Source organism: Anolis sagrei, chromosome 1 (assembly GCF_037176765.1).
Source record: "Anolis sagrei isolate rAnoSag1 chromosome 1, rAnoSag1.mat, whole genome shotgun sequence".
NCBI lineage: Eukaryota > Metazoa > Chordata > Lepidosauria > Squamata > Dactyloidae > Anolis > Anolis sagrei.
Window position 1 is genome coordinate 154,071,205 of NC_090021.1, and position 144,179 is coordinate 154,215,383.

The 144,179-nt window shown below is 41.9% G+C and overlaps 1 protein-coding gene across 2 annotated transcripts; it reads right to left on the reverse strand.

Annotated features, from left to right (window-relative positions):
- Positions 1-9,389: 9,389 nt before the first annotated feature.
- SPRED2 (sprouty related EVH1 domain containing 2) lies at positions 9,390-93,599 on the reverse strand. 2 transcript variants are annotated; one of them, XM_060784337.2, is made up of 6 exons: positions 93,132-93,599; positions 37,793-37,970; positions 35,889-36,057; positions 33,709-33,773; positions 14,313-14,462; positions 9,390-13,438 (listed from the first exon to the last, which is right to left on the reverse strand). In XM_060784337.2, exons 1-6 carry the CDS (start codon positions 93,179-93,181, stop codon positions 12,785-12,787), a joined length of 1,266 nt encoding a protein of 421 aa, XP_060640320.2. In that variant the 5' UTR covers positions 93,182-93,599; the 3' UTR covers positions 9,390-12,784. The 2 variants fall into 2 exon arrangements, with proteins under 2 accessions (XP_060640320.2, XP_060640325.2); XM_060784342.2 differs by lacking the exon at positions 93,132-93,599 and adding an exon at positions 51,209-51,480.
- Between the last annotated feature and the right edge of the window lie 50,580 nt (positions 93,600-144,179).

The window sequence follows — 144,179 nt, forward strand, 5'->3', positions numbered from 1 at the left end:
GATCAGAGCAAAGCGGCCAGACCACGGGTCTGCCATATTGTTCAAAGTTTGTTACCAGTCAGAGATTGACAAAATCAGATGAATGGTGGAGCCTTGGTGTCCAGCAATGCAGGGTGCGGGAGGTCTAAAAATTCTGAGAGATGCAAAGCCAATGCACCAAAAATACACACATAGTTTCCACCCTCGAAACGATCTGGCTTTTGGTCTGAAGCCAAGCATTCTTATATTTATTTTCACTTGTGCCATCCAAACAATAAAAGCATTTAATGGCATTATATTTGAAAAGTGTCTTTTTCCTGCCCTTAGATGGCATTTCGGCTTCGAAAAGTGTTTTTTTACTTTTGTAGTTTCCCAATGTAAATGGAAGACAACAGGATAGTGGTTCTCAACCTTCCTAATGCGGCGACCCCTTAATACAGTTCTCATGTTGTAGTGACCCCCAACCATAAAATTATTTTTGTTGCTATTTCGTAACTGTGATTTTGCTACTGTTATGAATTGTAATGTAAATATCTGTTCAGAAATTACAACTAGTCCAACGGGCGGCAGCCAGATTGCTACCTGAAGCGACATACAGGGAGCATACCACCCCCTTGTTGTGTCAGCTCCACTGGCTGCCAGTCCACTTCCGAGCTCAATTCAAAGTGCTGGTTTTGACCTATAAAGCCCATACGGTTCTGGCCCAGCTTACTTGTCCGAATGCATCTCCCTCTACGTCCCGCCTCGCAGTTTAAGATCATCCGGGGAGGCCCTGCTCTCGCTCCCACCAGCATCACAAATACGTCTGACGGGGACAAGAGACAGGGCCTTCTCGGCTGTGGCCCCCTGCCTGTGGAACTCGCTTCCCATTGAGGTAAGATCGGTTCTGTCCCTCCTGTCATTTAGGAAGAAATTGAAATCGTGGTTCTGGGACGAGACTTTTGGACATAGTTAGCACTTTGGACATGGAATTGGATATGGAATTGACTGGAATGATGTTACGGCTATTAATACTGTTTTTACTGTTTTTATGAATGTTTTACTTATTGTTTTAATTGTTATTGCATTGCTGTGTTGTGTAGTGGCATCGAATTGCTGCCAAATGTAAGCTGTCCTGAGTTCCCCTTCAGGGGTTGAGAAGGAACGGGATAGAAATACCATATATATATATATATATATATATATATATATATATATGTATGTATGTATGTATAAAATATCTGATATGCAGAATGTATTTTCATTTACTGAACCAAATTTGGCACAAATTCCCTGGAAAACAAAGAACCTTTAATGAACTACTCCTTATCTAGAATGTTAACTTTGCTTCAAAGGGCAGTTATGTATGCTTAGGTTTCGGTCCAACTTACCTATCCGAACGTATCTCTCCTTATGAACCATCTAGGACATTAAGATCTTCTGGGGAGGCCCTGCTCTCACTCCCGCCTTCCTCGCAGATGCGTTTGGCAGCGATGAGAGACAGGGCCTTCTCAGTGGTGGCCCCTCGACTGTGGAATGCCCTGACTAGGGATATAAGATCAGCCCCCTCCCTCCTGACATTTCGAAGGAAGGTGAAAACCTGGCTTTTTGAACCAGCATAGTTATACAAATTCACGGAACGGCTTGATGATGAAACTGAATAATGACACGACATGGACACGCTCACGATAATGTTTTTAAGGCTTGTACGGTTTTTAATATTTTTATTTTATTTTAATTATTTTATACTGTATGTTAAATGTTTTAATGCTATTTCATGGTTATTTTAACTGTTATAATGGTTGTGGCATTGAATTGTTGCCAATTGTGAACCGCCCGAGGAAAGTTTTCCTCGGGCTGAGAAAGGCGGTATATAAATGTTGCAAATAAAGAAATAAATAGGACCACCTTATATTTTTATCATTTTTTCTCAGCTTTCTATCCTGGGGATTAGCCAGTCGTTGCATGTCTTCACTACCTCTTTTCCACATACCCCAACTTTGAAACTGAATAGACAACTTACATCAATATGAACAACGGTAAAAAGATATTCAGACAGAGATGTCCTATTCTCATTTCAATGTTGGTAGACGTCAACTCAAGGAAGGAACCGTAGCTCAGTGATAAAGCCCATGGTTTGCAAAGTACCACAATGATTTATAACAGGGGTCCTCAAACTTTTTAAACAGAGGGCCAGGTCACAGTACCTCAAACTCAATACCTGGGGCCCCTTTTGCTTTTAAAAAGCTTTGTGATGGAGAGCAACAGCTTTCTTATGAATTATGAATTCTTGTGGGTTTTTTCGGGCTATAGAGCCATGTTCTAGAGGCATTTCTCCTGACGTTTCGCCTGCATCTATGGCAAGCATCCTCAGAGGTGTGAGGTCTGTTGGAATTAGGACAATGGGTTATATATCTGTGGAATTGCTGGGGTGGGGCAAGGAGCTCTTCCCCTGCTGCAGTTAGGTGTGAATGTTTAGTTGATCACCTTCATTAGCATTTGAAGGCCTGCCTGAGCCTGGGAAAATCTGTTGCTGGGAGGTGTTAATCTGTGCCTGGTTTTTTCCTCTCTGTTGTTTTGCTGTTGTAATTTTAGAGTTTTTTAATACTGGTAGCCAGATTTTGTTCATTTTCATGGTTTCTTCCTTTCTGTTGAAATTGTCCACATGCTTGTGGATTTCAATGGCTTCTCTGTGTAGTCTGACATGGTGGTTGTTGGTGTGGTCCAGCATTTCTGTGTTCTCAAATAATATGCTGTGTCCAGGCTGGTTCATCAGGTGCTCTGCTATGGCTGACTTCTCTGGTTGAAGTAGTCTGCAGTGCCTTTCATGTTCCTTGATGCGTGTCTGGGCGCTGCGTTTGGTGGTCCCTATGTAGACTTGTCCACAGCTGCATGGTATACGGTAGACTCCTGCAGAGGTGAGAGGATCCCTCTTGTCCTTTGCTGAACGTAGCATTTGTTGGATTTTCTTGGTGGGTTTGTAGATTGTTTGTATGTTGTGTTTCCTCATCAGCTTCCCTATGCGATCAGTGGTTCCCTTGATGTATGGCAGGAACACATTTCTTATGAATTATTTTTTCTTCCTGACTTTCTATAGACGTTATCATGTTTTTATCCAATTTGTGTAAAAGAAACCTCAAGAAGCAGTTAACTCAGGTTTGCTGCAGAGTCCAGACATTGCGACATTATTTTTCAGAAAGAGTTTTGCTGCTTACAGATTTTAGTGCAGCGGGTTAAACTGCTGAGTTGCTCAAATTGTTGACTGGAAGGTTGGCGGTTTGAATCTGCAGGGTGCGGTGAGCTCCCGCTGTTAGCCCCAGCTTCTGCCAACCTACCAGTTCAAAAACATGCAAATGTGAGTAGATCAATAGGTACTGCCTTGGTGGGAAGGTAACGGTGCTCCATGCAGTCATGCCAGCCACATGACCTTGGAGGTGTCTATGGACAACGCCGGCTTTTTGGCTTAGAAATGGAGATGAGCACCACACCCCAGAGTCAGACATAACTATACTGAATGTCAAGGGGAAACTTTACCTTTACATTACTACATTACAAAACCCCAGATACAGTAAAAAAAAAAATCAAAATACCTTCACATTGCCATTATTGGTCTGTAGAAAGTAATGTTTTCAAAATAACAAATAAATATAACACCTTACACCAAAAAAGAGAGAAATTATGTTACAATATTTCATTAATTAAAAAAAATATGCTCATTTTATTCTCGAGAGTATTGTGTTATAATTAACACTATTATTTGTATCATTTCCAAGCTCTGCTAATGATGCTTACTATTAAAACAGGTGAGGAAGAAAGGGCACCGGAAAAGGCATTCTAGTTATTCAGTATCTTGGGCTTTACTGGGAGTCATTATGAACGTGTTAGAAGGATTATAGGTTAATAAGATCAAATGCAACAAGGATTATAGGTTAATAGGCTTATGTCTACTAATTGTTCAATAATAATTTACAAGTCCTTTGACAATGGTCGGCTTTGTGCTGCTCTTTTGATGGATCTGTATGAGCGTGCCAAAGAAGGAGCAAAATAGGAGTCACTAGAGATCAACAGGTGATTGCACATGTGAGCTGGCATGAAAACATAGCTGTGCATGCCTGGCGTAGTTGGGCCGCCAGATTGAAAACTGGGAAGAGCTCTTTAAATGGTTTGGTGGTGGCAGTGGAGGGCAGCAGAGCTGGATGTATCATGGCAATTGAACCTAGTGCCAAACGTTCCTTCTTAGGTTGAATCAAAATCTTCCCCCTTGTAACTTAAAAGCATTAGACTTGGACCTACCTCCTTGGGCAGAAGAACAAACCCACACTTTCTTATCTGTGAGACGTGTTTAGATATTTGGAGCATTGTTGTTATTTGTTCAGTCACTTCTGACTCCTCATGACCTCGTGGACCAGCCCACGCCAGAGCTCCCTGTCGGCCGTCACCACCCCCAGCTCCTTTAAGGTCAAGCCAATCACTTCAAGGATGCCATCCATCCATCTTGCCCTTGGTCGGCCCCAGTTCCTTTTTCCTTTTATTTTCCCCAGCATAATTATCTTCTCCAAGCTTTCCTGTCTTCTCATGATGTGGCCAAAGTACTTCATCTCTGGGTTGTTGTAGTTTTTTTCGGGCTATATGGCCATGGTCGAGAGGCATTTTCTCCTGATGTTTCGCCTGCATCTATGGCAAGCATCCTCAGAGGTAGTGAGGTCTGTTGGAAGTGGGAAAATGGGTTTATATATCTGTGGAATGACCAGGGTGGGACAAAGGACTCTTGTCTGCTGGAGCTAGGCGTGAATGTTTCAACTGACCACCTTGATTAGCATTTAATGGCTTGGAAGTGCCAGGGGGAATCTTTTGTTGAGAGGTGATTTGATGTGCCTGATTGTTTACTCTCTCCAACAAATGCTATGTTCAGCAAAGGACAAGAGGGATCCTCTCACTTTTGCAGGAGTCTACCGTATACCATGCAGCTGTGGACAAGTCTACATAGGGACCACCAAATGCAGCATTGCCCAAACACGAATCAAGGAACATGAAAGGCACTGCAGACTACTTCAACCAGAGAAGTCAGCCATAGCAGAGCACCTGATGAACCAACCTGGGCACAACATATTATTTGAGGACACAGAAATGCTGGACCACTCTCACAACCACCATGTCAGACTACACAGAGAAGCCATTGAAATCCACAAGCATGTGGATAATTTCAACAGAAAGGAAGAAACCATGAAAATGAACAAAATCTGGCTATCAGTATTACAAAACTCAAAAATTACAATCAGGCACATCAAATTCACCATGATTTATAGGAGTTGTAGGTACTAGGATGTACAGTTCACCTGCAATCTAAGAGCACTCTGAACTCCACCAATGATGGACCTGGAACTAACTTGGCACACAAAACCCCCATGGCCAACAAAAATGCTGAAGGTCTTTGGAGGGATTTATAGTTGTAGTTCACCTACATCCAGAGCACAATATGAACCCAAAAAACGATGGATCTGAACCAAACTTGGCATGCATACCCAATATGCCCAAATTTGAATACTGGTGGGTTTTGAGGGGAATTGGCCTAGACCTCTTGGAGTTGTGGGTACTGGGATTTATAGTTCATCAGCAATCAATGAGTACTCTGAACTCCACCAAAGATGGAATTGGACCAAACTTGGCACACAGAGCCCGCAAGACCAGCAAAACATACTGGAGGTCTTTGGGGGAAATTCACCTTGATTTGGGGGAGTTATAGTTCACCTACATCCAGAGAGCACTGTGAACCCAAACACTGATGGATCTGGACCAAACTTGGCATGCATACCTGATAAGCCAAAATTTGATTACTGGAGGGACGGGGTGGGGTGGGGAGAAGAGACCTTCCTTTCTGGGAATTGGGAGTTCACCCACAACTAGAGAAACTGTATTCTCCACCAAGGATGGATCTGGACCAACCTTGACAAAAGGAACCCCCATGGACAAACTGAACCTACTGTAAGAGTTTGAGGGGACCAACTCACTATAGTGAGAGTTATACCATACCCTACAGCCAGAGAGCATACTGAACTCCACCAATGATGAATCTACAGCAAGTAATAATGAAATTTCACAGGGTGAATCTGGCATGATGTCAGTTGTAGTTAATCTACAACCTTATATTTTGTATAATTAAAAATTGACTTTTTTCAAATAACCCAAGCAATGCCAGGTACCCAAGCTCATACATAGATATTAGGCTTGGGTAACAACGTAAAAATTTGTTTCTAAACTCGTTTCGTTTTTAGTGGTCCATCGCGTTTCGTTTTTTTAAAGAATTCCGAAATTTTCCTTCTAAAAATTTCAACATTTATGAAATTTCGTATAATTACGAATCGATTCGTTAATGGCGGACGCAATTGCACAATATGCTAAAAAAAACCTCCAAATGGGACAGGGGGGACTTCTGAAGCTTCCCTCTCCCTCTGTTGTTGACTGTTGGTGTGATAAAACAAACAACAACTATAAAACTTGCACCAGACATGTGAAAATAATTACGAAATAATTTGAAAAAATGGTTTCGAATCTAATTTACTCCTCATACTATTCCTGCATGGCTCAATATTAGATCGTAAGCTAATTTAAATACGAATTAATAACGAATTACGAAATTAGCAAATGAAACCGCCCAAGCCTAATAGATATATGTAGGGAAGTGGACTCTAGTGTCTCAGGGACAGTTTTTACATCAACCTCCTTCCACAAGGAAGTTCATGGCACTTCACACACAGAGGCATAACTTGTAATTTGTTGTTAACCAGGTCTTCCGGTTTTAGACTGTCAAAGCACCTTTTTGTTTTGATATGATGTATTTATATTTACATGGTACATTTTAAAGCAATAGCTACAATGATCATACATATTAGAAACAATAAAAAAGAAGTTAAGAACTAAAATGTACATCATACACTTGTATATATATTCTTTACACAGAGGTAAAAAGGCTTATAAAAATCAATACAACAGAGTTTTTAACTTTTAGTATACAGATACATAATGGAAGTCTGCTTCAGGCACTTAAATTTGTTAATGTGAGCAATAGCTTGAAAAGAAACAACACGTAATGACGGGGGGAAATAAACACCTTTAGGTTAATGGATTGTTACCACAGATACAAAAATAAAAATCTGAATAATTTCTCAGATGGTTAATGTCAGTACTGAAAAGCTGACAGGAGGAAAACTTCACACACTGTTCAGCTGCAGTGCGAAGAATGAGAAATATTTACAAAAAACATCCCCCTCCCAGCCCCGCTTTTGACTCTTGTGCCCACTTTGCTGCTCCCTTAATGAAGACACCAAAACCATAGCTGAAAAACACGCACAGAAGAACGAACATGGGGCAACTAAAATATCATTTAAAATAAAGACAGGGAGACGAAGAGAGATTTGATTGAAGACGAGATACAGCAAGGCTTCAGATTAGTAAAATAAATAGAATCACTTGAATATAGAGACTTGGCGATTCTTACCATCTCTTCTGTAGTGTTGTGCTTGTAGAGGGAAAAGATCTTGCAGAAATTTCAAAGAAGTGGGACAATACCCCCCTCCCTCCCCCCAAATATATGTTCCATCTTTTTTATTATTATTATCTTGAGGCTGGCTTGATGGTTACTAGTCACCCTTTAGAGATTTGTCATTTGCTATCAGGCACAAAAATGTCTAATCTTCCCATGAGTTTCCCATGAGTCGAAAATAATAGCGCAAACAAAATGAAAGATTTCCCTTACCATTTAGCACTGTTTTCACAAATGCAATATCGAACAATTACTATAACACTGAAGTCTACGTCACATATGTGTATATATGTTACAGACAAATCCCAAATCTTGAATACCAAATATGAACCAAATAACAAATCTAGACATTATGAACAATTCTGGATTATACCATTGCAACCTGTGGTTGGAGGAAAGGCATTTTAAAAAATGTAATGCTTAATAAGGTAGCATATCAAAGAGACGTTTATGTTTAGCCTCTCTGATCTGCCAGCTTGAAGATTTAAAAAAAATAACAACACCCAGAAAGGATACTATGACTCTACTTGCAGTCTAAAGTGGTATGGTTTAGACTTCTACTGCCTTATTCTGCACAATGTATACAAAAATGGGCAGAGTTTAGGCTTGGAGGATCTACCTGGTTTCTTCCTGTAACCCTGAGTTTCTACCAACTGAAAGCAGGAGCAGAATCATTATTTGAGCACATATTAAAGAGTTAAGATACAGGTTGATTCCCAACATATGCTCCGGAACTGGGCTCGCATGCCTTTTCATACAAAACGCAACTTGGGAGTTCATCTTATTGTGTGCCTTCAAGTCATTTCTGACTTACAGCGACACTAAAGTGACCATATCATAGGGCTTTTCTTGGTAAAATTTCAGAAGAGGTATGCCATAACCTTCCTCTGAGGGTGAAAGAATAGGAATTGCCCAAGGGAGTTTCATGGCTGAGCAGGGACCAAAACTCTGGCCTCTTAAGTCTCAAGCGCCCGGTGGTGCAATGGGTTAAACCAGTGGTTCTCAACCTGTGGGTCCCCAGGTGTTTTGGCCTACAACTCCCAGAAATCCCAGACAGTTTACCAGCTGTTAGGCTTTCTGGGAGTTGAAGGCCAAAACATCTGGGGACCCACAGGATGAGAACCACTGGGTTAAACCCTTGTGCCGGCAGGACTGCTGACCAAAAGGTCGGTGGTTCAAGTCCTGGGAGTGGGGTTAGATCCCATCTGTCAGCTACAGCTTCTCATGAAAGGACATGAGAGAAGCCTCCAACAGGATGGTAAAACGTATTGTCGAAGGCTTTCATGGCTGGAATCACTGGGTTGTTGTAGGTTTTTTCGGGCTATATGGCCATGGTCTAGAGGCATTCTCTCCTGACGTTTCGCCTGCATCTATGGCAAGCTTCCTCAGAGGTAGTGAGGTCTGTTGGAAGTAGGAAAATGGGTTTATATATCTGTGGAATGACCACGGTGGGACAAAGGACTCTTCTCTGCTGGACTCTTCTCTGCCTCTCAACAAAAGTGTGCCCCAGGCACAGTCAGGCCATTGTATGCTAATCAAGGTGGTCAGTTGAAACAGTCACACCTAGCTCCAGCAGAGAAGAATCCTTTGTCTCACCCTGGTCATTCCACAGATATATACACCCTTTTTCCTAGTTCCAACAGACCTCACTAAATCCGAGGAAGCTTGCCATAGATGCAGGTGAAACGTCAGGAGAGAATGCCTCTAAACCATGGCCATATAGCCCGAAAAAACCTACAACAACCCAGGATGGTAAAACATCTGGGTGTCCCCTGAACAACATCCTTGCAGACGGCCAATTTTCTCACACCAAACGCGACTTTCTCAAGTCGCTCCTGACACGAAAAAAAGTTTCAAGCTATCAATTTTAACAACATCCTTTTCTTTAGAAGGGAAGGGAACTCTTATATTGTCATAAAATTGGGAACCAGAAACCTTTACTTATGTACTATAAACCACTGAAGAGATCTAACTAGAGATCCTGATCTATTGTCTGCTCACCTGCACTATCCTTCCGGCTTTACTTGGGTGATCTGGGAGTTATAGCAATGTGCTCTTTTCTAGGCTTCATTTCACCTAAGAGGCATACTGCAGTTTTTCCTAGACCATAAGATTTCCCCACAGGGAAGGCGCTAGAGCACAGGCCCCTGAACTGGGTCCCAAAGTGGATAGCAGTCCCTGGAAAAGGCCCTCAGTTTGGCTGCTCCCAAGTGGCAAAGGCAGTGTGAGGAGAGGCCTGCTAAAGATCCCTTTGGAGTGATGCAACTGTTTCCCTAACAGACACCAAAACAATGCTATTTTTTTCTTCCCAGGCTACCCTTGAAGTTCCTCTGAGTTGATGAGAGAAACATGACAGGTAGCAAGTGGAGTGGGAGGGATAGAAGAGGGTCTGGTTTTGGAAAAGGCCTCCAGGGCTGCTCACTGCCAGGCCCACATACTTCTGGACTGGTCCAATGCATACTGCAATGGGCCCAAGTGGGTAGTTAGAAAGAGAAAAAATGTCCTCCATCCAGTCATGAAGTCAGCGCCTGAGTATAACCAGATGTGCTGGAGCTCCAGAATTTGACTATAACATCACATATACATACACGCACACACTTGTACACACATTTAGTGTTGCATATGTAGTTGGATCTGATAAAAGCTATGAGAACCCCAGAAGGAGCTGGATGGCCCAATCCGCGTGGAAAAGGGTGGCAAGCACGTTACTATTTGTTTCTCTATTTGGCAAAAAATAAAAATTCACTTCCTTCTCCTTTAAGACTCGTATCAATGTGCAATAAGGAGGGAGGGGGGCAAGGGCGTGCGCTCACTGGCAGTCGGCTGCAGAAAGAAACTATGGCAGGATCAGCGGTGCCAGTTCTCGCGAGCCAGTGCCTAGCTGCCTCGGAATAAAATTCAGATTGTACTATGCTATATTATAGCTTAACTGCTCTATGCTAGTCCTCTGAATAAAAAAATCCTTTCCCGATTCCATGTCATATATTAGAAAAATATTATTTCCCCAGCTAATTACAAGCCTCGTATGCAAGACATGGCTTAAAACAGAAACAATCAAATTCACACAAAAGGTATTTCTCATCTTGCGGTGCACGTTCCACAGCAAAATAAAGAAGCCTCTTAGACGCAGACATGCTTTATGCACGACCAAGTTCTGCTGAAATGAACAATCTTCACTATGTCAGGATGTCCACTGGTTTCAATAGGGTTCTCTCTATAGGGCTGGAAAATACACCTTAGTGTCTCCTTTCAAGGCAGCAGGGTGCCTGGGATTCATCCAACTTTGACCCGAGACATCTCTTCTCTAGGATTTCCCAAAATTTGCTGGTTCAGTGCATCTGAGAGTAGAAAACCACATGGCTGTATGTTGACCTCCTGCTTGAACTTGTTGTAGTCTGCACAGCAGACATTGCTCTGGTTGTCAGTTCAGGCCACACAATGGAAAACCCTGTAAAACCACAAACCCCATCTTTCAGCTTGATTACCTGTAGCTTTCTATCTGGGCATTAAGTCACTGAACTGGCAACACAAGAGATCGAACCTAGGTGTGACCTTACTAGAAGTTGCTCACAGTGCAAATGATCTACTTTGTAGGTCCAGAAGTTTGATGGATGTGAGGGACTTGCTGCCCACATGGGAAAATCCTTCTATATCACATTCCTTAACCTATACTCTCACCTCGGGGCTTTATTTGTGATTTTTTTTTAAAGCACTGTTAAAATTGTCATCTCCTCACTCAGTTACCTCAGCCCAGCAGGCTGCCTGGAGGACAGATTCATAGTCATAAAATTGGAAGAGACCTCATGGGCCCTCCAGTCCAACCACCTGCCAGGAAGCAGGAAATTCGCGTTCAAGGAGGAGGATCACTGCAACGAACCAGCTTAAGGAAAGTGGCACTACCCTCCTACTGGAAGAAGGAGCAATTTCATTTATGCATGAAGAAAGGTATTACCTTCCGTGGTGGGAAACTGAACCATAATTTTTAAAAGGCCATATTCCTCTTGCCTGTGGTTGACTGCCTGCTGAATGCTGTGGCAGATCCTCACTCAACCTGGACAATCCCAGAGGCAAGCAGGGGTTTATTTCATTCCATGAGGAGAAGTTTCAAAGCACCCACATATGCTCAAAGGCCTCCAAGGCAACAACGAAAGGCAAACCAAAACATGTCTCTTTGCAACAGAGGCTTCCCTATATTTCTGGGTTGGCCTGAGACATTCTGGAAAGCAGAAGAACCCTGGATCCATCCCAGAAATGCCCCCACCATGTGAAATGGGGGGATTGCAATAACACAGGGTTCTTCCCCATCCTTTGTACAAATGATCTAGACATGGTTTGAGATCTAAAAAGAGAACTGTCCTCTTATATATGTCAAGGTACCACTATAAATATATGGGCATACATGTTAATTTAGTAACATGTCAAATTCCCCTTTGCTTCAGATGGAAACACTGTAGGCACGGTCTATGATCATCGTGAAGAACATCAACACTAACACTATGTTTTCTAATGTCAAGTGATGAAAGAATAAGGGTGAGGAATAGAAAAGACACTTATTGAAAATTTCCCTTCTTGTGTAAAACTGGTCTGAGACTACTCAGATCCTCAAATATTATATATGATACTAAGGCTTGTTTCCTACATTCCACTCAAATATTTGACAAACAGAAAATCACTCAAAACAACTGTCAAGATAACTGGCAGACACTCAAGAAACTGCAGTCTGCTTGAATTCTTTCAATAGAGATTGTCAGCAATACTGTGTCATGGTACACTTTTCTTACTAGCGTATCTTCTGTACACACACTCACACAGGTTCTACCACACGCACAATCACTCTTCCTCTCTAACTGGCTGCAAATTGCACACACTTAAAATGGGATTTTGCTCCATTGTACCATACTTTCACATGCACCAATAGTTTGCTAAATACAGGGATCACCGTGAGATGTCCTGAAGTCCACTATACTCAACCATTCATGTCTCGGTGGGCAGGAGAGGGAAGGAAGGTATAAACATGTACAAGACATTCTGGTTGATTACAGATCAATAATACAAAAGTCTATGCTGCACATTAGTCTGTTAGAATTCAGTGAGTAATCAATGCATAGCAGCCAGGTGGGAGGGGAGGAGGGAAAGTATCAGCTGCCCAACTGGTTTCTGGATGTTGGCAGGCTCCCTCCCAGGCTGTATCAGGGATGTATGCAAAATCTGAGAGTGCTCCAGACCAAGGTGCTCCTTAGGGCAAAGGAGAAAAGGCCAAGTTCTTCGAAGGAGCTTGAAGGATTGTCATCCGGCTGCCTTGTGTTTCCCACCACAGCACCTGCACATGACCCCACAGTGATAACAAGCCCGGAGGGGCAAGTAACAGCACATACAAGGAGCGATAAAAGACAAGGCGATAAGGGCCAACCACCGGAGGCAAAACTTTTCATCACTGGTGTCACAAGAACAAGGGTCTGTATAGTCTCCTTCCGGATCAGACATACAGTGATAGAGCATACTGTCCGCGCACCACATACAGCTGACTCGGCGGATGCAGCTTCTCACCCGGTCCGGGGCGTCTTGGCACTGTCCCCTCCGGTTCTCCTCGTGATTGAAGATGTCCCTACAATAGACGCACCGCGACCTCTCTCCATCCTCCTTCCGCCGCCGCGATTTGCACCTGGCAGGCTGAGTCTTTATCACTGCACCCTTAATGTCTTCACTGGGATCAAAGTCAGAGTTGCCTACATAGGGGTAATTGTAATCGTGTTTGGAGGCTTCAGGTTTGGCAAACCGCACGTAGGAGTCCCCATCGTCCTGATCAATGTACTTTCCTCGCATAGGGGTGTGGCGGTAGTCCTCATAACCGGTCACCCAGATCTTTTCCCGTGGATTAATCCGAACAATTTCTTCATCATCATCTGGGAAGCTGACATGCCGATATGGCCGTGAGATTGACTATTGAAGGAGAATGACAAAAAGCACACATGATTTTAACATGCATATTACTATAATAAACATAGCATAACATAACATAATGTAACAATACATAACGTAACATAACATGTGTCTTAGAATGGTCTGTCCACTAGTTTTTAGACTTTTTGTTCTTTACTGTATTTTCCAGATTTCCTAATGAAGAATTCTGGACAATGCGAAACCTTATGCCCATCATGTCACTTTTGTCATTACTCTTAACATCCTTAATACAAGTCTCTGCCCATTTCTTTTTTTCACTCTAAATAACGAAAGGGCCAAGTTATGACACACGTAGCAGAATAGCAGATCCAAAGTATCTCATACATGTAACCCATATTCCTCAATGTCTCTCCAGAATATTTCAGCTGTATCCAGAGAAAACCCAATAGGAATTGCCCTGCACATGGATATTACTAGCAGCCATTCCCATGAATGGAGTAGTTGAAATTCTCAGTAAATTCTGGCACAGGCATTTCAATGTTTATGTTTTTTCATATAATGCAAACTCTAGAAACTTCAAGGAAACAGTGTATAGTGGTGGTATTGGGGAGCTACTTGCTTTCATGTATGAACTGTCTCCCTAACATGAAGTCACCAAGTTGGATAAGTGCTTGGCTACTTCTGTACAGCAACCTAACAGGAGTAGTCTTGTTTTGTTTCCTGAAGACCAGCCAAACCAATGCCATTCATGGTAGTTGAGGGTCCTTGTCATCATCACTCCTGACAGAAATGCATATAACTATACTGAGAATACTTGACTTCTGGAAAACCTAAGGACATCACAAAAATAAATACGATTCCCACTCTGAAAATGGGAGGTAGCACAAAAAGGGGAAGAAGGAGGAAGACTCACTTGTTCTAGATGGTAGTGGTCAGGACTAAACTGGTCATGAATATGACCACGCGTGCAAATTCTGTGATGCTCACAGGATGGAGGAGAGGCTAATGTTCGCAAAGGCTGTTCTCTCTTTTGAGAAGAATTCGAAGAGCTGTCTGTAGCATTCTGTTAGTAACAAATGAGAAAAGTGAAGGTAAATTATACAAGTGCTGTTTCTGAAGTTCTGAGACAAAATCCTGATCTCCTGCAGGTAAACCCTATGAATTCCTTTATCCCATCAATATAGTGTTGCATGGCCCACACTTTTGAAAACTACCGTTGGTTAGGAAGGACCCAGTTTCTACTGGACAATCTAGCATTTCCAATATAGGTTCTTATATGCTGTCTTCGGCAAAAGAAGAAACTGGCCATGTATAAATGTTATAATACTTTTATACAAAGCTGGACATATTTTGTAAGAATATTTCGAAAGTTTTAGTTGCATCAGCTGTTGAGTTCTATTTTGGTGAAAGATTCCATCTAAAATAAGGGTGGACAGTCATAACTACAAATAAGTGACCCCATCTGACTTCTTAAAATATCATTTGTCTGCTCTGAGAAGTCTCTGCGTGCGATATCCTTTCTTTTAACTCTTAAGCATAAGATCATGAATGCGCAGCTGAAGTCGGGAGGAATTTTAAAAGCTGTAAATAGCAAAGTCTGAATGTGGAGCATGTTGATCTGCACAATATATTTCAACACAAAATTTGAACTCAAATGCTTTTAATTTCAAACAAATGCAAGTGCTTCACCTGTCATCTTAGTCTTTCTGTATATAAATCCAGGGTTGGGCAGGGAAAGGGAGGCTGCAAAAAGAGACAAGGGAGTCTTGTTTCCAGGGAAGTCTTCTTCTTTTTCAAGGGTGCTATCCCTTCTTGCTTTAAGACTCCCATCTTCCCATTTTGGATCACAATCATAATTTAAGAACTGCTGCAGTTACTCAAAATGGGTGCAACTAATGTACCTGTCTAGAATGACTAACACAGGTGTGGGCCTGTAGTCTACAAATATCCTCACCACTTTGGCTGTTTCCAATTGTCCCCGCTGCTCCCACACTTAGATCTGCAGAGAAGGCAAAACAATGCTACTCTCCCTTTAGAACAAGATGATTGTTCCCTGCGACTGGAACTGTGTTTTGGGATGCAGAACTCTTTTTGTAAGCATGGCGAACAGGAAGTGGGCATCTTGTTTAAAGGAAAGCAGCACATTTTTGCTTACGCCTCCCCAAGAAATTCAACAGTGTTGGCAGCAACAGTAAGGGTGGATTTTATGGAGATAACACGGCTCATTCCTGTCTTTTTGCTTTTTTTGTTCCAGCCCATTCAACACCAGTCAATACACCAGGGGAGAACGAGACTGGGGGAAGTCTGGTCTACATGGGCAGAACATATTTTCCCAAAGACTTTTTCACTGTCCAGCAGCTTACCTATGGAAAGCAAGCCTACTACTAGAAGATCAAGAAGGTCAATCTCCTAAGGCTGGGAGGTAGCCTGGATTGTAAGAAGCCATTTCTCTGTTCTTAGCTAGCCCTCCATTTTGTGACTCCTCTAGTTTGTCTGTTGCATGGCTCCAGCAGACTAATTGACTTTTTGTTTCAAATGCAATAGAGAAAAAGAAGGAGGAGGAAGGGAAGGAAAAGGACTTAAAACATGTTAATAAAATTTTATATACTGTACTTATGGGATTTCAAGCATGTCTCCCCTGTGAATTAGGACAGCGGACAGCTCAAAACCAAATCTGAATATATCTAAACGGTTTAAGGAAATTACAAAGCCAGGAGCAACTTCAGAGAGTAGCTCCAGATCTCTCTTTCCTCTATGGAGTCAATCATAGCCCTGCGAATGTCTTGCATTACAGGTTGCAAGGCGATTCCCTTTTTACTTTGTGAACAGGAAGTTGTCAATCATCTCCTTGTCAGTCTGCCAAGGGCATTGGGTTTACATGCCAAGCATGGCCTGCCCAATGCGTCACTTTCAGGGACAGAACACGGTCATGGGTAGCAACATCAAATGCACATTACTGAATGAAATCCCTACTCTGTTTTATCCAAGTGCTCTACACCTTCCTTCCTTCCTGGACACAGATATGTGGACTCACATTCCAAAAATTCACTAAGAGCAATGCAAACTATTTCATTGTATGCATACATTTTTAATGCTGTGTCTAAATTTAGCCTAGCATCTAACTTTCCAGGAACAAGGAATTAACTCTTAGGATTTCCTCATAATTACTGTATGGCCGCTATCCATGGGACTGGTTCCCAGTGTTTCACCTACTTGCATCTGACAAAATATGTAATCTCTACAAGTATTCTAGGTTTTCGAGACAACTCTGGGTATGCTTCATTGGAAGTTTGGGTTGCCCTGCAGGACCTGGCAAATTTTCAGAGAGCACACTTATTTAGGAATTTGCTAGCTCCCTTAGGGCAATATTATAGGAACTACTGGTGGAAGCCCATTATTTTAGTAGTGTTCACTATCACCCACTGTTTTCAGTTTCAGGAGAGTATCACCCACAGATATGGGGGCCATACTGCATGTGTGTGCCATATTCTGATTAGTATTTGCATCCATTCACAGATTCTCACTCAATTATAAAACCTACCCTATGTTTGCTCCACTAAAAAACAGGAATCAGGTTGTCTTGTGGGGTTTAAGTAAGATTGTTTAAATAATATACAATGGTTTACCACAGCCATTATATAGACCAAGGGCAGGATCCAGCTAGGTTGTTGCATTCTTCATAGAATCACAGGGCTGGAAGAGACCACAAGGGCCATCTAACCCAACCTCAATGTACTCCAGACAGCTGGCATTCCAGCCTCTGCTTAAAAGCCCTCAGAGAAAGACTCCACCACACTCGAAAGCAGCAGCATCCACTGCCAAACAGTTTTTAAAGCCAGGAGGTCCTTAATGTTTAGGTGGAATCTTTTTCCTGCAATTTGAATCCATGGCTCCATATCCAGAAAAGCAGAAAAGCAAGCTTGCCCCCTCCTCAATGTGATATTCTTTCAAATATTTAAACATGGCTATCATGCCCCCTCTTTGTCTTCTTTTCTGCAAGCTAAAACATATCTAGCTCCTTCAGATAAAGACAGTCCATGCATCTATGAGGAGGCAGATACTCATTTTCAAACATCCTCTGTATGCTGAAAAACCTGCCAGACCATTTTTGATTGGTGTGGAGATCTGGGGACAGGGGAGGAGAAAAGGAGAGCATGGGGGCTGAATGTGGGAGCAGGAAACCACTCCCCACAAAATTCATGGACACAACTGGATGATGGCTTCGTGCCATACACAATTACGAAACAAGACACAAAACTATACAGTTGGCCTAAATTACTCCAGGAAACTTAAGAAACCATACAAACTTAAGAAAGCATAGCATTGTATATAAAACAACCCTCAAAGAGCAAATGAGGGCATAAATTCGGGGCAGTTATAAAGCGTGTAAGCACATGCAGCACACACTGAACTCTCATTTTAACTGACCAGAATCACTTTTGCACATGCAAATCATTTTGGGGTATCAGGTATAATGAGAAAGACACTCAAATTCATGTTCTGTGATGATGAAAGGGTCCTAATGGAAAAATGAGTCCACCATACTGTATGTCTCTAAAACACTTATGAATCTTGGAATGGCTTCAATGATCACTGCCACCTTCCAAATTACAAGCAGTAGCATCTCTGAGGGTGGAGGGATTGGAGATTTACAGGATTCTTTGTCACACCATGTACTACATCTAAAAATCACTAGCAACTGCTGTCCATAAAGGGCTGCCATGCTACAGACCAAAGTGGTGGCTCCTCTGCAAGTATTCAAGAGATGAAGGACACAGAAATGAAATGAAAACCCAGACCTATGGCACTCTGGCCTTGTAGGATTTAACTGTTAGCACTGCTGAAAGAAAGAAAAAAAACAGTTCACTAATTGATCTGATGGAAAATAAAATGTCAACTCACAGACAATGGAGGAAATCTATTATGCCCTAATTCACTGCTTTTCACGCTGCAGTCAAAGTAGTATAGCTCCAAACACACAAGTTAGATCTGATTTAATTCCTCTTACTTATAATGCATTATCTTTCTCTCATAATAAATTAATTTTATTTTGAAACTGTCTTGCTGTTAGCCATTCAGTAATCTATCTTGAGGAGATCCAGATAAAGTATACATTCAACCTGCCATTCATGCCCCTGGCACACATGTACAGAAGCCCACCTTCCTCACAGGTATTTTTGTGTGAAAACATGTGACAAGATCTTCTCAATAGTTCTAAGAATACAACAACAGCAATCATTTATACCTCAGCTTCCTTCAAATAATGGGACTCAAGATGGATTGTAACCTAAAAGCATGAAAAGGCAATACACAAACAGTAAAAGGGAATGACACGCCATTAAAAGCCCATCCCAGTCAGTTTGTAAAAGGCTGATGGAACAAGAGTGTTGTAACTTGCTAGAAAAGGAAAGCAAGGATGGAGCCATCCAAGCTGCCTTAGGGAAGGATGGTCAACGTCTGGGAGTATCTGGTGATACCTTTTCCTTGTTACCAAATGAGTCTGAAAAAGTGGTAAGACAGAGAGAAGAACCTCTCCAGTATATCTAATGGGCTCATAAAAGGTGGATGTGGTCCTTCAAATAGCCTGGACCCAGCCATATAGGACTTTACAGGCCATCACCAACACTCTGAATTGTGCCTGGAAATGGACAGGCAGCCAGTGGAGCTACTGCAAAGAGGGAGTTGTGTGCTTCCTGTAGCCAGCTCCATTTAACATTTTGGCTGCAGCTCTTTTGATCATTCTCTGAACACTCTTCAAAGGCAATCCCACATAGAGCATGTTACAGTAATCCAAAGAGCATGCAACTAAGTTTTATATAACTGTGACCAGATCTGACGACTCAAGGAGATTGTGCAGCTGGTGTATGTCTTAACTGTGCAAAGAAACTCCTTGCCACTACCAGGATCTAAGTTTCCAGGTTCAGGACCGAAATTGTAAACCTGTGTCTTTGAGGGAGTGTAACCACATGAAGCACAGGCTGAATCTCCATTCTACTGACCAAAACTATGTTTCTCGTGTCTGGATTAATCTTCAGTTTGTTGGCCCTCATCCAGTCCTTTAATGATGACAGATAGTGGTTTAAGACTAAGACAGCTACCTTGGAGGTGGGAAACAGCACACTGAGGGACTTACTCCATTCTTGCCAAGGAGAAGGAGTCCTTCATTCATGTTTAATTCGCGTTGCTGCCCAGGGTATGTAAGATATTTCTTTACTTAAAATGAGTCTCTACAGGTCCTCATCTCATTCCACTTCAGTTTCTTCACAAGCTGAGATACAGGAAAGAATATAAAACACTCCATGTCCAGGAAGGGCATTAAAGTCTTGCCACTTAGTGAGGAGCTTGATGGGTCCTTCTCCTTGGTGGTTCTCCTTCATGGTGAGTTCTGCAATGAGCATTTCTCAACCAGAATGGAAGGTGCCTCTCCAATTAATGGGATATGTCTAAGTAGACATGCGCATTAGTGTGGGAGGTGGGAGATAATGTATTTTAATGTGGTACTCCTTGTTAAAAAAAAACACCTCCTCTTCTATTGAATGAAGCTTTGGCTGAGGCAATTTGAATAGTTTATAGTGTCTAGTGAACATGGATGCAGAGGCTTTTCAGGCAATTGTGATGGCAGATAGCCTTACTCCTATCTGATGGGCAGGTTGATTCATCCATCCGAAGTAGAGGCCTCTTTGGCACTGATGGGCAGCTAGGCTTCCTCTTATCTGATGTTTTTATTTCTTGGTGGTTGACTCCCTACTGTCTGCTATGATGGCTAAGAAGTTACAGATCTTTAGACATGATCTGTATCTATACAGGGATTTTGGAACTAAATAATGGTTGGTAAAAATATTCTGAATCTAGAGCATAGCTAATCTTGATATCAGGGTAAATATAGATGCCTAGTTGGGACAGATGCGGCTCCTATTGGGGCATCAGTCCTCTCTGTCCCAGCTAGGCATCTATATTTACCCTGATATCAAGATTAACCATGCTCTAGATGCTCTATTCATTTGGATCTTTAAGAGATGAATCACCTTGTCTAGGTGGCAGGGCACCTGTGAAGACAGCAGAAACTGGGTCATAAATAAGAGGAGAGTTGAGAAATTCCATTGCCTCAGGATCTAGGGTGTGTATTTTTGTGCTATTTTTACATCTTTCTTATGCAAGTCTCATTCTGATTTAAGTAGATCCTTGACATCAGGAGGGAGAGAGGAAGTATGAACATAGGCTTTAGTTTTAGGAAACACAGTGTTGTCTGTGATGTGTTATCAGACGGCAGAGTATTCCTATTGAAGCTGGAATCAGTCTTAGCCTTCTGCAATCCAAGGGCTTTAATGCTTTAGATAAGACAGGAAACAATATTCTAGATAGCTGCCATCTAAAAAACCTAGAGGAAAAGTGTTCTTACCATACATCAAGGGAACCACTAACCGTGTAGGAAAGCTGATGAAGAAACACAAGATACAAACAATCTACTGACTCACTAAAAATATTCAACGAATGCTACATTTAGCAAATGATACAAAGGATCCTCTAACCCAGAGGTTCTCAACCTGGGGTCCCCAGATGTTTTTGGCCTACAACTCCCAGAAATCCTAACAGCTGGTAAACTGGCTGGGATTTCTGGGAGTTGTAGGCCAAAAACATCTGGGGACCCCAGGTTGAGAACCACTGCTCTAACCACTACAGGAGTCTACCACATACCGTGCAGCTGTGAACAAGTCTACATAGGGACCACCAGATCCCTATGTACGTAGTTTCCAAGCAGCGCCCAGACATGAATCAAACAACACAAAAGGCACTTCAGAGTAATTCAACCAGAGAGGTCAGCTATAGCAGAACACTTAGATAAACCAACCTGGACACAGAGTATTATTTGAGAATACAGACTTCTAGACAACTCTGACAACCATCATGTCAGACTACACAGAGAGCCATTGAAATTCACAAGCATGTGGACAATTTCAACTGAAAGGAAACCATGAAAGTGAACAAAATCTGGTTATCAGTATTTTAAAAACCACCAGAATCAAGACAATAAGTAAAGAACATCTCTTGAAAACAGGAGAACACCAAACAGCAAACAGTCAAGTGCCAGTTAACATCTCCCAAGCAGAGGATGCCCCCAGGGAACAAAGCCCAGGCTACCTCTATGCAGATACATATCCTCACTGATTGACTTTGCAGCTTCATGGCTACTGAATGCTATTCAGCTTGCCAATTGTGACATTCACACTTGCTTTAACAGATAAGGATTCTTTCTTCCACCCTGGACATTCCACAGATATAAATACACTCCATTTGCTTAATTACCAACAGAACCTCTGAAGATGCCAACCAAAAACGTCAGCCAAAACATCAGGAGAGAAGGCTAGTGGGACATGGCCATACAGTCTGAAAAGCTCACAACTAACCTTCTTGAGAGAAGAGGGAAGGATCCTATAAAAAAGGGCTTCAAAATGGTTTGCTGCAACTGGCTGCTGCATGTGTACATGCTCCCATGTTTGGGAGGTGCTGAGGGAGATATTGGACCTGTGGCTGATGTGGGAAGGATTGATGGAGTTGGAAGGGAAGCAGTCCCATAAGGGCCGACATCTATCTCCTCTTCCATAGCCTTGCCTGAGCAGCCCCCTCAGAGGTTAAAACTTCTATTTCTAATGGTTGCTGAATGGAAACTGATTCCTGGGCCTCAGCTGTTGTAGGTTGGAGGTGCAAAGGAGATCTGTTTCAATATAAACAGATTCAATGGCTTCATTAGAATAGACAACTCTGGAGGAGGCAGCCACTGCAACAAGTGTGTATGTGCTTTAACCTTCATCATTCCTAAGGCACATTTGAAAGAAAGATGCCAAAAGAGGAGAGCAACAGAGCTCATTGCCACTGGCATACCGATACCGGAACCACTCTGGACAACCTCCCCCATGTAGATGATAAATAACATGGAGGACAAAATCGTGTAGGAATATTTGGTATCTGTATCAAGCAGAGTACAGCAGAGCCTGTGCAATATGAGATTGTGGTAGAAACAGGAGAAATGACTCAGGATGCGCTTGTAAGGTAATTTAAAAATAAAATGAGGAAATGTATGATTCTTGTTTCAGGAAGTCTATCTTAGGATAGGAAAGGAGAAAGACTTTGTTAGAAGAGTCCTTATAAAAGCTATCTTAGTTATGAGGCTAGAACACCCTTTTCCATACAAAAGGCCAACGAACCTTCTTGAGAGAAGAGGGAAGTAGCCTCTCTGTGCAAGCAAGCAGTCAGGAAACAAAAAGTTTAAAGTACTTAGATCAAAGAAAATAAAAGAAAACCCCAGTGAAACAAAAGGGCAGGTATGCTCTCTAGAGTTCTCTCTCTTACTCATCACTTTAGAAGCGTTACTGCCTCTTTGCTTCTAATAAACAGAAGGTCCCAAAGGCCAAAGCCTAGAGATCAAATAGGACAGTGGTTCTCAACCTTCCTAATGCCGTGACCGCTTAATACACTTCCTCATGTTGTGATGTTCCCCAACCATAACATTATTTTCGTTGCTACTTCATAACTGCTATTTTGCTATTGTTATGAATTGTAATGTAAATATCTGATATGTAGGATGTATTTTCATTCACTGGACCAAATTTGGCAGAAATACCCGATGGGGTTGGGGAGGGGGATATTGATTTTGTCTTTTGGGAGTTGTAGTTGCTGGGATTTATAGTTAACCTACAATCAAAGAGCATTCTGAACTCCACCAATGATTGAATTGAAGCAAACTTAGCACACAGAACTCCTACAACCAACAGAAAATGCTGGAAGCATTTAGTGAATTTTGGAGTTGTAATTCACTTACATCCAGAGAGCACTGTGGACTCAAACAATGATGGATCTGGTCCAAACTTGGCATAAATACTCAATATGCCCAAATGTGGATATTGGTGGAGTTTGGAGAAAATAGGCCTAGAATCATAGAGTTGGAAGAGACCTCATGGGCCATCCAGTCCAATCCCTTGCCAAGAAGCAGGAAAATTGCATTCAAAGCACCCCCGACAGATGGCCATCCAGCCTCTGTTTAAAAGCTTCCAAAGAAGGAGCCTCCATAGAATCACAGACCTTGACATTTGGGAGTTGTAGTTGCTGGGTTTTATAGTTCACCTACAATCAAAGAGCACTCTGAACAATAGAATTGGGCCAAACTTCCCACACAGAACCCCCATGACTAACAGAAAATACTGTGGTTTCTGATGGCCTTTGACGACCCCTCTGATGCCCCTCGCGACCCCCCCCCAGGAGTCTCAACCCCCAGGTTGAGAAACGCTGACATAGGAGTACCCAAAACTACCTTCTGGAGTTGTCTTTCCGGGAAACAACAGAGCTACTGTGGAAAGTCCCAATCTAACAAGGCCCAGAAGGATACCACTTCTGTGGACTAACAAAGTTTCCAAGCATTTTTCAGAGGTAGCCCTATGTAGAGTAATCTAAACAGGATGTAAACAGTGTATTTGTTAATGAAGTCAAAGCAACAGATGCAGTTGACACAAGCTTTACCTGTGCAAACTAGACTGGAATCTCCCTTCTGTCTTTAGTGGTCATTCCTCCCCCCGCTCCAAAATTAGTCTGCTGTTATTGTTGTTGTTAGCTATTATTGTTATGTTGTTTTATGCTGTTTTAATTGTTTTTGCTTTGTTTTTAATTGTATTTTGCCTTGGGCTTGGGCCCCATGTAAGCCACCCCAAGTCCCTTCGGGGAGATGGAGGCGGGGTAGAAAAATAAAGTTCTTCTTCTTCCTCCTGTCCTCCTCCTCCTTCTTTGCCAGATGTGATTTTAATTTTGGTGATCTTTGGCAACTTATTGGCTTCTGATGGAAGGCTTTTTGTATCCCACCTTCCTGGTTATGTTTTAAAATTGTTTTTAATATGGGGATTTTAATATGGTAATTTGTTTAATTATATTTTAAGAGTATAGTATAATTGAATGGTTTTAGTTGCATCTGTTTATTTATGGCATTGTGAACAGGCTTGAGTCCCTGGGAGGGCAGCAAGAAATTGACTTATGTATGATGTAACCCACATGTATGGGTCTTCAAAAAAAAAAAAAGAAGAAGAAGAAGAAGAAGAAGAAGAAGAAGAAGAGGCATTGCTTGCTGCTAGGATTTGGATTTGATATTCTTAGAACCTCAGAAGAGAAGCATCCAAGCAATTCCAACTGTGTCTATAGCTATTCTAACCGAACAACTGTGCTCCTCAATTCTAGGCAAAGGTTTATTATGTTTGCTGAAATTTCCACAATCTTGTCATTTCTGTCATTAGCAGTGCGGTTTCAGAATACAACCACCACCGACAAACTGGCAGTACCAGGACAGGCACCTTTTTGCTGAGCCTGTTTGTCATAATCCATTGAAGGATGCTAAGCTTATCTGCATACAAATTATTTCTTTGCAGGGCATAAAACTGAATGAGACAAAGCTAGCAACGTATTGCCTCCTATCCTGATTGTTAGCAAAGTTAATCATTGCATGTTGGTGTTTTCCTCCAAAGCATCCCTTTCCCCATGCCAAGTTTAAAGTACAAACAAAGTAAACGAACTCCAACATTTTTGCAACCATTCATTCACATTTATTTATTTACTTTGTTTTATACCCTGTCCTTTCTCTCTCATTGAGGGGCTCAGAGCGGCTCATATGGGTCAGAAATATTGAAATATTTAGAGTTTGAGCATAAAACATTTGCACATACTTGTCAGGCTGCATGTGCATTTGGCATAAAACACAAAACATGACACATTCCAAATATGCTTGTACATTCCTTCTCTTTCCCTGAGATGAAAAATAAAAGAATCAAGAATGTAAGTTTTAAAGTATAAGTGACAACACCATTTATTCTTCAACTTTGGTCCATATGAACCAGCCCTGCTGTGTTTTAGGACAAAACTATTAATTTGGGCACAGTCACCCATTCAAAAATGTCAACAACTGAACTATAGAATGCAAACAATTTCCTGGCTTTACAAACAAAATGCTGCCTCCCATTTAGTAACATCTGTTTCGCCTAGGCATTTGATAAGAAAAACAATGCTGATTGATACCATAGTGCCTTTATTAATAAGTTGACCAAAAGGCACATAAATATTTTAAAAAGCAAAAAAAAAATATTCCACAGAGAGCGGAAATAATAATAATAAATAATAAACTTTATTTGTATACCGCCCTATCTCGAAAGGGGCTCAAGGCATTTTCCAACATGTAAGGCAAACATTCAATTGCTGGAAAGAAGCCATACAGACAATTAACAGACACAGTAACAACTGAAAATATCATAGAAATACAAAATAAAACTGCAAGAACACATTAAAGATAAAAATATTTTAAACCCATTTCATTGTAGCTCCATCAGTGAAGGTCCAACAAAACCAATAGCCAGGGTTACTAAATGAATGTGACCCAACTATAAAAGGGCTGGGCGTGGGATAGTGCAAATAGCAAATTATAGGGCTGGGGAGTAGATGAAGTGCAGGACAGAGTACTATCTGATTACCTGGGAACAGGACCTAGGGACTAATTATTCTCGAAAACCTGCTGGAATGTCCAAGTTTTCAATTCCCTATGAAAGGAAGACAGTGTGGAAGCCTGCATAATCTGTCTGGGGAGGGAATTCCAAAGTTGGGGGGCCACCACTGAAAAGGCCTCCTCTCTCATTGCCACCAACTGTGTTTGTGACGGTGGTGGAATGAGAGGAGGGCCTCCCCAGCAGATCTTAGAGCCTGTGCCAGTTCATAGGGGGAGATGCGACTGCGAAGATAGGCAGGGCCTGAACCGTTTAGGCCTTTGTAGGTCATAACCTGCACCTTGAATTGGGACAAGAAACTTATTGGCAGCCAGTGGAGCTACTTTAATAGAAACGTCGTATGGTCCCTATAATTAGTTCCTGTTAAAAGTCTGGCTGCAGACCTTTGTACCAATTGCAGATTCCGGGCCATCTTCAAAGGCAGCCCCATGTACAGTGTGTTGCAATAATCTATGTAACCAAGGCATGAATCACTGTGGCCAAATCTGACTTCTTGAGTTATGGTCGCAGCTGGCACACAAGCTTTATTTGTGCAAAGGCCCTCCTTGCCACTGCTGACATCTGAGCATCAAGTGTCGGTGCTGAATCTAGGAGGACCCCCAAACTGCAAACCTGTGTCCGCAGGGGGAGTGTAACCTTGTCAAGGACAGGTTGCCATCCAATACCCCGATCAGCCCTATGACTGACCAGGATGACCTCTGTCTTGTCTGGATTAAGCTTCTACTTGTTAACCCTCATCCATTTCATCACAGCTGCCAGGCACTGGTTCAAGATCCGGGGGGTTTCCTTGGAATTTGGCGGAAAAGAGTAGTAGAGTTGAGTGTCATCTGCAAACAGATGATACCAAACTCCAAAACTCCAGATAACCTCAGCCAACAGTTTCATGTAGATGTTAAAAAGCATGAGAAAGCACCAGTGTTGACTCAAGAGGTCAGCTGCCCCTGGTTGTGGTCACCATTTCTAGGGATCATCAAACAGGTAGACATGTTAAGTTTTCTACGAGAAAAACAAAAGACTAATGTCACACTGAAGACTACCATATTTGATTTAACATAAGCTTTTATGGTGTGTCTAATGAAGTGGGCTGAGTAGACTACACTCCACAAAACCGTATGTAAAATAAAACATATTAAGTCTTTAATAAGCCACAAGACTCACTCTTGTTTCTATTTCTAGGGGAACTTCACGCATGAGGGTTGTAGATCCTGATTACATTCATCCTCATATTTGTCTTTCAGAAAAAGTATATTTTTCTCCTCACTGTGAAATTTACAGGTTGTTTTGGTTGATGATACATTTTTGGAGGAAAAACTTACAGATCTCGTTTTTTTTCTTTTTGTGGACAGGGAAAAGGCTTGAGGGTGAATTTGGAAAATACTCAGCACTGGAAAATACTGTTCCACATTAGATAACACTGGATGTATTTTGAACACACCGAGTCTTGGGACATCCAGTAAATAAATAATGACAAATCCTTGCATTAAGCTTTAAGAAACTGCCTATTATTAACTTTCAGCAATTAGATTTATTAAATTTTCTTTTATTACAGAAACATGATGAATGCTCCCTTCCTTTTGGCATCTTGGTTTTGCACCAGAAACGAGATCTCTCAAGGTGGTTAATAAATACTTGGGAGCACAGTCTCAACATGGCCAGAAGTGAAAATAATCTTGGTTGCAACAAGATTCTTTCACATCCTTGAAATAGATTCAAAGTTGCTGATCTCAGTGCCACAACCCAATTTTCCCCTTCCAAGTTGGCATATATTTAGAAGCTACATTTGAAGTGAAGCAAAGATTTGCCTCTCATTAATTACCTACCTACCCCACCCACCGACTCCAGCAGATGACAAACTTGCACGGACAATTTTCTTATCCTATCATATGTTGTGCAGCCTTTAACACTAAGGAACCACCACATTTTGCTCCTCAATCAGACTCTAAAATCTTATTAACTTTTCAGTATTTCTACTACTCTCCATAGTCAGGAGCACTGTAATTAAATACTGTGTGTCCTATAAAATGAACTAAGATGCTGTTTAGGAGAATGAAAGATCTCTCTCTCCCTCTCAGGTTAGAGAAGCAGATGTAAACTGACTGCTAACAAAGAAAAAGAAAAATCAAGTGTAGGCACACACATTCTCCTATACACATTTAACAGTGTGGCTCTAAAATGCCTGACACCCTTAAGGGAGACAAAAGTAGGCCAAAGGTTTCATGAAGGAGTTAGTGGGAAGAGATCTGGTTTCTCAATTTTGTTTCTAGAGGGATGATGTGGGAAGAAAGAAGACGACTGGGCATGTTTTTTGCATTTTACATTATTTATGCTGACAATGCAGACAAAAGGATGCCTGATTTTATTAGCAGGATCCATATGTCATGATAAATCTTACTCATGTGCTATACATGGTCCAAGCAATTAGACATATGTAATGTAACTGGGAAAATCATCATTCTAGATATATCTCTGTCTTATCTAGCTAAATATTAAATGTGCTGACAAAAACCACATACCAGCATTTTCTCCTGACGTTTCACTTGCAAAACTACTGAAAATGAAGTTTTAGTGCTTTCTCAATCTCATATCTGTATTAAAGTTTCATGGCCAGAAGAGATTATGAATGAGGCAGAAAAATTAGTGCATCAGACTGCCCTGCTATGATCCTCCCTCCTTCCATCCAATTATTTCTAACAAGTCCCTTGTGCATCGGTATGGACTGTGAGCTGCTACACAAATAGCCTAAAAACACAGTACATTCAAAACAGGTTCCAGCCAAAATAAAGGAGTATTTTTTGTGGGGGAAGAGAAAAAAAATGAGATATCAACTGGGCAGGAGAGAAATAACACCAGAAGAGAGAGACACTGTGTGACTGTGAGTCAGGAGAGAAGGCAGTAAGTCAAGTAGCGCATGCACCAAGGCAGTGCCCACCACATGCCCAGCCATCCATCTTCTAAAAGGTTGCAAGAGGTCAGGGAATTGAGGAAGAGGGTAGTCGTTCTTCTGCCTACTTTGTACCATAATAAAAATGTATGTACTGAGGCTGTCCCTTTTATTCTTTCTCTCCTCATCTGAATCCAGCCCACCTCCCACCTTTTCTTTTCTTGTCTGCCTGTTTTCTCGCTTCCTTCGTGAGGAAAAGGTTGAAGTCAGCTCCCACTCCTGCACTTTCCGTGTTGCCTGGCAGTTGAAGAGAAACGTGAGGCAGGGGGAGACTGAATGCTATGCATCCACATCAGCCACTGAAAAATACTTCAAAACCAGATTTCACTGTCTCTTCATTACCCACTGCCGAGGGCCTCACAGAGAGACAAAGGACTGCGCTATGATGTCAAGGAGGGCCAAGGCACAGGCATTATCTCCCTCATCACCTTTGATTGGCTGCCGTCCCTGAGACTAAGGGTAGGGACCAACAGAGAAGAGCTGGGAGGTCACTGGAAAGGCAGGCCCTTGGTGTTTTTTGTTAATTGGTTTGCTTCCCAGGGCTACTGACATCACAGCGGAGTTGAGAGTGTACTCATTGTTCAGTACAAAGTTCCATAGGTTCCAGAGATGCTTTCTTTCTTGTCTTTGTGGCCCTCTTGTGTAGGCATTGCAGCCCGCCAGTGGTTTGTGGATCCCGGGTTAACAATTGGCTCACTCTACCACTTCGTAGAGAACATGCCTACCTGAGTAGCAATGGGGACTGACTGCTAGTAGGCAAACACTGTGCCGGGAACAATCCATCACAGCACACGCTTATCATTACATGGCAACTTGAATTCTAATTCAAGCAACCTGCCAGCTTGCAACTCAGATAAAGGAAGGCCTATGCTGAGCACAATTCTTAAAGAACTGCACACCTTAAAACTATTCACACTAGGAAGAAACGTTAGCAGCAGAACTAATCAATACACTAAATGGTCAGGCGGAAGGATGCATAGAAGGTTTCTAGTCAATGAGAAGTGTACATAAGACTTATGGGATGGTCCGAAGATTTGGAGGCGACACATAGATCTGTACTCGGTGCATAACCTTTTCTGGCTACTCTTCTCAGTTTGGGTGTGACAAAACGTTGTGAGCGTTTACTAGACAAAATCGAAACACATTCAAAGTTATCAAAGAAGTACTTTGAAGAGCAGGAAGTCAATAATTTAAGCAAATGCTTGGAGTTTAACATAGTATAATGAAGTTACAGGGAGCTGTTTTAATAATCTTTGATAGTAATGGCAGAGTTCCCCAAATCTCACTTCAACCAGATATGGAGTTGTATTGTCAAAGGCCTTCACAGCTGGAATCACTGGGTCTTGTATGGTTTCTGGGCTGTATGGACGTGTTCTAGCAGCATTTTCTCCTGATGTTTCATTTGCAACTGTGGTTGTGATCCTCTGAAGATGCCGGCCACAGATGCAGGAGAAACATCAGGAGAAAATGCTGCTAGAACATGGCAACACAGCTTGGAAACCACACAACAGCCCTGATATGGGGTTGTTTTCATGAGGTAACATTTTATCCTTTGAGAGAGAGAAGAGTCATATAATTTCAAAAGGCTACAAAGAAGATACAGGCCCAACTCATACCGTCAAAATCAGCACCTGTATTCATAAGGGCCAGGACGTTCTGCCCTGTTAAGTTTTTAAGTTTCCAGAGGTTGATTTGTGGTTAGTCAGTACAGAGAAACACACACAAACAGAGGCTAGGAATGGCCTTTTTTTGGAAAGGTTTACTTTTGTCCTATTGCAACAACCATGACACAGTGCATCGTTGAGAGTTGCAACTTGGTGTCAGAGTCCCCTTTTAAAAGTTGCACAGACTCAGATGCTGTGGACAAGAATGCATTACATCATGACTTAGTGGTACTTCTACTCATCCAAGGGGAAAGCAACTGTGGAGAAAGTGAAGGCCAAGAACCATTACAGGTTACTGGCAAGGCAAAGCCATAAACAACTGGCTTTACTCAGGTTTTCTCTAGAGAAGAACTAGCGTTCAGTGTGCAGCGAGTGGAGAAATTTGCTTTCAAGCATATGGAAAACATTTAGGGGTTGTAATGAGGCCCTAGAGCTAAGGCAACATTACATTACATAGCAAGACACCTCCTAATGGGAAGCTGCATCTTTGGGAATCCACAGCTGAGTCCTTTTAAGTCCCTCAGATTTCACAGCAATTGTAGGGAGGGGGAAGAGTTAAGCACAAACATAAAACCAACTATTGTTCCCAAATAAAGTACAGCCACTGACCAAAGGGAACATAGTAAATCAAAACTTATGTATGTAAATTCTATTAACTGAATGGTTCTACTCTAGTTTGGATTAACCATTGGATTGTGGCCATGGATAACTGCCCCACAGACACCAGTATGGCTCAAAATGTATGCATTTTATTGTGAGACAGAAATATTCTGATTAACATTCCAGAGGACATATACTTTCTGTGTTTGGGACACAGTGAACATCTAGATTAGTAAGCAAAGCCATTCTAAGTGGACACATGGGATCAATGCCTAGTGATGCTTTGATATTTCAAAGCAACGCACCACCCCAGGGTGCTAATCCATACAACAGAGATGCTCTTGAGGCACTCTCTATGGGCCTGTAGACAAGTAATCCATTCCAGCTCCAGCACAGCAGCACTCCCTCCCCTTCTTTGCTTCCCTCCCCATCATGGAATCTATAAATCACTTCTGGCAGGTAACTGGGAAGCAGCTGCTAATGATAGTTTTGCTCTGGAGGAGAGGAAGTCACCTTTTAACCCTGCCTGCTGTTGTTTGTCTTATAACTATGACAAGAGAACAGATGAAAACAACATGCCAACTGTCACAAAGGCTCTGGTCACAGTTGCTCCAGGAAAAAGCATCAAAGGCCCAGAGCAACGTTATTATGTTTTTCAGGTTGAGGATGTTTGTTCCCTTGGTCAAAACATCTGACCGGGTGCATTTCCTCATAACCATTCCACCAGTTTCTCATCATATATTTTTTGCAAACCCACCACAATTCTTGATATCACTCACATAGCCATATTTTTACCTCTGTATTGAACAGACATTGCAATTCTCTACTCTAAAAAAATGTTGGATATTTTAAATATCCTGCTCTTCCTCCTCCACTGCTTGCTTTATTCAATTTATTTAAAGCACGTGTGTGGCTAGGACCATCAGAGTTTTTGTTCAAAGACTAGAAAACTGATTTCCCAAGGCATGTGTTTTATTTGCATAATTTCAAATGTACAAATACTGATTTGTACATTTGCGCCCCTGGTTGCGCAGTGGGTTAAACCCCTGTGCTGGCAGGACTGAAGACCGACAGGTCGCAGGTTCAAATCCAGGGAGAGGTGGATGAGCTCCCTCTATCAGCTCCAGCTCCTCATGCGGGGACATGAGAGAAGCCTCCCACAAGGATGATAAAAGCATCAAATCATCCCGGCATCTCCTGGGCAACGTCCTTGCAGACGGCCAATTCACTCACTCTTTGTCGTGTCACGACTTGCTCCTGACACGACAAAAACAAACAAACAAACAAACAAACAAACCAAACTGCATCCACTCAGGATTTCAGTTCCCAAAATGTGAGTTCAGGGCCACAATCAATCAATTATTATAAAATATTGTAATACAAACTGTTTTGGTAGTCACCGAGTCTCTTTATATCAGTGGTTCCCAACTTTTTTTTTTTTTTTATAGCAGGGACCACTTTCCAACATTAGTACCAAAAGCGCTACGAATCAATTTTTGGTCAATTTTAGATTCGGTTTGGATATTTGGGTTGCTGATTCAGAAAAATGCATTGGATAGACCACATCAGTTCTAGTTTCAGATACAGAACAAATGCCACCCAGTAGTCACCATCTGCTCACCTACAGAAAATCATATTGAATAATCTAGAGTTGACGTGGTAATAGTAAAATTTTGTGGGTAGTCAGCCTCTCCCCTCCCAACATCTCCATTGACTCGGCACTATAAGAGCGTTTTGCGAGACCAGTCGCTCTCATTGCTGCATGAGGTATAGCAATGGTGAGGCTGCAGACCATAATTTTGTTCTTGCAGACCACTGGTGGTCCACGGACCACAGGTTGGGAACCACTGGTTGATACTTTACAAGCTGTGAATCCTGAATATGGAATAATGAAGCCACCAGCTCTCTATGGACCCAATCTGTAGTCTGTCTGATTAAATCTGTCAGATGGAGTTGAGTGATAGAGTCAACAGAGTGGCAAATGTCTCCTTGAAAGACCTTGAGGCCCTGATTCTTTTTGAGACCTTCACCAAGTCACCTCTTTTAAATTCATTTCTCTCCCGCACTCTTTTTTTTTTTTTTTTTGCAGAGGGAAAGGCAAGCTTTTTGAACACATGACTGCTAATTGACTCACAATTTAGTTGAAATGAATTGCATGTCTTTTCTGCCTTGTTACCCCATCATTAACAAATGTGTGGTTGAGGGGAATAAGATAGTGGCATATGTATGTTCTAGCTGTTCTAGCTATAAATGACTGAATAACCTACAAAGAAGGATTCATTAGGATCCAGATCTGCCACTTCATTTTAACATATTTTTTGGTAAGTCAGAGCCTGTACTAATGCATTTCGTTGCCTTTATGATGTCTCTATTCTTTGTTGTCTCTTATGCTTCACAGTGCTCTTTTACTGCTGTTCTTTTAAAAGATTTTACCTTAATATTTGTATTATGGAGGCTATACTGAGTATCTTTTCTCTGAAAAGTGATGCACATTTGCCACAGCTCTTTAGGCCCCACAGCCTTTTGCAGAAAAGAAGAAAGACATTCAGAAGACAATTTCTAGTGAATGATACTTACTGTAAAGACGTCGTCATCTCCAACTTCAGTCTCATTGTGGATGGTTGATGATGAAGTTGTAGATCCTAGAAAGACATTTTAAAATGTATGCTGTTGCTGTGCACAATCCAGGAAGCAGGTTTATTACACAGGTGCAAAGGAGTATGCATGCTCATCTGGGATTTCACTTTGTTTTTTTGGCAGTCTGTCTTGTGAGTCCCATTTTAAACTTGCCACATTTCAAAAGCCAACTGCTGATGGGGGCGTCCATATTTGGGTGCTCGGGAGGCGAGGAAAGGAGCTAAACAAAGACCCCAGCTGCATATTTAGAACTGATGTATATCTCCTTCTGGATTGAGGTCAACACTCTTTTTGTGTTTTCACAGGAGCAATTAATTTTATCTGAATATTCTTGTGAATTCCGAAGCAGATCATTTAAAATGGGAAAGGAAGTTGTTTCAAAATCAGGAGTAGTCATACTAGGGAAGTTAGAAACATGTAACGAAGTCATTTGTTTGAAAAAAAAAATCTGAACTTTGGTTCATGCACCAACAGTGAGAATTATTTAAAAACTAAAACTGAAAAAAACCCCCCAAAAACAAATCAACAAACCAGTTTTCAGTAAAACAAATCTGTAACTTAATCTAGAGATACAAAATCTCTAATGCTTTAATCAAGAGAAAGGACAATCGAGACACTGCTCTGAAAGCAAATTACAAAGTCATGTGCTAGATTTCTTTAAAATGATTCAGTATCAGAATATACAATTGAAGTAACAATACAAAAGGATTTCCTCAGTGTCAACCAGCTTCTAAGAGAAGAACCCATATTATAGAAGATAGAAAGCTGAATCCAAATGTCCCTAATAAAACCTAAATTGATACAAAGAGTAGGATTTTGACTCAAGGAACAGAGATTTCAGTGAAAGGCTTGGGAAAGTCAATATTCAGGCTGTAAACATACCCAACCTCAAGGGTGGAGGAAGGAAATAAAAATATATTAATGCATGCCTTTATTAAAATATTTCCATGCCATCCTATATGAAAAGATCTCACTATGGTGTAGAGGTGAAATAAATCCAGGTTGAGCATTCATTTTCCAGAAATCTGAAATCCAAAGCTGCCCACATGAGTGTCTAAGATAGCGACACTTTTGCTTTCAGATGGTTCAATGTACAAAAACTTTGTTTTATGCACAAAATTATTAAAAATATTCTGCATGGTGCAACTTTGTCTTTCTCATTTTCACCTGTCTGTCTATGAATGCAAGGGTAGTATGGAACTCCTGAAAGCAGCCCCCTCCCCAATGCCAAAACTTTATACATCTCTCTGTTGACAAAAGTTTGCTTCCTTCCCCTGCTGAGAGAAGCCATAAAATTCCAACTGATAAGAAAGGAGTCCATCTCTTTCTCAGCTAAGAAAAGTGACCAAAGCCTGATGGGCTTCTTTCCTGGAAAAGACAAGTTCAAATGGGTTTTGCTTGTTTTTCTTTACAGAAGATAGATCTTGCTGGAGAGTGTACTGGCTCCACACAACTAAGTGTGGTCCCTGGGAAGGAGGCTTCTTGTGGGGACTCGAACCAGCTGACTATGCCCCAACATACAAGTATTCCCTGCAACTACTCTCCCTTCCAAGGGCAGAAAGTTAGCAGTGGGTATTTTAATTGGATACACATATTTTCAGTTTTCAGTAGCATATCAGCTACTGATATGGAACGGGAGGAATGGGGGAAGACAGGGGAAGGGTTCGAGATACTATATTAAAATTGTATGATGCAAAGGGTTCCAGAATGATCTCTCATGTAATATGTAGACCTAGTGTATTCCAAAATCGGGGAAAAAAAGAAATACAAAATACTTCTGGTCATAAGCATTTCAGATAAGGATATGGGTGGATATGACGTCAGAAGGCAGTTAGAGCTTTAAATTGAATAAAAAATACCCTGAGTTGAATTATTCTGGCTCCCATATTGGCAGCCAGAACAATTCTTAAAGAAGTGGGATTATATGATATTGCAGTCAACAACCAAGTTACTAAACTTTACGTTATCCACAACTTCTAAATAATATTCAAGGATATTTTTACCCGCAACAGATTAAAGTAGGTTAGCAGTGAAGAGGTAACTAGTGCAAAAAAAGCTACTTTGCCCCAAACCTCCAAAATAAAAAGCAACAACGAGGACTCTTAAATGCTTTCCCGTACCTTCCGTGAGATCTTCAATGGCTTTCCTCACCCCTCTATCAAATGCACGTGCATCTGCAGGGCTTAGAAAAGTGAGCCCAAACTTTCTGTTGTCAACTTTCCAGTGGTGAAACGTGGGGTTTGCTTTCGTGTATGCAAGGTCTTTTTTCACATAGCATTCCAATACCACCTGGGATCAAAAGTACAAAGAGGTAAAATGATGTTTATAATTGAAGAGCATGGATTTGTTAACATAATTCACTATTTCCTTTCTTACACACTCAAAAAAAAAAAAAAAGAAAAGAAAAGAAAAGAAAAGAAAAGAAAGAAAAAAAAAAGTCCTTCCTGCAATAGTTCCATCAATTCCCCACTTTGCAATTTGCAACTATTTCTTTGCAAGTGGTTTCTATAAGAGATCAGCAAATTCTTTGTTTAGTGAAATGAAAATGCTTTAAAACATTTCCTGCTGCACTGAAAATGAAAAAAAAATCTTACATTATATACATTTTGTAATCTGTCTATAGCAAAACTTCAGTTCTCTTGAGGACCAACATTCCCCTCTAAAAGTTGCACTCTTATTTTGTTCATTATATTAACAATCTGCTTGCTTATACAAATGCAAGGGGAGGGTGGGGGGAGGAGAAGGATCTTGTAAAATTAATGAATATATAATAACCTTGCTGTGCATAGTAACATTAAATATATGCTGACATAGATGAATTCATCCAAAAGTAAACTGAATAATCACACACAGGCCGAATGGAAAGCTTGGTTCATTTTCTCCATTTAACTAGATATATTGGACCAGGGGACCTGAGGTCAAATCTCTACTGAGTATAGTAACTGGATGTGCTTGGACTAGGGACCAAGCCTACCCTACATCATTAAATTGTTGTAAGGATCAAGTGGGAAAATTACATGTATTCTGCTCCAAACTTCTTTGAGAGAGACTAAGGCAATAAAATAAACAATTCTTTTTCTGAAAGCATCCCTATAGCATGAAGCAACCTTATTGTTTTTGCTTATGACAAATAGTACATTTTAAGGGACAACAGTTAGCAATTCTGCAGGAATGTTAGCAAGGAAGAATGATAAAAACTGTTCAGCAAAAAATAATAATACTTAATGACTACATAATGCTTATATCTGTTCAGGGTGGGGAAGATGTGTCAACTGGCAGGAACGGGAGAGGAACGGAGTATCACTGACTCCCATACTCCATGCTCCAACATTTGGCTGCAGTCCCCAATGCTCAAGGATGTAACCTTAAAGTAGGACCTAATATCACTGCAAAATAATAATGTATTTAGTTAAGAATAGTGTGATTAAAAGTAGCTCATGCATCTTTGCTGGATGCTTCTATTGAAGTAAATCTGTTGCTAGCACTTAGTTTTAGCAGTTAGATGAGATTTTCCAGCATTGTGATTTAAAAGTCATACGTCCCCTTTCTGTTTTATTTTGTGTAAAGAAGCAGGAACTCTTGGTTCTATAAACAGCTGTAGTAAGGACCAGAGTGTCAATCTGCAAGACAAATTACCCTAGCATTTTTATTCCACCAGCCTATACCTCCAACAGAAGGTGGCATAAATAATTCACTGCCATTTTAAAAGCTTGAATTACTCAGTACAACGTGACTGGCAGGAACTTATACTGTTATGCTGCAGGATTTTTTGGGGGAAAAGTGTCAATTTCACTTTGTAGAGTAAAAACGTGTCAAAACAGGAGATTCAGTGACTATTTCTGGGAATCCACAGAAAATGTTCCTTCAAGTGGGGAGGAAGGCATCTCTCCCTCCTCCCTTGTCATGTGCCATGAGTGATCTTGTGGAATGTGAATAAAGCTGGTTTTGTGCTGGTAGTGAAGTTGGTTGCATATGTGCATTTGTATAATGAATGGAAAGCAGACACTGAATTAGATTAAGTTACCAGTTTGTCTTTCTGCCTTTCTCCATGGATCAGAAACCCACTTCTTCCATTGCCCTCTGGGCACATGACCTTGCAGACACCAACTCTACTAAGACCACCTCCTTCTTGTGGTAACCATCCTCCGCTGGAGTCATCTCGGGTCATAACCACAGCTTTGACTCTCACAATATAGCTGTCACTGTAACAGACAACAACAAGAAGAGACCATCAGATTGGATAGCATATTCCACAGATTGTAGTGTTTGCTTACCTAGATCTAGAGAAAAACCAGCCAGCTTCTACAGATGAAGATATTAACATAACAGATGCTCTCTGCAGCCACAGCCAAAATTATAGATATAGCAAAGATCCCAGGGTAAATTTGGGCTATGGATTAACACATCTAGCTAAAGCTGCAAGACATGTCATAAAACCACATCAGGACATTCTTAAGGAGATGCTTGTTCTTACTCTGAGCAGGAAAAAAAATGGATATAATAATAACTATTATTATTACTATTAAAATATTTTAATTTGTTAAAATGCAGACCCAAGTTCTTCTTTTTGTGTATGTTTCTGTAGTAGAAGTGCTCCATCTTCCTCTATATGAAGATATTTGGCCTTTCAACCAATTTGACAATAAAAGATCACAAAAGCTCATGCCACAAAAATGTGTGATGCTTAACTGTCAAAAGACTATTTTACATGAAATATGAGGGGGAATAGAAATTAGCAGGAGTTGTAAACCACATTTGAAGGGATTATGGAGTGATGCAAATTAAGGCTATGCAGCTGAGGGATACATGGAAAAGACATCCAACAGAAGCCCTGTAGCATAAATATTGGCACCAAGGAAAGATCCTAATCCTGTCTCTAATCCCTAACATTCTGCCATGTCCACTCGAAGATATAGTTACAGGTAAGCAATCTGTCCTTCTTCGTGGTCTCTGTGAATCACACAATTAGGTCTAGAAGCAGAAGTTATCATGACACACAGCAGACCATTGCCTTTGATATGAAATCAAAGAGGTCTATTGACTATAAATGGTGTACCCATATCCAAAACACTGTAACAATGTACAATGTATCATAAAACCCATGTACCCTTAACAAAGCTTGCATGAGTATGTTTTGCAGGTTTTATAGTAATAAAAAATGACTCTTTGAGCAGCAACCAAAGTTGTGTGTATCCACACATAATATCCTCAATGAGCATCACACAGAGAATAACTACATTAAAACAAAGGCAAACTTGTACAGTCAGCATAATTATTTGTTAGATTAAGAATTTCTGGCCATGGAACATTGCAGAGAAGGTAGAATACTGTAAATGGCGGAAGCTATACAAGAGAGAGAAAAAACAAGTCACCCTCAAAACTGTTCCAAGAAATGGGAGGGGAGTCACAAAACTCATGACAACAGTACAGAGTGACCAAGAGATGTATCATTCAAGAATTTTAGCAACCAATAGGTAGTGTGACACAAAAGTAGATGAGTACTCAACATAGCCACCTTAAAAAAGGCATCTAGTGGGACCCCTTTTAGAAAGATAGTAGAAGCAGAGGCTGCCCTAGTCCCATGAGCCTTAACATGGCTTGGTGGTTACTTTCTAGTGAGCTTGTAACACAAATTAATTTCAATAGTACTTGCGGAAACACCAGTAGTTCCAATCTATCTGGCCCCGAAAAAGAATAACAGGGAGCGTCAGTGGAGCTGCCACTCATGACATGCATTAGGGGAGTTCTGCTCAAGGAATCTGCCAGTAAGTTGTCTTCCCCTGGGAGGTGAACAGTGAAAGGGAAGGAAGATCTTGTTGAGAGATACATCCAATGAATTGGATGGAGGAGATGGGCTTCAAGTGGGATTTTCCTAGACTGATCCCAAGATCAAGGTCTTGTAAAAGATGAAGTGTGAAGTCTATGTTCTCCTGTAGATACGCCACAGACCAAGCAATGAGAGCCAGTCGTCAAGGTAGGTTTACACTGTGAAGTTGCTGGTTCTGACGTACACAGCTACCTCTGCCATTACCTCTGTAAACACCCTTGGTGCAATTGACAAACTGAAGGCCAAGAACCAAAATTAGTACACGTGGTTCCTGACACAAAAGGCCAAAAACCTCAGATGTATCCCAATGTGGAAGCAGGCCTCTTTTAAGTCCAACATCACAAACAAACAACTTGCCATGTTGGAGTAGAGGCAGTATGGATGATACCAACATCATTCAAACCTTCTTTGTCTCATGATAAGGTTAACCCAGATTTTTGGATCAATTTTTTATTTGTGCCCAAGAGCGACACTTCTCAGCCACAAATTTAGAAAAAAAGTTATATTTTGACTTCTGATATCCTTATGGATGCGACATCTGTACCGATAAACAGAGCTAAAGTCTTTTTTGCATTCAGAGATATTGCATGGCACAACAAGGACAGCATTTAGTCCTCAACTGTTTTTGCTTACAAAGCCAAAGAGGTACTATTTCAGCAGATAGCAAAGCTCTAGATGTAAGAAAGGACTTATACATTTGCTACAGAGTGATTTTTGAAAATTTTCTACCATTTCCCTTCCTATATAGAGAATATTTCTCAAATTCAGACACCAGGAAGAAAGAGTTTACTACTAGTGAAATTACTGCTGGAACAAAGGTTAATTTACACAAGTCATTGCAAATTTTGTGTGAGAACAAGAACAGAGATGTGACACTATTCCAGAATGTAGCCAGCATCTCAGTTCCTTATAAAAGAAATGGCATAGGTCTTCTTTGCCACTGTACGTTTCCAAAATGTTCCATGGTGTCCTCAATGTTGCTACACTGAAACATCCAGCAATAATGCAGGATGTCTTCTGCATTACATCATTTCTTAAAATAAAATGATTTGCCAACTTCACAGTGACAGAGTCCTCATTGCTATACTGAACAATCATAAACCCTACCTTATTGTTTCCTGTATCCATTTTCCAAAACAGAACTGCTAGAGATAAATGCCTGTAAGTGTGTTAGTTCATTCATACATAAGCCCCACTACTCACCCATACTTATGGTAATGTTTCCTATGTGCAATTCACTCTTGTGCAAATTTCCAGATTTAGCTACTTCAGCAGCAAGAGCGCTGAATCTCCAGAATATAGGGCCATCTGACAATGGGGTCACCCCCTTTGTTTGACATCTTTACACATTTGTCTTCATTCAATCCACAACAAAATCCTTATTTTCTTCTAATAGCAAAGTTCATAGCCCCATGAAGATCAGCAGAAAAGCAATAGAAGACTCAAATGGACTTCCTTTTAGATCTGTATTCCAGGATGAATATTGCATCATCCAAATTCACAGGTACACAACATAACCAAGGCGCATATTTACATTAAACTTCTTATGATACTTTTCCTATTATGTTTCATTTCTTTAAAATATGATAATTTGTTGATAATACCTTCAATGTGTGACATGGGATGAGTCTTGTTTATAATGGCTTTATTTAGCATTAGAATGACTTTATTTAGCATTGGAAAATTACTTTGATATTTATAATTTTGTTTATGATTTAAAATGAAATAAAAATCTGACTGATAGCACCAAAAACTTTTAAGATTTGTTCCATAGCAAGTTTCATGCTAAATTGACCAAAACTAGCAACCCATTATCTCTAGCCTGACATTTATTGACTGGGAAAAGGATGTCAACATGAGTATAAGTTTCTAGTTTTGTCCATAAATGCGCACATAGGTGAAAATATATTGAAATCAGAAGCATTTATCTAGGAAGTAGTAGAAGTCATTGATAGATAGATTGCATTTTACTTTGATACCCCCCCCCCTTTTTAAGGAAAAAAACATTTAGAAAAAACATTTTGAAAGACCAAATATGGCACCACAACCGCCATTTTAAGCTTTTCTGTTAATGCAACATGAAAAGTTGTGCCATATCACACCAAAGGCATTCTCAACAGAACATGAATGTAACTGTGCCTGAAACCAGACTGCAATGGATCCAGATAATCAGTTTCAACCAGGAATCCCATCTTGTATTTTCCAGGAAGTGAAGTACAGAATCATGCTAATTTGATGTGCGAAGTGGATGTACACTTATCCTGTCTGGTAGCCAGAGAAAGCGCTAAAATCAATGAATTTATCAAGGGATGGTTAAAATCAATGAATGTTTTAACCCCGTTTTAAAGTTTTCCAAAATTAGCAGCCACCACTATATTCTATATATCAGTGGTTCCCAACCTTTTTTTTTGACTAGGGACCACTTTGACAGGGACCACTCTCCAACATTAGTACCAAGAGGGTTACAAATCAGTTTTTGGTCAACTTTAGATTTGGTTTGGTTATTTGGGGTGCTGATTCAGAAAATTGCATTGCACAGACCACATTAGCTCTAGTTTCTGATACAGAACATATGCCATCCAATAGTCATCATCTACTCGCCCACAGAAAACCTTATCTAATAATCTAGAGCTGATGTGGTAATACTAATCTTTCGTCAGCCTCTCCCCTCCCAAAATACCCATTGCCTCAGCACTATAAGAGGATTTTGCGAGACCAGTCGCTCTTGTTGCCGCATGGTTACGAGGCAATGGTGTAGTAATGATGAGGATGCGAACCACAGGTTGGGAACCATTGCTATATGTGTGTGTGTGTGTGTGTGTGTGTGTGAGCCCACCCATAAGCGAGTATAGTATATTTTCAGCCTTTGACTGTGTGGATCATGAAAAACTGTGGCAAGTACTTGGTGGTATAGAGATTCCAAGTCACCTTGTCTGTCTCCTGAGGAATCTGTATAATGGCCAAGTAGAAACGGTAAGAACAGACCACAGAACAACAGACTGGTTCAAGATCGTTGCCAACACTGTGAACTGCCCTGAGTCCCTTTCAGGGTTGAGAAGGGCAGTATACAAATTCCGCAAATAAATAAATAAAGATTGGGAAAGGAGTACGACAGAGTTATATACTCACACCCTACCTATTCAACTTGTATGCAGGACACATCATTAGACGTGTGGGGCTTGATAAATCCAAAGATGGAGTTAAAATTGCTGGAAGAAAAATTAACAATCTTAGATATGCAGATGATACCACTTTGATGGCTGGAAACGAGGAGGAGCTGAAGAGCCTTATAACCAAGGTGAAAGAAGAAATCTGGGTTGCAGTTAAACATAAAAAACAAGGCGACCAGACTGATTGATAATTGGCAAATAGAGGGAGAAAACATAGGGGCAGTGACAGGCTTTGCATTTTTAGACACGAAGATTACTGCAGAAGCAGACTGCAACCAGGAAATCAGAAGATGTTTACTTCTTGGGAGAAGAGCAGTGACTAATCTTGATAAAATAGTTAAGAGTAAAGACATCACACTGGCAACAAAGGTCCACATAGTTAAAGCAGTCATATTCCCCATAGTAACCTATGGATGCGAGGAGCTGGACCATAAGGAAGGCTGAGTGAAGGAAGATAAGATACTTTTGAACTGTGGTGCTGGATGCAAATTCAGAAAGTGCCTTGGATTGCAAGAAAATCCAACTAGCCCATACTCCAGGAAATAATGCCCAACTGCTCAGTGGAGGGAAGAATATTAAAGGCAAAAATGACGTACTTTGGTCACATAATGAGAACATAGGGCACCTTGGAGAAGATAATGATGTTGGGAAAAATGGGAGGAAAAAGGAAGAGGGGCCAACCAGGGGTAAGATGTATGTATGTTATTCTCAAAGAGACTGATTTGACCTTGAAGGAGCTGGGGGTGGAGATGACCAACAGGAAGCTCTGGTGTGGGCTGATCCATGAGATCACAAAGAATCAGAAGCAATTGAACAAATAAACACACACTATATTCTATGTCAGTGAAGTTCTTAATTTAACTATTTGATAAAGTGCATCTTCTTTTCTGTCTTAGATCTGAAACGGTAGTTTAATCCTTAGTACCAACAAAGCACTTTTCAGTACTTCATCAAGAACTTTGTTATTCTTCCAACAGGCTTGTTTGATAACTCAGCAGAGTTCATTTCTACATTGTAGATGTAAGATCGTGAGAGTGTTGGCTTGATCAAGATCACGAGCAGTGGAATCCCATTTGTTTATTGGGAGTTCAATGTGACTTATTGCCAGATAAGCAGTTATAGAATTGTAGCTTAAAGCAGATGTGTTTAAAACTCTATGGTTAAAGTTCATGTTGGCTCAGAATTCCAAATTTGTACTAAGGTTGACAACCAACTATTTATTTACTCTATGGTAAGTCCCACAAAATGCAAAGGATCTACTCCCAACACTATACAAGATCAACCACATGACTCACCAATTAATAATAAGGTCTCAGTGGTTGCTTTTCAAGTAATTGATCTGTGCCAATTGTTCCAATCTTTGTCCAGGTGTTTTGGACTTCAGTTTACATAATTCCTGAGAATTGGTCAATCTGGCTGGTTTTCTAGAAACCGATGTTCCAAAACACCAGAAAGATCAAAGGTAAGTAAGGTATTACCTTCGTGGATATTTCTGTGGAAGTAAAACTTAAATCAACCCAGTCTAAAGCCTGAGGGAGTGAAGCAGGCACAAATTTTTCTTACAACAATTAATAAAATTGTTAAGACAAGAGGCTCACATAATTACTCCTGCAAAATTATTTCTAAAAACCATTTAAAAGAAGACTTTTATGTTAGACTATGTAAAATATCTGATAATTGCAATTCCTGGTCTTGGTATCTTCTCCTCAATTCTTTTTATGTACTTTATATCTGTTTGACATTATGAAGTACATTATGGAGAGGTAAAATAATTCTGTTACTTTGCTGTGTACTAATCATACACCAATATTAATATTTATAGCTGGGCTCCACTTTTGTAGATTATTATCCACATAATAATCTACAAAAAGTGTCAACTATTATTTAATAAATTCAATAGCCACAAAACACCCAAAGTAGATAGCAAATGGAATATTCTCCACATTATGTACTTGCCCATGAAGTAAATAACATAATCCAAATCCAAAGCATTATACTAAAATCAGTATTTAAAGCAACAATATTGACATAAAAGTATCCTAATTAAGACCAGCAGTACTAAAAACCATTATCAAAACAACTCACAGAGCAAAAAGAAATAAACAGAAAGCAGATGTTACTGTTAAAAGACAGTTTTAAACAAAAAGTCTTCAACATCTGCCAGAAAGCTAATGAAAAGGGGACAAGAAGGGCCTCCCACTAAAAGACGATCCAAAGCCGGAGTCCAACTGCTAAGAATACCTTCCACGATATCCTGAGATAAATGGACTATGCTTGGAGTAGATGGAACAAGAGGGTATAAATAAGTGATTTAGGTAAATAATGAAGCAATTTGAAGTCAACACTCTCGATACAATAGGTCCAAATAATAGTCTCAACTAAGATAATCCCAGTGGTGTTGTAGAAGATACAGTAAATGCTGGTCAAATTTTCTAGAGCCAGCGTTTTGTAGGCCCAAATGTTACGATTATCATTAGTGAATCTGAAACACAACAGGGAAAGGAGCAGAGGAAATGGTGCTCTAGGTCAATCCTAGCCATGACATAATATGAGCTCAAGGTGATATTGATTGCAATACCATTGACTTGAAGATACAAACTGTACATAAACCTGAAAGACTGAGGGACAAGTTTCATAAGGTCATGTAGCACCACATACTTCGAAACTGCCCAAAATCTCACTGGATTTTTTAGCTGTTCCATCACATTGTTGGCTCATGTTTAACTTTTTGTCTTCTCCCAGATCTTTTTCACATGTTCTGTTGTCAAGCCAGGCGTCACCCATCTTGTATCCATGAATTTCATTTAATTTGCCTAACTAAAGTATCATGCATTTCTCCTAGTTGAAATTCCTTTTGTTAGTTTTGACCAAACTCTCTAATCTGTTAAGGTCATTTTGGATTCTGAAAAACTCAATTTTCTATATTCTCACGCTAGCAAATAGAAGCCACAGTGGTGCAATGGGTTAAACCCTTTTGCCGGCTGAACTACTGATCTGAAGGTCAGTGGTTCAAATCCATGAGATGAGCTGTGCTTCCATCTGCCAGTTCCAGCTTCCCATGCGGGGACGTGAGAGAAGCCTCCCACAGAAGAGTAACACATCCAGGCGTTCCCTGGGCAATGTCTATGCAGACAGCCAATTTTCTCATTCTAGAAGCAACTTACAATTTCTCAAGATGCTTCTGACATGATAAAAAAACTCTAGCAGATCTAACAGACATGCCTCCATTTTCAGGGTTGTGTATAAGCTCGCCTTGGAAAAGGAGATGAGACTAATCTATGGAGGATGCAACTTCACCGGATGTTTCTCACACAAAAACATATAAACTTTCAGGACTGGATGTTCCATAGTGCCTGAGTACCAGTTGCTGAGAAAGACACTTGACTTAATGTGCTTGAAGGCATCTAACTGGCTTTGCACTAGACAAGCTTTTGGCTTGATCCATAATAACTCTGCTACAAATTATTTTTTTTATTAAAAGTTAACTTTTAATTGTTAGGCAACAGAAAACAAACAAACAACAAATAAACAAACGGAAACATCATAAGTTATGTATTCTATGCCCTTTCCCTTCATAGTCTATGCCAGGGGCCCTCAAACTAAGGCCAGGGGGCCGGATGCGACCCTCCAAGGTCATTTACCCGGCCCTCACTCAGGGTCAACCTAAGTCTGAAATGGCTTGAAAGCACACAACAACAACAACAACAACAACAACAACAACAACAATGTGTAGGCATCGAATTGTGCCTTAGGTAAGCCGCCCTGAATCCCCCCTCGGGGGTTGAGAAGGGCAGGGTGGAAATGCGTGAAATAAATAAATAAAATAAACAACAACAACAATCCTATCTCATCAGCTGAAAGCAGGCCCACACTCCCCATTGAAATACTAATAAGCATATATTTGTTAAAATTGTTCTTCATTTCAATTATTGTATTGTTTTAAAGTGGTTTTGCCCTACAAATAAGATACGTGCAGTGTGAATAGGAATTCATGTTTGTTTGTTTTTTCAAATCCGGCCCTCCAACAGTTTGAGGGACTGCGACCTGGCCCTCTGTTTAAAAAGTTTTAGGACCTCTGGTCTATGCCCTGCTATGTTCCACATTCCCTTCCCAACCAATTAGCAAATGAAACGTGCATTCATTAACTATACAGTAGAAGAAATAATGAATAAGTTCATTTTATTTATACAGATGGGTGTTTGTTGAAATTATTTCAGTACCTATGTCTTCGGGAAAAAGAAATATATGATTTTCTACCCCCAAACATTCCAAGTTCTAAGCCTTTACATATTCCAAGTTATGTTGCATTGATGTGGTTGCATCTGGATCCATACATGCATGAAACCACACATTCTTGCACAGTGCTTTATAACTACTTGCTTAGTTCATGGAGCATGAGCACCCACACTTGTGTCCAGAAACACCAAGCACAGAACAAAACATTTGGCAGAGCAATAAGCAGTAAGAATGGAGTAGTCCTAATGACTTCACAATTTACAATAGAATAATCATCTGGCTCTCAAGCTCCCATTCAGCAAAAGAACGTTATAGTGTCAGAGGTCAAAGGTGGAGGTTGTTAAAAAGGAACAGACAAAAGGCAAGGGCGGAATCCAATAAAGAGGCAAATTAATGGACGAAACTACATTTAGAATATGCATTAATGCCATTCAGTTCCATATTTGCATCTGCATTCACATGATTTAGTGGTAAAACAAGTGGACCAGACTCATCAAATTGTATAGAACAGTGGTTCTTAACCTGTGGGCCGCGGACCACCACTGGGCTGCAAAGACAACAATTTGATCCACCAGTCTCCTTCCTCTTATTTATTGATTTTATTTCCACTCCTTTCGCACCACCTGCCACTCCTTCCCTATTGCTGACAATGGCAAATGTTCTGTATCAGAAACTAGAGCTGATATGGTCTATCCAATGCAATTTTCTGAATCAGGACCCCAAACTGAATCTAAAGTTGACCAAAAACTGTTTCGTAACCCTTTTGGTATTAATGTTGGAGAGTGGCCCCTGCTCAATGATCCCTGGTCAAAAAAAGGTTGGGAACTACTGTCTAGAAAGAGCATTGTTTACTGGATGGGGCGGGAGGGGGGCATTTTTTTTTTCCAAAACTTAAGATTTTGCTGAAGACGAAGATTATCTAAAGCACATACAATCTTAAACCCCAATGAAGGGCCATTTCAGCACATCAAGTTCTCAGATTTTCCTATTTCATTAGAAAAAACCAACAACATTCACTTTGTAGGATCTTCACGTTCTTTGTCACAGGAAGCAAAGGCAGGCCACTGGTTCACTTAGCACAGTTGCTGCCAGCTCTCCAAGCTTTGAGGCAAGTTCTTTTCAAGTCCTACTTGGAAAGCCCAGGTTACTTCCCATAGAAACCTCTCCCAAGTCAGCCCTTGCTTAGCTTCCAACTTCTGATCAGCTTATAATGTACCCAGTATGGCAGTCATCCTGGCAGTGTTTATATCTGTTACACTTTCATACAGAATTGCCTTTTAAAGAGGAGGGTTCAAAAAAAGAAATTAATGTGTTCATATTCCCACTGACCGTGGGAAGGGCAAACAGGTGGCAGTTTCATTTCTTGCTGTTTCAGGAACATCAGGATGTTCTCTGTTTCTTCAAGCCCACTGGTCTCTGTGAAGATTTTACAGGGAGACACGAAATCCTGTTCTTGTGTTACTGAATTTGGTCAATGTGCAGAATCACTCAGGTGGCAGGAAAATATATGAATAATCCTTAATGATTGGTTAGCACAAAGCCATCTCCAATTGTTTGAGTATCTGTACAGCATTTCTCCCCCATTTTCATGCAATATGCGTTTCCATCTGAACTTCTTTATGTGTTGCCCCACAGATATTTAAAGAATGCCACCTCCCTCATGTTCCAGTTAGAGTTTGTTACATAGTCCTTTTTTAAATATGACCTCTGGAACTGGCAAGACATATGAAGGACACGGGCCCCTATATAGGCTGCCAAGAACACTTCCTCCCATTATGATAGAACATATCAAAATGGACCATTAAGCTTATTTCCACAGCTTTTACAGGTCACAGATAATATTTCAGTCTGATTTTATGGTGTATTATATTTTTCATCCCAAATTATTACTATCCTGAACCTAAAGACTAGGAATGAAAAGAAATAGAATATTCTTAAGATGACTTCAGGCAATTTAGCATGAAATAATTCTAATTCAATTGAGTATGTCCAACCTTTCTTCTAGCAAAAGCCAAGTGATAAGTAGCTGTTGCTTTCCTCACATAAACATAGCTTTTTCCTCTGTGTTTTTCCTACTGTGCTGCCTCACCAAGACAGGGCAATGACCTTGGGCTCATGAAGGCTATGTCTCAATAGAGTCTAAGCTCTGGCAGGTTCTCTCTAAGTATAGTCCTATTGAGACCCATCTCTGATTAAGTATGAAGAAGTCAGTCAATAGAAAGCTTGTCACTGTTCAAATGTTATCACAGATCTTCAAATGAATCAAAATCTCTCTTAGGAAGCATTTCCCTGGTACATTTTTTTGATCAGAGAATGGTTCTTGTAGTAATTAGGAAGTTTTTCCACATTTGACACTGACATGCTAAAATAAATATATCATCTTATAAGGGTGACTGGAACTGGGTGAGTTTAATGAATGAAACCTTGGATACATATGGCAAAAAATGGCTACTACTATATATAATAAAAAGAGAATGAAAACGGCAGTGACTCATCATCTGGACCTGCCCTTTTGTCCTAGGAATTCAAGCTCTGCATAACGTTTTTGTGTGAAGCACTATTTTAAGGAGTTCCACTGAAATATGTTTTAAAATGGATATTATAAGTGGTCGTCAATAACAGGTTGATAGTTGAGCATTTTTCTTTTTCTTTTGGTTTTTCCCCCTTTTTGAGTCACAAGCTATAAATGCTGTTTTTAAAACTAAACAGTAGACAGGAAGGGAAGAGATTGAAAACACTAAAAAGGGAAGAGAATCAAAACCAGGCATCTTTAGGCTAAATCATGTTTTTTCCCCTCTTCATTTTCATAATTCAGAGATATAGGACAGATAATTTTAAGTTGAGCGAGTAAATAGGGATGATCCTAGCATATGATAACTCTATTAAAATCACATTCATGCCACAGAGCAATCTGTTAGGAGGCACAAAATTCTCCATATCCAAGGTCTTTTCTTTTGGTTTGAACAGAATGAACTGAAATGTCTCTACTGAAATGATTTGGAAATCCTCTGAACAGAATGCTCTAATAATCATTTACTTAAAATAAAATTTATATTTACTGTTAAAATCTTATTTACATGGATATGCTATAAAGTACAAATATTATTTTGATACAGATAGTGCATTACTATACCATGACGGTTTCTCCAGAAAAAGCTTGACAAAGACACCTGGAAGAGGAAACTATAGCCTAAGAATTCGAGTCAATAGCTACTTAAAATAGGGGAGCCATCATACTTTGCCAAAAAAGCAGACAAGCGCAAACTAGGAAAAAGCATCAGTAAATGTGTCTTTGGCCTACGAGCAACCAAGATAGCAATGAGAAAGATGGTAGGAAAATTAGAGCACATCATGAGGGCTCTTAAGGTCTCGGGAAGCTTTGGGGTGGCTGGATCAAGATACAATTCTAGGCATAGCTATCGCCATGACACTACGTTTTATTGTGATATACAGGAAAGCTGTTACAACAACAGTATGCACTTATGATCTCTGCAAGACCAATCAGCCAACCACCAGTCTTTTAGCAAAATACACAAGTGTCACCAAAGACTTCCATGGACTTACTTCCTCTTGTGTACATACTGAATTATGATTTTTTGCATAGCTTTTTTAATGTTGCAAAGAAGGCTGGCATAAACTAAAACAGAGATTTCTTTTCAAATAGCACCATGCTGTTCGGTGAAGTATAAAACAATTAAGAATGCAAGCCATCTTCTAAGATATTTTCATTTTTATTATAATGCTACATTCAGTAATTACAGGACACATTCTGGGGTAATGGCTAATTTATTGTGACTCCAGCCTTTTTGACACTTAAACCATTCTGACTGCTATTCATAACTGAAAGATAATTTAATTGCATTCCAGTTAATTCAGCTTAAGAACAGCACTATTCTCCCAAGTGGCATGCATCACTATTCAGATCTCCATTTTTCTCTTCCCCATGCATTCTGTTCATGAACAGGTAAGGACTGATCTCTTCCCCATCCCTTTAGTTATAAGGGGTCATGCATGCGTATGCCACTCTCATTAACATAACATCTGAATGTTAAGAGGGGGAAAACCCCTCACTCCTTCCACAACTACAGACCTCAGGATTTGCAGATTTATTTTAAAGAAGACTAGGACAAATGACAGGGGAGGAGGGGAGGGTGAACTACGTGAGCACCGACATGCAGGCAAAGTCTAAAAGGGGAATGCACCTTACCTGCCAACAGATGCCATTTCCTCTACATTTTATACACCAGTGTGCGCCGTTTTGCCACTGCTACCACAATAAACCATACAATAAAATGGATTGTCTTGTTGATTTGAGCACCAGCTGGTTAGTAGAAAAGTGGCTTCCCCCATGCATGATTCAGTCTCCTTGACAAATATACTGCATTGTACTAGATGAGTCATCAGAGGACTATTCTGCATTTTATAGGCCAGTTGCGTCGTTCCTCATATTTCAGTATCCTGATTCCCACAATGAATTACATGAAGAACTGACCAACGACACTTCTTCATTCTTGAGCTCCTCCTTAAAAAAAATCCTGCTCTTCCCAAAGTATTGTTTTTTCCTGGTAAAAAAAGGCAGAATAAAACAGAAATACATGTGTGTGCGCACACACACACATTATTCTCAGTGTTTCCAACATAAGGAGGATTCAAAACTACAGCTTTCGTGTTTTACTTAGTGACTGCAAAGGAAGGGTTGCAAGGAGCTGGAAGACCACTATCTCCATGCAGTTTATCAATGCCATTCCGGTGGAACAAACCAGATCTGTACTATCTCTGACTTGCCAAGGCAAAATATAATTTAAAAGAAATCTAAATGAGCCCACAACATTTCTGTTTGTCACCCAGACAACTGAATTTAGGTAGGAGGGGTTGGAACACACTTGAATTATTTTTTCATATCCTTTGAATCCTTTATTCTGGCAGTGATGGGGAAAAGCAAAGGAGGAATGCTCAGCCTTTACTTATGCACAACACAACAAAACTATGGCTTAATGAAGATTCAAACCTGTTAGATTAGATTGTGAGCACTGGACCACTACTTGGGAAAAGGCATGTGGCAAGAAGATACACACACACACACACACACACACACACACACACACTTTAAGAACATCTTAAGTCTTGTTGCAAATGCAAATTTCCCTGTTTGCACCCTAATAACATTTTTCCCCTTAAGTTAGCCTCTCTTCTGGTTTCGGCACCCAAATGAAAACAAAGAGATGGAAAATTGTAGAATGGGGGGCTATTGAGAAGAAAAGTAAAACATTTCACTTTGTCCACCAATTGCCTTTCTCTCCAAATGTGTGATCCAGCTCCAAGGGCATGTATTGTAGCCACAGCCAGTGAATGAATATATATTGGAGTGAGAGGAAAGGAGAAATATTAGCAAAGATTCCGGCCATGAAAGCCTTCGACAATACAATATTAGCAAATGTTTCCATAAAGTTTTTTTTTGGGGGGGGGGGGAGTGGGCTAGCCAGAAGTAGAATAAACAAATATGTTAGAGAATTGGGGCTGAGAATGGTGACCGAGTTTCACACACTTGGACCAGCCACCAAAATTAGTGGCAAGGATATATATGAGGTACATCGCAAAATATGCATAATGAGGATTTTAACTGCAATAGGCCAAGAGAAGAAACTGAGGAGAATCAAACATAGCCAATTATTGTTGCAAACTTATGTAAATCTAACTGTGTGTTAATGTTGATCTAATCCCGTAATAAATCTGCAGCCTACAGGGGATAAAGTGGGGTAGTGAAAGTTGCTGGTGAAGAAGATGACAGGTGTTGGTGAAAGGTACAAGTGAATCGGATCAAAAGGAACACAGGGAAGTGATGTAAAAGAGGAAGACAGCAGCTATTTCTTTATATAACCATTTCAAAAGATTTAGTCACAACCAACTAATAGAGAAAGAGAAAAAGACCAGAAAAGATCCAGACTGCTGTTTGCAAAAGCATGGGATACTAATGAAGAAAGATGCACAGGGAACAACTACTTTTATTAAATACAGCAAACTTTGACACTCTAATTGCATTTAATTTATTTGAATTTCACAAGGTGGAAAGGGGGAAATTATGAAATATCTTTGAAGCAGTTTCAACAGCACAGTTGGGCAAAAATGAGTGAGGGATTTGAAAGATTTCATGTTCTCTCAAGTTACCAGAAATGAAAAGCTGTCTGATGTTTATTTAAAAGCTTACTTCCTTCTCTGGAAGATTAAATACTCCCCCAAACATATCTTGGGTGAGGGGGTTTGCTTTAAAACAAACCATCACTTAGTTTTTCAGACATCTGCTTCTTTGCGAGAGGGACACATCAAAAGAAAATGAAGAATTATACTACAATCCAGGTGAGTAGAAAGATCCAAATATGCTCAAGGTAGCAAAAAGTCTGTGAATTCTCCCACTATTTTGAAATCATCAAGTAGATATAACCCCAATCATGATTTTATAAAATGTAATATTAAATAAATAATTTTAATATTATCACACTATACATATAACAAAGAAAAATCTCTCTAGTATGTTCCTACAGATATCTGTTTCTTAACTTCAAACCATGGTTAATATTTATATTTAATTACACTTCCAACTAACTACTTTCATGACTTTTATAGTGTTTAATATATCTTTTCAAATAACGATCAGTCTAATCAATGTAGATTCTAGACCAGGTATGGGCAAACGTGGGCCCTCCAAGTGTTTTGGACTTCAATTCCTACAATTCCTAACAGTCTCAGGCCCCTTCCTTTCCCCCCTTTTAAGCTTAAGAGGCTGAGGAAGAAAAGGAAAGGGAATTGTGGGAGTTGAAGTCCAAAACACCTGGAGGGCCCAAGTTTTCCCATGCCTGCTCTAGTCTAATAAGCTTTCTTCCAACAAAACAGAAAGAGGGTGTTTTTAAATGCCTCATTTTAATCCTTGATCTGAATCCAGAAAATCATGTTAGCTAAAAGTAATGGCACAATGTAAAAATGGAGATCGCTATGCTAGTTGAAGGAAAGGAAAATAAACCCATTGGTGAGATATGGAAGCTGCAGAAGTGCTGAGAAATCCATTCCATTGATATATGTTGTCCATTTCATAGTAACAACTACATGAATATCACCACCACAGGTTGCCTGAAAGCTGATAACCATAGTCCCATGATTCATAGGAACCAGAGTTGAGAATTTAATTGGTGCAGGGGGGGGGGGGGGCAAGTGATTTGGGGACCAAAAAGCCTATATATCTTTCTTTTTATTTATATCTTTCTATTTATTAAAGGCAGGTGTTCAACCAGGCTGATCTATACCATCATTTTCAAGGCACACCGGAAAACCAATTCAAGTATTTTCACTAGAAAATATCAAAATAGATCTCTAGAAATTCAAAATAGAAGCTCATGAGAAAAGTTGAGAACGAACATCTCTTCTCCAGACAAGGTTCCCCTTCTCTTTCAACTTTCAATTTTTGTAAGGATGCTTCATTAAACGAAATAATATATCAATAGTATGGTTTTTTTTAATCGTGTCAGGAGAAACTACCAGAAGCGAGTAGTATGGTTACCACTAACAAATAGATATTCATAAATGATACAGGCACTCACTAAAGCTACTACCAGATGGCTGTGAGATCCACAAAAGCCACACAAATATATATGCACAGCACAATAACTGAAAGGGATTTCCCTCTGCTTCTTTAAAATCAGAAAAGTTTTGTAGTTGCTTAAGAGGAAAGTGGCAGCCAAGGCAGGCCCAGTCTACCATGTCACTGTGTCTCCTAGAATCAAATGCAAGTTGCAAAGACTAGCAGAAGAGCAAGGGCAGCTAGGGAAACAGGATAGGAAACACAAGAGCAGGCAACATCTAGTCCAAAAAAATTTGAATCTTCAGTGCTTTGCTAATTGGTCTGAACTATTTTTAACTCAATCCTTGGTTTATTAAAATAATTCCAACTGTCTCAGAACCATGCAACTTAAAATGCTACAGCCAAATGCTCTAAATTATTAATAGTTTTATACACATTTTCAAGACTTTTCTCATTCCAAATTTGAATTGTGGCACTAGGGCTTGAAAGATGATGCTGTCATGTAGCAACAGTAAGAACAGACCACGGAACAACAGACTGGTTCAAGATTTGGAAAGGAGTATGGCAGGGCTGTATATTCTCACCTGACCTATTCAACTTGTATGCAAAACACATCATACGTTGTGCAGGACTTGATGAATCCAAGGCTGGAGTTAAAATTGCTGAAAGAAACATTAACAACCTGAGATATGCAGATGATACCACTTTGATGGCTGAATGCGAGGAGGAGCTGAGGAGCCTTCTAATCAAGGTGAAAGAAGAAAGTGCAAAGGCTGAGTTGCAGTTAAACATTAAAAAACCAAGATTCTGGCAACCGGACTGATTGATAACTGGCAAACAGGAGAAAACGTGGCAACAGTGACAGACTTTGTATTTCTAGGTGCAAAGATGACTGCAGACACAGACTGCAGCCAGGAAATCAGAAGACGTTTACTTCTTGGGAGGACAGCAATGACCAATCTCAATAAAATCACACTGGCAACAAAGATCCGCATAGGTAAAGCAATGGCATTCCCAGTAGTAACCTATGGATGCGAGAACTGGACCATAACGAAGGCTGAGCGAAGGAAGATAGACACTTTTGAGCTGTGATGTTGGAGGAAAATTCTGAGAGTGCCTTGGACCGCAAGAAGATCAAACCAACCCACACCACAGGAAATAATGCCCAACTGCTCACTGGAGGGAAGGATATTAGAGGCAAAGATGAAGTACTTTGACCACATAATGAGCAGACAGGAAGGCGTGGAGAAGATAATGATGCTGGGGAAAATTTAAGGAAAAAGGAAGAGGGGGTGATCAAGGGCAAGATGGATGGATGGTATCCTTGAAGTGACTGGCTTGGCCTTGAAAGATCTTGGCGTGGCAATGACTGACAGGGAGCTCGGTGTGGACTGGTCTATGAGGTCACAAAGAGTTGGTAGTTACTGAACAAATAAACAACAACAACAACAACAAAAGCACCAGGGCTTTGCTGGAGTTGGGGTAGACCTGTGTAGGGTACTTCTCAGTGGCTTCAGAATGGTACTAGAAGAAAACATCAATTTAGCCAGGTAAACATGGACACCACCATGTTTCACCATTTCTGACCAGCAGGGCTGCAGTGCTAGGTTCTCTCATTCATTCCCCATAGAAGACAGAGCAACAAACTTCTTGCAATGATCAAAAAAGGCCGGATGTTTATACCCTTCAAGACAAACTCAGCTTCACTAGGTTGTCCATTTGGCTGCAAATATACCTGGTCTCTCCATTCTGATTTCTCCTTTTCCTCTTATGGACAACTCTCATACATAATACTAGAAGTAACATATTATCTTCCACTGGCTCTGAATGACTGTGACCCACTGCCTTCTCGGAGGGCAGAGTCAGGGTAAATTACTGGAGTTGCATACATATTTTAAACAGTAAGACTTTATCGGGATGTATTGGCCCCTTACTCTTACTCTTCAACCAGGCACACTGCAAACCAATTTGGGGATGTCTCCTGAAGGATAACGTAGAATCATTTATAATAATGCCTATTCAAAAGTAAGTCTGATTATGTTAAATGAGCTCTACTTCCATTCATGTGTGAACACAATTCAATGCAAGAATAAAGATGTGGTACAACAAGTTTGGCGTACAACCTCAGGTTTCACAAATTCAGCCCCTAAGGTGGTTTCACACATATGGGATATGACAGCTTTTTCTAAAAAAGAAATCATCTGTAGTAACTATTAAGTATCCTGTTTAGTCAGGATTAGGAGTTAGATCACATTAGAATGACAAGATCACAGACGGGATTTTAGAAAGTCAGAATATAATGTCAAGTATATATTTCAGAAGAAGGAATTGCAAAAACCATCCCTGAGGATCCCTTGCATAAGAAACCTCTATGAAATTCATGAGGTCACCATAAGTCAATAGATGATTTATGCACACGCACACGAAAAACAAAACTGATGTATAATTTCACTCATAATATCTCAACAGCAAGAATATGATAAATGCCACAGACTATGGTATAGAACAGATTTTAGTTTTTACTACATTTTTTAAGAAACGGAGATAGAAAATCTAAGTCACTAAGGATATGCAAATGCTCAACACAACTCAAAAGTTCCTCTACAAAAATTCTCTTTTAACAGACAAAAAGGCTCTTGGGAGGCAGTATCATGGAGGCAAATGCTATGATTGGCTATTGCACGTTGGATATATCAATAATATCAATCAATTAATGTTTTTGTGTGCTTGTGTTTTATTTTATTGTATTTTATATTGTGTTCACTTTTATGTTTGTTTTTAGGCATTTTGTGTCATCTGTAAGCCGCCTCGAGTCCATTCGGGGAGATGGTGGCGGATTGTAAGATTAAAGTTGTTGTTAAGAAAGAAGAACTGAGGAAGAAAAAGGTCTATTTGAATGGTACTAGTAAGTGGAAGGCCAAAAGCATATGGCTGTCCAGCTATTGTTAAAACTGCAGCTTTCAGCACAGTCAGTAGTGAGGAATGAGGAAGCTGCAGGCCAGCAACATCTGGATGGACACACAATTCCCATCCCATCTGAGATGGATTTGGCTTGGGCTTATCAATGGCTGATCTTTTTGTTTAGCTCAAGATGTCCCCAGCCCAGTATCTGCCAGATGTGTCGGCCATGCCAGCCAGTGATGATGCAAGTTTAGTCTTGTGTGTTGGGAGGACATCTGAGTTGATATATAAAAAAGCAAACAACAATACCTTTATTTACTGATTTAGCCAACTCTTCTGGAAATCTGTTGGTTTTTTAAATTCTAGAATTGTTCTATGGAGACCATTAAACATTAAAGTTAAACTAGCTTAACTTTAAGGGACTTAAAAAATATTAATCCAAACTATTAAACAATTTATAAGAATTGAAAAATGATTTTAAGGATTTTTTTTTAAAAAAATCAGCTTAACCCTTTACAGTAAAAGAAATCAATACTAGACTTGAAAGGCTTTTTATACAATCAAACTAGTTCCTATTCATCATATGCAAATTCTGTACAATAGAGGCAAAAAAATCAATCAATGAAGTGAAGAGGGGAAGTGACAGATTGATTTGGCAACTCTATTTGCACAAATAAATGCCTTTCTTTCCGAGACACATACACAACAGGCGCATTGATTTAACCTGAAGCCACCTATACAGATTCCTGATGTTTTTTGTAACATGAAATTTCACTGCATTCCTCAAGGATTGTGATACACCTGTTTGTACATGCCAACCCCAATTTCAATTCTAAAATGATATTGGGATTGAGGATATGACATCAATTTTAGTTGCTCTCAGTTATAGGACTGAAGTTAGATCCTACACTAAAACTCATCAAAAGCTTCTATAGTAGCTACATTCAAAGAACAGGATTTGTTTGAATGTGAGAGTATATGCCAGTCTTCATAACAGGCGTCTCCAGACACTTATCAAGCAATTTCCTGCCAGTAGTTTGGAATAAAGAGCTTAGTTAAGTGCACCTAAGCACTAGGGCATGCCCAGTGGGGGATCTGATGTTCATTTCTTTAAACATACACCCATGTCTAATTACAAAAGGCCTTTAAAACCCCTTCATTTCCCCCCTACATGGCATGGGAAATGGTTGCTGTGTTCAAGAGACACTAATCCAAAACTCAGGTTTGCAAAAGTAGCTGTGGAGTTCTTTCCACCCAGATCAGTCACCTTAACTGCGAGTCATGGGTCTGGAAGATGACTGCTTCAGGATTTTATGCATTTTAGTCATCTTTTCTGAAATTCTAATTCAAATAATTTTTGTAGCGTTCAGTTCTCAAGCATTTATGGCTTATGGTAGTCAATGGAAGAACAAAGATATTTCATACTTGGCCACAAAGGTAGAGTTAAAGGATAAAGAAAAACTAATATTAGGCTACATGACAAACAATATTTATAAAACTAATTTATGACAGATAATTAACAGATCATCGTGTAGTTTTATCACTTCTATCACTTTAAAAAATTACTAAAAATAGCTATCCCATCCTGAACTTACAGTTTGAAGAGCAATGAATTAAAATAACATAAAACATTAAAAATTTTTCAGCTCATTACTGAAACTGTAAGTGATTTAAATAGAAACTCAAATCATTGTTTCACGATTTTAGTGTTGGAACTTTCTCCTCAGCTTATCCACAGATCATAAAAGCACCCATATACAAGAGGTTGAATTATACACATGTACATACAATAGTTTGGTCTGAACAGTTTCACAAGAACAACCCTGTCTGGCATTCAACTCTTAAAGGTACCTGTTGAATCCCTACCAACAAAATTCAATGGGGGCCATTTCAGCTGGACAGAAGGGGAACACATCCATTTCCAGTTATGAGCCAGAAAAGACTGGAAAAAGGTAGACCATTTAATACTAATTTAATTGTAAATTCTTTCTACCATTCATTGCTTTGCAATTGCATTTGTTAGGTTGTATTTTAAATTATGTCCCGTCCCCCTCCCCCCAGTATGCTGTAAGCCATCCCAGTTACCCTGGCAATAAACCAGAACTAATGATAATAAAGTAAATAAAATGCCAGCAGGTCATATCAGACCTGCTGGAAAAGTTGAAAGCATTGAGATTTTGGGCTTGATTCAATATAAAAACAGTTACTCATATATGAAACTTTTACTTCTTAGAGTAATTTTGCAGATAAGAGATTCTGTGAGTTGCTTGCAGTATTTTCACTGAAATAAAATCCCACTGAATGCAATCAGGAACGGGACTGAAATGACTACTAAAAAGTTACGTGCATGAGCAAACGTAAACATACGCAAGGAGTTTCAAGTCAAGTTAGTGCCAGTGTCCAACCCAGAAAATTACATAGGAGGCTGAGCAAGCCATCAAATATATTCCAACAATGTCTTAGGAGTATGAAACAACTTTCAGACTACTCTTCTGCTGTATATTGTTCATATTCTTTGGATTCATGCCCTGGAGGCATGTTGTTGTCATTCAGAAATGCTCTGCATGCCTCAACACAGTTGAAAATGAAGCAAAAACTACAGACCTTTGGATACCAGAAAATATCATGTTCTGACAACTGCTGTTGGCAAGCTTCTCTGTACCAACACAACTCACAATAAAATACTTCTTTATTATGAAAGGAAGCTGTTCTTTTTTCATTTTTCCCAAAGATATTGGTCTTATTCTAGCAGTTGCATATCATTCAACAAATGGGGCGGGGGGCCCCCTGTGATGTTAACACCAAAATTAAAGCTCTCTCATGATGGTTCAAGTTCCACAGAGCACTTCCCTACAACTTAGCAGATTTTACACATCTTGGTTGAGGTTAGAATCCATCAATTTCTGAGTGAAACTGTGTTTCCAAGAGATGGGTTCCCCATCATTTCTAAAAACATGAACAATGTATTGGAAGAGGCCTACTTTCAAATAGATTTGCAACTTACAAAAGCTCGCCCCACCCACCCCACTACTTGTTTACACATTAACAAGTGACAATTTGCCACTGCTGGGCAAACTGCATAGTGAGACAGAGCTGGGGAGTGACACATTAAAAGTGGAGCAGGCCCTGGGAACTAGGACTGGGAGCAATGGGTTCAAATTACAAGAAAGGAGATTCCACCTGAACATTAAGGAAGAACTTCCCGACTGAAAGCGCTGTTCTCCAGTGGAACTCCCTGCCTCAGAGTGCAGTGGAAGCTCCCTCCTTGGAAGCTTTTAAACAGAGGCTGGATAGCCATCTGTCAGGGGTGCTTTGTTTGTGCTTTTCCTGCATTGAAAGGGGTTGCACTAGATGGTCCATGTGGTCTCTTCCAACTCTGTGATTCTATGATTCTAAGAAATGACTATTTACTTAATTTTTAGAATAGTTATATCTCGACTTATATGCAAGGATGTCACTGTGGTGTTTACAACATCAATGGATACAATTTAAAGCATTTACTTGTAGCTTATTTCTATTTCCCTGGCTATAGCCTGATGCTGTTCCTGACACGTTTGCCTTTACATCATCGACCTGCTACTGGATCAGGCTGCCCTTCCATTTCCATCTCAGCTTTTGTTATAAACTTAGCATTTCAGGTGTCTTCCCCCCCTAAAACAACCTACAACCTTCAGTGTTTGGACAACCCTGTTTTGTATTTGGCTGCATTTGGATCATGTGAATCAGGACACTGCTAGAGAATTTGGTTGCTGCTATCTTCGCCTTTCTTTTCTTTAGTTGGTGATTTTTATTCACTCTTCCCTCCGTGCCCACATAATATTTCTGTCCTTCTCTTATATACGGTATATCACATTTTATAAATATAAGAACACCCATTGAGCATAGGCTCTACAATATTCCCGGTGGAACAGAGACTCCAAGGGACAACACTGGAGTTTTGGCAGCAGACTAGTTTCAGAAGGACATGACCTCTTTTATTCTACATAGCCAAAGGCCATTACAGCAAAATAGGATACAATAAGATCAAGTTACAACAAGGCCAAGATGCAAACACTGGATAACAGAGCAAGGAAAGTCATTATGCAAAACAAAGGATAGTCTTGAAAACTTTCAGCAATATAGGTACACCTCAGTTAATGAAGTTAAATGTGTTCCTAGGCATAACTTCTTTAACAAAAATCTTAGTAAACAAATGTTGAATCTTCTAGGAAACTCTTTAAAATTTCTTTAAAAATGCATCCAGGGAGAGAGAGAGAGAGAGAGAGAGAGAGAGATAGATAGATAGATAGATGTCAATTCTAGTGAACAAACATAGATTTATGCTTTTTTAAAAAACATAGTCATAAATAAGGAAAGCCAATCTGTTTTCCTCTTTTCTTTGTTTTGCTATTCAAGCATGCTTAGTAATGTACTAGGAGCCCCCGGAGGCGCAGTGGGTTAAACTCCTGTGCTGGCAGGAGTAAAGACCGACGGGTCGTAGGTTTGAATCCGGGGAGAGGCGGATGAGCACCCTCTATCAGCTCCAGCTCCTCATGCGGGGACATGAGAGAAGCCTCCCACAAGGGTGATAAAAACATCAAATCATCTGGGCGTCCCCTGGGCAACGTCCTTGCAGACGGCCAATTCTCTCACACCAGAAGCGACTTGCAGTTTCTCAGGTTGCTCCTGACACGACAAAAAAAAAAAGTAATGTACTGGGGGGAAGCTACTTGATAAGGTACAGTAGGATCTGCTGAAGAAGTATCTCATTCTTTTCTAATGAAACCTTTATTGCATAATTTACTGCGGGCATACTGTAGCAACTCAATACCAAAAAACTGGGTTTCTCCAGACCCCCATCACCATTCTCTCAATTGTAATATTGTTAAGAAGCCTTAAGCTGACAAAGAAAAAATGAAAAAGGAAGGATGGGCAGGTGTGCAAAAGACTTTGTCAAGAGGAACTTCTTTGTCAGAGGTATGCCCATACTCCCATATGCCTCACTCTAAAATGGGTAGGTGTGTATAGGAATCCTTGATTTATATATTTGAGCTCATTTCTTATACAAGACGACTATAAACGTTTCATTTTCTACAGCAGGAATGACAACATAAACGTGATAATCAGATTATAATCCCACCAGGTGTTTCACGTGCATACTGCAAAATTACCCAACCCCCCCCCCCCAACACTTGAGACAATGAACCCAAAAAATATGCATCAGATCTTCAATCCAAAATACGTTTCCATTGCTGTAACTGAGTTTCCTAATTGTGTTGTTGTTAACTGTTATCAATTCACCATTGATTTCTGGTGACTCCATAAATGAGAAACCTCCAAATCTATCATTCACAGCCTTGCTCAGGTCTTGAGGAATCAGGGCTGGGGTTTCTTTAGGCTGCGTCCACCTGTGCTGCAGTCTTCCTCTTTTAGCTTATCAAGCATTACTGCCTCATCTACTGAGTCAATTTTTCTCGGAATATGACCAAAGTACAACAGTCTCAGTTTGAAAAGGCAGTGTAATTAGACATAGGATAATGGAACAATTGGACTATGAGTTTTGGATTATGTTTTTATCTAGGAGATGAAATGATTGTTTTTACTACTGTCATGGATTTAATTGATGTGTTAATGTTTTTTAATGTTTTTATGATGTTGTTGGCATTGAATTATTTGCCTTGTGAACTGCCTCGAGTCACCTATGGGCTGAGAGGGGCGGTATACAAATGTAGCAAATAAATAAATTTAGTCATCTTGGTTTCTAAAGAGGATTTAGACTTGATTCCCTCTAGGATCAATTTATTCATCTTTTTAGCAGCTAATAGTATCCACGGAACTCCAACACCTTATATGTTACTTTATGGTTCAGCTTTTACAATACACACTAATGGAAAACACAATGGCATGGAAAATCTTAATATCTAATATAATTTCCTAGTAGGTAAAGGTAAAGGTTTTCCCCTGACAGTAAGTCCAGTCGTGTCCGACTCTGGGGTGTGGTGCTCATCTCCATTTCTAAGCTGAAGAGCCAGTGCTGTCCATAGACACCTCCACATCATGTGGCCAGAATGACTGCATGGAGCGCCGTTACCTTCCCGCCGGAGCGGTACCTATTTATTTATTTATCGTGTCATCAGCAACCATACCATTGTGTTACAATTCTAACAGAACAAAACAAACACACAGATTAAAAAGAAAAAGAAAAGAAAAAAAGAAACAAAAACCACACAGATTTTGCAAACTTGGTAGTTGGTTAAATGTCCTTTGACCAGTATCTGGCCACTTGGAGTGCCTCTGGTGTTGCCGCAAGAAGGTCCTCCATTGTGCATGTGGCAGGGCTCAGGTTGCATTGCAGCAGGTGGTCTGTGGTTTGTTCCTATTGATCTACTCACATTTGCATGTTTTCGAACTGCTAGGCTGGCAGAAGCTAGGGCTGACAGCGGAAGCTCACGCTGCTCCCCGGATTTGAGCCTGCGATCTTTCGGTCAACAAGCTCCACTGAAATATTTATATTCATAATGAAAGTTAGCATGTGTAAGATATTTTAATATTAGTTCAAGATCTTACGCTACAAAGGGCAGAAAAAAACCTAACTTCTGAATTACTGCACAAAACTCCAGTGATGGAACACCTGTCTTAAGATGCCTGAAGAAGAACTGAGCAGAAATATATGACATAAAGATTATGATTAGACAGGTTAGTCAGGACACCTCTACATGGAAAAGCTATACTCTATATATACTGAAATAGGCTGAAATCTCTGAGGATAATTATGTGGAAATTTGGCAGCCTTTTCCTCCTCATGTTTACAAAAATATCAAAGTATTACACATTGTGTTTCTAGTGTGGACAACAAGACACAAGGGTCACGGTTTGAAAAAAAAAACAAGATCAAAGGAAAAAGGCTCTTCTGATAAAGGGTATTTGCAGATTAGGAGTGCCCAAATGTGTGTCTCAACAGTAGCAGGAAATGACTCACACCCACTCAATTCAGAATGAGGCAGGAAAACATACTATCATGACTTCAAAAAATATAGATGTCAGGACCACCCAGTAGCTGCAAAGGGATAATGTGTATGTTTCACTTAATCTGCTTTTTAAAAAAATATGTGCATCTTTAGTCCTATGTTAAAGAAATTTAAATCATCCTACAAAATCAGCTAATCTTCATTAAACCATGTGTAACCATCAAACGATCCCTTCTGAAGCTGTCAATGTACCATGAAGCACCCAAACTGAGCCTTGTGACTGTGATATACAAAAGACAGGTCATCCCCTCCAAGCTATCCCCCAAGGGATCCATGGCTGAATTTGATTTACTTGATTTGTATTAGCCTGTTGAGGGCCAAAGTTTACACTCATAGAGGATTAAAATTAACACTAGAAGATTAAGACCACACAGCCCTTTGGATTTATAATTTATGTTTCACCAAGTCATAAAATGAATGAATGACAAATAATTAGTCATATGCACCACCGTCATTCAATAACCAAATGTACAGATTGCAAGACATGTGTTATGCAAGTCAACGTTCTGCATACATATATCAGCATTCCAGCTTGATGCCTCTCTCTTTCATTAATACGACATCCATTCGCAACCATCAGTGGAATAGTTCATATCCTAACTTTTAGTTTATTCAGTTTCATTTAGAAAAAGATCCACAAATTCAGGAAATGTCAGTGTATTTCCAGACACATGACTGATGAAAAATCATCACTATTACTATTCCATTGACTGTACATCCATCTGGAAGAATAAAATTAGAGAAGTTATAACCCCAACTGATTCACAGCAAACTGACTCATAGCAAGACATGAATGGAGAGAACCAGAGTTATTAGCAAACGCTGTACCAAATCTGGCATTAACACCTGGGATAATGTGTTACATGCAAATGCTATGCCTTGAAAATTAATGAAATCTGTGTATCTTTGGCTTTGCTAAATGGCTGGACCAATTCTACAACAGCTGTTTGCAACATGAATCATCACTTATATCATGAATGCCCCACTCCTGGAAACAAATTGTTATGTATGGTAACAGATAGTTCTTATAATTTCCAAGTGCAAAAAAATCAGCCTATAGTCTTTGACCATATGAAGTAAGAAGGGAGAAACCAAGTAAATTAGCATTTCAAGGGAAATACTGAATGTCAGTCTGCTTTGTTCAGCAAGCATGCTCCATCAAAGATACTATGCTGATCTAAGGGATAGATGTTTCTCAAATGTTAGGTAAGGATAGGAGAGGAAATTGGTGGTGGAAGGGGGGGAATCTACAACAAGCTTGAAACTGTTAATAAACTTGTTTTTCAACAATGTCTTTCCACATCGATAACCATGCCACATCATGTCAAATATTGTAATCCTATCTATAACTTTATTATTTGGCAATCAGTTCCATTTAGGTGGCAGGGATTTATGTCAGAATAATGTAGGAGTTAAGGCTTTCATACAAAAAAGCAGTATCCTCTCCGTAATGCATTTTGATGTCAGAAAAGTACAAAATATTAAAAGATTCCATTAACCAAGTCTTAGACTTCGCCAGTGGCCAATGTGTTAAATGATTGAGTCTCATGGCAAAATATGGATAAATGTTGAATTTAACACCTGGAAAATATTGTGCTAAGCCTGTGTTTTCTGCATTTTTCACAAAAAAACACTCCCATACCACCCACTTGACTTTTTTTTTTACCATTTAAATAATTGTTTTTGTCATATTTTTGCAGGACAAGTGATTGCATTTTGCACCACTTTATATTATCTCTTCGTACATGGCATTTGAAAGACTAAATTATAACAATATAATCAACCTCCCCAATCTCCCATGTAGAAGGATGAAGAATTTAAACTGCTTTCTAGTTTATCCATTCTTCTCCTGTTTGCTGAGAATTTTGTTCAATGTTGCCTCCAGATAATATTACAAGTACTCTCCATTCTAGAAGAGAAATTGGAAGAAAGGTGTGTTTCAATTTCTTATTCTTATGAAGTCATTGATTTGGAGCTTATCTTACTGGCTACATTAAGGATTGAGTTGGGTACATATATTTCCAAGCTTTTACTTCTCTGGACCCTGCATATTCCTGGTACTACTGGGATGCAGCTAAGACGTTTATTTCTAAATGGGGACAAGGAAAGTATGGCTCCCAGAGCTATTAATGTGGGTCTCAGCTTCTCCAGACTTCTCAGGCTCCTCCCACACATCAACCTGGACAAAAACAAACAGACAAACATTTCCAAAAGGAGGCAATTTACTCTAAGAAGACCCATTTTGCAAAACCAAAAACAGATGCTTGCCCAATTACTTCCAGGTGCTTCTTACGTCTCTTCTACGCTGCCATATAAAATCTAGATTATCTTATTTGAACTGGACATGGCAGTGTGGACTCAGATAATCAAGTTCAAAGCAGATAATGTGGATTATATGCTTTGATAATGTGGGTTATGTGGCAGTGTAGAAGAGGCCTTGGAGGGAGTTATTTGGCAGTCAAAGGGAAGTCTGGTGGGATCCAGAAACAGACACTTGCTACCTGCTAAAGTTGCTCATCACTTCAGTGATATCTGTACACATTAGTTAACTCAAAATGCTACCATTTAAGGGCCAACTGCTATTATTACAGCAGTTCTACAAAATTAATTGCTAGAAGAATAGGTAAGCCATGCTTCTCTTAATAAAAAAAATAAATGTGATTTTGAATTAAATATTAACTTATTCTGTCAGAGGAAGGTTGACAGGTTGCTGTCAATTACAGCATATGGAACATGTATTACAAATGCATGAACCTTGAGTTAGCTTTGAGAGAAAGCCTACAGAAATATTGAGATTAACAACCTTAGACCATCTACATGTATACAGCCTGATCGCATACAGTGCTGCCTGTGGATTCCAGGGTTATGACAACAGTCTGTGACCTCTGCTGCTCACGTCCTCTCACTAAGACATCTTAGACTGTAGGTCAGATTCAAAAAGTACAACCACTTAGGCTAAAGTTACCCACATGCTTTCCTATCTGTTTTGATAAGCTTTATGTAACCTTAGGTAAACTCCACTCCCATTCAGTTTGTTTAGATTTTTTGCATCTTCCCAATAAGTGTTTTAAAATGTGCATGTACCTAAACACACACACACACTCCTTTCCTACAGGGGTACCAGAACACCAAAGCAAGCCACATACAATAGCTGAGAAAAAGAAATGTCAAAATTCCTACACAGAATTGAAGTATTTCAGATTCCAAATCAGCATATATAGATAATCAAAATATTTAAAATATTTGTTAAGAACAGATCACTACAATTCGGAAATGCACTCAACAAACGTACCCACTACAGCTCTATGTACATGGTTTACCTATGACCTAGGTACACAAGGTTAACATTCATTTTCAATCATTTATCAGTAGTATTCTTCAACTGAATGCCATTTTTTAAAAAAATAAAAAAAAATGTTGGGAATGCATCTAGAACACCAAAAGTGCTGAATGAATCTGAATGAAAAGTCAGCAAGATGAAAATTGTATAGATGCACATCAAAAACTTGCAAAAACATGAATCTGATTGATTAATGGCTCCAAATGCGCTGTTAGAGGTTTACGGCGGAATAGGTGTTTGAAAAGCAATTTTCAAAATCTACACATCTGTGAGAGAACTCAAAGTCTTGTTCTAGTAATTATTGGCATCACAATTAGCTCCAATAGAGGGGCTAATGGGGAAGAGTGTGTCATTCCTCTTGGGAAAAGCTCATTTGATCCTATGTGTTTAAAGATAGGAGAAAATAGGGTTTAAGCAATCTAAAACTTACAGATAATGTCTCCTTTATTGGTCAGCTCATGCAAGCTACCAGGAAAACATTGGATCACAACTTGAGATGAATAGGTGGGAAGATAAATACTGTCATCATCTGGCAATACCTGCAGAACTATAGCAAAGAAGGCAGGCCTAGAACAGACACCTGCAAGCTGGCCATGATTGTTTCACTGTTAAAGGAAAGGGACTCAGTATCTCCGTCTCAACCTGTCCGCTCAACCTCAGTCCGTCTCAACCTCAGTCCACAGGAATGTCAAGTACTATATTAATGCTGTCTCAAGTTAAGCAATCCTGTGAAGTCTCCCACCTGAAAAGAGCCACATAACGTGCTATTCACCTGTCTATTCTTAGAGAGTAATACATTACTTGGGGCTCACAGCAAAATGGAAAACTAACCTCTCTGTGCCTACCAAACCATCTATGTTTCTCCTGGCCATCAAAGCACTGAGGTATGCTCTCTATTCTGGATTTAAGGGTAGTATTAATAAAGTGAACCACAAAATCAGCCACGTTAGCAGCACTGTGCCATGGAAACAAGCTACATTGCTATGGTTACTGCCTGCTCCAGTGGCACATGGTTGGTGGGTGGAGAAGCTGGGCGGGAAGTGGCAGAGGAAGGGGTCGAGAGCGAGCGAGCAAGCGAGCGCAATGGTCCCTTTTCAAAACAGGTAGGATGAAGTTCTGACACAGTTGGCCCTCCATATCCATGGTTTCTGTATCCATGGAGTCAACCATTCACAGCTTGGTAAGATTTTAAAAATATCCCAAACACAAGCCTTGATTTTACGACCTTATATAAAGACATCATTTTACTATACCACAGTATATAACAGCATTGGGGTACCCCCAGATTTTGGTATTCACCAGGTAGGGGGAAGCGGGTATTGAAGGTCCACTGAATTTGTGAATTACTAATACAGGAAAGGCAGAGGTCACACGGAATCGGGCAATAAGCAAACCAGTCCATTTTAAGGTATACTGAATTCTAGTGACTTGACAACAGAAACTTCTCAAGACACAAAATGCATTTTACAGGTGTTTCTCTTTCAGGCAAACTGATCTTCACTATTCAGTGACAGCTGACTTCGCCTTTTTGGCATACTTTGTTTGACATCCTGGATTTACACGTATAAATGAAACAGTCTTTGCTGTGACCTTTCTGTGCAAGACCTCCACTGCATGTCAGGGTTATCCTCAGCAAAATTAAGTCCCTGGCTGTTAATGTTTTGCAGGGACAGCTTTGGTAAATACAGAGGAATGTTATGCTACTTGACAGCAGCTAAAAGTTACATGAGCACCATTCAGAAAGGCGGTTGACTACCATCTCCAAACCTATGAATGGGTCTCATGATCTGGGAAGTCTCAGCTCTTACTTCTTACAAAGACTTGGTGAGTAGATGGAGAAATAAGAAAAAATACTGTGGATATTTATATTGTACACAATGGAAATAGCTGCAGCAAAACATATCCCTGTTCACCATCTCCACACTTCCTAAACTAACTACGAAAAATTTAAAAAATTGTTTCAGGAACTTCTGAAGGACTTTGCTCTTGATGTTTAGTATGGCTCATTTGCTGATTAAAACCTAATCTGGTGGTACCATGTAATTCAGATAGAGGCTGACTGCAGCCTTGCACAATCTGTTCTTTCCCAAAAGAATCTCTGGGGATCTATTCATTGGTTTAACTGGTGGAAAAGTGCAGTTGAGTGCACATGGTCTTGACAATAATGGCACAGCAATCTTGTCATTTACATTCACTGATCCCAAGAACATATTTGCCAAAAACCAAGTCAACCTAAGTCAGCATTACTTGCAAAACCACCAGGATTAGGCGATCCTTTAGAAAATAGCTTGCTGTTAATAAAGTAGATATTCTAACAACTAAGTTTAATTTAAAAGGCAAACAATTAAAAAAGTTAAAACCTAGGATGAAATGTAACCTGGCCTCAGAATAAAACCAATGATTTCAGATTGATAGCTTGAAAATGTGTGCACTCTTTGAAGTCACTTGTCAATTTATGGTTATCTTGTTAATTTCATATGGTTTTCTTATATAAGGAATATTCAGAGTTGGTCTTCCTAGTTGTGTCTTCTGAAATGTAGCCTACAGCATTGATAGCTGGCCCACCCTTTGATTATTATAACAGATAACAGGCTGGCAGGTTCCACTGTGTTTTACAAGTGTTGTAATTTGCGATTTTTTATAATTTTATTTGAAATCCCGTGTTTATGTGAACCGTCCAAGGACCCTACAAGATTTGAAGACCAACATCCAGGAAGAAATTGCCAACATAACGCCTGCTATGCTGACAAGAGTCATGACAAACGCCAGAAATTGGTTTATTCAGTGTATGGAGAATGGGGGACGTCATCTACCTAATTTGATCTTCAAAACTATGTAAAACACCTACCTCTGTTATAGTGTCTTAGAATTTCTAAGCTTTCCTTTCTACGTATTGTTCCCCCTCTTTCGATGTTATAACCGAAAATCAATAAAGAATATTGTAAACGAAAACTATGTAAAACAAAACTTTAGGTATGCGCCTACATTATAAATTTTTTTAAAAATTTCTGATTCATACAGTGGGTTTTATTAAGTTTTGAAAAAAGGAAGTTATGTTGCCTCACCCTGTACTTATGTCATTGTATTTATACTTATGTATTGTCTGCATGTGGCACTTGGGAGTGCTTCTGTGAGCCTCCTCGAGTCCCTTGGGGGAGTAGGTGGTGGGTTACAAATAAAGATTGTTGTTGCTGTTGTTGTTGTTATTACAGCACTGCTTCTTAAACTGTGGGTTCCGACCCCAAATGGGGTTCCATTAGCTCAATGAAAAAATTGGCAACAGTAAAAGGTTTCTGAACATCACCTAGGCATTTACATGAACCTGTTAGTAATAACAGGTAGAGTTTGCAGCATTTACTTCAGCTGTACAGTATTTTTAAAAAGTGAAATGAAGCTACAAGGCCATTAAATGCTAATCAACGTGGCCAACTGCAACATTCGTACTTGCCTCAAGCAGACAAGAGTTCTTTCTTCCACCCTGGGCATTCCACAGATATATAAAATCTCACTTGCCCAGTTTCCAAATGACCTCACAACTTCTGAGGATACCTGCCATAGATGTGGGTGAAACGTCAGGACAGAATGCTTCTGCAACATGGCCAAACAGTCCGGAAAACTCGTAGCAACACACTGAAATCAGCCTGTTTGGTAAACTTTGCAAATGCTGATTTATTATCAATGAATGACTGATTTTACACCTATTTTATATACAGTACGGGGTCACTTACAATTTTCTTGGGAAGAAAAGGATCACAAGTGGAAAAAGCTTAAGAAGCCCTTGCCTATAGACCCTGATGTTTGCTGGGAGTGCCACAATAGAGAAAATGCCCTTTTCATGACCACTCACATTGTATGAATCCTTTTGTGATATATTGTAGAATATTTTTGCTTTTACATAATCAGTTGACTCCAACACCCAGCATTAACTGAGCCTGACTTATGAGAATCCTGGACACAGTAGGCACGAAGACTGTCTACTCTTCCAATACCAAGAAAAATCCAGTATGTTTCTACCAAATAAAATCAAGGTTTTCCTTGTTTAAGCATTGTACTTTTCTGCAGAGCATGGGGGAGTCAAAGAGACAACAAAAGGATATCAATCCAAAGTTTGAATTTAAGTAACTCTATGATGAATAATCCTGGACAGGAAGTATTGCTTCAACTGAGCTGCTAGAGCGCTGGCATTGCCTAGACCAGCACTTCTCAAAGCGTGCTCTGTGGAGTCCTTGGGGCTTCATGAAGCACACTGAGGGGCTCTGCAGTTCCCTCAATTTCCCTGCTCGTCCCTGCCCCCCTGCCGCCTCCCTTGCTGCCAAAAGCCTTTTTGCCTCACCTTCTTCATCACTCATATCCTTTTCCCCCTCATCTTGCTTGTTTCCAAAACCCTCTTTTTCTCCCACTGCTCCTGGGGTGCTTTGATTGTTCTTTGCTGGCATGGCAGAAGGAGGTTAGACTGGATGGCCCTTGGGCTTGCTCCTATTACTACTACTACTACTACTACTACTACTACTAAAACTGGATGGACATCTATTGGGGCGTTTTGATTGTGCTTTTCCTGCATGGCAGAATAGAGCTGAACTGGATGGCCTGTGAGGTTTCTATTATTATTATTATTATTATTATTATTATTATTATTATTATTATTAAGCTGGGTGACCCTCTGTTGGGGTTTGTTGATTGCGTTTTTCCTGCATGCCTATCTTTTTTCTGGGTCAGGTTTAAACAATAAGCTGGAGAGGGATAATCACAACCCATGCCTTCCCCACATGAACTATCTATCTAAACAAATTATGACAAGTTGAACGAATCTGGAACATGTTTTTGATGACGAGACGACAGTGAATGGGTATTGTAGTAACTGTTTATTAATTGTGTAATGTGTTAGGTTGTTAACTGTTTTTATACTGTAGCACTGAATTTTTGCTGTTCGCATTTGTTGTGAACCGCTGTGAGTCGCCTTCGGGCTGAGAACAGTGGTATATAAGTAAGGTAAATAAATAAATAATAAATAAATTTTCCCCCCCACAGTACTATAGAAAGGGATAAACAGTAATTATTGAAAAGTATGGGATAATATTAGGAGGACTTTTTAATCAACTTCGTAAAGATGATACCATCTGTTCCAGTATGATACCCAGACACAAAAGCTAGTTTTCACATTTAATAAATAACCCGCACCAATCCACTACACTATATTCACATTTAAAAGGAAGTGCTGCCATTTATTTCCATATAGAATTGTGCTTCCAATTGCTGGAAGGAGATCTTTACTGGAGATGCTCTAAAATACACAATATCTGCTTTAAGAGAAGATTATAAATAAAGATAAAGACAGCTAAAGTCTGCTCCCCCCTCAATTTAAATCTGCAGAGGTAGCCAGCACCTTACTTGCTTCTAAGTTTTAAAGCTTTCAGTTTTAGCTTCACTGAATAATCAAGAGAGGTAAATTACAATTTGTGATTAAAGATGTAATTGATTAAAGCTCACAGCCCTGGAGAAAATGAATGCAGAAGTAGATATGACCTTTAAGTGGGAAGTGGGTGAATGCAATTTTCATCCCTTCCCAGCAACCATCTAATTGAAGCAAGCGTTACAATACTTGCAGAAAAATATAATCTGGACTTGCAATTTTGGGAAAAAATACAGTAGTTAGATGAAATTCAGAACTTCCAATTTCTCAGTTTTATAATTAGCATTCCTCTGGCTTTGAAAATAGTTATCTCCTAAGATGGGCTAAAACAAATGGAGGCTCCCTTCATAAACATTTCTTCAAGAATGTAACTGGAAATAAGAGAAACTTTTCAATAATTGATGCTGCCAGAGCTGAGGAAGCGTTTGGTGGCTTATTTCTCTACTACACTACGTACCGGGTCTAGAGTCAAAACCCAGGGCATACTGGGGACTCATTCTGCCATCCAATAGTTCAAGATTAATGCATTCATAGTTATTAGGTGCTTGGCTTGAATTTAAGACTTCTGTGCATATGCACTGCTTTATATATCCCAAGTTGAATTCTTAGTAACTCTAGTTCTGCTCTGGGGTGCAACTTTTTACTCACAGTGCCTACATCATCAGGCAGATGCTTTTACTAAGTGTTAAAATACAAGCAGTGAATCTTCCCCCTTTCTCCCACTGGTGGCCTCCCTAATAGCTCTAAGATTACACTGTTAAAACATGTTTGTGGAAGAAAAGAGGCTGAAAGCAGAGCTAACAATAAAGCTTTGCTCTGGGATGAACATTCCCCTGAATATTTCTAAAAAAGTGATGGTGGGAGGAGAAAGAAAGAGCGATAGGATTTCCTTGGATTCAGTAAGCTTTAATGGAAATCACCAATTTGATCTATCTTGCCTTCTGCTCATTACTTTTATTCTGTTCAAGAACACCACCTTTGCCAATCTACTATGCCAGGAACCCAGAACAGGTCAGCATGAAATCCTCACAGTGGTCATCCCAAATGGCCATCCATTTTGAGACTGTTTCAGTCTTCCATGCCAATGCATTGAAAATTCCTGGTTTTTGTGCCAATTCAGATTTACACAGTGCTGTCTCCATTCGACTAGCACCCACATGCATAAACCCAATCCAAGAATAGCATATGCAGAATTGCAAGGAGATCAATTACTTTCTTTCTGAACCATCCAGTTTTATTAGTATAGATACAGCATTCCTCATCTGGAATTCCAAAATGTTCCAAAATCTAAAATTGTCCCAATGGGTTGCTTTCTGATGGTTCAATGTGCAAAAACATTGTTTCATGCAAAAATTTAAAATATTGTGCAAAAAACTGCCTTAAGACTATTAGTATAATGTTTATATTAAATCTATTTTCAGAAAGAAAACATGAAAATAATAATAGTAGTTAGTAATAATAGAAATAGAAATTAATGTCATGTTTCGACTTGGATCCCATCTCCAAAGATCTCTCACTGTGTATGTCTATACAAATACAGGTATTCCAAAACCCAAAACACTTTTGGTCCCAAGCATTTCAGATAAGGACTATTCAACCTATGGTAAACTAGAGGGCACAGAGAGGGTGAGGAGAGAATGTTTAAAAGCCTTCTTAGTCAGAAAAGATGTGCCTCAGAAAAAATATGTCCCTGGACTGTAGCAACAGCTCCACAAACACCTCAAGCCTATCACACACTCTCCACTGGAAGATCTACTACTCTACACCTCCTTTCCTCTGAAAAAACATTCCTTTATATTTTAACAGCCCAATATTTCTACAACCTGATCAGATATGGGCATTTCATTCAAAAGCCACTGTCTAAAGCACCACTGATGAGGCTGCAAGCTATGATGCTATCTTCATGGAAGTGGGAAGTTCCCTTTTTGTTACATCAGTACACAAACAATAGTCGCTCCTGACATGAAAAAAAAAATCTCAGTCAGTAGCCAAGTATCTTCAAAGATCATGTAATCCTCCCTTTTTCATGTGATGCTATTACATATACTTCATGGAAACATAACCTCAAGGATAGTTGTACAATTTCAGCTAATCAGTTGGAGGAGAATTATTTGTTTCATCAAACATAAATTTGGATAATGATAATACCAACTTATTTAAAATTATGTTCTTAGGTTTTAGGTTCTTAGGTCTTAGTCAACTTCATGTATAAGTTGAGGGGAGGTTTTGGAGTCAAAATTATGGATTTTGACTATTCCCTAAAGAAGGCCTACTAGTCCAAACCACAACCCAGTTAATCAAAATAATTTGAATTATTTCAGTTGAATCTCTTGTAAGCATGCTTAAATCTAAATACCTCTATGTAACTTTATCAAGTCTTGTTTTTGTGTGCCACCTAAATCTCATCTAAACCTGACAGTTTAGCCTGGAATAAATCTGCCCCAAGACAGCCCTGGATTCAGCATGTTCTTCCCTCTTTATTGCTGACCATGTGGGCACCCTATTCTGGTATCAGTGGTGGCACCTGCAACAGACAGGAATGTCGCTGACTAGGAGAGGCAGCGGCAACAACGCAGGAATGAGCCATCCCCTTTACTTACTCTGATGAATGCAAGGAAAGGCTGATGGTGTCAGTGTCTAGTCTGGACAGCAGAATTGTTTGAATCAGAGCTGATTTCACTGTCCAGACTGCCCCAAATCTCAGGTATACATCAGAGTTTCTGGAAAGCGCTTGAGTATCCCCTGACTTTGTTAAGAGTGGAGTAAAAAGTTGGTTTAGACAGAAAACCACAACAATACTCACTGGAAGGTGCCATGCATCATGATGACAAGAGCTTTGGGTTAATGTAGACAAGCCCTCGGTTCTGTGAGCACCAACATTTCCCTCCTGTTTCTAGGATTTCATGTTTCCAGGTGTAATCATTCTGGGTCAGCAAAACCTTTAACTAGCTATAAGTCTTTCACCAGTGTAAAGTTTGAGTCAAGACAACCATGCCTCTCCTTCCTCCTCTATATATGTACAGAATTTTCCCCCTTTTCAGCATTAGATGTGGTATAACTCATTTTTCCTGATAACAATTTTATCCTTGTCTACCTTTAAATTAGATATCCTATCTATGATAAACATGCTGGTCAGTGCAGCAAGTTATGGGCGGTTACAGTATTGCAATGGCAACCTAGACAGACGCACACACAACAGTTCCTTACCGCAAAGCTCACTTTTCACTTTGCAAAATCAAGAATAAGAACCCCACCTTTTTATACAGAAGCAAAACATTTTCAAGTGCAGTATTAGGCAGAATATGGATCCTGTCCTTGCACACTGCTGACAACTGAAGCAGAACTGAGTGGGATTTTCTTTTTTATTTTGTATACAAGGCACTAGATCAATCATGTTTCCCAGGACTACATTTCCTGCCTTAAAAGTACAAATTGGTATAATGACAGAAGAACACAGCAGGGTTCCTTCTACACAGCCAGTGTTCATGATGACAAATACAGTTGGGTAGTTATTGCTATTCTAAAGTCATTGATAATATTTCGTGAGAAATAACTGCTGTCTGTGAAAGGGAGATAATGCCGATGCTGCAGAGCTATCTTTGAGAACCATATGGAGCAAAATGATGTATTTGGATTTGTGGCACTTGTTCCAGTTGCTATGCATTGACAAACACTGGAACAAAGTACAAAGCAGTTCATTAAACATTCTTTTGCTCAGAAAAAAGACAAAAATAAAACTCTTCAAGAAGCAATGCAAAAGCCCATGTCCTTCCACCCACATAACATTAAATTCATGTGCATCAAAGACATATCAGTGCTTGCTTTTAAAGTACTGCAGAAGAGCTAATGTGACAACATAATGGCCAAACTAGATGGCTATATGAGCATAAGAGATATGAGAAAGTGGAGTCACCCTTTTAAACTATTTCAGCCAAGAACTCTCTAAGGGCCCTTCCACATAGCTCTATATCCCAGAATATCAAGACAGAAAATCCCACATTATCTGCAAACTTGCCTACAGAAAAAATGAAAATACCAAGGTGAGGTGAATATGCTTGCTGTCAAGATTTTCTCATTCCCTTTCACCGAAGAATATTTCATGAGTGTTCTACATATCAGACAAACATACTGGCATTACATAACCATTTTAGCTCTATTTATTTTATTCTAATAACTCTAGTTCCATTTTTTGCCAGTAGAAAATTCAAAACACCCAACATACAAATAATTAAAAGCAACACCAACATGAAGTGCAGCAACAGAACCATAATCACATAAAAAGCTACATGGGACTTTTTAAGACATCGTGCAGTTATAAGCCTACTTACATTTGCTTTTCTGGTAAAATTGACAAGGACTGATTCAGAATCCCTAGTAGCAGGTACACCTGTGTGATGCATGTCCAGACATATGTTTCTCAAACCAGCACACTAAGCACACATTTGCATTTTGATTGGAACAGACCTCTTACAGTGATAAAAATAAAACGTTGCTTTTAGTGACTATTTATTGGGACAAAGAAGAACCCCATTGCAGCATGAGCTCAACCAGTGCAGAGCTTGGAAAAGGCACCATGTTGCCTGGGAGACTCTGGGTATTTAATCCATTTTTTTTTTACTAAATTAGGAAAATTGTATTTTGGTAGGCTAACATCACACTTATTGTCCCGTACCTTTATTCTGCCTAAGTCTTTTCTCTTCCATTACTTCCAGAAAAGTGTGTAGTCAAAGACTGAAATTTCCTCACCACCCCACAAACATGAAACCAGCAGTAAGGAATCTACTTGGGGTTTTGAGACACATCTAATATAGTTCTTTTTTTTTTTTACAATAGTTCAGCACAGGCAACACTGAGACCCTGACATCATGGGTTGCAAATCTGAAGTCAATCTTGTTACTAAGTCTTCCTTCTCACCTTTTCAAAGCGGCTTCCTTCCTGACATTAACAATTGCATACAAACCAGATATTTCCTCTTAAGCCTGGGTTGAGGACACAGTTGAAAGTTGTGGTTACAAAGAAACTTAATTGTGTTAGCTGTGGTTAACATTAGTGTACAGGTAATGCTAGACAACAGCAAAGGCAAGTAATTCAGAAGGGTGGGGAATGTACCTGAGTCAGAGGCAGAAATGTTTACCTGTGTAACTTGATCCCACATTGCTAACCACGGTTTTTTGCTAATCAGTATAATCTGCACACTTGGACAGGTTCGCCCTTAAACTACTAGTTCTTTCACTAGTAAATGCAGCCAGCCTTCCCTAGTTTGATACACAAAGGGTTTCAAATGAAGTTATGCAGCTGTCAGAATTGTACATATTACACGAACCATGTCTATATGAAACTGCCACTGCTGGGATGTCAGGGAACACACGTAGCCACACTGCGCCCCTGTTAGGGTAGCTACGTGCTTGTTAGGGTAGTAGATGGCATCAAATATCCAAATACATGGAACCATTGAAATCAATGAACCTGAAAAATGAAATAAATCTACACAACCAGTTTTAGAGGATGAGACTGTTACTGGAGCTGTGGCTATGACAATAAGGTAGAGATGCTTTATAATAATGTCATGGGATTGAACACACAAGTCTAACAAAGATGGCTTTTTTACTAATGCAGTGCAACCCACCCCACTAATGAAAATAGCCAGGCATATTTGCAACTTTATAGAGCCACTCTGAAAAGAACCCTAAAAACATGGAGGAAAGCCATAACAGGCATTTAAGCAAGCCATAAGAGAACTCCTCAGTTACTACTTGAGAAACATTACATGAGATTATTGGGAGTCTTGCAAAATCTGTGTTGAAGGGGACATGCATCACCACAACATGGTGGTCGTGAACATTTGTAAAACTCAACACATAAGAACTTTGATGAGGAACCAGCTCAGTAAGTATTTGGCAATAAGGGCTCCTGATACTTGCTAACTCTTAGCCCTGCATTGGCCTCTGTTACACAAGGCACTCATGATGGAATCTAGACCTTTTGTCATAACAGATATAATATTGTATTAACCTGACAGCATCACATATGAAAGACTAAATTTAGGATAAAATGCTAAAACATCAGTAGGTTAAATGTGCCTTCCATTCTAGATATAAAACCAGTGCATGAAACTAAAGCAGAAGTCAAAAGCAATAACAACAAAATGCAAGAACACAATAGTTCACATTCAATTTTCCAATACTCTTTAAAGAGAAGCCATTATTCTATAAGCCATTGGGCATCAACCATCATTATCTCACCATCATGATAAATCTACAGTGGGTCCTTTATGTCCCTCAAGGTTTGCTGCAAGAGTCCTTCATTGATATCAAACTCTGTGGATGCTCAAGTCCCATTTTATTTTTTATAATACACCTTAAGGTTGTAGGAAGAACAAGAACTCATAATTCATAAAAAATATACATGAACTTGTTTGGAATGACAAGAATGAATGCAAGCATTCAGAAATCCCTTTCGGACACAGATTTCATTAGAACAGGGATAAGGAATACTGTGCAAAACAAGTGACCTTCCCTTTTCTGACAGTAAATAGAGAAAGAGAAAAGAAGATGGCGCCGAGGGAATAAGACGCGCAGCACCACCGGGAGACAAAATCTCAAATTTGCCGTAATTTTACCGGTCCTCCTGCACTATAATTCTGTCATCTCTGGAGTTGAACCTTCCCTGAGTCTGGGAATTCCCGGAAGGGGGTCCCAAAAGCATTTGGGGCGGTGAGACAGAAGGAAGACAGAGGAAAGTGTTCAACAACGAGGAGTAAAATAGGAGTGCATGGTGGCCATGAGCGCTTCTAGGCCCTGCTGGCCCCTTGACTCCTAGACCGAGGAAAGAACTGGCATACCTGATTGTAGTGAGCCCGGGCTTGGCGCGATAGTGGTGACCCGACGGGCGGCGGTGGGCTATCGTTTGGAGTGGGTTTCTCCCTCCTCCTCACCTCCTTTCGCCGCGTCCATCGGTGTTGGAGACTTCTGCGGGCGGGCGGCTGGGTCGGTGCTCCCGCCGCTTCTGGCTGCTCCTGGTCTGTTGCTGCTGCGGCGGTGCCGGCCTGGTGGAGGTGCCGACGCCCGTCCATCCCCGCTGCCCACTGCGGCCCTCTGCGGCTGCTGGGCCTTCGTGAGGCGAGCGGCTACCCAGGTTAGTGCACCCTGCACTTGGAAGACCCGAAGGCGCAGACGTTATTCCTGCAGGGCTTTCGCTTTCGCTTGTGCTGCTGCTTTCGGTTTCGGTTTCGGCTGGAAGAGGGCCCTTTCTGCTGAGTGGCTCTGACCCATCGTTGTGTTGCTGCCTAAAAGGAAGCCTTCAGAAGCCCAGTTGTGTTGCTGCTTGAGACCCCAACCTTGTGCTGCTGCTATTGTGTTGCTGCTATTACTGCTATTGAGTTGCTGCTATTGAGTTGCTGCTATTGTGTTGCTGCTATTGCTGGGAGCCCAGTCAGCCACACAGCCACATAGCTACGAAGTTCCATCTCAACTATCTATCGTCCCTCGGCTGCCAGGCCATTTCGTCCTATTGTTTTCCACCTGCTTATTATCCAGTGGCTCCGGTTGGAGCCCTTGAAAGGAACCTTGCTCGTCAGAGAACGATTAGAGCTTTGAGACAGATTTCATATAAGCAGTTCATTGAATAGTTGTCCCTCTTGGTGTAATTTTTTCTGTGTTCCAGTGAACTCACTAATTGGTTAACCTTTATTTAATTGGGGACAGATATATTCGGCAATTTAATTCAATTTAGGTTATTGTGAACAACAAACTGAACAGTCAATACTGTGTGGTTGATATTGCTGTGTGGAACCAACTAGCTCAACGAAATATAAAGAGAACAAAGTGAAGACTATTATTACTAACAGCTGCAGATGGGCTGAGGGCTATCAGCTGAGGAACTATACGGCTCCCTCCTGGAGCTCAAGGCCATATTTGCTAATGTCTTCCAAACTGTTGATGTTTTCCAAGCTGCTATAATCCTGCACTTTATATTTGTCCTGTTCTTATCTTGTCTTATTGATTGTGATTTAAATTACAAATTTTGTAAATTGGGAAGAAGTTACCAGGTCTAGTTATCAACAGCATTGCCAATACCAGAGCCTCCTGATAACTTTTGCACTATAAATGAATGCCACTGAGTCCAATCCTTATCCTAGTATTGTAATACTGGAGCACTTTATTACTGTGATTCATTAGCACTTTAACGAGGGGATAGTTTTCCGGTAGTTGTTACTCTAATGTTGCGCTTGATTTACTATTTTTTAAGCTGATAGTTGCTTGTCTCACCTTGCACTTTATAATTGTTGTTAACATTGGGAATGTTTCTGGAAAGAACTGGAGGGTATACCATGAAACCGGAAAAATGAATTATAATAATGGAAAAAAGGAGGATACATCATTGGGTTTGAACTTGGAGGTAACATGTAACAGTGCAATATTAGATCCTCAGAATATGATGAGTGGAGAGGGCTGGAGGGAGGGGGGGAGTTCTGTGGGTCGGGGGGCCCCCATAGCGGTGATGGTGGGAAGGGGGAGATACGGGAAAGGGAGAAGCAAGAAACCAATTCGGCTAATTCGCGAAACAACCCTAAAAAAAATTCCAAAATGTTCTCCTGACAAGGTAAACTTGTGTACCAAGGTAGACGACCCTCCTAGATTGAAGGTGGTGCTGTTGAATGCCAGGTCTGTCAATGGAAAAACGTCAACTATCCGGGACTTAATCTACGATGAAAAGGCAGACCTGGCATGCATTACAGAGACCTGGTTGGACGAGGCGGGAGGGGTCAACCTCACCCAGCTTTGCCCGCCAGGCTACTCTGTGCAGCACCAGCCGAGATCAGGAGGGCGGGGAGGCGGAGTTGCAGTAGTCTATAAAGATTCCATCTCCTTGGTCAGGTGCCCTGCCCTACAGTCAACCTTGTTCGAATGTGTCCACCTGAGGCTAGGAGACCGGGACAGGATAGGGATTCTGTTGGTGTACCGACCACCCCGCTGCACCGCAGATGCCTTACCTGAGCTAGCAGGGTTGGTCTCAGGCCTGGCATTGGAGTCCCAGCGGCTCATAGTGCTGGGGGACTTCAATGTCCATGCAGAGACCACTCTTTCAGGAGCGGCTCAGGACTTCATGGCCGCCATGGCAAACATGGGGCTGTCCCAACGAGTATCTGGCCCTACCCACTGTGCTGGACACACACTTGACCTGGTTTTCTGTCAGGGATGGGAAGATAGTGGCGGTGTGGAGGAGCTGTCCATCGCTCCTTTGCCATGGACCGACCACCACCTGATCAGGTTTAGACTCTCTGCAACTCCTAACCTTCGCAGGGGTGGTGGACCCACTAGGATGGTCCGCCCCAGGAGGCTTATGGATCCAGATGGATTCCTGACGGCTCTTGGGGAGTTTCCCGCTACCTTGGTAGGCGATTCTGTCGATGCTCTGGTCGCTCATTGGAATAGTGAGCTGACTAGGGCAATAGACATGATCGCTCCGGAGCGCCCCCTCCTAAGCAACCGAGCTAAACCATCCCCTTGGTTCACCGAGGAGTTGGCGGCAAGGAAGCGAATGAAGAGGTGGCTAGAGAGCGTGTGGCGGAAAGAGCCTAACGAGTCAAACCGAACACGCCTATGCCTTTATTTAAGGGCATATGGCGTGGCAATAGAGGCTGCTCAAAAGTCTTTCTATTCAGCCAATATTGCGTCCGCAAAGAACCGTCCGGCAGAGCTGTTTCGAGTAGTCAGAGGGTTGTTGAATCCCACCTCGAGTGGGTCTCCTGACGATTCGGCAGCGCGCTGTGAAGCTTTTGCTCAGTACTTTACGGACAAAGTCGCTTTGATCCGTTCGGGCTTTGACACCATATTAACGGCAGTCTCTGAGGATGTAACACGAGCACCTGCTTGTCCAATTTTGATGGATTCGTTTCAATCTGTTCAACTCGAGGATGTCGACAGGATTCTTGGGGAAGCGAGGCCAACCACATGCATCCTAGACCCCTGCCCATCCTGGCTGGTAAAGGAAGCCAGAGGGGGTTTGGCAGAGTGGGTAAAGGTGGTGGTTAATGCCTCCCTTCGGGAAGGCATCATTCCAGCCAGCTTAAAACAAGCTGCTATAAAACCGCTGTTGAAAAAACCATCACTGGACCCCACTCAATTCGTCAACTATCGGCCAGTATCCAATCTCCCCTATTTGGGCAAAGTCCTGGAACGTGTGGTGGCCTCGCAACTCCAGGAGTTCCTGGTAGACACGGATTATCTAGATCCTGCACAGTCTGGTTTTAGGCCGGGGCATGGTACGGAGACGGCCTTGGTCGCCTTAGTGGATGATCTGCGCAGGGAACTGGACAGGGGGAGTGTGTCCCTGTTGGTTCTGCTGGACCTCTCTTCGGCCTTCGATACCGTCGATCACGGTATCCTTCTGGGACGTCTCGCGGGAATGGGCCTTGGGGGTACTGCTCTGCAGTGGCTCCAGTCCTTTCTCGAGGGGCGTTCCCAGATGGTGTCATTAGGGGACACCTGCTCGACTCCGCGGCCATTGTACTGTGGGGTCCCGCAGGGGTCTGTACTGTCCCCTATGTTATTCAACATATACATGAAGCCGTTGGGAGAGATCATCCGGAGTTTCGGGGTACGGTGTCACCTGTACGCAGATGATGTCCAACTCTGTCACTCCTTTCCACCTGCTACTAAGGAGGCTGTTGAAGTCCTGAACCGGTGCTTGGCCGCTGTAACGGACTGGATGAGGGACAACAGATTGAAACTAAATCCAGACAAGACAGAGGTACTCCTGGTCAGTCGAAAGGCCGAACAGGGTATAGGGTTACAGCCTGTGCTGGACGGGGTTACACTCCCCCTGAAGGCGCAGGTTCGCAGCTTGGGAGTGACCCTGGACTCTTCGCTGAGCCTGGAACCCCAGGTCTCGGCGGTGGTCAGGGGAGCTTTTGCACAACTAAAACTCGTGCGCCAGCTGCGCCCGTACCTTGGGAAGTCTGACTTGGCCACGGTAGTCCACGCTCTGGTTACATCCCGTTTAGACTACTGCAACGCTCTCTACGTGGGGTTGCCTCTGAAGACTGCCCGGAAGCTTCAATCAGTCCAACGTGCGGCAGCCAGATTGTTAACAGGAGCAGGGTACAGAGACCACACGACTCCTCTGTTACGCCAGCTCCACTGGCTGCCGATCAGCTTCCGGGCACAATTCAAAGTGCTGGTGTTGACCTATAAAGCCCTAAACGGCTCTGGCCCAGTTTACCTGTCCGAACGGATTCTCCCCTATGAGCCATCAAGGCTACTAAGATCTTCCGGGGGGGCCCTGCTCTCGGTCCCACCACCCTCACAATCACGGTTGGTGGGGACGAGAGACAGGGCCTTCTCGGTGGTGGCTCCCCGGCTTTGGAACTCCCTCCCATTAGAGGTTAGATCTGCCCCCTCCCTCCTGACGTTCAGGAAATCGTTAAAAACATGGCTCTGGGATGCGGCATTCAAAGACTGAACCTGGAACCTTCCCTGTGATGGATTATGATGAACTGCGACTATGAATATGATTATGACCATGACTGGATTGACGATTTGGCGTAGGAAACTGTGATGATGTAATGATGATTTTATTGTACGGAGTTATACGATTTTAATATGTAATGAGTTATATTTGCTGTTTTATCTGTTTTATCTGATTGTATTTGATATGTTTTGTAAACCGACCTGAGTCCCTCGTCGAGGTTGAGAAGGCCGGTATAGAAATCCTCTAAATAAATACACATAAACACAAACCAAGGACAATAAATGAACCTGACTACTCAGAAAAGCACAAAAGACACCCAAATGTTACTACTTTTAATAGTTCATGCAACAATGACAACACTTTCCAGTACTGTTCAGAAATGTGCAAAATCTATTGCCAAAACAAGTAAGTAAACTCTCTCAGAGAAGTCTTGGAGTATCTTGCATTTGGGGAGGGGAGGGGATGCAATTTTTACTCCTAACCCTGGATATTTCCTTGTTACACATACAACCTGCTCTTTTTCTTCTTCCAAAAAGCTCCAAGAGGCATAGATATGGTTCTTGAGTGGTCTCTCATCCAGTTTTAAGACGAATTTCAGCCACCAAACTAGATTCTCTAAATCATTTGTTCTCAACCTGGGGTCCCCAGATGTTTTTGGCCTACAACTCCCAGAAATCCCAGCCAGTTTACCAGCGGTTAGGATTTCTGACATTTGAAGGCCAAAAACATCTGGGGACCCCAGACTGAGAACCACTGCTCTAAATCCTCTTGATCTTTCATACCGCTTTCACATCAAACAGGAAATCCCTTTGAGCAAGAACCTACTTGTCACAAACAGAAATCTTACATCTGTGGCTTTGTTCATGATTCTCAGCCATTGTATAACTCAACATTACCAGTTAAAAAAAACAACATGCTACTGAACAACTGACCTTTTCACAAAAGTCACTGAGGATGTGCATATCAGACAAATCAGAAGTAGCATAAGCACACAAACTAAAACTAGTTAACAACCTTAACACACTCCCATTGAACTTTGTACTCTACTGAACCGAAACTGCCATTTCCATTTTATAAATGGCAACTTATCACAAGGTGGCAATCCCTATCCTCCCACAATATTACTTTCATCATCAGAAAGGGAAGGCATTGCAAACATATTAATAAAAATACAAAATTAATGGCCAGCTAAAAACCACATGTACTCATTAAAAGTGTGAAAGAAGTACTCCATATACATCTGTTGAATGCTAGCAGTAGACTGCTGGAAGGGATAAGAGAAGCAGGCTGAACTTCCAAAGAAAAGGCTGTATCCTCGGCCCTCCATATTTGTGGATTTACTCACAGATTTCATTAAAATGTTCTTGAGGAATCTTTAGGTGCTCCAGTGCAACTCTATGGTAAATTCTCTCTGGAATTACAGTGGAGGATCTAAATATTCCTGGAGAGAACACTTCTCTAGGAATCCCTAGGTCTCTTAGCAGAAAATGACAGTTGAGCTGTGCAGGAGGACCTAAAGATTTCTAGAAAAGTATTATTTCTGATTTCTAAAAGCTTTTTATTTATTTATTTCATTTTTTCCTCACATTTCGCACACTCCAAGCCGCAGTGAATCTGAAGGGCTGACTAAACTCCAAAGCATTACGCATGTGGCCTCAGCATTTAGTCTTCCCTTGTCATTTTTAGGGAGCCTGTTCCATATCAATTTGATGACCAAAGTTAGAAGGTTCCAAAAAGTGTTCTAGGGTTCACACACAATTTATGCCAAGAGCTGACAAGACTACATACAAAATGAACCACAACTCTTCTTCTAAGCAGTTAAATGAACATCAACTAGTTATTTAAAGGATGTTTCTCCAGCATTGTAGATCATCTTCCTGAAGGTCTACTAATAAGCTTTCAGTGGTCCCCGCTGTTCCTTTGGACACTTTGAAAAAAAATCACTGCTATTTGTTTAATCTCCCAAATGAGTTCCTCTCTTCTCTGCATCTTTTATTGAAGAAGTCTCAGAGATTTAGTAGAGTCCCACATTTGCAAACTGATCAGTTCAGGAAGAAATGTGCCCTAGATTTCTCATTTAAGTACCACACCTGCTCATAATATACCAGATTGACACTGTATTGATGAAAACACATTTCCCTGCCCAAATTCAGATTGGGACTGCCTTCCCCTGCTCTTATTCCTTAAGACTACCATCCACTCCCCAGTTCTACCATGCATGAGATCAGTGGTGAGGAGATGGTCTTTCTCCTCAAGGCCACCATGGCACAAATGTTCCCTACTCTACCCCCTCACCATTGATGTCATGGCTGGATGTCTCATTCTGAGCTGAGAGCAAGAAACTTTGCAAAAGGGACTCAGAGAAACGCAATGGCAAATCTTCTCTGACCAAATCTTGCCAACAAAATCTTGTGATGTATTCACCTTAAAGTTGTCATAAATCAAAACCTTAACGATAGTTACTTAGAGAGAAGGCACACAACAGCAAATAAATAAATACATAAATAAATGAGGCAAATGTTCAGAGAAGCAATTAACCAGTATCTTCCTAAGGATGCCTCTCTGACACCCTTACAGTCCCTTATTATTTAAGAAAATGTGTAATCTCATACATATTTAACAGCCAATCCAATGGGATTTACTTCAAGAGACAGGGAATTTAACTGAAAGGGTTAATAAATGCAGCTAATTATTAATAAGGTCCTAAAATTTATTCAGTTATATTTACATAACAGCAAAATACTTAACTGTTGCATTTATGTTCATTGAAATGCCTACACCAAAAAAGCTATCAAAATGAAACTGGAGAGGTGGGGCCATTCCTGGTTGAACTCGCTCCACCTTGTGTGCACATAATGACATGTCTGAGAGGTGGGGATCCAAGTCCAAAGATGGCATTCATTTGTTTCTATATGCACTATATACACATAACCTGCAGGTAATTTAGGTAGCTTGCAGGTACTGTAGGACATGAGACAGGATTTGTATTCATTGAAGCATCAAAAAGCAAAGGTGTCACTATCCCAGCCACTCCTGTGGACAGTGTTAGATTTTGGAATTCTGGATAAGGGATGCTCAACCTTTGTTGCCTCCAGGGATTTCCATAACTGTAATTATTCTGAGCTTTATGACACATTGTATAGTGTTAAGCCATCCCAGCTGATTGTATCACCAATGATACAGTAACACTACAACACATGTTATATTCCATCCTAAGCATTTACATGAAGATGCAAAAGATTTTCATATCTGGGAAACCCATTAAGGCTAGAAATCTTCATATTATTATTTACTTTTGAAAACTGTCACTAGCACATTTTCTAAACAAACTGTTTTTAAACAGGATAGGAAATATAAGGCTAACAGCAATCAATTAATTCAATAAGCAACTATATTAAAATAATATGAAAACCTAGTTTTTCCTACTCTGCTGTATTTACGTGATATATTGGTAACAGAAGGCTGTATGTTAAAGACTTAAGGCTTTAATTCCCATTCAACATTGGTTAACATAACGCACCAAAGAGAACAGTTTTGCTTACTCCTTTGTTGATTAATGTAACAGGACACAGGAAATTACCTAGGTTCGAATTTAAGCAGGCAGAATCCAGTAACAAATGTTAAAGTCAGATGTCCAACTGGGCAATGGTATTTAAACTATTATCAGCAATAATACTGATAATACTGAACATCAAAACGTAATTAAGAAAAGAGTCTCTAGCTGTACTAATACATTTCTTCTTTCATTATGCCAAGTAGCCTGACATGGAATATACTGCAACTCCCAAAGCATTTTGGAAACCAGTTCCTATTTTTCCAGACAAAAGGTTTGAGAAATGATTTTTCAAATAAATTGGGGGGGGGGGGGGGGGTTTACAGGCAAACATCAAACGCCATAATATTAAATAATATCCCACTGCAGTAAGATTTCAAACCTAATAGAAACTACTAAATTTGTGAATACTACGAATAAATTTGATTTAAAAAAGAATGTGTGGCATCTATCATAGAAAAAATATTCACACAGTATTTTACTGAAAGGCTGTCATCCCAATTTAGAACCAGTAATCGTCTACCAGGTCTAGGAGTAGAAAGAGCTATTTTCACGACTGCATGTTATGTAGCAGCTGTGCGAAATTCAGTGGGGCTCTCTGGATCTGTGGGGGTCTGCTCCTAAGACTTACCAGGGACACCCCAAAAAAGCAGATGGCTGTCCCGTATTACACAATGTAGCAAAAATTGAAAAAAAAATGTTCCTGGGTATAAAGTGTTATTTCCTGTTTACTTGTGTGGTATTTACTTTGAAAGTAGTTGTTGTATTACTTCAGAAACTTTTTTTTGTGGCTGCTACAAACTATGCTGAACTGCCTGAGACTTGATGATATATTCATTGAAAAATGATAGCAAAATGTGCTGCAGTTTAACTTTAAGCTTTTGAAGTTTAATAAACTGTTTCCATGTTTTATGATAGAACCAATTAAGAAATGACATTTATAACCCAGAAACAAAAATCGTGCTATATAGTGCTATTAAATGGCAGATTTTGAGGAACTGCTGTATGTGACCTTCCAGATGGTTTTGGTCTGTCCCTCCCAGTCTTCTTCACTGTGCGGCTTATGACTGCAGGAACTTGTTGTCAAGCAACAAACATCTAGGAGGCCAAGTGAGTCCTCCCTTCTATGGTGTTAACAGATGTTTTTAAAGGGTTGCTTAGCTGACAAATACCCTGTCTTCAATCCTCCTGCTTCTAAACGGGAATGGCAACTACTCCAAGTGGAAAAGGCTGGATTGCTCTTTATAATATTTTTATCCTTCTAACAAAAGCATCTGCAATAAAAAGAGCTGAGCAACTGTCTAGCTGAGGCTGGTCTCACAGCAGGGTGCTTCTAGGTGTTTCAAATATTCAGTAAAGGACTCTGGCATATTGTGTCCCTAGGGGTACTTTTCAATTTATCCCTGTAACAAGAAACTGCCAAATCTTTCAAGAATCAGAAAATCTAGCACAAAAATGAGCATTCTGGCCCAGTGGTGCATAGGCCCTCCAACTCACAGAAGCCCAGGATAATTTGTCCAATGTTCAGGAATGGTAGCTAAAATCTAAAACACTTGAAAGGCCACCGACTGAGAATACTCAATTTCTAGCCATCTCTCACCTCTGTGGCTGTTAAAATGCTACTCTAGTGGGTTACCAACTTCTCACCGGACTTCAATGATTGGAATAGAGGTGAGGGCCACTTTGAATCATAGCACGGCACAACTATACAGAGCAAGCAGGACAAAGGCAGCTACCTTTCCTTTTTTTGGCACAGATGTTGCTGTTGTTGCACAGAAGGTACTTACAGTGCTCAATGACCACCTTGTTTTTATTCGGAATGACAGTGCTCAATGACAGTGCTCAATGACCACCTTGTTTAGATTCAGAAAAAGATAACTTGTCGAAGGCTTTCATGGCCGGAATCACTGGGTTGTTGTAGGTTTTTCCGGGCTCAGGGGCACCTCACTACCTCTGAGGATGCTTGCCATAGATGCAGGCGAAACGTCAGGAGAAAAATGCCTCTAGAACATGGCCATATAGCCCGAAAAAACCTACAAAAACCCAAAAGACAACTTGCTGAGGGGGCAGCAACTCCTATCACCCCTCATCAATGGCTGATGTCGCAGTCAATTAACATCTAGCCCTGGCAACTGATGGTCTCAATTTCTTGCAGGTGCAGCAAACGCGTTTTGAATATTATGGACTCTCTCATGCTCAGGCACAATTCACCTAAGGCAAACATGTGCAAACTTCATCCCTCCAAGTGTTTTGGTCTTCTATTCCCACAATTCCTAACAGCCAGTAAACTGGCTGGGATTTCTGGGAGCTCAAGTCCAAAACACCTGGGAGGATGAAGCTTATCCATTCCTGGCCCAAGGTATTTTGAGAAGAATTACTTGCTGTCCTTTCTCCATTTTCAGACAGTGGAATGGGCACCAGTCAAAATCCTTTGCATAGATGTCTCAGATCACACTGAGGCAAGAGTAGTAGTAGGAAAACAGCAGTCACTTCCCATTTCTAGGTTGGAAAGGCCTGGAATAAGCTCCGCTGAGGAAGCCCAACTCCTGACCCGGCCTTGTGGCCTCCCAACACTCTCAACTCAGGCTGGATCTACACTGCCCTATAAAGCCCATTTCAGAACACATTATTTGGATTATATGGCTGGATGGCCATCTGTCAGGGGTGCTTTGATTGTTTTTTTCCTGCGTGCCAGGGGGTTGGACTAGATGGCCCATGTGATCTCTTCCAACTCTATGGTATGTGTCTACACTGGCAGATAATCCAGTGCCCTTCCACAATGCCATATAACCCATAATATCAAGGCAGATAACCAACAATATCTGCTTTCATAGAATAATAAGAGCTGGAAGAGGCGACATGGGCCATCTAGTCCAACCCCCTGCCAGCAGGAAAAGGACATCAAAATACCCCTGACAGATGGTTTAAGTTTCCAAGGAAGGAGCTTCCACCAGACTCCGGGGTCTTTTCTGCCTTGATATTCTGGGTTATATGGCTGTGTGGAAGGGCCCTCAGACAACCCAGTTCAAAGTAGATATTGTGGGATTTTCTGCCTTGATTCAAAGTAGATATTGTGGGATTTTCTGCCTTGATCTTCTGAGTTATATGGCTCTGTGGAAGGGCCCTCAGCTAACCCAGTTCAAAGCAGGTATTGTGGGATTTTCTGCCTTGATTCATAGTAGATATTGTGGGATTTTCTGCCTTGATAGTCTGGGTTATATGGCTGTGTGGAAGGGCCCTCGGATAACCCAGTTCAAAGTAGATATTATGGGATTTTCTGCCTTGATTCATAGTAGATATTGTGGGATTTTCTGCCTTGATCTTCTGGGTTATATGGCTGTGTGGAAGGGCCCTCAGATAACCCAGTTCAAAGTGGATATTATGGGATTTTCTGCCTTGATTCATAGTAGATATTGTGGGATTTTCTGCCTTGATCTTCTGGGTTATATGGCTGTGTGGAAGGGCCCTCGGATAACCCAGTTCAAAGTAGATATTGTGGGATTTTCTGCCTTGATTCATAGTAGATATTGTGGGATTTTCTGCCTTGATCTTCTGGGTTATATGGCTGTGTGGAAGGGCCCTCGGATAACCCAGTTCAAAGTAGATATTGTGGGATTTTCTGCCTTGATTCATAGTAGATATTGTGGGATTTTCTGCCTTGATCTTCTGGGTTATATGGCTGTGTGGAAGGGCCCTCGGATAACCCAGTTCAAAGTAGATATTGTGGGATTTTCTGCCTTGATTCATAGTAGATATTGTGGGATTTTCTGCCTTGATCTTCTGGGTTATATGGCTGTGTGGAAGGGCCCTCAGATAACCCAGTTCAAAGTAGATATTGTGGGGTTTTCTGCCTTGATACTCTGGGTTATATGGCTGTGTGGAAGGGCCCTCAGTTAACCTAGTTCAAAGTAGATATTGTGGGGTTTTCTGCCTTGATATTCTGGGTTATATGGCTATGCGGAAGGACCCTCAGAAACACACGCTGCTGCTGCTTCTTCTTCTTCGTGAGCCTGGGACTGTTCAGGAACGGAAAAGGGCGGCGACAGCCAGCCAGCCACCGAGTAAGTCAGTGAATGGAGGCAGCAGGCTGAAGGTTACCGGATTTATGAATGTCAGTGTCACGTGACAATAACGGGAAGCTGCCTGAGTCGCCGCCGCACGGGCGGAATTCTTATGAACGAGGAGAGAGAGAGAGAGACTGGCGGCCATCCCGACGCAGCCACCTTTCCCCGCCAACGAGAGAGAGCGCGGAGAGAGGCCTGCAACTCAGACAAGAGAGAGCCCAAACAACACAGGCTCCTGGGCCTCCTTTCCGCGCCGCAGGGCTGACTTGAGAGGAAAGTTTGGGCGCGTGGCCCCTCCTTCCTTCCTTCCTCTTCTCTCCCCTCCTCCCCCCCCCTCCAGGGAAGGGAGCGCGAGGCAGCCCGCGCGCGAACTCCTGCGGCCCTCGCGGCCTCTCCTGGCCAGAGAGAGCTCGAGTCTTGTTGTTTTTTTTATGAATGGAAATGTGGTATGCAAATGAGGCTGATTCAAGAAAGAAAGAAAAAAGCAGAAGACGGGGGTTGAGGGAGGGAGGGAAGAAGAAAGAAATGGCGGATGTGAGGGCAAGGGGGCGTGTGTGTGTGTGTGTTTACCCCCACCCACCTATCCCAAAACCTGAGGAGAAGAGGCTTGCAACTTGCCTCTTCCCCCCTCCCCCTCCCTTTAGGCCTCGCGGGCAGAAGAAGCCCTCAGGTCGCGCGCGCGCAATGGAGACGCAGAGCTCAATCAAGGACGGGCGCGCGAGGGGGGGGGGCGTCGCGAGCCCTTTCCCCCACTCCTTTCCCCCTCCCCCCTCCCCTTCCAGATGTTGTTTCCCGCCTCCTCATTTCACTTACTCGTCCGGGTGGGTGTCTTCGGTCATTTTCTCCTCCTGGAAGAGGCTCATCCCCCGCTGCGGGCGGCCCGCATTTTCTTCTCCCGAGCCTCACATTGCGCGGAAGGAGAGAGAGAGAGGAGAGGAGGAGGAGGGGGGAGGGGGAGAAAGAGGGGGTGCGCGTGCGAAAAGGGGAGGGAGGGGGGGAGAGAGAGCGTTGCCCGCGTGAGGCTCAGCGCGCGGGGAAGCAGCGCGGGCCCAAGAAGAGGAGCAGCCGGCGGCCCCCTCCGAGCCCCATCGCTGCCTTTACTCCATGTTGGATTCTTCAGCGCCAGCACTCTTGAGGAGGAGGAGGAGGAAGCGGGGCGGAAGCGATGACGTGATGTGAACAGCCCAGCTGCTTTCGTGAGCCTCCCCCCTCCAACAGAGCCAGGCGAGGAGCCTCTCTCCTTCCCTCCCTCCCTTCCTCGCGGGGCTCAAGATGGTTTGGCCAAGGTGCCTCCTCCTTTCGCCCCCCCTCTCTCGCGCTTCCTGGGCGCCCCGCCCCCTTTCTCTCTCTCTCTCTCTCTCTAAGCCACGCCCCCCTCCTCGTCGCGCGCTGGCTGGGATCTCCATGGCCCCGGGCGATACATTGAGCTCTCGGAGAGTGGCACACACGCGCGCGCGCGCGCGCCGCCCTCCTCCACAGTCGCCGCCTGGAGTTTGCAATGTTTTCTGCTGCCCTGAAGTCTCACTTCCAGGGCCAAAGAGGAGGAGGAGGCAGCTTTTGGGCGGGGCTTACAGGGAGGGAGGGAGAAGCGCTTCCCCCACACACTCGAAGGGGTTCTCAGGCCCCCTTTACACAGCTGTATAAAGTCCCACGTGATCTGTTTTGAACTGGGTTATATGGAAGTGTGGACTCAGGGCCCTTCCATACAGCCATATAACACAGAATACCAAGACAAAAAATTCCACAGTATCTGCTTTGAACTGGGATATATGGTAGTGTAGACTAAGGGCCCTTCCATACAGCCATATAACAGAATATCAAGGCAGAAAATCCCACAGTATCTGCTTTGAACTGAGATGTATGGCAGTGTGGATATCAAGGCAGAAAATCCCACATTATTTGCTTTGAACTGGGATATATGGCAGTGTGGACTCAGGGCCTTTCCATACAGCCATATAACACAGAATATCAAGGCAGAAAATCCCATAGTATATGTTTTCAACTGGGATATATGGCAATGTGGACTCAGGGCCCTTCCGTACAACCATATAACACAATATCAAGGCAAAAAATCCCACAGTATCTGTGCTGTCGCACGCTGGGCCTGTGCATAAGACTGTAGACAGGACATTATTATTATTAAACTTTATTTGTACCCCGCTAGCATCTCCCAAAGGATTCGATGCGGCTTACGCAGGCCGAGGCCTCAACACACAACATAACAATACAATCTAAGCAAATCAAACAATTAAAAACAGAATAAAGCAAAATGAACAACAGGCACAATACACTAAAACACAATAAAACTGGGCCGGGCCAGAGTAATGGGTACAAGAATTAAAAGTGCTGATGTGACAGGAGGTGTATATAAGGCTTCTGGGGCAAGTGCGATGTGCGATGTGCAGCAATCATTGGTTCTGGTAAAGTGCTTATGTGCCCAATGGGATGCTGGGGCTGCCTCAGATTAAAGGCCTTTGGATTTCCTTAAACAGAGTCTTTAGATTGCTCAAAGGTTTAACAAAGTTCTTTATGATTGAAATCAAACAGGAACTTTAAGGCTTTCTTAATAGTCTATTGGCTCTCTCTCAATCTTGTCCACTGGGAACAGGCACTATCTTCATAAACCGTATTTTAACAAATGGGGAAATCCTTAATTTCTAATTGGGCAGTCTGTCTTTGCCTCTGTTGGCACGGAGCCCCTACACCTGGTACCAACTGCTTCTGGCTTCCGCGAGTGACCCTTACCAAACAGAGCTTTATAGACCTCCAAGGAAAAAAGGAGGAGTTCAGGTTTCAGTGATGGTTGGCTGAAGTGCTGTGGGACCAGATTCCCTCAGCAAAGGAGCTGTAAGGCTGTATATCTCCCTGGCCAAGCCGTAGAAGACGAAGCTTTCTGCAAGAGCTCTTGGTTTTATGTCCTGTATGAAAGGCTTCTCTGTGTGGACTGAACCAAAAAGGCTCCTATTCCCTCAAAAAACCCCAAAAGGGGGCGGGACCAGGGAACCTAACTATAATTGACAGGTGGCTTGCCCTATGATTGCAGCCAAAAAGAAGCCACCTATCTGCAGAGTCCCTGAAACTTAGGACTACAACAAACATTCAATGCAAAGCAAACAAAATTAGAGCTCCTGGTACAGTTGTACCTGCAGAGTATTTGCTTTGAACTGGGATATGTGGCAGAAAATCCCACAGTATCTGCTTTGAACTGGGATGTATGGCAGTGTGGACTCAGGGCCCTTCCATACAGCCATATAACACAGAATATCAAGGCAGAAATTCCCATAGTATATGCCAGGGGTCCTCTAACTAAGGTCCCCTGGGCCGGATGCGGCCCTCCAAGGTCATTTACCCGGCCCTCGCTCAGGGTCAACTTAAATCTGAAATGACTTGAAAGCACATAACAACAACAACAACAATTCTATCTCATCAGCCAAAAGTAGGTCCATACTTCTCATTGAAATACAAATAGGTTTATATTTGTTAAAATTGTTCTTCATTTAATTATTGTATTGTTTTTAAATGTCTTTTGCGCTACAAATAAGATATGTGCAGTGTTCATGTTTTTGTTTCAAATTATAATCCGGCCCTCCAACAGTTTGAGGGACTGTGACCTGGCCCTCTGTTTAAAAAGTTTAAGGACCCCTGGTATATGCTTTGAACTGGGATATATGGCAGTGTGGACTCAGGGCCCTTCCATACAGCCATATAACAGAATATCAAGGCAGAAAATCCCACAGTATCTACAGGGTGAGGCAGCATAACTTCCTTTTTTCAAAATTTAATTCCCATTGTATGAATCAGATTTTAATTTTTTTTTTATAATGTAGGCACATACCTAAAGTTTTGTTTTACGTAGATCAAATTAGGTAGGTGACGCCCCCATTCTCCATACACTGAGTAAACCGATTTCTGGCGTTTGTCATGACTCTTGCCAGCATAGCAGGCGTTACGTTGGCAATTTCTTCCTGGATGTTGATCTTCAAATCTTGTTGGGTCCTTGGACAGTTCACATAAACACGGGATTTCAAAAACCCCATAGAAAAAAAATCACAAGGGGCCAAATCTGGAGGGCGGGCCGGCCACTCCAAATCCGCTCAAAAAGTAGGCCTCAACGGCAAAAGCACGCTCCTCACTGTTCCAACGCATGATGGCGACTGAACTGTGTCAGGACAAAACTTTATACTCCCGCCTCTCGAACGAGACCACTAGCGCTCCACTGCGTCTTCAGCAGACTGAATGGCACGCATTTAAAAAAAGGAAGTTATGCTGTCACACCCTGTACTTTGAACTGGGATATATGGCAGTGTGGGCTCACATAACCCAGTCAAAGCAGATATTGTGGGATTTTCTGCCTTGATATTCTGGGTTATATTGATGTGTGGAAGGGCCCTTGCCCCCCTTGTACACTACCATGTAATCCAGATTTTCAAAACCAATCACCCACATGATCTGCTTTCAACTGGATTATCTGAGTTTGTTGGTAGACAGAAAAAGAGATTTAAAGATGGGATCAAAGCCAACCTTAAAAACTCTGACAATACGCACTGCGAACTGGGAAGCTCTGGCCCTTGAGCGCTCCAGCTGGAGGTCAGCTGTGACCAGCAGTGCTGTAGAATTTGAAGAGGCATGAATGGAGGGCAAAAGAGAGAAACATGTCAAGAGGAAGGCGCATCAAGCCAAACCCGACCGGAACTGCCTTCCATCTGGAAACCAATGCCCTCACTGCGGGAGAAGATGCAAATCAATAAAGTGCTCTACAGTCACCTACGGACCCACCACAAACTGATCCTGGAGGACTATCCTACTCGGACAACAAGGGATCGCCTAACTATCTGAGTTTACACACACTGCCATACAATCCAGCGCAAAACAGCCCAATAACCAGAATATCAAGGCAGAAAATCCCACAATATCTGCTTTGAACCTGGTTATCTGGGGGCCCTTTCAAACAGTCCTTATATCCCAGGATCTGATTCCAGGTTATCCCAGGGCCCATCCACACAGCCCTATATCCCAGACTATCAAGGCAGAAAATCCCACATTATCCGAGTGTGGACACAAATAACCTAGTTCAAAACAGATACTGTGGGACTTTTTTGCCTTGATATTCTGGGATATTTGGCTGTGTGGATCGGCCCTCTGTTTGCAGTTCTTTTTTATTTTTAGAGGGCTTGTTTATGGCTTCCTCAAATAAGAAAGAAGAATCCTATGTGGGGTAATAAATCATGATGGCTATGTGTTTCAAATACACAACATGTGTATTTGAAACACTATTACATAATACTTATTGGGCAATTCTCCAAAACCTCACATGGATGTACAGTGGTGCCAGTAGTGATCGGCTCCATAGGATTTAGTGGCAATGTCTTCTCGTGTGAATGGCAAACATGGCACATGAGTTTGCAGAGTATGATGAAGCTGATGATCTAATAAGAGTGATTGCTTTTGACATACACAAATGATTTCCCAGCATGGTTTTATTACAATAGCACTGCAAAGCCATTGCTTCAGATCTGTTGCTTTGTATGTCATTTCTGGGTTCAGGACGTTTAGTGGCAACCAATGAAATAGTTCTCACTCAGCTCTACTCACTTCTCAGGAAACTAGCTAGGTTGGTGTTAGGGCAACATCTGGAGGGCTATATATGCTCGCCAGCCCTTCTTATTGAATTCATTTAGAAGAATGGGTTTTTTTACATGAATCCAGCTGCCATTAGTATCTTAAAAATACTCTCACTTAACACTGGCATCTAGGTTGCTGAAAAGAGCAGGAAGTAGATTTGCCTTTTGTGTAATGCTTTATTTAAGGCTTGGAAACTTCCTTTTACTCCCTTTGTTTCTAATCACAGCCAGCAGCTATATGGTGTAAAAAAGCCTTTGATTTAGAGGTTATATTTGAAGGCAAAGCTTTTCTGGGTGGAGAAAGGGAAAATATGCTAGAAAATATCCAGGTTTTTGTCTGCCCTGTCTCCTACAAAATTTGATTTTCTTTTTGAGTTCTGAAAAAGCAACTTAAAAACCCAGATAATCCCCCACTCTATCCCTGACTTTGCCTGCAATGCCTGTGTTAGTCCTCCAAGAAGATTGTACTTTACCAGACACACATTTGCACTTGGGCAAGTTTATCACTTTGACAATGAATGCATCATAAAACTACATCATAGAAGGAAAACCTACCTTCTGGCCAAAGACACTTTCCAAAATAATGTATTTTTGGAACAATAAGTATATTAACTGTTAACTTATTTGTTACGCTTGTTGAATTCAGTGTGTGTTTGTTTTTAACCATTGAAAAAAGACCAGGACAGTGCAAACAACTTCCACAAAAGGCCTTAAATACAGATGATGTACTGGATCATGTAATGGTGTTAAGATGCCATGTGTAAATCCCAAATTAGGTTTGACTACATATCAAATTGCTTATACATTGAATCCCACATAATATAACACAGAACTCACCATGAGAAATCAACCAATTTCTGTATCACATGAGCAATAGACAAGTAGTCCCTAGGACTATGGAGCCCCCACCCTACTTCATGTCTCGCATTGGAAAGATTCAATAGGAACAAACTCTCAAATGGTTGAGATAGATTCTGAATATTTTTGTCATTTTTCCCTGCTATAAAAGATTCTGTCTTTTGTTATTTTTTTACGCAGCACGGAATCTGAATTATTTTTCAAAAACCCCATTATTAGTTCTCTACATCTAAAAACAGTAAGAACTGACCATGGAACAACAGGCTGGTTCAAGATTAGGAAAGGCGTACGGCAGGGTTGTATACCCTCACCCAACCTATTCAACTTGTATGCAGAACACATCATGCAATGTGCAGGGCTTGACAAATGCAAGGCTGGGGTTAAAAATGCTGGAAGAAACATTAACAACCTTAGATATGCAGATGACACCACTGATGGCTGAAAGCAAGGAGGAGCTGAGGAGCCTTCTAATCAAGGTGAAAGAAGAAAGCGCAAAAGCCGGGTTGCAACTAAACATAAAAAAACAAGATTATGGCAAAGATTGACAACTGGAAAATAGAGGGAGAAAACGTGGAGGCAGTGACAGACTTTATATTCCTAGGTGCAAAGATTACTGCAGATGCAGACTGCAGCCAGGAAATCAGGAGACACTTACTTCTTGGGAGGAGAGCAATGTCCAATCTCAATAAAATAGTGAAGAGTAGAGACATCACACTGGCAACGAAGATCCGCATAGTTAAAGCAATGGTATTCCCCATAGTCACCTACGGATGTGAGAGCTGGACCATAAGGATGGCTGAGCGAAGGAAGATAGATGCTTTTGAACTGTGGTGTTGGAGGACGGTTCTGAGAGTGCCTTGGACCGCCAGAAGATCCAACCAGTCCATACTTCAGGAAATAAAGTTCCGAGAGTGCCTTGGACAGCGAGATAAACCTTACAGGATTGGCACAACAGATGAGTTTTTGTGTAAATCAGTTTAGCCCGCTGCCTTATAACTATATCAATTTAAATATTTTGTTGGGGGGAAAATGGGTGAAGAAACTGATAGTTTCCGCATTTTCAATAAACTGCACACTTCCTTTACTGGCTGCCTTTGTCATTTATTAGTGGGAGGAGGACACTCAGTGGTTCCAATTTGACTTTAATGTCGTCTATGCATGCCCCATTTTTCAACAGAGATGTAAAACCTTTCTCATTGCAGACAAGAAAATTTTCAACTGCCTTGTCGAAGGCTTTCATGGCCAGAATCACTGGGTTGTTGTGAGTTTTCATGGCCATACAGCCTGGAAAACGCACAGCAACACAAATATGCAACGATCCATTATATTCAACACTGGAGGGGATAGAAAGAAAAAAATTATGGTAGAATTATGGTAGAAGAGGAGGTGGAAGACAATGAGGGGGAGGAGGATGGAAAAAGTTGAAGGAAGTTGGATTGATTCAGTCAAGCAAGTCATGACCCAAGTTCGTAAGACTTTAGTGTGGCTCTTAATAACACGATCTCTTTGAAAGGCTGTTGTAAGCTGATGCTGACTCAACACCACATAACAAGTGTGGTGATAGTAGTGGTAGGAATATTTAAGGTGGGGGAACAACTGAGGTTGGGAAGGGAGATGTAATCCTTCCTTATCCAGGCATAGTGGTCTGCATTAGGCCCACATGTACTTAATTTGAAATAAATACTTGATCTATTCAACTTAGTTCGTAGATCAGCTCTCTCCTCTAAAGTGTATTGGAGAAGCATTCCTTGATTCTCAAGCCCTCTCTTCTTTGAACAGGAGTTTCAAAGCCCTGCAACGGAAATTGCTTCTTTAGAGTTAAGGGTGCTGGTATGCAGAGGCGGTCCTAGGTAATTTTCAATGGTAAGCAAACAGTATTTTGGCGCCCCCCCCCCCCAAACCAATCACTGATATAGATAGATAGATAGATAGATAGATAGATAGATAGATATTGGCATAGGGGCGAGGAGGAGGCTGCTGGCGAAGAGGGCCTCAGCGGCGGCAGCTTCCCCCTCGCCCCTCTGCTGCTCCGTGCTCCTTCCTCCCCAAGCTGGGCGCCAGGCTTGGGAGCCCAGCCCAGGAAGGAAGGGACCTTTTAGCCACGGAGCAGCAGAGGGGCGAGGAGGAGGCTGCTGGCGAAGAGGGCCTCAGCGGCGGCAGCTTCCCCCTCGCCCCTCTGCTGCTCCGTGCTCCTTCCTCCCCAAGCTGGGCGCCAGGCTTGGGAGCCCAGCCCAGGAAGGAAGGGACCTTTTAGCCACGGAGCAGCAGAGGGGCGAGGAGGAGGCTGCTGGCGAAGAGGGCCTCAGCGGCGGCAGCTTCCCCCTCGCCCCTCTGCTGCTCCGTGCTCCTTCCTCCCCAAGCTGGGCGCCAGGCTTGGGAGCCCAGCCCAGGAAGGAAGGGACCTTTTAGCCACGGAGCAGCAGAGGGGCGAGGAGGAGGCTGCTGGCGAAGAGGGCCTCAGCGGCGGCAGCTTCCCCCTCGCCCCTCTGCTGCTCCGTGCTCCTTCCTCCCCAAGCTGGGCGCCAGGCTTGGGAGCCCAGCCCAGGAAGGAAGGGACCTTTTAGCCACGGAGCAGCAGAGGGGCGAGGAGGAGGCTGCTGGCGAAGAGGGCCTCAGCGGCGGCAGCTTCCCCCTCGCCCCTCTGCTGCTCCGTGCTCCTTCCTCCCCAAGCTGGGCGCCAGGCTTGGGAGCCCAGCCCAGGAAGGAAGGGACCTTTTAGCCACGGAGCAGCAGAGGGGCGAGGAGGAGGCTGCTGGCGAAGAGGGCCTCAGCGGCGGCAGCTTCCCCCTCGCCCCTCTGCTGCTCCGTGCTCCTTCCTCCCCAAGCTGGGCGCCAGGCTTGGGAGCCCAGCCCAGGAAGGAAGGGACCTTTTAGCCACGGAGCAGCAGAGGGGCGAGGAGGAGGCTGCTGGCGAAGAGGGCCTCAGCGGCGGCAGCTTCCCCCTCGCCCCTCTGCTGCTCCGTGCTCCTTCCTCCCCAAGCTGGGCGCCAGGCTTGGGAGCCCAGCCCAGGAAGGAAGGGACCTTTTAGCCACGGAGCAGCAGAGGGGCGAGGAGGAGGCTGCTGGCGAAGAGGGCCTCAGCGGCGGCAGCTTCCCCCTCGCCCCTCTGCTGCTCCGTGCTCCTTCCTCCCCAAGCTGGGTGCCAGGCTTGGGAGCCCAGCCCGGGAAGGAAGGGACCTTTTAGCCACGGAGCAGCAGAGGGGCGAGGAGGAGGCTGCTGGCGAAGAGGGCCTCAGCGGTGCCCCTGGCTGAAATGAAGTGTTCCGCAACGGCTTACTTGGCGTAATGGTTGAGCCGCCCCTGCTGGTATGACCTCAATTGCCTAGAGCTTGCTGATCATCTCTAGCTGATAATGGGCTCTTGTCTGTAAGCATCCTTTTGGCAGGAATAAAGGGAAGAGGTGCTGCTATCACAAAGCACAACCTTCACAGTTTGCAATTTATTACATTTCCTGTGTTGGAATGTAAAATAAGGGGCTTTTTTGTTTTGTTTCGTAATTTCCTGTTCTCCCAAACATGGTAGGAGTGGTAAGTACTATCTTTTGCCACTTTTAATATAATGAGTGATGATAAATGGATGCCTCTCATCTGAACAGAGTTTGGAAATTATACTTTCCCAGTGTCCCATAAGCAGCATGCCATGACTACTTGCTCACAATCAGATCCCTCATTTCCAGAAAAAACACCCCAAATGGCAGGTTTGCTTAAACTCTGCCAGATGACATGCATGGTTTGGAGGCTGTGTTGATTCGTCAAATACTGTGTAAGTTTAATTTTGATGAACCATTGTGTTCCCAAGTAGTTATTATGATCCATTCATTCAGTGGATGAATCAGGCATGGATAATTTTGAAGGTGCCACATCTTCATTTTACTTTCTTTCCACTTTAGGTCTGGAGAGTGCCTGTCTATGGCTGAATCCTATGTTCTTCCAAAGAGGTCTGTTTACAAGACACATGAGGTATTGGTTCACAAGGGCAACTTCTAGATCAGTGTGGCAAGACCCTTAGTTTATTTATTTATTTGTCGTGTCATCAGCAACCAAACATTTGTATTACATTTTTAACAAAAATAAACAACCAAACAGACAGAACACAGAATTTGCAAGCTTGGTAGTTGATTAAATGTCCTTTGACCAGTAGCTGGCCAATTGGAGTGCCTCTGGTGTTGCCACAAGGAGGTCCTCCATTGTGCATGTAGCAGGGCTCAGGTTGCATTGCAGCAGGTGGGCAGTGATTTGCTCTTCTCCACACTCACATGTCATGGATTCTACTTTGTAGTCCCATTTCTGAAGGTTGGCTCTGCATCTCGTGGTGCCGGAGCGCAGTCTGTTCAGCGCCTTCCAAGTCGCCCAGTCTTCTGTGTGCCCAGGGGGGAGTCTCTCATTTGGTATCAGTCATTGGTTGAGGTTCTGGGTTTGAGCCTGCCACTTTTGGACTCTCGCTTGCTGGGGTGTTCCAGCGAGTGTCTCTGTAGATCTTAAAAAACTACTTCCTGATTTAAGTCGTTGACGTGCTAGCTGATACCCAAACAAGGGATGAGCTGGAGATGTCACTGTCTTAATATCAAAAATCCCACAATATCTGCTTTGAACTGTGTTGTCTGAGTCCACACTCAGATAATGTAGGATTTCCTGCCACGATATTCTGGGATACAGGGTGGTGTGGAAGGGCTCTGAGGCACCATATTGCACTGGCAAACAGCTCTTATCAACAGGATGTTCAGATCCTGAGATATAGGGGAAGTGTGGAAGGGGGCTTAGACATGCAAGTTTATACTCCCCACAGATAAATGGACTAGCTCAAAAAAATCTGCAAGTAATGAAAAATATGCCCAGAGAAAGCGCAACAGGCATATAATGTATTTATTTGATTCTTAGGCCTCTTCCACACAGCTGAATAAAATCTCACATTGTCTGCTTTGAACTGGAGCATATGCAGTGTGGACTCAGATAATCCAGTTCAAAGGAGATATTGTGGGATTTTCTGCCTTGATATTATGGGTTAGATAGCTGTATGCAAGGGTGCTCAGATGCCACTGATTATAAAATGCTCACTAATTTCAGTAATACCAACAGAAAAAAGCCACACAAAATGTAAACACGTGTGATTCTAAGACGTACACCATTTTAAGAGATGCTTATATGGGAGAAAAGTGTGTCTGGCTGGAGAAATGCAATAGCCGAGTTTACTAAATTTAATATACTGTACCAGTGTTTGAGAAAGCCTTACTTGCACAGCTAAGCAGAAGTTCCAGTCCCAGCTATCAACAACAACAGCAAAACAAAAAGCTACAGCGATGAGAAACAACCTAACTGAAGAGAAAATCAGGCAAAATATATATTGTCATCTGGGAACAAACATCTACAATCATCGCACACAGAACAGACAGTAACAGCAACAAAGGGATAAACAAGAACACAGGGTTTCAGTAGTGACAAAGGGAATGCTAAAACAGATATACAGCATGTGTTCTGCACACAGAAAAAGAATAAGAAACAGAATTTTGTTTACACAGAATAAGACTCAAAGAACAGGGGAAACATGCAAAACAACATCACCAAGAACCATGAAGAAACCTGCAGAAGCTGGAGAAGGAACGGACAGATGGCTTGTTGGGCAAGGAAATGATGGACAAGTAAGGTCTAGGGTGCATCTACACTGTAAGATTAATGCAATTTGACACAATTTTAACAACCATGGCTCAATGCTAGGGAATCCTGGGATTTGTAGTTTAGTGAGGCACCAGCACTATTTGGTAGAGAAGGCTAATATCCTTGTAAAACGACAGCTCCCACAATTCCATAGCATTGAGCCATGACAATTAAAGTGGTGTCGAATGGCATTAATTCTAAAGTGTAGATGTACCCCCACATGCAGATAAGAGAATGGAGAAGACAACTGATGTAGACTAGCAAATTACATAGAGCAGGGGTTCATAAAGTGTGCTCCGTGGAGCACTGGGGGTTCCACGAAGCATACTGAGGGGCTTCATGGTTTTGTCCTCCCTTCCCCTCCAAGCTTTTCCTCCTCTTTCCTGCTCCTCCCCTTCCCCACCTCTCTTGCTCCCAAAAGCCTTTCCCCCTTGCCTTCCTTGATTCCAAAGACCTATTTATCTCCCACCACTCGGGGGTGATTTGTTTGTTCTTTTCCTGCATGACAGAAGGGGGTTGGACTGGATGGCCCCTGGAGTTGGTCCTGCTACTACTACTACTACTATCATCATCATCATCATCATCATCATCATCATCATCACCATCATCATTTGAAACACAACAAGATGAGTCCACAGCAGACAAGATCACTCTGCTGGCTGTTGTATCGGATCACGTGTCGAACACTTCCGAAGTGTCTAGGACTGTGTGATGTATCGGCAAATAATGTGTGCAGATCGCAGTAAGGTGGCCTTTTGCAGCTGGCAGATGGTAATTTTGTCAGCGCTGATTGTGTTTAAGTGCAGGCCAAGATCTTTAGGCACTGCACCCAGTGTGCCAATCACCACTGGGACCACCTTTACTGGCTTGTGCCATAGTCTTTGCAGTTCAATCTTTAAATCCTCATATCGTGTCAGCTTTTCCAGTTGTTTCTCTTCAATCCTGCTGTCACCTGGGATTGCAACATCGACAATCCATACTTTGTTTTTTAACACAATGGTGAGGTCAGGAGTATTGTGCCCCAAAACTCTGAATCCGGAAGTCCCAGAGTAGCTTGATGTGTTCATTCTCTGCAACTTTTTCCGGCTTGTGATCCCACGAATTCTTTGTCGCAGGCAGATGGTATTATTATTATTATTATTATTATTATTAAATAATAATAAACTTTATTTCTACCCCACCACCATCTCCCCAATGGGAACTCGGTGTGGCTTATTTCAAAGGTTGGGTGGCCATCTGTTGGGGTGCACTTTGATTGCACTTTTCCTGCATGACATGATATAAAATAATATAAAAGTAATTGATACATATGTGGAGGATGTGAGATTAAATCTGATGGAGTCATACCGGCCACATGACCTTGGAGGTGTCTATGGACAACGCTGGCTCTTCGGCTTAGAAATGGAGATGAGCACCACACCCCAGAGTCAGACATGACTGGACTTAATGTCAGGGGACAACCTTTACCTTTAATATAGAAACATTTATTGGGCTGCACGACTTTTGCTTCAAAACAAGCTCTGCGGCTGAAAAGGTTTGAGAACCTCTGACATAGAGGAAACCTAAAGGCAAAGATTTGGAACCATCATGTCACAAGTTAAAACCTGAGATTTTGTCTCTTGAAAGAAAAGGATGGGAGCGGTGTGTGTGTTTGTGTGTTAAATTGTGACCTTCCCAGAAGGTGCAGGCAAAAGCAAACTGCTGCAGGCTCTCCTAGCTTGTATGTCATTCTCACTTTTAGGAACTACTAATCCTTGATTTCTTTGGGAGGGATGGTGTCTAACTACTACTTTGGAGACTCCACGATTGCTTAGATTTAATCTCACATCCTCCACATATGTATCAATTACTTTTATAAAGTCTAGCTGCACTGCTTCAGAAGGTATCTTTGAAAATCTTGTTGGCGGAGCTTGGTAGTTTTAGGCTCAGAAGTGTCAGGAGACTGCACTTTGAATGTTGAGTGATGTGCACGACTCAACCTACCTCAAAATACACCAGGACAGCTTTGTAGCATTTGGGAGAAGTCACAACTCCCACCCTGCACTGTATACTGAGTGTAAGAAGTATTTGGTAAGGATTTGCAATGAGGAAGTTGTTTTGTTTCCACTTGCTTTCTCCTTGCTTATGTATCTTTGAACCATGGCTTTGCTATATGTTTTTTTTTTTCATTCTCTTTGGTTGATGCTTGCCTTGTTACCATAGCAATGTCTCCCAACTCTTGGAACCCTCCACTTTCCTTTCAGGTTTGTACAGGCTGCAACCAGCCTCTCATTGTCATTAGCAAATCTCCTAGCAGCATTTTGTCTTTTTTGTTCTTCTTCTGTTTTTATCTCTCTGCTGTGTAGGCTCTTTCTGCTAGTATACTTGCAAAGAATGCTGGCATGAACAGGTCTGAGTTTGGTTTGCTCATCAGAATGAAGAGTGGCACCACCGTTTGCCCCTGACAGGTTGATTTGCCATTGCACTTTGCAGCTGGCTGAAAGGCTGCAAATAAATTTGCATTTGTGATTTCCTTATATGCTGAGGAATGTATGAGAAAACCTTTGCTTCAATATATTGCCCCCTTCCCGCACCCCGCTTTTTGCCAGCAGAGAGGAACTGGTGTGCCAACTCTAAATCCATTTTGGCCTTTCCATCAAACCCCATTGCTGCTTTACCCTTTTAAAATGCTCTTCAACTTTTCCGTCAGGAAAAACTGTTTGGGCATGTCTACACTATCAATATAAATCAGTTACAAACCTTCAGGAATAGTCTTGGTTCTTGGTTCTTGGTTCTGTCGCCGCTGGGCTTGAAACGAAGTGCTTTTATAAGAGGACGTGCAACTTTAGCCCAATATTATCTGGTTATTTAATATTTAATGTTTATTTTACTTAAGTGATATTTGTCTTGACTGTTCTAATGTAGCACAAATCCTATGTAAAATCATACTACGTATTTTTGACATTAATATTGAAATCTGAAATATATACAGAAAGCCAGGGGGCCCGAAGAGAAGCCCTTAGAGAATTTTCCCCCATTAAACAGTCTTTAGAAGGCTTGAGCTTAAATACAACAAAGTCTTTTATTGATGAACAATTAAACAGAAACTTCTTTTGTCTTCACAGGTTAAACAAATGCTTCCAGGCTTCAAACAACTGGTGGCGTCTAACTGTTTCTTTGCTTTACTTTCAAGGAAAGTACTTTCTAGCTCCTCTCAGGCTAACTGTGAACCTAAACTGACTGATGTGGATCCACTACCGGGCTGAACTGCGTCTCAAAACTGAGTGGACGTACCAGTAGGCCTGTAGTCACTTAGCTGGAGTTCTTGATGTTTAAAGCTGTTATTTATTTATTTATTTATTTACTTTTTTTGTATACCGCTGTTCTCAGCCCTTAGGCGACTCACAGCGGTTAACAACAAGAACAGCAATACTACAACAACAATTAACATTATAAACACATTAACAGTTAACAACAATAACCATCCACTGACGTCTCATAACTAAAAACATGATCCAGATTCGTCATCCATTGTTCCATTCCTATGTTCATTACAATCATGGCACTGTCTATTCAAACGCCTGTTCAAATAACCAGGTTTTCAACTTTTCCCGGAATACCATTAATGATGGAGCCGATCTAATGTCCGTGGGAAGGGCGTTCCACAGCCGAGGGACCACCCAGATTCATGCTTGTGAAGCAGGCGGGATCGAGAGCAGGGCCTCCCCGGATGATCTCAAAGCCCTAGTGGGTTTATAGGCAGAGATGCGATCAGATAGGTAAGTTGGGCCAGAATTGTTTAGGGCTTTAAAGGCCAACGCCAGCACTTTGAATTGAGCCCGGTAGCAAATTGGTAGCCAGTGGAGCTGGCGCAACAGGGGGGTTGTATGCTCCCTGCGCTCCGCTCCTGTTAGAATTATTCCTTCCGAAATTCCTCAGGGCTGTAAGGCTGTTTCCCTGGAACCCTTGGGAATCTTTAGATGCTCTTAAGAGCATTATCCCCCGGGAAGTCTTAAGGGTTGAAGCCTTTGTACAGGAGAAAGTCTGTACACGTCCTGTACATTGACTTCCTAGCTGAGAGTAACTGAAAAATGGCCCCCTCCCTTCCCAATTGCCCTGAGCAAGGGGCGGGACCAAATTCAATGATGATGGACAGGTGGCTTGCCCTATAACTGCAACCAAAAGAAGCCACCTATCTGCAGAGTCTCTGAAACTTAGGACTGCAAACAAACATTCAGTGCAAAGCAAACAAAATTGGAGCTCCTGGTACAGCTGTACCAGAACAACCGGAGTATCCTGTGATATAAAGGGTTAGGATTAGTAAGCTCTACTGAGTTCAATAATAACAATAATCATCATCATCATCATCATCATCTGATGAAGCTGATGAAACCATGGATCATATCCTCAGCTGTAGCAAGAAAATTGCACGGACGGACTACAAACAGAGGCACAACTCTGTGGCCCAGATGATTCACTGGAACTTATGTCACAAGTACCACCTGCCAGCAGCAAAGAATTGGTTGGATCACAAACCCGCAAAGATTGTGGAAAATGAACATGCAAAAATACTGTGGGACTTTCAAATCCAGGCTGACAAAGTTTTGGAACACAACACGCCAGACATCACGATTGTGGGGGAAAAAAAGTCTGGATTATTGATGTCGCCATTCCAGGTGACAGTCGCATTGAGGAAAAACAACAGGAAAACGTCAGCCGCTATCAAGACATCAAAATCGAACTGCAAAGGATCTGGCATTAACCAATACAGGTGGTCCTAGTGGTCATCGGCACACTGGGTGTCGTGCCAAAATATCTCAGCCGGCATTTGGAAAAAATAAACATTGACAAAATCACTAACTGTGTGCTGGGTCACATTATCAGCTGAAAAACATGTGTTTAAAAGTGAACTTAAAATCAAATTTTGGCTGGAAAATGTGCATATTCACACGACTATATATCCTGCATTCAAAAAAAAATGGGACTTCGTTGCAATACGCTGGTGAGGACTGCTCCAGTGTATGTGCACATTTTATAATCTCGAAATAGTTGATGAGAGATGTAAACAGATGGAGTCACGGACACATAGGTGGCTAAATGAAAGAACAAATGGAAAGCAATTCCCATGAGAACTGTCCACAACCATTCCTTTGTCCTCATATGTGTAGGGATGTACAGTGCTCTGTAGTAGAGTATTTTTCAACTGATTGACAATTTTAAGAGAACCCTTTTAACACAGGTGTTTCATCCGATCCCGCAGTCCGGCAATCATTTTTGGTGCACTTCATCTAGCCACCCCAGCCCATTTCATCCCAGTTTCTTTTGGGGCCTCAGAGAAGGGAATGGTTCCTTTTTAAAGGTAAGAGTTAAGGTACTATGCTTATACCGGCCCACATTTTTGGGGTAGATTTTAAAATTAAGATTTCCAGATTTATACTTGTACTATCTGCACATACAAACGGATGCTTCAAAAATGGCCCAGCTCCCTCACCACAAAAGGGATGGTTCCCATGATGCCTATCCTTTGACTCTCCTACTGCTTTGGAATTGAATGTGTGCTAAAAGAAGCACATTCCATCCCTTTAGAAAGGAAGGAGAGCAATCTTTCCACCATAGGAACTCTGAAAACTTGAGTCATACACTAATGGAGCAATGTTGGAGCCGCTCATCCGTGTCTGACTCCCACAGTGCTCCAGTGATATTTGAAAAAGGCATAAGGCTGTGGGAGAAGGAGATAACACTTACCATAGTAGTCAAGTCTTTTTTTAGTCATTGATGTTTTGTGCATGCATGAGTGTGTGTGCTGGAAAAAATGGGAACTGAAGAGAAGAGATAAGAAGCAAGCGGCAAAGCTCAGAAAGATCCAGAAGTTGCAGTAACTTGATTGTAATCTGAAATATATGTAACAGATGGCAGAAGTGTTACATAAAAAACAAACAAACAAACAAGAGAGGTTATCTTGAGTGAAAACAAAGGGTTTTTATCTCTATTACAGTGTATCTCAACCTGGGGGTTGGGACCCCTGGAGGGAGGTTCTGAGGGGGGTATCAGAGGGGTTGCCAAAGATCATCAGAAAGCACAGTATTTTCTGTTAGTCATGGGGGTTCTGTGTGGGAAGTTTGGCCCAATTCTATCATTGGTGGTGTTCAGAATGCTCTTTGATTCTAGGTGAACTATAAATATCAGCAACTACAACTACCAAATGACAAAATCAATCCCCCCTCCAACCCCACCAGTATTCAAATTTGGATGTATCGGGTATTTGTGCCAAATTTGGTCCAGTGAATGAAAATGCATCCTGCATATCAGAGATTTACATTACTATTCATAACAGTAGCAAAATGACAGTTACGAAGTAACAACAACAAAAAATTATGTTTGGGGGTCACCACAACACGAGGAGTTGTGGCATTAGGAATGTTGAGAACCACTGCTCTGTAAAGATAACTGTGCGTTCCTGGTGTCGTGTATAGGAGTAGTGCTCCATAACTAACAACAACAAAATGTTAGGCAGGGATCATATCTCTTCCCGTGCAAAATCTCAACCTTTTTATTGTCGAAGGCTTTCATGGCCGGAATCACTGGGTTGTAGGTTTTTTTGGGCTATATGCAGAGGCGGCCCTAGGTAATTTTCAATGGTAAGCGAACAGTATTTTGGTGCCCCCCCCCCAACCAATCATTGATATATATTTTCTGTTCGTCGTGGGAGTTCTGTGTGCCTTATTTGGTTCAATTCCATCATTAGTGGAGTTCAGAATGCTCTTTGATTTTAGGTGAACTATACATCCCAGTAACTACAACTCGCATATGTCAAGGTCTATTTTCTTCCAAGAACGCCTCAAGAGCGCCCCTGGGCAAAATGAACTATACTGCAAATGCTTACTTTGCGTAATGGTTGAGCCGCCCCTGGCTATATGGCCATGTTCTAGAGGCATTCTCTCCTGACGTTTCACCTGCATCTATGGTAAGCATCCTCAGAGGTAGTGAGGACCTCACTACCTCTGAGGATGCTTGCCATAGATGTAGGCGAAATGTCAGGAGACAATGCCTCTAGAACATGGCCATATAGCCTGAAAAAACCTACAACACTCTCAACCTTTTGTGTGGAAAAGCAATTGCTTGCCTTGATAAGAGGCATTTTGCCTCCTCCATATGTATCAGTGTTTAAGCCCCAAGGAGTTGTTCGCTGTCATTATAGTGGACTTGCAGTGTAGCCAGGGAAAGGAGGGAGCTGGTTTCATTGCTACCACTTATTTCCTTCTCCATTTACTCCTCAATTCAGTTACTTAACTTTTATTAACCTGCTAATAGTACCAGGAAACCAATCACTGGATAAGTTGCGAACAAAATACCGGTTCTGTTCGTACATTTTAATTATAACTCCAGCTCTATCTGTCTATCTATCTATCTATCTATCTATCTATCTATCTATCATCTATCTATCTATCTTTGGATAGCATAGGGTTTAACACCCCAGTGGTGTTTGTTTTGCTGTTTGTGCCGCTGTTCAGAAGATTTTGCCTCACTTTCTGTCCCTCTGATAATTGGATTTTGAAAGATTTGGCTTGTTGTGGAAACAAGGATAGGTGATAAAGTTTCAGCGGAGCCACCTCTCCCCCATGATAACTTTTTCAGGAGTGAATTTCTCTTCTGAATGGTAGCTTTCTCTCACTTCCTGTTGTCTCACTTCTGTTCTTAATTATGAGTTGTTTGTAAGTCAGATGTTAGTAACTCGGGAACTGCCTGTACTAATGGAATCTGAACTCACCAAAGAAATGGAGGTGGGAGTGGATTGCTAAAACCAGATATAAAAAGCAGAGTGTCGATTTTTCTCTTCTAATTCCAGATTTGCCAGCATGCCCAGTGGTCATGTAATCAAGGGAATTAGGGAGCAATAGTCTAGAAAGCAATTTCCCAAATAATATGAAGCCTTGGGTTTTTTTTTTCTTGCCAAACCCTGGCAAAAACTGAGAATATGAGGTCTTCTTTTTTCCTTGTGCTTTTGTTGAATGTTAGGATAGTACAGTGTGCATTTGGAATGTAACTGTATGTGCTTCCAGATGTGTGCTGTTATCTTTCAGTTATTCTCCTGGCTCAAACATGGAATTTTACAGGCATTCAGATGACTTGGCTTTGTCTCCCATTTGCACATCTCCTATGTTTTGCCATGTTTTTTTCTTATAAGGTAGAGGAGAAAGATTCATTTAAGCAATTCAAGAGAGATATTGACAAGCTGGAATGTGTCCAGAGGAGGGCGACTAAAATGATCAAGGGTCTGGAGAACAAGCCCTATGAGGAGCGGCTTAGGGAACTGGGCATGTTTAGCCTGAAGAAGAGAAGGCTGAGAGGAGATATGATAGCCATGTATAAATATGTGAGAGGAAGCCACAGGGAGGAGGGAGCAAGCTTGTTTTCTGCTTCCTTGGAGACTAGGACGCGGAACAATGGCTTCAAACTACAAGAGAGGAGATTCCATCTGAACATTAGGAAGAACTTCCTGACTGTGAGAGCCGTTCAGCAGTGGAACTCTCTGCCCCAGGGTGTGGTGGAGGCTCCTTCTTTGGAAGCTTTTAAACAGAGGCTGGATGGCCATTTGTCAGGGGTGATTTAAATGCAATATTCCTGCTTCTTGGCAGGGGGTTGGACTGGATGGCCCATGAGGTCTCTTCCAGCTCTTTGATTCTATGATTCTATGATTCTAAGAAGTAACATTTGAAATTGGTGCCTAATGGCTTTGTAGCACTGCTCCAACTGGAACCATACCTTCCCCATATGGAGCCTACCCTGTCTGGCAAACCTATTGGGTTAAATGGCTTCCCATTTAATTCTAATGACAATGGTCATGCTGGATGATGGAGCTCTGGTTACATCCCGCTTAGATTACTGCAACGCTCTCTACGTGGGGCTGCCTCTGAAGACTGCCCGGAAGCTCCAACTAGTCCAGGGGTCCTCAAACTTTTTAAACAGAGGGCCAGGTCACAATGCCGCAAACTGTTGGAGGGCCGGATTATAATTTGAAAAGAACTGAATGGATTCCTATGCACACTGCACATATCTTATTTGTAGTGCAAAAACACTTAAAACAATACAATAATGAAGAACAATTTAAACAAATATAAACTTATTAGTATTTCAGTGGGAAGTGTGGGGCTGCTTTTGGCTGATGAGATAGGATTGTTGTTGTGTGCTTTCAAGTCATTTCAGACTTAGGTTGACCCTGAGTGAGGGTCGGGTAAATGCCCTTGGAGGGCCATATCTGGCCCCCGGGCCTTAGTTTGAGGACCCCTGAACTAGTCCAATGAGCAGCAGCTAGATTACTAACAGGAATGAGTACAGGGAGCATACTACTCCTCTGCTGTGCCAGCTCCACTGGCTGCCAATTAGCTTCCGAGCACAATTCAAAGTGCTGGTGTTAACCTATAAATCCCTAAATGACTCCGGCCCAGTTTACCTGTCCAAACGGATTCTCCCCTATGAACCATCAAGATTGTTAAGATCAATGTATTGTCGAAGGCTTTCATGGCCGGAATCACTCAGTTCTTGTGGGTTTTTTCGGGCTATATGGCCATGTTCTAGAGGCATTTCTCCTGACGTTTCGCCTGCATCTATGGTAAGCTTCCTCAGAGGTGAGGTCAGATTGTTAAGATCGTCTGGAGGGGCCCTGCTCTCGGTCCCACCATCCTCGCAAGCGCGTCTGGTGGGGACGAGGGATAGGGCCTTCTCGGTGGCGGCCCCTTGGCTCTGGAACTCTCTCCCACTGGAGATTAGAACTGCCCCTTCTCTCCTGCCTTTTAGAAAGCAGGTGAAAACCTGGCTCTGGAAACTGGCATTTGACGAGTGAGTCAATAACTCATAGCTATATGGACGGATGGTGATGAACAACGATTTTATTGTGACGACTTGGCCATTGTAATTATATGATCGTATTTTTGTATTTTAATGTTTTAGTGTATTACAAAATGTGATGTTTTTAAACGATTGTTTGTGATATTGTTGTTGGAAACCGGCCTGAGTCCCTCTATGGAGGTGAGAAAGCTGGTATATAAAAGTTCTAAATAAATAAATAATAAATAAATGAATTGGAAAAAGTATGTCTCTGAACTCTGGTGTAGAGTGACATGAGGCAAAAGGACTACGGGATTGCAGCAACATCATCTGACCACTTGCAGTATCATAATTTTAATGAGGCTGTTTCAAAGAGACACCTAAGCCTACATTTTCCTTTAGCCTACATGGTAGATCTAATGCAGTTTGACACCACTTCAACGACCATGGTTTAATGCTGTGGATTCCTGGGATTTGTAGTTTGGTGAGGCACCAGCATACTTTGGCAGAGAACGTAAAGCTGTAAAACTACAGCTCCCGTGATCCCATAACAGAGCCATGGCAGTAAGAGTGGTGTCAAACTGCATTAACTCTACAGTGTAGATGCACCAAGCCAGGAATCCATTAGATTTATCCACGTGTTGACTCACCCTTCAACAATCAGTTCAACTGGTCTTCTTTTGTTGAAATTCATGAATTGGGTGTCAGCCTTAGTCTGCTTTTCACATGTGTGTGCTCTAGTGGCTAAATATACTGCAATGTGCACATTTTCAATCTAAGTTCGTGGAGATTTTTTTTAATGTTATAAAAGCTGTTCCAGATGTTCCAACTGAATATGTCTTCAAACAATTAATTCAGCTTTAACCAACGTGTGTCTGCATTAGGAGAGAAGGGCTTCATTTGAAGCAGCAAATCTTGGCAAAAATATATTTTACTAGGGTATCTATTTGACTGGCTGTGATTTCATGGAGAGAAATAATCTCATTTTCTTCTTGTGTGGCAGAATTTAACATAAAGAAAGTGCTCTTATCCTAAAACTTCTAAAACTGGGAAAAACCAAAGATCTTGCCAAAACCGTATAAACTCATGAAAAGATGGAGGCATAATATTCTAGAATGGAAAATGTATGAATCCTCTGTTTATGACATGCCTTTAGTTTGATGGTGGTTTATGGTGACCCTCTCATAAGGTTTCTTGGCAGTATTTATTCAGAGGAGGTTTGCCATCTGCCGAGACTGAGAGATAGTGTGATACCTTTCCCAAGGTCGTCCTGTGGGTTTTCATGGCTCAGCAGGAAATCACACAACAGTGTCATGAATTCCTGTTTTGCCATCCAAACCAATATGCTATGCTGTTTCTTGATTCTTTTACAGTGTGAGAATATTTAGACATTGTCAATTTAAATTTTATGTTAGGACTATTATAGCAAAAATGGTGAGATTCCCCCCAACACAATACTCCTTATTGGAATTCCAAAATCTGAAATGTTTTGATACAGGGAGGGATATAAAGATGTTAATAATGAAATGAAGAAACATATACATAATTAAATATGACAATTAGACCTAAAATAATTCCTTCCCAAGTGCCAAACAATGCAATTTAAGCTAGAACATTTAAAAGTCACTAGCAAATATACCTTGCAAGTGACAGAAATCCTACTTCTGATATTCCTGGCTAAGATCTTATCAAGTCAACTGACTTTCAGAATGGGTTATTCCACAATAACTTTCTATGAATTGGACCAGGTCTGATCACCATGTTCAATATATCCCATATGCGTGGGGGTATTGGGGTAACAATACAAAAGGTTTGCTAGGGTAGACCCTCTTTCACTCAGACTCAGCCCCCCCCCAAAACATACTCAGCACCCCCCCACCCTGAATCCTGGCTACGTGCCTGAATTGGACATTCTCAGAGCTCACCATGGTGTATACGAACCCTCCCTCTTTGCATAGTGGCAGAGGTAGCTATAATTATGAATGGAGGCAAATGTGCATTCTCAGCCCCTGGCTGCATTTGCACATTGGCAACAGAGAAAGAAGTGCTTTCCAGCAGAGGTCAGCTGTATCAAAAGCCACCTGGTTCTTTAACTGGCTTGGGAAGGGCTAGGTGATTTCCCAAGCTACTCCTCCCTTAGTGTCGCTGTATTTCTGGCATTGCGGAGGGATTGGCTGGTGACTGCTGAAAAAGCACTGGTTTTCTCACTGTTCAGTGAGAGACCAAGCTTTTCATATGCTTCTGCAGAGGTGTTTAGAGTGGCTTGTAGGTCTACTTGTGAATGAGCACAGAACACATTATCATCAGCATACTAGAGTTCTATAACATATGTTGTTGTGACTTTGGTTTTGGCTTTCAGTCTGCTGAGGTTAAATACTCATAGCGTGCCATCTGTCTATTAGATGATTTTCATGCTAGTGGGAACAAGGTGCAGTAACATATTGTTGAAGATAGAAAATAAGGTTGGGACAATAACACATCTCTGTTTGACACCTAATTCCACCTTAAATGGGTCATTTTGGAGCAATTGCTGTCCAAGACTGTTACCATCATATCATTGTGGTGTAGCTGCATGATGTTCACAATATGTCAGGGTACTCGATTTTTTGGAGGCTGGTCAAGAGAGTACTGTGATTCCATGTATTGATTGCCTTTGCAAGGCTAATGAATGCCATGATGGTTGATTTTGTTCCCTGCATTTTTCTTGGAGCTGTCATGCTGGAGGGGACAAAGCCATTCTGGTATTCTAAGAGGATATCTTCTGAGATAGGTAGACGGCAGTTTGCAAGGATTCTTGCAAGGCTTTTTCCAGCAGAGGTTAGAAGGGAGATATCAATGCCCTAATTGCAAAAGAACATGCAGTTCAAGAATAGATCTCTCTACAGTCACCTACGGATCCACCGCCAAGACCCTACACTTGGAAGGCAATCATACTTGGCCACACGGGATCGCCTATGATGATGATAGTATCTTGCCCCCGAGGACTGATTAGAGCCAGGATTTTTAAAAAAAGGCACACCATAGATAAAAAGTAAAATTACTTGTAAATCATGAGTTCCAACTGACTTGCACAACTTGATTGGATTGTGTGGATAAAGACTGGAGATCCTATTATGTCTAGGGCTCTGCTGGACTGACCACGTTGTCCAGATGCCCAACCACCGCCTCCCAAAGCAGCTGCTCTACTCCGAACTCAAGAACGGAAAACGGAATGTTGGTGGGCAGGAAAAGAGATTTAAAGATGGGCTCAAAGCCAACCTTAAAAACTCTGGCATAGACTTGGTGAACTGGGAAGCCCTGGCCCTTGACCGCTCCAGCTGGAGGTCAGCTGTGACCAGCAGTGCTGCAGAATTTGAAGAGGCATGAATGGAGGGCGAAAGAGAGAAACGTGCCAAGAGGAAGGCGCATCAAGCCAACCCCGACTGAGACTGCCTTCCACCTGGAAACCAATGCCCTCACTGTGGGAGAAGATGCGGATCAAGAATAGGGCTCCACAGTCACCTACGGAACCACCAGAAAACTGATCCTGGAAGACTATCCTACTTGGCCAACGAGGGATCGCCTAAGTAAGTAAGTAAGTATGTCTAGGGCTATCTCAAGCAATCAGTTCAACTGCAGAAATACTGTATAGGGGAAAGAAAAAAAAAGCAATTCATAGTTCCCAGATACCTTTCTGAATCTGTAGCGTTCTGCTAGAATGGGGTAATGCAACTCTTGCACATACTTTGAAATGCATCTATTATAAATGACCCAGTCTTGGAAGATATCTGAGATACCTATGTGGCCATCTTCAGCTTTTTCAACATGATACATGAACCAACTCGGTCTTCACTGAAGAGGTAAATAAAGACAGTTATCATCCTAAAGGCACCAGAGCTTATTATATCTTGGAAGATATATAGAGTCAGTCCTGGTTAGTATTTGGATGGGAGACCACCAACTGTTACCAGGTACTGTGGGCTATGTATATGGTAGGCTATTCAGATGAAGTGTAGCTTATATTTCAGACGAAGGAACTAGTGAAGCCATCTCTAAGTATTTCTTGCCTAAAAAAGCCCTATGAAAAATCTTTGGGGTCACCATAAGTTAACATGCAACTTTGAGCTATATGTACAAAATAATCAGACCCAGCAAACCTAAGTTCACTTGCATTCTAGTTTCAACTGGATTTCAAAATATCTCCCACTAAATGGTGTGTCTCAATCCAGAATTTCCTTCATACAATCTATGCAATATTTTATTAAACAATTCTCAAAGAAGAGTGGCCACAATATTCAACTCAAGCAGTGGGAGAGGATGTGGTCTAAAGGTTTTGAATTAACTTTGAGTTACAATCTAACACAACACCCATCGCCTTAATCATTGGCCATGATGATCCAGACTGGTGAGTGTCCTAATACACTAGTAAGGATTCATGTTAGAGAATGGTTTTCAAGAATCTTATTCTAGTCTGGATATAAGCCATCAATCACACAGGTGAGAGTATTTGGGTATTTATGTGCACATACATGTGCTTAAATACTGTCCAGTTTCCATTTTATTTAAAAGAAGAAGAAGAAAGAATGCAGTGCCAGTTTCTTATGCAATGCTGGGAGGAGGAAGAGAGGAGGAGGAGGAAGAATAAGAGGGGATGGCAACTCACTATTCAAGACTGGGATAATTGTGACACCTAGTGGCCATTCTGTTATCTGCACATAATCATTTAAATGGCTTATACAAAACCTCCCAAACATATTCTGTTATTGTATTGTCGAAGGCTTTGTCGAAGGCTTTCATGGCTGGAATTACTGGATTGTTGTAGTTTTTTCGGGCTATATGGCCATGGTCTAGAAGCATTTTCTCCTGACGTTTCGCCTGCATCTATGGCAAGCATCCTCAGAGGTAGTGAGGTCTGTTGGAACTAGGAAAATGGGTTTATATATCTGTGGATTGACCAGGGTAGGACAAAGGACTCTTTTCTGCTGGAGCTAGGTGTGAATGTTTCAACTGACCACCTTGATTAGCATATAATGGCCTGACAGTGCCTCAAGCAAACTTTTGTTGAGAGGTGATTAGATGTCCTTGTTTGTTTCCTCTCTGTTGTAATTTTAGAGTTTTTTTAACACTGGTTGCCAGATTTTGTTCATTTTCATGGTTTCCTCCTTTCTGTTGAAATTGTCCACATGCTTGTGTATTTCAATGGCTTCTCTGTGTAGTCTGACATGGTGGTTGTGAGAGTGGTCTAACATTTCTGTGTTCTCAAATAAAATGCTGTGTCCAGGTTGGTTCATCAGGTGCTCTGCTATGGCTGATTTCTCTGGTTGAAGTAGTCTGGTTGAAGTGAATTTCACAAAGGGGAAGAACTTCTTTTCAAAAGAACACCAGAGTTGGTTTATGTAATTATAGTCACCTTCAATTCAGAGTCATCCAAATGTGTTGAATCTCTAGATGTAATGGAGGGAAGAACTTGCACAGATTTTGGTAAAAACATCTAAAAAATAATGAGGCAAAATAGCAGTTAGCAATTTCAGTAATCCTGGAGATCTTTCCCTGTCGACATCCCAAACCGAAATGGCAGCCTCTTCCATCCTGAAAAGTCTGTGATCATGAGACTTTGCTCATGGATGACAAGTCGTATCATTGCTGATGAGAGAGTGTAACCCCGTCCAACACAGGCTGTAACCCTATGCCCTGTTCGGCCTTACGACTGACCAGGAGTGCCTCTGTCTTGTCTTGATTCAATTTCAATTTGTTCGCCCTCATCCAGACCATTACAGCGGCCAAGCACCGGTTCAGGACCTGAACAGCCTCCTTATTAGCAGGTGGAAAGGAGTGACAGAGTTGGACATCATCTGCGTACAGATGACACCGTACCCCGAAGCTCCGGATGATCTCCCCCAGCAGCTTCATGTAGATGTTAAACAATATGGGAGACAATATAGATCCCTGTGGAACCCCACAAGACAATGGTTGTGGGGCAGAACAGGTGTCCCCCAGCAACACCTTCTGAGATTGACCCTCTAGGAAGGACTGGAGCCACTGAAGGACAGTGCCTCCAAGGCCCATTCCCGCGAGGCGTCCCAGAAGGATACTGTGGTTGACGGTATCGAAGGCCACTGAGAGGTCCAGCAGAACTAACAGGGACACACTCCCCCTGTCTAGCTCCCAGCGTAGATCATCCACTAAGGTGACCAAGACTATTTCAGTTCCATGTCCCGGCCTAAAGCCAGACTGTGCCGAATCCAGATAATCCGAGTCTTCCAAGAATACCTGGAGTTGTGAAGCCACCACACGTTCCAGGACTTTGCCCAAAAAGGGGAAATTGGAAACTGGCCGATAGTTGACGAATTGGGTGGGGTCCAGTGATGGTTTTTTCAACAGTGGTTTTATTATAGCTTGTTTTAAGCTTGCTGGAATGCTGCCTTCCCGAAGGGAGGCATTAACCACCACCTTTACCCACTAGGCCAATCCCCCTCTGGCTTCCTTCAAAAGTCAGGATTGGCAGGGGTCTAGAATGCATGTGGCAGGCCTCATTCCTCCAAGTATCTTGTCCACATCCTTGGGTTTCACCAATTGAAATCAATCCATTAAAACCGGACAAGCAGATGTTCCAGCTACATCCTCAGAGACTGCCGTTAATATGGTATCCAGACCAGAACGGATCAAAGCGACTTTGTCTGCAAAGAACGAATCCATTTCTGTGACACTTTGCATATGGATTCTGACGGAATGGAGCAAATGTCATGTGAGGGGACCTTCTTGAAATAATTCTCAAACAGTCTCAGAAATGGAGTATTTCCTAATGTGATAAGGTTCTATATCTGGGTAGAAAGCTGGTTTCAAGCAGTACTCGAATGCAAGGCAAACATGCCTATCCCTGGGAAGCAAGGCTATGCTTATCCATGACCTGTTGTCACATTGCCCTATAAAGGAAACCGAGGACACTTCTTTATAGCTAAAGTGCCATTCGTTAAGGTGCTCTTAAGAACAGAGTACCGTAATGAATAACACTCTACTTAAGAGAATATTATCCTACTCATCATTGCCAATTATTTCCTGGACATTTGTGCTTTGGTCTTGTAGCCCTTGTCGTGTATTTATTACCTGGGCCACTAGAGGGTGTGGGCACACTGTAAGAGAGACATATATTGCTAGAGAAAGAGTGTTTTCTCCCACAGAAGTTTCCTTCAAATGGTAAAACTGTGGCCAGAGTAGTGCAATTTCAGATGGAAAACTAGTGGTCTTTCATTAGGGAAGCAGCTGAAAGGACAACAGGGAATGAGAATGTTGCCAACCCAAAGAATGTTGCCTCCCACAATGGAATTCTCCTCCAGTCTTTTAATGTCTAGCATTGCAGTAATTTATAATGCCAGGCATTTATTTATTTACGACATTTATATGCTGCCCTTCTCACCCCCAAAGGGGACTCAGAGCTGCTTACGAATACACACACACACACACACACACACACACTAGCCGTCCCCTGCCATGCCTTGCTGTGGCCCAGTCTGGTGATCTGGAAAAGTAATGAGAAAGTGTTGGTTTCTGATCTATGTCATGTCTTTCTCCTTGTGGCTAAACAGTATTTCTTGCTGTTTCTTTGTCAGTGTTGATGTGGAGAGTGTCTGGTTTGCCTACTCTGGAACATGCAACATATAATTGTCCTTCTTTAGGGGTCCCTTTCAAATCTATGATACTATATCTATGTGTGGGTGAATCGTATTTATCTCTCTATATCTATGGCTGGATGGCTCTTTGTCAGGAGGGCTTTGATAACGTTTTCTTGCCCTGGTGAAGGGAGTTGGACTGGATGGCCTTAAGTATTTTCTGTTCGTCATGGGGGTTCTGTGTGGGAAGTTTGCCCCAATTCTGTTGTTGGTGGGATTCAGAATGCTCTTTGATTGTAGGTGAACTATAAATCCCAGTAACTACAACTCCCAAATGTCAAGGTCTATTTTCCCCAAACTCCATCTGTGTTCATATTTGGGCATATTGAGTATTCGTGCCAAGTTTGGTCCAGTTCCATCATTGTTTGAGTCCACAGCGCTCTCTGGATGTAGGTGAACTACAACTCCAAAACCAAAGGACACTGCCCACCAAACCCTTTCAGTATTTTCTGTTGGTCATGGGAGAAGTGTCTGCCAAGTTTGGTTCAATTCTATCGCTGGTGGGGTTCAGAGTGCTCTTTGATTGTAGGTGAACTATAAATCCCAGCAACTACAACTCCCAAATGACAAAATCATTTTTTTTTTTTAGGTGAAGGACAAATGTTGGGTTGTTAGGTGTCTTTTGTCCAAATTTGGTGTCAATTTGTCCAGTGGTTTTTGAGTTCTGTTAATCCCACAAACAAACATTACATTTTTATTTATATAGATACACACACACAGACACATACATACAATATATTATCTGGCTACCAGTATTAAAAAACTCAAAAATTACAACAGCAAAACAACAGAGGGGGAACAAATAGGCACATAAAATCACTCTCAACAAAAGATTCCGCCCAGGCACTTCCAAGCCATTGAATGCTAATCAAGGTGATCAGCTGGAACATTCACACCTAGCCCCAGCAGACAAAAGTCCTTTGTCTCACCCTGGTCATTCCACAGATATATAAACCCATTGTCCTAATTCCAACAGACCTCACTACCTCTGAGGATGCTTGCCATAGATGCAGGTGAAATGTCAGGAGAAAAATTGCCTCCAGAACATGGCCATATAGCCCGGAAAAACCTACAACAACCCAATATATTATATTATTTGCATAGTACAATATCAGTATGAAATATTACTATATTGTACTATACCATTATAAACAGTCAGTCCTCCATATCCATGGATCACAGATTGAAGAATCCTCTGCATGAAAACATTAAAAAGTTACCCAACTCAAAGCCAAACCTTGATTTTGCCATTTTATATAAGGGATAGTATTTTAATATGCATGTATGATGTATATAATGGGATTTGAGTACCCACAAAGGATCTTGAAACCAAATTCCTGAGGAGACCAAGGGTCCATGGCACTGCATAATAATAATAATAATAATAATAATAATAATAATAATAATAATAATAATACTTTATTTATACCCCCACCACCATCTCCCCAAGTGACTCGGAGCAGCTTACATGAGGCCAAGCCCAACAACACATCAATAACAAAAAAGCAATAAACAAAAACAATACAATGAATATAAGTCACATATAAACAATAACACACAAAGATTTAAAAACTTATGGCCAGACCAAATGTAATAGTTTAAAATTAAAAGATAAACTCTGGGCATGAACAAAGGTAGGATATATCTGGTAGGAGGGTTTGAAAGAAGTAAAGGGAGCACAATCCAACAAATAGCTAAAGTGCTTCTGAGGACATTTTGCTGGGAATTATTCCTTATTCTGGGAAGGCACACTGGAATAGCCACGTTTTCAGACTGCTTAGATATCCAGAATAAAGTGGCAGGCAAAGTTACCAAATGGAATACAAACACAGTACATATAAAGCATTCTAGGTGCCAACCATTTGTAATGCCTCACTTTCTGTAAGGCTAGGAATTTGGGCATTGGAATAAAATTTCATTAAGAAGAAGAAGAAGAAATCAAACCTGAGGTACCAGACCAATAAGACAGAGAATCAACAGGGTGATTTATTTTAAGAAGAAATACTTGAAGGAGCAGGACATGTGCATGCGTGTGGCAGAGCAGAAGGCAGGGCTGCAAGTGAGCTAGCAAGGGAGCAAATTGGGAGAAGCTTTTCAAGGCTCTGCCAGAGCATGTGTGCAAGGGTGGCTGAGTGAGTGCGTGTGAAAAAGAATAACGGAAAAGAGAGTGAGGAAAAGGGAGGCAGTGGGTTGTGATTGCCTCCCTGCGCTGTCCAACTTGATTGCCATCTTCTGGTGAAATATAAAATAACTTTTTTTCTGTACACACGGATTTTATATTATGGTCAACAGTGCTGGATTAATTGGCGAAGAAATAGGGCTGAAGCTGTTAGAAAAGGTATGGGAAGGAGACCTAGGGCCTCTGACAGATTTCGATTGGAAAAGGGTTCTGAAGTGGAGAGTGGTTAAGAATCTATCAATAAGATTAAAAGAAAATGTATACAAAGTTATATGGAGATGGTATACCACAACGGTCAAACAACAACAGATGGATAGCAAGCAAAGTAACCTCTGCTGGAGATGTGGCAAACACAAAGGACATATTTTCATTTATGGTGGGAATGTCCCTAAGGGAAGAGTTTTTGGAAGGATATATTTATCAAAATAAACAACATTATAGGACTAAATATTACTCTAGACAGGCATGTAACCGGGGGAGGGGGGGGGCCTTGGGAGGCTTCAGCCCCCCCCCCCCCGAAATTCTCATGGTGGTTTGCGAAAAGGCCTTACTGATGCATTATTTAAACTGTTATGTTTATTCATATCATGATCTGATCACCATACTCAATATATCCCATATGCATGGGGCTATTGGGGCAACGATACAAAAGGTTTGCTAGGGTAGACCGTCTTTCACTCAGACTCAGACCCCCCCCCCAAAACAAACACAGCCCACCCCCGAATCAAAATCCTGGCTATCGAAATCCTGCCTGACTCTGGATGCTAGGTTAGCATGATTAATGGACACCACAATGTGGAATTTAGAAATGGAAAAAGAAAGAATTGGTGATTATTTTACTCACAGTGGCAAGAATTATAATAGCAAGGAATTGGAAAATAGTAACTAATCTAACACCAGAAGCATGGTATAGGGAGGTATGGAACATAGCCTCAAATGATAAACTATCAGTGGAAATGAGGGTATTCAGGGGGGAAACTAACAGATCAGATTTTGAGGCATACTGGTCGGTCTTTATTAAATATGCTTTAGAGAGTGATAATGGAAAACATTATAACGTTGTTGGTCAGGAATTTTGGACATGACATTTGATTAATGGTTGATTTATAAATATATGGTAAAGGGAAGGATACTTGTTCAGGCCTTGGTGGTGGGGCTATGTGTTTGTAAAATGTTCACTGTTTTGTGTTTTGTTTAGGTTGCTATTGTATGTAAATAAAATCTATCTATCTACCATCTATCTAATTACAAAAAAACAGTGCTGGCAGGCTGTATGTTATTGATTTTATGACAGAGGCTGGGGGCCAATGGAAATTTGAACAAGGTCCACAATTGGCCCCCCGGCTGGACTTTGGACATGCCTGACGTAGGTGTTGGCAGTCCCTGCAGGGATTCAAGTTCAGAGAGGGAAGCTGGATATCCAATGCTGTCCAGTTATAAACTCACATAACAATGTGTAAATGTTGCTTCAGCATCAGCTAGACAGATTTAGGATTGAACAATATACTATGTTAAATATGTAGCAGCCAATTATACCATTGGGATGTTTACTTCATTCAAGTATGCAAGCTTTTAGTATCTGTGCTAAAAGTACCCTATCTTTGTATTTAGAATTCAAAAACAAAAGGTAATTGAAACTCTCCTTTTTAAGTAAGTCGCGGCAATAGATACCCTCATCCCAGCAACCTCATCTGTCCCCTTGTGCCCCAGATAGGAACTGAGGCCTATGTTTCTCCCCTGCTGTGCTATTAAACAGCATCCAAAGAAATCTGGAATAGTTTAGCAACATTGTCCAAGCAACTTTCTACTTATATGGATTTGGAATTAGGTGGTCAGAATTAGGTCCAGTGTACCTGTCCGAATGTATCTCCTTCTATGTCCCACCTCGAAGTTTAAGATCTTCTGGGGAGGCCCTGCTCTCGGCCCTCCTCTGTGTCAAACAAGTTTGGCGGGGATGAGGGACAGGGCCTTCTCGGTGGTGGCCCACCGCCTGTGGAATTCACTTCCCGGGGAAATTAGGTCATCATCATGCCTCCTCACCTTTAGAAAGAAGGTAAAAATGTGGATGTGGGACCAGGCCTTCAGGCAGTTAGGTTACTTACTTAGGCGATCCTTAGTTTTCCGAGGAGGATTGTCTTCCAGTATTCTAGTGGGCCCGTATGTGGCTGTGGAGCCCTATTCTTGCTCTGCATCTTCTTCCGCATTGAGGGCATTGGTTTCCAGGTGGAAGGCGGTCTCGATCGGGGTTGGCTTGACGCGCCTTCCTATTGGCACGCTTCTCCCTTTCGCCCTCCATTCGTGCCTCTTCAAATTCTGCAGCACTGCTGGTCACAGCTGACCTCCAGCTGGAGTGGTCAAGAGCCAGGGCTTCCCAGTTCTCAGTGTCTATGCTGGAGTTTTTAAGGTTGGCTTTGAGCCCATCTTTAAATCTCTTTTCTTGTCCTCCAACATTCTGTTTTCCATTCTTGAGTTTGGAGTAGAGCAACTGCTTTGGGGGATGGTGGTCGGGCATCCGGACAACGTGGCCGATCCAGCGGAGTTGATGGCGGAGGACCATCGCTTCAGTGCTGGTGGTCTTTGCTTCTTCCAGCACGTTGACATTTGTCTGCCTGTCTTCCCAAGAGATTTGCAGGATTTTCCGAAGGCAGCGCTGATGGAATCATTCCAGGAGTTGCATGTGTTGTCTGTAGACAGTCCACGTCTTGTAGGCGTATAGCAGGGTTGGGAGGACAATAGCTCTATAAACAAGCACCTTGGTATACCTACAGATATCCCGGTCCTCAAACACTCTCTGTTTCATTCGGAAAAATGCTGCGCTCGCAGAGCTCAGGCGGTGTTATATTTCGGTGTCGATGTTGACTTTGGTGGAGAGGTTAAAGGACAATTGATAATGTTTGACTATGGCTTGGAAGTGGATGTTTTCATACTTTATTTGTACCCCGCTAGCATCTCCCGAAGGACTCGATGCGGCTTACACGGCCGAAGCCTCAAACACAATACAAAAGAAAACATAGCACAACAGTAAACAAAGCAAATCAAAACAATTAAGCAAAATAAACCACAATGACAATACATCAGGACACTATTAAAAACTGGTTCGGCCGGTGCAGTGGGGTACAGGGATTAAAAGTGCTGATATGGCAGGAGGAACGTAGGATTAAAGTGTGGTGTGCAGCAACATTGGTTATGCTAAGGTGCTTCTAGGACCTGGGATGGGGATTCCTAGTCTGGGAAGGCACAACGGAACAGCCAGGTTTTTAACTTCCTTCTGAAAACGGCTAGAGTGGGGGCCTGTCTGAGATCTTTTGGGAGGGCGTTCCAAAGTCTGGGGGCCGCCACGGAAAAGGCCCTGTCACGCGTCCCCACCAAGCGCGCTTGCGACGTGGGTGGGATCACAAGCAGGGCTTCTCCGGATGACCGTAGCGAGCGTGTGGGTTCGTAGATGGATATGCGGTCACGCAGGTAGGGTGGTCCCGAACCGTTTAGGGCTTTGTAGGTAAGCACCTGCACCTTGAATTGGGCCCGGAAAATAAAAGGCAGCCAGTGGAGCTCCTTAAACAGAGGGGTAGACCTCTCTTGATAATGAGCCCCAGTTAGCATCCTGGCTGCTGCCCGCTGGACCAATTGAAGTTTCCGGGCCGTCTTCAAGGGCAGCCCCACGTAGAGCGCATTGCAGTAATCCATTCTAGAGGTGACCAAGGCGTGGACCACCCCGGCCAGATCAGCCTTCACGAGGTATGGTCGCAGTTGGCGCACAAGTCTCAGTTGCGCAAAGGCCCTCCCGGATACCGCCGACACCTGAGCTTCAAGTGTAAGCGAGGAATCCAAGAGGACGCCCAAACTGCGGACCTGTGGCTTCAAGGGGAGTGTAACCCCGTCCAACACAGGTAACCACCCTATACCCCGATTCGGTTTGCGATCGACCAGGAGGACCTCTGTCTTGTCGGGATTGATCTTCAGCTTGTTCTTCCTCATCCAGATCGACACAGCGGCCAGGCACTCACCTAGCACCTGGGAAGCCTCCTTGGAATTAGGTGGAAAGGAGTAGTAGAGTTGCGTGTCATCCGCGTAGAGATGGCACCCAACTCCAAAACCCCGGATGACCTCTCCCAGCGGTTTCATGTAGATGTTAAAAAGCATGGGAGATAGAATAGAGCCTTGCGGGACCCCACAGGTCAAAGGCCAGGGGTCAGAGCAGGCATCTCCCAGCTTCACCATCTGGGTTCGTCCCTCCAGGAAGGACTGGAGCCACGACAGAACCGTGCCCCCAAGGCCCATCCCGGAGAGACGACCCAGAAGGATACCATGATCGATGGTATCGAAAGCCGCTGAGATGTCCAAGAGAACCAGCAGAGTCACACTCCCCCTGTCCAGTTCTCTGCGGAGGTCATCCACCAAGGCGACCAAGGCTGTCTCGGTGCCATGGCCAGGCCTGAAACCAGACTGTGACTGATCCAGGTAGTTGGTATCGTCTAGGAAACCCTGAAGCTGAGAGGCGACCACCCTCTCCAGCACCTTTCCCAAAAAGGGAAGGTTGGAGATCGGCCTGTAGTTATTCAGTACCGAGGAGTCAAGGGAAGCTTTTTTGATAAGTGGACGAACCACGGCCTGCTTCAAATTAGATGGAAAAATTCCTTGCTCCAGCGATGTATTGATAATCGGTACAAACCAGTCAAGCAACCCCCCTCTGGCTGATTTAATGAGCCAAGATGGGCATGGGTCCAGGGATGAGGTGGTTGCTCTCACAGCCCCAAGGATCTCCTCCACGGTTTCAGGAAGAACAAGCCTAAAAGAATCCCATAAGATTGGACAAGCAGGTGCCTCCGTCACCTCTTCTGGCACTGCGATGGAATTGGAGTCGAGCTCGAGGCGTATCTGGGCGACTTTATCTGCAAAATGGTGTGCGAAATCGCGACACCGAGCTGCGGGGTCGTCGGGGAGCCCCTCCACCGCTGGTGGGTGGAGGAGCTCACCCACGACCCGAAACAGCTCCGATGATCTATTTGCTGCAGATGCTATACGGGCGGTCGTGAATGACTTCCTGGCCGCCCGTATAGCCACGGAGTATGCCTTAAGGGAGGCTCTAGCCCGTGTTCGGTCAGATACGTTCCGAGATTTCCTCCATTTGCGCTCTAGCCCCCTTCTCGTATGCTTCATCACAGCCAACTCCTCGGTGAACCAAGGGGATGGCCTGTCACGACGCAACGAGATGGGGCGTTCGGGTGCGATCGTATCTAACGCCCTGGCCATCTCCCCGTTATAGAGAGTTACTAAGGCGTCGATAGAATCGCCAGGCTCCAAGGCAGGGGGGACCCTAAGATTCCTCAGGAATCCGTCCGGATCCATCAGTCTCCTAGGGCGGACCATCTTAATTTGTCCTCCACCCCTGCGGAGGTTTAGGGTCGCAGTAAGTCTAAATGTGATCAGATGATGGTCAGACCATGACACTGGAAGGATGTTTTGATCTTCCACTCTGATCAATTCGTCGTCCACCACAAAGACGAGGTCAAGAGTGTGCCCAGCATGATGTGTGGGGCCAGATATTATCTGTGACAGTCCTATGGCCGTCATGGTGGCCATAAAGTCCTGAGCTGCGCCAGATAAAGTGGTCTCGGCGTGGATGTTAAAGTCTCCCAGCACCACCAGGCGCTGGGAGACCAAGGCCGAATTAGAGACCACCTCCGCTAACTCAGCCAGGGAAGCTGCTGGATCTCGAGGTGGACGATACACCAGCAGGAACCCCACACTGTCACGGCTCCCCACCTTCAAGTGGACGCATTCAAACCCAGACGCTTGTGGGACAACGCATCTGGTCACGGCGATGGATTGCCGGAAGACCACTGCGACCCCTCCTCCCCGCCCCCCTTGTCTGGCCTGTTGATGCACTCCGAAACCTGGGGGACACAGCTGGGAAAGGTTTACACCTCCCACCTCGTCCAACCAGGTCTCGGTAATGCATGCCAGATCCGCCCTCTCATCCAGGATCAGGTCCTGGATGGCTGCGGTCTTATCATTTACGGATCTGGCATTGATCAACAGGACCTTGAGACCAAGGGGGCTGCCAAGGAGCCTACCACTACCCACCTTTTCCAGGGTCGCAAGGACTCTGTTGCGCTTCTCCCTGGGATGTTTATGAACCGCAAATCTCCTTCCCCACACGACTCGGATGGCACCCCCTTCCTCTGGAACCTTCCCTCCCCCCGCCCGGCCAGAATCTAGTCAACTCTCAGGGGAGGAAGTTGGGCTGGGAAATAATCTCCCTTGGGCATTTGGTGGGGATGACTCTGATATTGAGGTGGACAGAGAGGTATCAAGGGAGCTAAGTGGGCTGAATAAAGGGAGTGTTCTCGAGCGGAGAAGTGTGGCTGGCTGAGTGGAGGCGACTGGGGCAGATGGGGTCTTAAAATTGTACGAACCAGGAGGGGGGGCCATGACTGGTGAGCTGGTTGTGGAATTCGCCCGGGGGCCAGGTGGGGTATGGTGGGACAAAGCCCCAGGATCGAACAAGGGGCGAATGTGGGGGTCTACAACTACCCTCCTAATGATGATTCCCCATTTCTTCAGGCCAGATTGTTTAGCCATTAGCTCACCAAGCCAAGTGGTGTCTTCTGATGAAATTTGAAGACGGGTGGAGCGGTCAGGGGATTGGTAATCCCTCCACAACCACACTATGGCTTTTAGTCTTATATCCTGTGATCTTTTACCTAGGATTTGGGCCAGGGAATTGCAAACTGCCCTCTTGGAGGTCCATCTACCTCTGTTTATCATTTGATCAGCAATGTCCACTGCAAAACTGTCTGTGGAAAGATGTTGATGCCAATCATAAAGTGCAGTGGGCTGATCCATGTGGCCAGATGTTGTATTGTTGGCCATTCTCTGAGCAGCCAGCCCACACCGCTGCCACTCCCGGATGTTTCCATTCCTATGTACGCCCAGAAGTTCTCCCTTTCCCTCAGATATCTCATCTTCACTCCCTCCCTCCCTCCCTCCTTCTGCCTTATGTTCCGAATGCTCTAAAGTGCTTTAAAGTGTTTATAAGTTTATAAGTTAAGCGGAGTACTCAATAGTATATGACTAGATAAATAGCCACCAGACTCGTAATAGCTCAATGGACTGTAAGTATACTGTTTTAATCTTTATGTCTTAATGTTTATGTTTTTAACTGTTATAATTGCTTTTTTTGTATTTTATGATGCGGCATCAAATTGTTGCCAATTGGAAGTCACCCTGAGTCCCCCCAGGGGTTGAGAAGGGCGGGGTAAAAATGTTTGAAATAAATAAATAAATAAATAATAGATGGTAACAAAATAGAGAGATGTATTGGTGACTTTTTCTCTCTTTGTGACCTTCATTGCTTAAAACATCCTGTTATTTCTTGAGTTACAATTCACTGTAATACTGTCAACCACGATGAAGATATTAAATATGAATATGTGTATTATGAATTATATGCATCTCATATACTTCTATTAGCCTTTAAATTTTGTGGGATAAAATATATATTTTAAAATAAGAATTGATTTTGATATCTCCAAAAAGATTTAGGTTAAAAGCTTATTCCAAGTTTTGATAATATTGATGACTGCTATTAAACATGATCGATAACTATGTTTCTTGATAGGAAACATCATATTTTGACGTGATACATACAAAAGTGAGATAAATGTATTAAATTTCAGCATAAAAATCATTTATTTTATGCTGAAATCTAACAGATTTATCTTGCTTTCCTTTGTATCGTATTGACTGCAGGTTGAGAAGGATGTTAATCCTTACCATGTGGCGATAAACTATGAGACTGCATTACTGACAGGAGAATATTTTATTTAAAAGGAGATTCAAAATGAAGTATGGATTAACTGACAGAAAACAATTTAGAAATTCATGTACCTTCAGGACCGTAGCCATTTAAAATAAATGCTGAGGTAATGTGGAAAAAGTCTTCTCGGAAAGTGATACTGTTTTATATAGACCATGGCCTAATTATCCAAATTATTATAGAAAATTATATGGTGATCATACAGGTAAGAACTGGGGGACCTTCTCCAGATGGTACTTAGCTCTGGTTACTATAATCCTTAGACAGAATAACCAGTGATCAGGGATTATATTCATTCTTCTTTATTAGCATTTCAATAGTTCCTCATCCATGATATACGAGGGTTGAATGAAAAGTAATGCCTCCACCTTCGTTACTTGGGTTTGGATGGGAATATTTTAATAAATCAAATGCAGAAGTAATCCTTAGAATGTGCTCTTTATTCGCTTTTCCACATAATCACCAAACAATTGGATACATTTCTGCCAACAATGAACAAGTTTTCTGAAGCCATCATGGAAGAAGTTGACACTCTGTTTCTGCAACCCATCGTGCACAGATCTTCCGATAGCCAAGCAAAGCAATAATGTGATGCACACATTCTTGTGAAATGCTGATTATGCTTGAAATTTTTCTCTGAGTGATATGAGGATCATCCTGAATCAATCTGTCAACCTTTTGCTTGTGAAACTCAGTGGTTGCTGTCACAGGATCTCTAACTCTTTGTTTGTCACGCAAGTCAGATGTTCCCACCTCAACATCTTTAAACTTACTTGCCCAACAATGCACAGTACTCACATCAACTCAATGATCCCTAGATTGTGCCAGTCAGCTTTCGTATGATAGTGGGTGCTAGAAACAATATCATACGAAAGCTGACTGGCACAACCTGGGGATCACAGCCAGATACAGTGAAGACATCTGCCCTTGCGCTGTGCTACTCTGCTGCTGAGTACACATGCCCAGTGTGGAACACATCTCACCATGCTAAAACAGTGGATGTGGCTCTTAATGAGACATGCCGCATTATCATGGGGTGTCTGTGCCCTACACCACTGGAGAAATTACACTGCTTAGCCGGTATTGCATCACCTGACATCCGCTGGGAAATAGCAGCCAATAGTGAAAGGACGAAGGCAGAGACATCTGTTTGAGTATCAGCCAGCACGTCAATGACTTAAATCTAGAAATAGTTTTCTAAGATCTAGAGACACTCGCTGGAACACCTCAGCAAGCAAGAGTCCAAAAGTGGCAGGCTCAAACCTAGAACCTCAACCAATGGCTGATACCAAATGAGAGACTCCCCCCTGGGCACACATAAAACTGGGTAACTTGGAAGGCGCTGAACAGACTGTGCTCTGGCACCACAAGATGCAGAGCCAACCTCAAGAAATGGAGCTAAAAAGTGGAATCCACGACATGCGAGTGTGGAGAGGAGCAAACCACTAACCACCTCCTGCAATGCAACCTGAGCCCTGCCACATGCACAATGGAGGACCTTCTTGCAGCAACACCAGAAGCACTCCAAGTGGCCAGCTACTGGTCAAAGGACATTTAATCAACTACCAAACTCACAAATTTTGTATTTTGTCTGTTTGTTTGCTTTCTTCTGTTAGAAATGTAATATTATTTGACTGGTTGCCCTGACACGACAAATAAATAAATACCATAAACAGCTTGCATTCTCTGATGAATCTCCTTTGGGGTGACACCTTCTGCTGTCAAGAATTCAATGACTGCACATTGCTTATGTTGCACTGACCGACCGTCTGCCCAGGATTCAATACTTTGCACTTTAACAACACAACTGTTCAATTCTAAGGCTTCCCACCAAAATGGAACTGTAGAGGAGAGTCTACTGAACAAGCCAGTACCTGCCGCATACCAGTACTGCCATCTGTTGAGGAGTTACGAAGGTGGAGGCATTACTTTTCATTCAGCCCTTGTACTATTGCAAAATTGTGGCCGACTGGAGGAGTCTGGTCTACCAACCATCTTCTCCAAGGGATGGAGGAAAAAGGTGTATTACAGAATGGCAGATTTGCAAGGAACGTAATCTGGCCTACATGTGGTTCTCTTTTCCAGAAGAGATGGTAATATATGCCTGAGGAGTAGTGAATGTGTATATGTATGTGAACGTTGAGTAAAATGCAATTCCCCTTGTTTGTGTACCCAATGTAGCTATAGTATGTGTGTCTACTTTCTTTCTATGATTACTTTATCTTACTGAGAATGAAATAAAAGAACCCTTTAAGTGCTTTTTAGAGTTTAAAGCGTATTTATGACAGACCCGTAAAACAACCTGTAATAATCAGAGACCAGTATTGGCCATTTTGATGTTTCTGTAGCTCTTGTAACACAAGGAAAGGAAACCTGCCATATTGTCTGTAATTTCTAAGTTATACTTTGAAGAGAGAAATCCTTCGTCAAAATCTTCACAATAATCCAGGAGATACTGTATTAGAAGCAGCCATTGAGGGCCCTTTAACATGGTTGTATAACCCAGAGTATCAAGGCAGAAAATCCCACAATATCTGCTTTGAACTGGTTTATCTGAGTCCAGAATGCCATATATTCCAGTTCAAAGCAGAAAATGTGGGATTTTATTTAGCTGTGTGGAAGGGGCTTTAGAAATATGTGCCATCACAAGCTTATTTAAATGTTATAGAGGAAATGAATAACAGCAAAAGCTGGTCCGCAGTTTGGGTGTCCTCTGGACTCATCACTTACGTTTGAAGCTCAAGCGTTGGCAGTGGCCGGGAGGGCCTTTGCACAATTGAGACTCGTGCGCCAACTGCAACCGTACCTCGTGAAGGTGGATCTGGTCAGGGTGGTCCATGCCTTAGCCACCTCCAGATTGGACTACTGTAATGTACTCTACATGGGGCTGCCTTTGAAAATGGCCTGGAAATTTCAGTTGGTTCAACGGGCGGCGGCCAGGCTGTTAACTGGTGCTCCTTACAGGGAGAGGTCAACCCAGTGTGCCTTCCCAGAATAAGGACTCCCAAGCAATATGTCCCAAATGCACTTTATGAGAAATTTAGTACTGTCTGCACGCCCACCTATCTTTAAAATATCCAACCTATTTCCCTTGGATATGCTGAGCATTTTAAAAATTTAATTCTTACATTTGGCCCTGCCACCGGTTTTTAATTGCGTCGTGTCATTATCGTATTGTTTTGCTTTGTTATGAGTTATTTATTGTTGTATTGTTGTTGTTATGTTTTACGATATATTTGGGCTCGGCCTCTTGTAAGCCGCACTGAATCCTGCGGGAGATGGTAGCGGGGTATAAATAAAGGATTATTATTATTATTATTATTATTATTATTATTATTATAGCTCCGACCCTCATGAGCTTCAATTGCTTTCCTTATACACAGAGAGGCTTTTTACATGGAATATCAATGTGCTGTTGTTCATTCATTCAGTCATTTCTGACTCTTCGTGACCTCATGGACCAGCCCACGCTTGAGCTCCCTGTCGGCCGTCACCACCCCCAGCTCCTTCAAGGTCAATCCAGTCACTTCAAGGATACCATCCATCTATCTTGCCCTTGGTCGGCCCTTCTTCCCTTTTCCTTCCATTTTCCCCAGCATCATTGTCTTCTCTAAGCTTTCCTTTCTTCTCATAAAGTGGCCAAAGTACTTCATCTTGGCCTCTACTATCCTTCCCTCCAATGAGCAGTCGGGCTTTATTTCCTGAAGTATGGACTGGTTGGATCTTCTCACAGTCCAAGGCACCATTAGAACATTCCTCCAGAACTACAGTTCAAAAGCATCTATCTTCCTTCGCTCAGCCTTCCCTAAGGTCCAGCTCTCACATCCGTAGGTGACTATGGGGAATATCAATGTACATTTGGAAAATAGCAGTTCTGGATCATGAGGCAGCCAATACTAGCAGTGGGAGCTGTCCAACCTCTTTCTTTGACCCTTCCAGATTGCTCTGCACATTACAAAAGGAGTATTTGTAATGTAACTCTTAGGTGCGGTGGTGGGGAACACTACGCTGTTGTCAGCATTGTGACAAAATTCAGTTACCAGTCCATTTCAGTTCAATGCATGAAATGGAACAGAGAGCCTCAGTTGGTTGCTGTTTCCTGCTGAAGCAAATGGACCTTAGTGGTAAACAGGTTTTCTGTGCAAAACAGTTGTAATCCATGTTCACTTGAGTGCTAGTAGGCATTTTGGTGTTTTGTAAACAACAGTGGTTCTCTCTCCCCCCTCCTCCCATATATTCTATGGGAAAGCCTTTCTAATGATTTTTAAAGCACAAGAGCCATGAATCTTTGCTCTGCCAGTTCATCAAACTTGTGTAATTACAGTTCTCAATCCTTTTTCTTTCTTTCTTTCTTTTTAAAAAAATGAACAGGGTAGGACTTAGTTAAAAACCCTGAAGCACCTTTCAGCTCTATTTATAATCCCTTGTTTAGGGTCCTCAAGCCAATTTACCTACCACATTATACTCATTATATCCAAGGTGAATTAAATTAATTATATGATTGAGATTTCAGGCATAAAGTGAGCTAGATGAAGATGGTATTTAGCTGAACTCTGGTAGTTCTAAAGAAAATCCAGGGATAATATGGATTTGTTCTGCTCTTATGAACAAATACTCATTCGGTGGAGTACTTGACTTTCAAAAAAAGTAGAATTCCCAAGCCTCCCATCAAGATCAGAGAGCGTGTAGTGCTTTCCGGAAAGTAGCCACCCCCAGAAAACATGACAAAAATAATCAGATGGCTATTGCTGTTATAATGGAGTTAAACCTATGCTTCTTTTAACCATCTGCTTAATTTCATTTAAATCTAGAATGAACAGTTTTGGTTAGGAAACTTGTACAAGCCACAGTTTCAATCTTTTTCTCTCCCATTTTTTACTGGCATAAAATGGCTTCGATAAAAGGAATGTTTTTCAGCTGAGGAAGCAATGCTTAAATACCAGAGTTTGGAAACATTACTTTAGATTATATCTCCTGTAATCCTGCAGACAGCATGGTCACTTGTCAAGATTAGAAATTAGGTGTGTGTGTGTGTTGTTAAGTAAGTGTCATGATGCCAGGGCTCTGCCTTTACAGAGGCAGAGATGAACCAAGCAAAAACCCAGTTTGTATAAATAATTTAATTAAAACAGCACTTACTTTCTGACTGTTTTAATTGTTTAATATAAAAGCACTCAGCCACAGAATACAAAATAATAACAGCAAACACTGTTGCACGTTCAAGATAACACTATAGTCAAAAGGTCCAGTCCAGTGGTCAAACACCGAGAATTCAATGAGCAAAGTCCAGGGATCAATAGTCTATACTGTAGTCAAAAGCCAGTCCCTGAGATTCAAGGTCCCAAGATTACAGGAGACGGGTCAGGATACCGAAAATCAACAAACCTGGGGGAAAACCAGCAGCATCTACCACCAAAATAAGACAAATACCTTTCTCCCGAGGCTAGCTCCTTATATCCAGAAACACCCAGCTGCAACCCATCTCTTGCATACCTCCACCCTTAATTGCTTTCACCCATGAACTCTTACTTACAGATTACTCAACCCTTTAGAACTAAGACTTACATTAACCCTTCCATCACCAACTGCTAGGCTTGCCGCCACCAACCACCATCAACTGCAGAACATGATACATGATAGTAAGTGATACTCAGAGGCCGTTTTGCCAGTTCCTTCCTCTGAAATATAGCCTACAGCACTTGGCATTTTTTGGTGGATCCCCATCCAAGTACTAACCAGACCTGAACCTGGTTAGTTTCCAAGATCAGACAGGATCTGCTGCCTTCTGGGTAGTTAGGCTAACCAGCAATTAGATTCAGAACAATTGCATTAGCTTCGCTGTTATTTTATCCTGTTTGGTGTTCCCATTCTATTCACACACACATTATATTTGACTACTTTATTTATCCATTTTGACTAGCTGTTAGGAAATAACCTAATAAATTATAATGCACAAAAAAGTATTTTCAAACTAAGACTTTTTTCCTGCTCATGGCAAAAGCAAGATGGTATTCCTATTTTACTTTCTTCGTGTGCAAAAGCCAGTTGGAGTGCCACATGAATCTTATAGTTATTGTGATAAAGGCTTTGATGGGCGAGGGGGGGGGGGGGAGGCAAGGAAACTGGAGGATTGAGACGAGCTGCAGCCGGCTGTGGCAGAACTTGAGGCACATATAGGGGTGGGTTAAAAAGTTCCATACCTTCCTCTGGGTCTGAATTCAAAACTTCCTTATTACTTCCCACTGATGCAACACAACATTTTTTTTTTTTACTTTTCCCACCTTTTCCCTTCCAGGAGGAAGAATGGGAGTTTACACGTGTAGAAAATACTCAGTGGGAGTAAGGTTATAGAAATCTAGAAATAGAAATTTATATGGAAAGGGGGAAAACATAGAGTGAGCTTTGTCAACCTATGCGACAGTAAAGATAGAGGTGGACTTGCACTACCAAACTTGAGGCTTTACCATGATGCATCAGCCTTATGCTGGGTCAAGGAATGGATTAGCCTAAAAGAAAAAAAGATACTAGCATTGGAGGGTCATGACATAATGCAATGCTGACACAATTACTTATGGAGAGGGAAAGCAAAGAAAGAAAGAAACTTTGAAAATCATTTCATTAGATCCCCGCTTATGAAAACATGGGAAAACTACAAAAACAAATTCCATCTCAAAGTGCCGCTATGGTTTTCTCCAAACGAGGCCAACCAAATTAGAGGAGCTAGTAGAGAAAAGTGGTTGACATATAAAGAAATAATAAAAGGTACACCAGGCAATCCAACCCTAAAATCCCAGGAGGAGTTAAAGAGTTATGATCCTACACTCGTGGTTTCAATACCACCAAATAAGAGAAAGTTACAACTTAGACCTTAAAACAGGCTTTGAAACAGAGAACCTCTTCTGGGAAAAAATCATCAACTCCGAGGGAAAACATATACGGAAAATATACCAGGTGCTACTGAGGTGGGAGACAGAAAAAGAACAAGTTAAAAGCAATATGGTAAAATGGGCAAAAGATATCGGCCGCTCTATCAATTTTAAGGAATGGGAGGGGATCTGGAAAATTTTTTTGAAATATACATATTCTAACGATTATAGGGAGAACTGGTACAAATTATTTTTTAGATGGTACCTGACCCCAAAACAACTGGCCAGATTCAGTAAAGGGAAACTGGAACAAAAATGTTGGAAATGTAAAAAAAATATTGGATCCTTCATACACATGTGGTGGGGGTGTAAAAAAGTGAGAGTGTACTGGAGAACAATACATTGAGAGAGAGAGAAAATTTTGAAAAAGAAATTCCCCCTAAAGCCCGAATACTATCTCTTGGGCATAACGGACTGTGAGTTTGACACAAATAGTAATGAAAGTAAGACGTTTTTTCACTTCTCGACAGCGGCCAGAATCCAATTGGCACGGCTCTGGAAATCCGGAGAGGTCCCAACAACAGAACAATGGACTTTAAAAGTTTATGATGTGATGAATATGGACCTCCTAACTCAAAGACTAAGAATCAACAGTGATAAAAAGAAGAATACAGATTGGAGCGACTTTTTGGAATATCTTGAAAAGAGGAAATAAAAATCCATGAAGATATAGTGAGACTGAGACCAATATAGGAAGAAAGCTGTTGTATTATTAGTCATTAGTAATGTATAAAAGAAACAATTATCTGTCTGTTCAACCTGGAAGTCACAATGTTTTTATTCCCTTCCCTTACACCTACCTCTCCCTCCCTTTTCCTATACCCATCCCCATTCTATCCCAATTGTACACCACACCCAGTTTCCAGACCCCCACCCCCCACCCAGTTACCCATTCCACCTCAACACTACCTCCCCCTACCTCACCCGTTGCTGTTTTAATATATGTATACGAAAATTTTTGCAATAAAGATAATTAAAAAAAAAAGAAATCTAGAAATAGAAATGTAACAAATAGATATTTGTTTGCTTCACACAGAAAAAGAGATTCTTCGTTTCGCAAAGGGAAAGTAGGGAATGAAGAAACCAAAGTTAGAAAAAGCAGGAATACCCCCTCCCATTCGGGAAGGAGCAACACATACTGTGTCTTTTTGTTTGTCTTTTTGTAGTGTCTATTTTAGTAGATTGCAGAGGTGAGCTTAAGCCAGTGAAAGTAGATTTTCTAATATGACCAAATATAGGAAACATGACCTAGGCTAGAATTGTGACCTGAGATGTTTACAAGTAGATATAAAAAAGGATTGAGCATGTTTTGTCTGCATGACGGTGTTCACTTTTGAGCTGAGTACAGCTGATACCATGCGCCTTCACAGCTGTGAATAAAGAAATCTTTCTCTTTGAGCTGTCTGTGACTGATTTTGGGTACACCTGGACAAGCTGAGAACCCAGGGCATTGACGGATGGTGCCTAGGGCCACAGATCCGCCACTTCAATGATGGGTTATCATACCTCCACCATAACTCTATTGCTTGAATCATTGCCTTTACTCTGCCTAATGATGGTGCTGGTATCTGATTGACTTGGACAGAAGTTCCATTTCTCCACCACTGCTACTGAAGCCCCTTCCCCACAGCTGTATAAAATCCCATATTATATGCTTTGAACTAGTTTATATGGCAGTGTGGACTCAGAAAACCCAGTTCAAAGCAGATTTTGTGGATTATCTGCCATATTTATTTGTCGTGTCAGGACAACCAGTCAAATTATATTACATTTCTAACAGAACAAAGCAAACAAACAGACAAAATATAAAATTTGTGAGTTTGGTAGTTGATTAAATGTCCTTTGACCAGTATCTAGCCAATTGGAGTGCTTCTGGTGTTGCTGCAAGAAAGTCCTCCATTGTGCATGTGGCAGGGCTCAGGTTGCATTGCAGCAGGTGGTCAATGGTTTGCTCCTCTCCACACTCGCATGTCGAGGATTCCACTTTGTAGCCCCATTTCTGAAGGTTGGCTCTGCATCTCGTGGTGCCAGAGCGCAGTCTGTTCAGCGCCTTCCAAGTCGCCCAGTCCTCTGTGTGCCCAGAGGGAAGTCTCTCATTTGGTATCAGCCATTGGTTGAGGTTCTGGGTTTGAGCCTGCCACTTTTGGACTCTCGCTTGCTGAGGTGTTCCAGCGAGTGTCTCTGTTGATCTTAGAAAACTATTTCTAGATTTAAGTCGTTGACGTGCTGGCTGATACCCAAACAGGGGATGAGCTGGAGAGGTCTCTGCCTTGGTCCTTTCACTATTGGTTGATACATCCCAGCGGATGTCATGTGGTGCAATACTGGCTAAGTAGTGTAATTTCTCCAGTGGTGTAGGGCGCAGACACCCCGTGATAATGCGGCATGTCTCATTAAGAGCCACATTCACTGTTTTAGTGTGGTGAGATGTGTTCCACACTGGGCATGCATACTCAGCAGCAGAGTAGCACAGCGCAAGGGCAGATGTCTTCACTGTATCTGGTTGTGATCCCCAGGTTGTGCCAGTCAGCTTTTGTATGATATTGTTTCTAGCACCCACTTTTTGCTTGATGTTCAGGCAGTGCTTCTTGTAGGTCAGAGCATGGTCCAGAGTGACTCCCAGGTATTTGGGTGCGCTGCAATGCTCCAGTGGGATTCCTTCCCAGGTGATCTTCAGAGCTCGGGATGCTTCTCTGTTCTTGAGATCTGCCATGATATTCTGGGTTATATGGCTGTGTGGAAGGGTCCTAAATCACCTGGACCAGCTATTTGTTTGGGTTGATATAGAACCCCAAAGTAATCTTGGTTCTACCGAAAAGGCATAAAATCTACTAAGTTTGAACAAGGGGGAATTGAAACCATAGCAAACTATCTATATAAAAGCCATTCTAATTATTTATTGGCATAATTTACCCTTGGCTTTGATATACTATACTAGCCCATGGCAATAATAATAATATATATATTTAAAAGCCCTGCAAACTCCATACACACATTGAGGAAGGAAAAAAAAGAATGTTAAAATGGTAAATCACAAGCTTGGATGAATGTTTTCTATTTGTTCCCGCCTCCCTTCTAGTGCTATTGCATGAATCATACTGGGTGTATCAGTTAATTACCTTAGATTGCCCTTCATGTTCAAACAGCTACCTTCTAAAGCTGTCTTCTGTCAAGCAGCGACTGCCAACACGATGACCTATATCACACAGCTAGGTGACCTCTTCCACTTGAGAGGCTTCAAAATCGTTTGGTGCTTGTTGGACTAGGAAGTGTGACCACAGTAATTAGCAGGAAGTTGCTGGAGCTGGATGCCGCACATTTAATGCTGGGCAGATCCTTGATGGCAGTTGACCTTGGAGAGTCAGGAGTGAAGATCATAGGACAGGAGTTTTGGAGACGGGGAGAAAGAAAATGTAGAGAGCAATTCCAGAGTGCTGAGCCGGATGGCAGGTTGGAAATGATGGGTCTGACCCTTGCAGGTAACATCACTAAAAGGAGTGTTGACAATTTGAGCCATATGAATTAGAGAGAACCAAATTTCCCGCTCCAGTGAAAGTTAATGTTCCTCCTGCTACAAAAAAAGCAAGTGTTACAACACTTGTTCCCCAGGTTCCTGTGATATAATTACTCGAAGTTGTACAATTTATGGGGGAGAAATGTGTGAGGCAGTTACAGAGTGTAAAGGTGAACAGAGGGGGAAATTATGGCCTCTCTTCGCCCATCTACTGTACTCTCTAAATGTTGCCTCGAAGGCAAACTCGAGGTTTCTTTCTCTCTCTCCTCCGCCTCCTTAATGTGCTGTGGTTGTATTAGTCACACCCATTTATTTCTGGATTAATTTGTGTGCTATTTTGAACTTGGCAAGAGTGCAGGTATTGCATGCAACATTTGGTCTTGCTTCAGAAATTTCTATGAATACGAATGCCTGAAGTTTTTACTGGCTTACTCCATCACTATAGCAACATGTCTGTAAAGAGCTTGTTGCTTTAAGGCAAAGATCTATATGTGGAATTCTTATCCAGCAGAATGCATGGTCCTGCCTTTCCTTAAATAGCTGACATTTTGTACTGGAAGAGCCAGTGGAATATAGTGGTTTGAGCACTGGACTATGACTCTGAAGGACAGGGTTGCTACTATGAGGTGGATCTGTAATTGGTTAAGCAACCAAACCCAAAGAGTGCTCACCAATGGTTCCTCTTCATCCTGGAAAAAAGAGGCTAATGGAGTGCCACAGAGTTTGGTCCTGGGCCTAGTACTGTTCAACATCCTTATTAGAATCATAGAATCATAGAATCAAAGAGTTGGAAGAGACCTCATGGGCCATCCAGTCCAACCCCCTGCCAAGAAGCAGGAATATTGCATTCAAATCACCCCTGACAGATGGCCATCCAGCCTCTGCTTAAAAGCTTCCAAAGAAGGAGCCTCCACCACACTCCGGGGCAGAGAGTTCCACTGCTGAACGGCTCTCACAGTCAGGAAGTTCTTCCTCATGTTCAGATGGAATCTCCTCTCTTGTAGTTTGAAGCCATTGTTCCGCGTCCTAGTCTCCAAGGAAGCAGAAAACAAGCTTGCTCCCTCCTCCCTGTGGCTTCCTCTCACATATTTATACATGGCTATCATATCTCCTCTCAGCCTTCTCTTCTTCAGGCTAAACATGCCCAGTTCCCTAAGCCGCTCCTCATAGGGCTTGTTCTCCAGACCCATGATCATTTTAGTCGCCCTCCTCTGGACACATTCCAGCTTGTCAATATCTCTCTTGAATTGTGGTGCCCAGAATTGGACACAATATTCCAGGTGTGGTCTAACCAAAGCGGAATAGAGGGGTAGCATGACTTCCTTAGATCTAGACACTATGCTCCTATTGATGCAGGCCAAAATCCCATTGGCTTTTTTTGCCGCCACATCACATTGTTGGCTCATGTTTAACTTGTTGTCCACGAGGACTCCAAGATCTTTTTCACACGTACTGCTCTCAAGCCAGGCGTCACCCATTCTGTATCTTTGCATTTCATTTTTTCTGCCAAAGTGGAGTATCTTGCATTTGTCACTGTTGAACTTCATTTTGTTAGTTTTGGCCCATCTCTCTAATCTGTTAAGATCTATAAGTATTAATGACTTATAGTAACACCAGAGGCACTCCAAGTGGCCAGCTACTGGTCAAAGGACATTTAATCAACTACCAAGCTTGCAAACTTTGTGTTTTGTATGTTTGTTTGTTTCTTAAAAAATAACTGTTTGGTTTGCTCCTGACACAATAAATAAATAAACAAACAAACAAATAAATAAAATTAATGACTTGGATAAAGGTTTAGAGGCGTGCTTATCAAGTTTGCCTGTAACAGCTGTCTTTTCTATAG

Coding starts and splice junctions, on each gene's coding strand:
- SPRED2 (XM_060784337.2), bottom strand. CDS start 93,181: ATGAGCCTCTTCCAGGAGGAGAAAATGACCGAAGACACCCACCCGGAC. Junction 36,058..37,792: donor AAAGGCAGAAAGACAAACTG/GTAACTTAATCT, acceptor TTTTGATCCCAG/GTGGTATTGGAATGCTATGT. Junction 14,463..33,708: donor GAGATGACGACGTCTTTACA/GTAAGTATCATT, acceptor TGTTACTAACAG/AATGCTACAGACAGCTCTTC.